Below are 123203 nucleotides of genomic sequence, written 5' to 3'. Positions count from 1 at the left end.
GAGGAGTGATCAATTTAGGGCCTACGAAATATTTTCCATCGATATTTTGCCGAACTGAACATCCTGCACCCTTTTTGAACTTTTGGAAATCCTCGATTTGCTTGAATCACAAAAATGGCGAGCTGGAGGCCATGGTGTTACATGTTCTAATCGGACTATCAGAGCTAGTTCAGCTACTGAGTTATGTCCAATTTAAGGTCAAGACTGGATCTGGAGGAGAAATTGTAAGTTATAGCTTTAATACTTAAGTACTAGTTACTCAGGGTAGCAGACAATTTTACAATAACAATTATAACTTAGAAAGCCTTCCTGTAATTATAAGTGAACAGGCGTGTGATATTGGGTAGTTATAATTGCCTCTGTTTAACAGAAATTAGTACGATGTTTACCTATAAAATAATGTAAGGCAGATACAGGACCAAGTACAGATCTCCGCGGTGCTAGAGCTGACCAGCAGCTGTGATCGATTTTGGCACAAAAGTCGGGTAACAGATTATTGCTAGGGGCAAGCTATCTGTAGCAATGATAACTTAAGAAATGGGACCCTATAGTAGCAAGTTATCTGTAGCAATGACAACTTGAGATATGAGACCCTATTATTATAATAGTAGCATGTTATCTGTAGCAATGATAAGAAACATTTTGCGCATTATTTTTAAGTTTGGAGATTATCCAAATATATAGGAATGCACAGTAAAGCAGTAAGGATTACCGGTACTGAAGCAATATACCGCTGGGGTACAATGATGCTTCTCGAAGTTTATACTGGTAGGTGCAACAGCCATGCTCCTAAGCGGTAATATAACTGGTGGAATATCTACACTTCTTTTTGGTTGCATGTAAAGCAGGTGTTTGTTTTAACTTTCTGCTCCGATGACGGAGAAAGTATCTTCGAGGAGAGCCGCGCGCTTAGACATGGGCACCGTGTTGTTTAAATTATTTAGTTATATTTAGATGGACCGTATGGGTAACGCCAGCGGCGGAGAGACGACAACATCGCCCTCCGTAATGTTTACCTCAGCTACAGGACGATCCCTGTTTGCTACACTCCTCATCAGCTTCGCCACCTTTAACATACGTGGCCTCGGTTCTTGTGATGATCCAGACGACATCCACAGCAAACGGGAGCAACTGGGTACCGATTGTGTACGGTACGGCATAGATATCTGCGCTATTCAGGAGACTAAGGTTGTAAAACCGGATTCTTGCAGTCTTAGCAACGGATACAAACTCTTATTGTTTGAGCAGAAAAATGGCCGGCACTATGGACTCGGTTTTGTTATCAGTCCCCGATTTATTGACTATGTGGTATGCTGGAACAGTATCAGTGATAGAGTAAGCCTTTTGGACCTAGAACTCCCTACAAAATCAAGAAAATTTATCAAATGTAGGGTGGTCAATGTATATGGGCCACACAAGAAACTTGCAGAAAATGATCAACAACTGTTGATTAATTTCTACGGCCAAGTTAGGGACGCTCTAAACGTCCCTGCTAATGTTGAGATATTTGTTTTGGGGGATTTTAATTCAAATTTGGGAAAAATGACTACTTCAGATAAGGACTTTGGTTTTGGTCGTTTCATGGGTAAACATGGTATGGGTTTGCGCAACGATATGGGGGAAAACTTGTTAGACTTGTTATCAGAATTTGACCTCTTTGCCTCCAACACTGGTTTTTATCATCCTGCTCGACATACGACCACCTACACTGGCTGGAGGAAGGACTGGAGTGCCGGGCGAAATAGTAAAAAGACGATCCCGGTCTATTCTCAGATCGATTTCATCCTGTGTCGGAGTAGGCCGAAGCCAATGCTACAAGATTCTAGATCTTATGCAGGCACTTTGACATACTCTGATCACAGATTTGTTGTCACTAGAGTAGACTTTAAGGACATCTGTCTTTGCTATAAACGCCACTCCAAGTCATCCTTAAAGTTCAACACCTCTGAACTCACCTCGAACCCCACCATTCAGGTGAAATATCGTCAATCCTTAGATGATAACTTAAGTAACACTGTTTCTGCTCTGGATCCAAATTCAGACTTGAATGGCTTACTTGAGTCCATAAAGGATGCTGCAAAATCGTCAATTGGTGTCATCAGACACAGGAAACGTAATCGCAGCGACGATGATGAGGTGAAAAACTTATCTAGCCAGCGTTACTTGTTGAGACAGCAGCTTAATGATAACCAGTCTTTAGACAGAACCTCACTTAGATCATCTATTAACTGCCTCACCAATCAGATCAAGCAGAGACTTTCTAACATACGATCAGCTGCTGCTGATGCTATCTGTAATACCATCAGTTCAACAACAGATAGTAAGAAAATGTTTGAAGCTGTTCGAACCCTGAACTTACCTAAAGCCCCTTCTAGTATTGGTGTTCATGATGAGAAAGGGTGCAATATTGCAACAGACACTGGTAAAGCTGCCGTAGTTGCTAAGTACCTTGAGCAACAACTTACTCGTGATGAAGCACCTTTAGAACCTTTTGTAGGACCTCCTCGCCCACTAGTTAAGCCATTCACTAGTGAAGAAATCGGATCAGCTGCCAGAAGTCTCAAAAATGGTCGAGCTAACGGCCCAGATGAAATTCCTAACGAGCTTCTCAAGTATTCTACTGGATCAGTACACAGACGTTTTGCAGACATTATCAATAGAAGCTTCGAGACCAATTCCTACCTTGACCCCATTGGACAGGCAAACATTACCCCCTTACAGAAGCCAAATAAGCCCATTGGTCCAGTGAAGAATCTACGACCCCTCACTCTCTCAAATGCTGTTAGAAAGATTCTTTCAATGGCAACCTTGAAGAGAATTGAGAATAAAGTCAATGCCTTCACTGGTCCATGGCAATGTGCTTACAAGCAGGGTAGATCATGTGCTGACATTGTATGGTGCCAGCGTGTGATGTTATCAGTTGTCCAGAGGAAGAGGTGGGAATACCATCGTATGGGGATCGATATGTCTAGTGCCTTTGACACTATACGACGATCTACCATCCTCGATCTTCTTGTTGAGTGTGGCTGTGATGATGACGAAGTCCGTTTGGTAAGACTTTTGCTTTCCAACACCAAGCTCAAAGTCAACATCAACGGTACACTGTCTGCTGAATTCCAGAGTTTTCTCGGTGCATTCCAAGGTGACTGTCTGTCTGGATGTTTGTTCACACTTGTCTTAGCGGGTGCCTTGCGTGACCTCCGTAACAGGCTTGAAACTGCAATGAATAGGCCTAACCCACCTATCACCGATATTGGTCTTCCACTTGACAGTGAGTATGCTGATGATATCGACTTCAATGATGAAGATGAAGACAATTTGAGGGAGCTGTTGCCTATTGCAACAGAAGTCCTTAAAGATTGGAATCTCTTCGTTAACGAAGACAAAACTGATTTCACTCATGTGTACTTAGCTGAAAAGGGAGCTAAAGACGATCAGGGTAAGCCAATTGCAGGGAACGAGCTCTGGAGAAAGAGTATCACGCTTGGCTCCATGCTTTGTAGTAAGGAGGACATCTCTAGAAGGATATGTCTGGGATATGCCGCGTTTAACAAATACAAGAAAGCTTGGAACCATAAGATCCCTCTGAGCAAGAGGCTTCTGTTGTATGAGGCTCTGGTAGTATCCGTTTTAATGTACAATTCATCTTGCTGGGCTGCCCCTAAATCAGTATTGGAAAAACTAGATATTGCTCACAGACGTCATCTGCGATCAATTTTGAATTACAAATACCCTCACATCATTTCCAACAAGAACTTGTATAAACGCTGCAATAGCGAACCATTGTCAGCTAAAGTGGCTCGTAGTCGTTGGAGGATGCTCGGACATGTACTGCGTGGGCCTACAGATGGTCCAGCCTATTCGTCGCTTGTTTTTGCTGTTAACACCTTACAGCTCCAAGGGCGGCGTGGAAGACCGCAGTCAAACCTTTTCTCACTGATTCTACACGACCTTAGTGTTCGAAAATTATCGTTAAATAATTTATGTGATTTAAACTATTTAACTTTAATCGCTCAAAATAGAGTTAAATGGAGAAGTATGCAAATCGCATGACTTTTGTGTGAGAAAGATTAGGGGACAGAAATGTTTACTTTGTTCACTATCTGTTTCTTAGAGCTTTTGTTTATATATATAGTTATATTTTATTTAACATCTTTGTCGCATAGAAGTGGGGTAGTAAGTACTGTGTTTCGTTTCGTTTCGTTTCGAGGGGAATGCGTGGAATACAAGGAATAATACCGTAGGACTGCAGGTCATGTCAACTATTATAAGAGTATAAGCTACAATTTAAAGGCTTTTATTTTATTCTGTTCTATTAATTACTTCTTAAATTTCTGCTGAAATTTTTAGTTTCACCACGTAGGCACTCGTATCATATCATTTTAATTAATAATTAGTATTTTATTGGCAACACTTCAAGTATTCGGTTTACTTTCTTAATATTACATTTTATAAATTATTCCAACATAAATTGTCAACATTATGGCTGTAATTTTTACTTTCTTTTCCATTTTTATAATTTAGTACTGATGAAAATTCATTTTTACCAAACATGAAGAAGAAAAAACTTGTCACATTTACAGGTCGACTTCTCAATACTGGTATTTAGCTTGAATCAATTTTCCACACTTGCAGATACATGCTGCAAAATTGATAACTTCAAATTAGCTTACATCTCGAAAAAAAGAAACGATACTCTTGCATCTTGTATGAAACTTGATAAATTGTATTAATCGTGTTTAAGATGAACGCCCTGCACGAAAAAAAGGTTACGACTTTTACCTTAAGGTCAACGATTAAACACATTAAAAATTTTAAAAACCGTCTTTGTCCAAGCTTAGCTATGACACTGTCCTTGAATTGTTAAGGAAATCATCTCAAATTGATAAACTAGAATTAAAACTGTTCGAAGTCAAGATCAAAAAAAGAAATTTCCTCGCTCGTTCAAAGCAGTGGCGTTGGGTTGGAAGCAAGGACCAAGTTTTGTCATCAAATTGTTCTCGTGATGACGGGTGATATCACCATGACAATGTCATGGTGAAGGGTTTTGACACCGGCCATCTTATTCTCTATCCGTACCAGACACGGTTTCCTGAAAAAAGCCAAGTTAAATCCAACTTGTATAAAGTATGTTCTACGTATAATTTAACAGTTCATACTTAATGATGTCAAACTGATTCGGGATTACAAAAAGAAACTTTTAAACTTTCCAGCTAAAATTAGCGAAATGCGAGAACTTTATCGCGCCGGAATATTTTAGGCAAAAAAAAATCTTGAAAAGACTGCACGCAGTTTAAGAAAGAAAAAAACTCAATATGTACTAATAAAGTAATAAGGATGACAGTTGACTTACCACCGTTATATCCCTTGTAAACTCGTGCCTCTTCCTCTGCAACCTCTCCAGCTTCAACCTCTTGTTCAACATTTTCCATTATCGTTTCGTCCATTGACTCTGAAGTAGATTAAAGTTATTGGGAGATTAGGACTAGGAGGCAATATTCATATCAGTGATGAACAACTCGCGTTTGATATCGGCTGGAGACGTTCGTCATTGTGTACTTGTGGAATCGATTCAGAAATTTTTGGCAATTAAATTTTCCCGATTAAATTTGTTAATATTGGACCACTAAGTAACCACTAAGTAACCAATAAGTAACCACTAAGTAACCACTAAGTAACCATGGTTACTAGTAGTTACCGAAAGTTTAAACGTAACTAACCTCTGGAGTTGAGAGAAGCTGACTGTGAGAGAACGAGCAGGGTAACCATAACTACAAAACACTTCATCTTCCTCTGTCTTTATTGTTTGTTAAAACTTTTTGTCTTTTGCTATGCAGGTTAGAGAAATGTTAGTCACAGAGATTATTGAACAATGTTTTTAATTAACATTTTTGCCACTTTTAAAACAGAAGCTGGTTATAATCACGAGCTCAGCTGGGGATGTTGGTACTTGTAAAAACAATTCATTCAAAGAAGGCAGCATCTGACCAACAATCAAAAGTCAGCCACCAAACTTTTGACGCTCAGATAGGAGAGCTCCAACAACTAATCAAGCTCTCACTACGCACTGAGGACAGCTTCGAGTACTCAAGTACTCGTACTCATACCCAAATTAATGAATTTGGTGTCTAAACAACCATCAATATCATTACTGGCCGTACAATAAATTACGAACAATTGAGCTGATACCAACAATAATATCATGATAACAGGACATTGTCTCACCATCCCAATTAATAACCCTATTTATTGAGCGTATTTATCATAACGGGGCGCGGCAAATCTCCTAGGACGAATAGGACAACTGAAGAGTAACCTGGGGACCTCAGGCATTTGTATTCATAAACATATGAAGATATGGCGGAATGACAGGCTGAGCGCCGCCCAGTAACTAAAGAGACTTCAGTCTGTAAAGTTCAGCTATTTGCGTCGCCGGTGCTTTTGTGAGAGGAACATTATAGATGGCGGTGTTAGACGTAACGCTACTGTTGCTCTATAGATTTTGCCTTAGGCGTCTTGATATAGATTATAACAAGTCGGCAAATCCGGAGACCAAGAAAGTGAAGACAGTGGGGGAGGGAGCTGGCCGGGGGAGCTGGCCGGGGGAGTGAGCTGGCTGGGGGGAGCTGGCTGGGGGGAGCCACGCTTATGAGCTAGGCTAGACATCACGCTCTACAGCGCGTGCTGGAGCGTGAAATTAAGAAAGAGCTGGGTGCAACAGAATTAGTGTAGTCCACTAATTGCACTACAACTTGCATTTAGTTGTTGTAATCTTACTACCAGACAACACTATTATCACTAAATTCTCCTGTAATAAGGAACTGGGGAACCACCAGTACTGCAGTAAAACTGCTCGCTTATATCCCAATAACGTTAGTTAATTTAAGCTATTAATGGGAAACTAATTAGGAGTTATTGTCCTGTTTACCTGCAGTATAGCAGCGTGCCTGCTATCACGAATATTTGGCTAGCAAATCTTGCGCCACTTAAGTCAATATGAGGTCTGTGATTAGGACCGAGGTGAACTAAATCTTTTTTTTAAGAGTCTGGGCCTGGATGAAGAGGATAGCATGGGGATGCTCTGCCTGCCTCTGGGGTATGGCAACCCTGGTGGAGGTTGCCAGAGAAGTTAAAGTGAATAGTGGAGGATGGTGTTAGGAGGGGAGATGAGTCATAAAGGAACGCTAAAGTGTCAGCTGTGATTAGGACAGATCGGTAAACTAAATCCTAACCTTCATAAGGGAGGAATAAAGTCCCTCCTTTTTAGTTAGGTAGAACGAGGTGACCTACTATTTATAGCTTTATACCTATACTTCACCATGCGTGGTTTACGGCAACCACGCCTTCGCCCTCCAAATCAACAATAATATTATTATTTATTCCACCGGATACCAAAATAATTCTTGTCCCTACCCGTTGAGCATGCAGGACTAATTTCGTATAAATAATCTAAATAGTTTTAATTACTAACGAGCTCGCAGGGAGTTGAATAGTGAGAATTACTTGTGATCCGGTCTGTAGTCGTCAACTACTACAACACCACTCAGCTCTTTGTTGTATGGTTTACCGTTAATTGATGACGCTGCATAATGATCTACGGAACGGCTGACAGTATCGTTGAATTGCACGTGCGTTGTACCACACAACAAACAAACAGACGGAATATATCGTGCTTAAAATCGGGTGACAAAAGAGAGTGGGAATATTTGAAATGGCTTTTGTCCAATGTCTGCTGGTTTCACGCTAGACAAGTCGAAAGTACGAAAGAAGAAAAGAGTGAAGAGAGGAAAATGAGAGATATGAAAAGAATGGGCAAGAAGTATGCTAGAAGTATGATCTTTGTGATTGTGTGGCAAAAGGAGGTTGCTTAGTTCTTCCCCCTGGCTGCAGCTATAACAGACATACACAATGCCAAAATAACAACGAGATTCTTGGAATCTTTTGAAATTCACTTCATTAAATTTAATAATTTTGTCCGCCCAGACCAAAGAGACGGAAATTTACGCTATACAATTAAATTTCCCCCAAATTCTATGTTAAATTTCCACTAAATATACGCTGTACCGTAATTACTGTATATACTTGGAAACGCAACAGTGAAACAGAGGTGAAGGATTTCCTTGTTTATATGGAATAACAAATATGCCTGTCTGGGGGCATTTAAGGTTTGCAAATGAGCATTTGAAGCTTTATAGAAAATCAAACGAAAAAACTTACTCACAATATGAAAGAGCCTCAAAAACATAACAATGGCTGATTAACATAGGGTACAAAATGTCAGTATGCACTATATAGTGTGAACCGTGCACTGTATATAAGTATATAGATTTGTTTATGTCCCCGCGTGCAGCAGTAAATACCCAATTTCCGACAAACATTAAAGATAGGCTATAGAACCACAACTGCAATAAAAAGGGGGGCAGGGGAGAGAAGATCAGGATGTTAGCGGTTACACATGGTTAACAACTGCAGTCCCCAACTAACCCATCTTTACTGCTGCTCCCTTATATAGCTCTTAAGGGAACTGTGCAGCTGACCAATGAATGCATTGGAACAAGCCGCTGGGTACTCCAGCAACCAATACATTGGCATTGGACCCGGGACCATGGTTAAAAACGCCCGGCTATTGGTTTTAGATTGTGTACGCGCTGGGACAGCAGGAATACCAAGTTGTCATCTTGTTGGATGGCAAAAGTAATTAGCGATTAGGTTCCGGAAGCAAGTAGATATGAAGCGAGGGGATGGGAATATTTGCAAACCTATTTATTGCAAATAGTGGGTCTGGGATCATGGGAACTAGTTCAAATAATTGTCTGAGATTGGGTACCCGAGGGTCTGTAAAGACGTCAGATTGTAATTTACTGGATAGCACAAGTAACTACCAGCACAGCTCCGGGGTTGTGTGGTTATAAGGAGATAACGAGGGTGAGATTCACTGATAATGAGTGTTAATCTTACTGATTGTGAGCCTGATTGTGAGCCTGCTCTAACCAGAGCGCTTGCGCTTGCAGTAAAGAGCTCACCATGTTTGCTGTTATACTTATAAAGGTGAAGTTTAACAAGGGGTGATGTGAAACAAATAGGAACAAAGCACTTTATAGTGGAGGGTCCCAGTGTGTTGACCGTGTCTTAACACTTTAACAGACTTTGTGCGTCAGACTGTGCCTAAAATGCGTCTGAGTGTCAGCCAACCATGCGACAATTGTTCAAGTTACCTGGTTACCTGGTTACCTGGTTACCTGGTTACCTGGTTACCTGGTTACCTGGTTACCTGGTTACCTGGTTACCTGGTTACCTGGTTACCTGGTTACCTGGTTACCTGGTTACCTGGTTACCTGGTTACCTGGTTACCTGGTTACCTGGTTACCTGGTTAACTGGTTACCTGGTTAGTGGTTGCCCCACTGAAATATAGTGAGACAAATAAACCTTTGGTTTATAACCTTATGTCGGGTGGCACTCGTGCCATGGTATCTCATATAGTGATACAACTGCTAACTGCTGAGCCTAAGAGAGTAAGAGCAACCAAACCACAAATGTAACTTAGAACCGATACGATTTTGGCTTTTGGAGAGTTTGCAGAATCGTATTAAAACATGAAGACAGGAATGGTAACTAGTGGTAGTAGTTTAAAGGGGTACGTTTCCGTTAAATGCAGCTAATTACCTTTTAGAATACGTTGCTGGATCTTTGGATAAAGAGAACATTCGTTTAAACATTGTTTCAAATAGTATTTGGAGATATATAATGGATATGAGGGTAAAGGGACCCCAGCTTAAGATGGTATGGAGACAATATGCCAGCTATAATACAAATATCATGTCCCTGAGTGAGGCAGTTATATAGATATCATGTCTCCGAGCGAGGCAGCTACATTGATACCATGTCTCCGAATAAGGCAGCTACATAGATACCATGTCTTCGAATGAGGCAGCTACAAGATATCATGTCTCCGAATGAGGCAGCTACATAGATATCATGTCTCCGAGTGAGGCAGCTACATAGATACCATGTCTCCGAGTGAGGCAGCTACATAGATACCATGTCTCCGAGTGAGGCAGCTACATAGATACCATGTCTCCGAGTGAGGCAGCTACATAGATATCATATCTCCGAGTGAGGCAGCTATATAGGTATTATGGTTCTGAGTGAGGCAGCTACATAGATACCGTGTTTCCGAGTGAGGCAGCTACATAGATACCATGTCTCCGAGTGAGGTAGCTACATAAATACCGTGTTTCCGAGTGAGGCAGCTACATAAATACCGTGGCGTAACGAAGGGCCCCGCTGACCCCGCTGTTCGGGGGGGGGGGGGGGGCGCCATCTTAGGGGGGCGCAAAATCGTCGTTTGAATGTGGGACAATTTTGAAAAACTTGTCTAAAGAAACACATTTTTTAGAGATTTAACCGGCGTACCCTCTAAAATCACAACATTTGTTCAATTTTAAGGGGGGTGCCAACAGAGGGGGGGGGCGCCATCAGGCAACGTTACGCCACTGCATAGATACCATGTCTCCGAGTGAGGCAGCTACATATATAACATGTCTCCGAATGAGGTAGCTACATAGATACCATGTCTCCGAATGAGGCAGCTACAAGATATCATGTCCCCGAGTGAGGCAGCTACATAGATATCATGTCTCCGAGTGAGGCAGCTACATTGATATCATGTCTCCGAGTGAGGCATCTACAATGATATCATGTCTCCGAGTGAGGCATCTACATAGATACCGTGTCTCCGAGTGAGGCAGCTACATTGATATCATGTATCCGAGTGAGGCAGCTACATAGATACCATGACTCCAAGTGAGCCAGCTACATAGATACCATGTCTCCGAGTGAGGCAGCTACAAGATATTATGTCTCCGAGTGAGGCAGCTACATTGATATCATGTTTCCGAGTGAGCCAGCTACATAGATACCACATGTCTCCGAATGAGGCAGCTACAAGATATCATGTCTCCGAATGAGGCAGCTACATAGATATCATGTCTCCAAGTGAGCCAGCCACAAGATATCATGTCTCCGAGTGAGGCAGCTACAAGATATTATGTCTCCGAGTGAGGCAGCTACATAGATACAATGTCTCCGAGTGAGCCAGCTACATAGATACCACATGTCTCCGAATGAGGCAGCTACATAGATATCATGTCTTCGAGCGAGGTAGCTACTGATCTACATAGATATCATGTCCCCGAGTGAGGCAGCTACATAGATACCATGTCTCCGAGTGAGGCAGCTACATAGATATCATGTCTCCGAGTGAGGCAGCTACAATGATATCATGTCTTCGAGGCTACATGGATATCAATCGGTAAAAGATTGTTGAAGATACCCCGATCCTAAGAAGTAATGGAGACACTGGAGCAGCTAGCTATCATGTCTCCGAATTAAGACACACGTATGCGAGGGTAGCATGGTAAAAGTAAGGTCAGGGCAGATAGTTAAGTAAAAGTGAGGAGGACCACTCCCCCGACCGTGTGACGGCTCTCCTCCCCACGTCACCTCCCTCTCTCGCCACATGAGCTAGAAAAAGAGAAACCGAGCTAATGACGGGGTGATAAGGGCTTGTAGGGAATAATACGGCGGGAATCGTTAGCTCTTTATGTCATTAAGCAATTAACGGATTATAATTAGAATTTGAAATCTCGGTGAAGAGAACGGTTGTCCGGTAAATTGTGCTGCGGGATGTGTCACGTGATAAGGCGCGCGTTGTCACGTGAGGGTCACGTGGGTATGACAGGTGACAAGTAAAATACGAAGATTGACTCGTGAAAATAATAAAAGTGAGTTGAGAAAGGTTTGGAGGAAACCCACATGGTGATGGAAAGCTGAGATTGGTTCACTTTACGGTTAATGACCGTGCCAGTTTCGATTTACTGTAATTTTCTGAGCATCCACTAATAGTGATCCTCACGAATTTCTCGAGGTTATTTAAAATTTGACTTGTCAATAATCTCATCTGAAACTGGGTTGGATTTTGTATTAAATCCTCCAATTATTGTCTGTGCAGTTTGTGGCTGTCTTTAGCTGACTGTCTGGGATAAGACTAATAAAAAGGAACAATGTAAAGTATCAGTGATTTTCCAGTCGGTTCTACTGTAATAATATATTGATAACTTTCCTGTGATTAACAACGTACAACTCATTAACAAAATAACTAAAGGTCGGAGCGTATTAAAATCACAGTAATATAAAGCATGATGAGCGGGGTGTGCCGGAATTAGGAAAGATTATGTTTCAACATCACGACCTCATAGAATATTTATAATATCATTCTTCTAACGTTTTGGAACACATATTTAAACTTTTAGGGGTCCAATAACTAGTAACTGAAAGTTGATAACTAATAATCTAAGTTGTTTTATACCATAGGCCGTTAACAGAACTGCTACAGCTATAATAAGCATCATCAAATTTATTTGTGCTAATGTTGACAGAAAAAAAGCTACTAATAGAAGCTGTTTCTGTCAACATTAGCACAAATAATATTTGATGATGCTAGTAGTACTAATAATATGCACGTTAAAGCTAATTCTCCCAAAAATGCTGTTGTAAAATAAGAAGAAGCATCATTTAAAAATGATATATATTTTTTTTAAATAAATAACCGAGAATTAAGGCACTGAACCGGGATATCCCACCTTTATACAAAGTATTGAAAAGTTTAATCTAACTCTAAGCGATAACCCAGCTCAAAGTTGCGGTGCATTCTCCCTTGAAGCCGTGTCATCTCGTATAAATTATGACTTGAAATTATCTGAGTACTGCACACGGTACATTTACAAAAATAAGGCTATGTCTTCACCCTAAACTCAAAGATTTCACTTTTCGACCCATTAATTGTCCCATAATTATGCAAAGGCCCCTCTTACTGACTTACTCATTTATACTTCATGGCTTCGTATTTCAATCTAAACGAAAGACATGGTTTAGCACTTAATGTCGGGTTACGCATATTATTTAGTGTTGTCAGAGATATGCATTGCAATTTTCTTAGTGATCATATATCGCAACGGTCGGACAAAAGCTTGTTTTGAATTCCAACCATAATAGTCTCTAATTTGTTACCCTATCTGTTGTCCCTCTTTTCTTATTCTAACCATTGGTTTTACTTTTTCGTGACATTTCAGAATTCCCAAACCGGGATTTCCACACCGAGGATGTTGTTAATTAAATGTTGATGTCATGCGGTACATCTTTTTAGCATCAGCGTTAGTACCAATTAATAACTTAGTAGTAGTACATATTTTCACGAGCTTTATTTCACCGTCACGTGTCAAAACAGATGTGGTTTGTTTTCCAGATATGTAAAACAGAAATTTTCCGCGGTGCTTGGGGTAAAGGAAACATCCGCAGTAAATTGGGGTTCGCGGTAAATTGGGGTTTTGTTTGTGAACATTATATATGTTAATTGTTAAGCCCTATTTGGGGAAAGGAGATGGCCGCGGTATATCGGGGTTTGCGGTAAATCGGGGCGCAGTACATCGGGATTTTATAGATATATAAAACATGAGCAATTTAAACGGAGAACGAGATATTTTAGAGATTGCACAACATTGTAGCGACACTATAAGAATTAGTGACAAACTCCAATACAGTGTTCGATAATTGATACCACTCCGCAGAGTCGCACAAAATTATATCCGTACAATGAATCGGATTGAAAAATGAAAAGTCAAAAGAGACTCATTCAATGTTCAATTCATTCTTAAACTCGTATAGTTTCATCAATTATCCGGATGAATCAAAATTAGTTCTGTTTTAAAATTCTTTGTCAAAATTGCCACCATTCCCGGATAGAAATGAAAAGAAATCAGACTATTGCACGTACCATTGTTAAGATCGAAAACAATGACCATGCTAAATAATAAATCGTGATCGGCCACTACAGCTGATCGTGACCACTATAAGAAACCCTAGATATGAGCAATATATGACAAATTGATATAAATCAAATTAGACTAAGAGGCGTCCATGTAATTTGATAAAGTTATAGCACAAATAAAACTTAATAACTTAATAAAATGGCTATTAAAAGTAACATATAGAAGAAAGAATAAAGTTTAAACGGCTGAGGAGTTGACATGATTTTCTTCAAAATAGTAAAGCTAGAAAGAAGTGAGAGAGAGCTCATCAATCAATCATAATATTGGAATGAGAACTGCAATCTCAATGATGATATATTTTATATAAATATGACAATTTTAAAATACTGATCTCCATGAGGAAGCGAGGGCTGAGAGCGATATTGAGCAATATTGAGCAATAGCTAGGAGAGCTAGTGAACAAAGTATCAAATCATTAGTAGTTATAGTATTAATTATATCCCACTCATATAAATATCAAAACGTTTATGTTAATTATGTCACAAAATATCCACCGGCCAGATTGGCTCTCCAACACGGCTCCCAAAAACTAAAATGCAATATGATTAAAAAGTAAATCTAGGCTTAGTGAAACCCTCGGAACTACAAAATTAAGTATTAACTTTCTCAAATAAAGTGAAAGTAAGCCAAAGCACCGGTTTCAAAATCTTTTATACGAGCTCTAGAATCATGTTACCTCATAGCCTGGTTTTAGAAAGTCATCATGTAAACTTGCCACACCTTTTTACGCCCAGCGAAACATTATAAGCTTTTCTGGGGAAATCTCAAATCTTAATCTACGACAGGGTTTCTCTTAGGTTTTTAAGTTTTATAGCGAAATATAACGTCTCATCCATTTTACTTCCAGCAATAAAGTCTATTAATAGAGCTCTCGTAATCTGGTAATAGTTCGAACTAATCCCAAATTATAAAAGTCAACATCTTTGATCTTTGTGTTGTAACACCCACTGCCCATGCACGTACACGAAAAAAGTTTAAAGTATGAAAGAGTAATCTAGAAAATTCGAATAATTCGTAAAATTTATCGCACAAAGATGGTACTGGTAGAGAAGTACAAATCATAAAATTTATCCAAATAAGTGTTTCATCAGAAGAGGCACAGTAGAAATGAAAATGGGCATTCATTGTTGACATCTGTTTAGTAAAACATACATTTCCCAAGCCCCAAATTTTTCTTTCAAAGCGTAAATTAAAGCGTATTTTAAAAAAAATAGAGGTTGGGCCAAGATAGCCCACGAGAGGATAGCATTGAGATGCTTTGCCTACCTCTGGGGTGTGGCAACCCTGGGGAAGGTTGCCGGTGAAATTAGAGTGAATGGTGGAGGATGGTGTAAAAAGTGACTTGAAATTGAGTCAAAATGATACGCTTAAGTGCCAGCTGGGTTTGGAAAAGTAAGAATAAGATGAGACGAGACAGCAAATGAGTTAATACTCTAAGTCACCCCGGTCTGATCCAGCTCTTCCGGCACAATTAAGCGTTTGGTGCGGTTTGCGAAATTGACAATCGTGGCGATTCATGTGTTGGTTGTCGAATATGTCATTGGCAGAAAGGTAGTAGTACAATCGGCAACATTCCTGTTTTGTGTCAGCATCATTCCATGGAATGATTCCATCTTCCTACCCATTGTACGGCCATTATATCGGCTCATTCAATTAGGTATAAACAGTCAGAACTCAGACCATTCGTAAAGTCAAGAGAAACTAATTGAGGATTGAATGAGACCCCTGCTCGGCCTTTTGTTTGGGGGAAGTAGGCAAGACAAAGTCACGTGAGAAGCTAAGGGAGCTGAATTATTGGTGGGTACTGGTCGCGTGACCAGCTAAAGAAGCTCTCCGATTGGTCGGAGGGGTTAGTTCAGAACGTTACAGTCCCTGATTCGACAAAAGTTTTATGAACAAAAGGTACCAGTGGAGAAGTAGGAACGGCTTGAGTACGCTCTAGCAGTACGCGTATTTTCTGCGTCCATGATAATGGCTAAGAAAATTGAACCAACAAATATTTTTAAAACAAATAGAATCATAAAATATTTGGCATATTGTTCCCAAAAATGAAGAATCCAGAAGGTGAATTAATTAATTGTATATTAATTATGAAAAGAATTTTTATAAATTTGTTCCGGACACGGGACATTGTAATTGTATCATGAATGTGAGAAAACTGTCTATGACTATATTTACTATTTTATACTTGATCTAGACCAAACAATGAATATTATTTTCCATACCAAGAGATAGTTAATGCTTCAGATAATAAATATTCTTTCATCTTTGTGTGGGTATCGTTGAGCCACTTTTAAAATTTCCTGACAGAAGAAATCGTCAAACATTTGAAAACGCACTAAAAATAAAACCGTAATTGCATTCGCTGCCCTGAAATGTCCGCAAATGACGCAAAACCGGGGGTTTAGGTGTAATGATATCTGCACTACATGTGCTCAGAACTCTGGAGGACCACCGTGCGGGATAATCTAGCTGAGGGCTTGCTTATTATTTTATAGCCGGAAAACTGATCTCAGGAAAAAGCTAATAACGACGCCTACGTGACGCCCACGTGCACTTACCAGATACAACCACGTGACACGTTACCAGGCTATGATGGCTCCGTGCACGCGTAATAAGACAAACGCAATATCACGTGACTAATCACGTGGCTTGGAGTGGTTTTCGGGATAACTGGATAATGAGATAACTACTTGGGCTGGGGAGTAATCTGCTGACCATCGGGAAACGGCTGCCTAAGGAAAATCTACAATTAAGGATTAATGTTAATACTTTAATGATGGATGTGTATCACGCGGATCAGATCAGTCATATAATCGTAGTGGAATTGCCATGGTGATTATAGTGGCGTGCATCTTCCGATCATTTGTATTAACATGGCCTCGTTATAGACTTATTAGCGGTCGGGATATATTGCTGAACGTTTTCATCATCAGTTCCACAAACATCTCATTGTGCTAGTGCTACTGCATGGCAGTACCGGGTCGTAAATCCACCCTGGACTCCACCCTGGACTCCACCCTGGACTCCACTCTGGACTCCACTCTGGACTCCACCCTGGACTCCACCCTGGACTCCACCCTGGACTCCACCCTGGACTCCAACCTGGACTCCACCCTGAACTTAGTTCTGAAGTAGTTAATATTCATATCTTAAACTTGAAATACTACTGACTTAAATACTTCGACAGAAAAGCACTCTGCAAATTTGATTACAATCTATAAGAACAAGAGAATTTTATTGATATTACAATGCTAATAAAAGACAAAAGATACTCAAGTTATTATTCTTATTGCATCCAGAATCCAGATAAATAATTTACCCATCAAATTAACATTTTAATTGAAACCTTGCTGGAATAATTGACCAATCACCATACGATTCGGAAACTTAAGGATTGCCAGATCATCGAAAGAAGTGGATGGAATTAACGGATATGACAGGATCTGCATTTCACGAAACGATCCAAATAATCAAATATTTACAGATGACCTGAATTGAACCATAGATCTGCTGGAAAATGCCATGTTGATATGAATAAGCCTTGTTTACCGACTAGTAGCCGCTGAATAACGACCATCACTAAGGTAATAAATTCTGAAATTGTTAGATCTTATGTGACATAAACGATTGCAAATTGTGCCTTTGTTGATTGCCGAACAGTTACTGTAAAGGTGTTAATCTTTCTTGACTAGAATATCTCAATTGACCTGAATGATCACGCTCGAGAGTCGAGAAATAATTGTAAAATTATCTTGATTCAATAGTTCTATAGTCAAATTTTGCGCAATTTTCGCCCATGATCCCTAAGATCCGAAGTTTAAAGTGTGCTTTGAGCACACAATATATCTGTTAAATACCTGCACTTTAATGAAAAGAGCAAAAGAAATGCGGCTTATATCGCCATTTTATTGGGGAATTTATCATATACGATGGTTAGAAATTCTTTAAAAATTGTCAAAATGAAACTGGTGACCAAAATTTATCCCCACCTTATAAGGAATGAAGCCTTACTCTTAATTAGGGTGATAATTACTAATTAGGGCGGTCAGCGTCCATGATTAGGTATGATGAATTATTTGACTTAAGGCGGATATAAACTCCAAGCAGAGATAAGGTATGTAAAGTATTTAAGTATGTTATGACCATTGCTGTAACCATAGCACCATTATTTTATGTCCCACAAGTATCATTTCGAGACCGACAAAGTGTCTGCGAAACTTTAAATAATCATTAAAATCATAATTTAGTCATAATTTCATCACTTTATGTTCCCCCAATTATGATAGTCAAAGCAATTTAGGACCGACATAAATTGTTCGTTCCAGTTTGTCGAGAGCTCACAAGTCCCATTAATGCCTCTTAGTCGATAAAAAGTTTAAGGGTTCCATCATATTGATGCTCATATTCATGATATTTGTGATCATAGTTTCATTAAGATTCTTTTCTTAACAGCAACCAACGCGGCCTGGTGTCTAGTTATAACGCTAAAACAGTAAAATACTTCGATTGAGTCACGCTCGTGAAATGATAAGCATCAAAGTCCCCAAACCTATAATTATAGAATTAGAAAATTAGACGATCTCAAACGAAAGCAAGGAAATATCACGTGACCCTATTTATCATTTATGTACTCTGTCTACTCCATAGTTGGTTCGTGCACACTAAACGCACTTTTAAAACCGAACGCACGAAAAAATTTTTAAAACGCACTTTTATCAAAACAGTGCATGGGCACGGAAAATGTAGAAAAACTTGTATATATCCACCGTAATGTGCGCAATATCAGTGCATCTGAAAATCGACTGGTGCAGCTGCACGTGGTAGTTCTCGTTTACACTACCTTAATAAAATGCAGGAATGAAGAATTTTGTCATTTTTTAATTCGTAAACCTCGTAATTTAAAGGCAGACGCACGTAACGCACTTTACCGCACTTAAACGCACGAAAAAAACTTCACGAACTAAACGCACTTTTCCTGGAAAAGTAACGCACGAACCAACTATGGTCTACTCAAGTGATTAAATTTAATTGTGTCGCTAGCTAAGTCTCGACCATAACAATACATTCTAATGATAAACCCAATGAAAATAAAAACATGTCTAATGATAAAACCAATGAAAATAAAAACATGTCTGATGATAAACCCAATGAAAATAAAAACATGTCTAAATGAATATGTATAAGATTATGAATAACAATTTTTTCATTAACTCAATGCATTTTCAAATACAATTTGTCTATGATAAAATGCATACATATTTTCTGGAATTTTGGTCATAATCAAAACTGATGGGAAAGGGAGAAATGGGAAAGGATCGATGAAAATTATCAGGAAATTATCTATGTGAAAATTCAGTAGTCCTATACTATAACCACCTCAGCTTCTACCTCTAGCTGGCCTATTGAGTATTGATGACGTTTTATATTAGCACAATAGAAAAAGGAAAAGCACTGCACTGTAACCTGGCATATTTCGTTATCGTAACAATTATAATGGTTTTAAACAAATAAGTCTGATCGAAAATCCCAATGATTTATGGTTTATTACGAAATAGAAATATTATAATACCATAATGAGATGGATGGCATCATTAATCAAAGTTTAGATATCCAACTTACAAAATACTTCATAAACCTCAGTCAGACCTGTTTTTAAACTACTAGCTATGTTACTCAGCCATGTATGTGAGCAAATACAATAGTTACAAAGACTTTAGAATACACCCGACTGTGACTTTGTACCTAGTAATAGTCATAAATCAACATAAGAATATCGTAGATATCAATCATGAATAAATCATGGGAGTTCTTTGAGGACACATTACTTTTGCTCTTTTGATCTTGTGAAGAAAATTATGCAATCTTTAAGTTATATCTGGTGTTATATCTGGTGTTCTTAAAGTTATATGTGCTAGAATAAGTAAAGCTGTTAAACTTTACTGGATTGTCAGGGTCCCATTAAATGATTAAATATTTAAGTATTTAAGTATTTAAGGGGGGGGGGGGGGGGGGGGGTTCACCCTGATTTTTTTGTGAAACTTGGTTTCGAGATAGTAGTTGACCAACAAACTAGGACCAGTGACCGAACTTTAGAGGGGGTCCCAGACCCCAACCGCCAAACGGTGCCCGCGGGGCAGCCACGCCCATATTTGGTCCAAATTAGGCCCAATTTAGCCAAATACCCTCAACATGCCCAAAACCCAGATTTTAGGTGCTTTACTTGTAGCCTAGTGGTCCCCTGAACTCGTATATGAAGTTTCATCAAGATTGGACAAAAAATGACTGTGTTATGAGCCAAAAACCATATGCCCATATTTGGGTATACGCACCAAATTTGGTCGATTTTGGCCCATAAATTGGTCAAATATCAATATTTTTGAATGAAACCAACTTTATATGGAAGGTAAGCCTATATTACACATTCTCTATGATTATCAGCTCAGTATTTACCTAAATGTGGATTCTGTGTTCAATTAATCGCAAAAAATGAACAAAATCGCCCTTATCTCAGTTCGCGATATTTGCGAAACTGATTTCGTTCAAAACAATAGAACTCAATAGGGTTTCAATATTTTTACATGAAATTTTCAGAATCAACGTAGAATCGTATTTTAAAAAAATTTGGCGGCCAAATTCTAAAAAATGCCCGGCAAATTTCAGAATTTGGCCGCCAAATTTTTTTAAAGGCCTAACTCAAAATTCCATTTTAAAACTTAAGGTCGAAATGCGATTCTACGTTGATTCTGAAAATTTCATGTAAAAATATTGACACCCTATTGAGTTCTATTGTTTTGAACGAAATCAGTTTCGCAAATATCGCGAACTGAGATAAGGGCGATTTTGTTCATTTTTTGCGATTAATTGAACACAGAATCCACAGTTAGGTAGATACTGAGCTGATAATCATAGAGAATGTGTAATATAGGCTTACCTTCCATATAAAGTTGGTTTCATTCTAAAATATTGATATTTGACCAATTTATGGGCCAAAATAGACCAAATTTGGTGCGTATACCCAAATATGGGCATATGGTTTTTGGCTCATAACACAGTCATTTTTTGTCCAATCTTGATGAAACTTCATATACGAGTTCAGGGGACCACTAGGCTACAAGTAAAGCACCTAAAATCTGGGTTTTGGGCATGTTGAGGGTAATTGGCTAAATTGGGCCTAATTTGGACCAAATATGGGCGTGGCTGCCCCGCGGGCACCGTTTGGCGGTTGGGGTATGGGACCCCTCAAAAGTTCGGTCACTGGTCCTAGTTTGTTGGTCAACTACTATCTCGAAACCAAGTTTCACAAAAAATCAGGGTCTTCTAGGCGACGCCAAGGAAATTAGCTTGATAACATTCTAACATTGTTCGCGGCAGATGCTGATTTCCATGATATCTAAATATTGAGGTTATTGGAGTGTAGGATTTGGCTGCAGTTATTGAAAGTTCTAGAGCAAATAAATGATTGCTTTACAAGCGTGAATTCAATTCGTATTAGGGAGTTTCAAAAATATATCCACCTTATTGGCTAATTTGGGCAGCAAAATAAACATGCGTTCAGTTGGTAGCGGTTGCAGCGATTATTAATTTTGCCGGCGGCAATATCTTTAGCTCTTTAGTAAATATTTAAAGCATTAACAATTTTACCGCCTCACTATATTTTAGATGATCAAAATTTTCACCGACGAGATATTTTTCAGATATTCACTATTACACAAAATCATGTGCTCCAAATGAAAACATGGGGCACTTCCGGACCGAGCTCTCTAGTATCCAAATTTATTGAACATTGACGGATCATGATAATAGCGTCTAATATTTTTTCAAAATGACCCAAGGCAGAGCTTTGCGAATTATAGCGCACGAGGTACTCATCCCATTAACAATGGATAATATTAAACATCGGTTAAAAACGTTTAAGAAATACCGCATAAATTAACAAACACAGGTCCGCTAGAATTTTCAATTAGCGACAAACCCCAGTGCATTGTTCGTTATCTATCCGGAATAAAAGATTGTGATGCTATGAGATACTCGGTCAAACATGACCTTATTAATGCAGCGTGACTTAAGTGATACAAAGGTGTTATTTTATTAGTCTGACGACTTTATAGTCTCAGAAATGTTGCAATCGATAAAGCAGGCGTCTAGATATTATTCAGCTATCACATGCTTCTTATAAATCACACAATGCTGATAAGTAAGGCATCCATAATTTTAGTGGAGAAGGTTTACTAAACAATATACTACTCTTATTGAAGAAATTAATAATGATTAAATACCTTTATGATCGAATGCCATCATGATAAAATGCTATTTTTAACGCATAATTGTTTTTGAATGAATTTATTTCCTTTCTGATTGAATCGAAAATAATGCCGTATCATCAAAAATCTACGAGCCCGGTCGGCCACGTTTGCAGTATGCATAGATTAAAAATAAAATTACCCATACAAAAGGCAATCACCAGTATAAACTTATAAATTATCCACGGGCATAATTCTCAACAGATCCTTTTATTTGTAAATTATAAGCCTGTAAAATTCCTTCAGTAATGTTCCAATCGAAAGAATGTCATTTTTAACGCAGTTCTTTTTGAATGAATTCTTTTTCTTTCGGTTTGAATCGAAAATAATCCTGCAGCATCATCAAAAATCTATGAGCCCGGTCGGCCACGTTTGCAGAATGCATAGAATTAGATAAAAAATAAAATTACCCATACAAAAGGGCAATCACCAGTATAAATTATCCACGAGAATTCTCAACAGATCCTTTTATTCGCAAATTATCAATTATAAGTTTATAATTTTCGATTATACTAATGTTTTTCAGAAACACAATATAAAATTCCTCCCAAACAAATTATATATAGTTTCTTTTTTGTATGCAATTAACTGGGGATCTAGGCTTAGTGTTTATAAACACGAATAGAAGATAAGTATGCAATTAGTGTTATTGAAATCGCGATAATCTTACTATTATAATTATTGAAACTGAAAGTCTTCAGCCATATTTAGTTTTAGAGTCATGAACGACTTGTTATAATTATTATTGCGCAAGTTCAATAAATTTTAATTAAAAACTCAGAGTAATGAGCTTGGTTGATGGCACGTGTGATCGTGAGGACAACCTAATTATAAAATATAGGAACATGAGTTCTGCAAATTAGTAACGGCCGTTATTAAACATGTATTGAAAAACATTGAAATTAAAAATATCTGGGGGTGGGATGGAAAGCTCCAAGCCGTCTGCTTTGTTTTTATTTATTTAGCAATAGTTAGCGCTTTAATTAGCAATATTTCGACCGTCTTAAACTAAAATGTAAACTAAAATATGAACTATAAAGTACAGACACAGTAGCCTTGTTTCTAGACGATGTTACGATGGACAGCTCAGTAGCAAACCAGTTACTGTGTGATAATTAATTTGCAGTCACTAGCACGAGAATACTTAAGAATTGGTAATTGGGGACGACTGGGAGCAATTTAAATCGCAGAGCTTACTTAGTCATTAGTGCATGCTATTCCTTTCCGAAACACTACCTATATCACTATCAGCGGTTAGACTTTTATTCTCAGAACTCAAACTTACTGCTTTGCTGGAGGAATGACAGAGAGATCTCCTCTCTTTGGGGTGGTTACACAATGTGATGGCTCTGTTAAAGCTTAACGAATCTCAACATACCTGACATACGTGACATACTTGACATACTCATAGGTAGGTGTTTAGGAGTCGGTATGAATGAGATAACACATCGAAAATACCATCTCTAAGTTAGTTTATATATCCACAAGAGTTTAAACAGATCCTTTACTATCGCTAAATTATTAGCTAATTTTCTTAATTTTCAATTTCGATTATTTATCGAATCTAACAGAAAGTCTTTAGCCAAATTTCTTATTAGCGATTTGCTAGATTTTAGCAAGATCGATAAATTTTAATTAAAATCCTAAACTACGTTCATGACGTGCGGCGAACGATTTTGATTCTTGATTTTTTAACTCAACTGTACTGCAGTTGGTATATCTGCATACAGAATCCATTTACAAATACAATGTCATATATGTTAACGTGATTTACTTACGATTTCATAGATATCAACTGGATCCATTAAAGATTTCATAGATATTAACTGGATCCATTTAAGATTTCTTAGATATTAACGGAATCAATAATAATTGAATTGAATTTAAATCTTAAGCTTAATAATAGATTTTGACCATGAGTACGATAACGGTGTCTAGCCAATATATTTATCCCATATTATGAACCCTCCGAGGCTAGGTCAGCTAAAACAAAGGTCTATTAATTTAGTATTATATCGGTGCAAGTGGGGGGCAGGGGCAGTAGAGGATGACTGACTAGACCCCAGACACTAAACGACTAAACACCTTGTACCACTGAGTACCGCTAGCTGTGTACCAGACATTAAACAGGTGCCATCAGGAATAGTATGGGGTGGAGGGGCTGGTGATTATCTTTAACATGTCTGCTGTGCAGAGATGACCAGGGGCCAGGGATATTAGATTGATTTAAAGTTAACAATTTTCGGACAATTTTCCATATCATGATTTGTTAAACTTTGTGGTTGACTTAGAAATGAAAGAAATATTTCAGTACAAATTGTATTTATTATTATACAATGCAAAACACAATTTGAAATAAATCATCTTTCGGATCTTGATCCTTATCATATGTGCAAGAGATTTACATATTAAAACTGTACAACTTCCATTCAAGAATATTTGCGGAGAAAAATTGTCGACAAATATTTACAGGATATTAATCTGTACATTCTCTGTTCAAAATAAAAATCGCCTGGTTTAAGTGGTTGCAAGACCAAAGTGCATGCAAAAACTCTTGACTCTCTTCAAAACATTCAATCCTACACTTAAACGAAAATCTCTTGTCGACACACAGCTTTGAACACTTAACAGCGACTAACTCAACCAAAAAACAACCCCTAAAATCAAGAAAAGGTCAGCACTTTGGTGGCAAAAAGCCAAGTTGACACGTTATCCACAAATGTATAGGAGGTATTTGATAGGATGTCCACAGCTTTTGAGCTGGCGTCCTCTTTCAAACAGTGGAATATATCAGGGTGGAACTGAGGGGGAATGGTGTGAGTATATAACATATAATGTATAACATATAATGAATAATGTATAATGTATAATGTATAATGTATAATGTATAATTTGTAGGGGTTATGTGGTTTAAGGATTCAACCTTTGAACTAGTTGCACTAATTTCGATTTCAATGAAATCATAACTATTTGTTTTATCTGGAATCTCCAGGTTATAGCCACTTTCCATATTTTTTTGACCAACTTTATTACAGTATTTGTGTACAATAAACTAATAAATTACTTCACCTGTGTTCCTTCAACTTTCTCGTCGAACATCTCGTCGTCATCATCAGTGCATTTTAGAGCATAACTTTTTCTCGGTTCACAACTGAAACAAATAGGTTAAAATATCAATTATAATCTGCTCGATTTCGGTCTAACTTTTCATTTCCGACAAAATTGAAAACAATTACATAGTGACAATGTAATTGACAAGTAATTACCTGTAATTTTTCCACATGTCTTCATCCACAGGGTGCGTGGTTAAGTTCTCCGCTGCTCGGACGATCTGGCGTTTCTCACCTAATTAATAGATTAATTAAATAATTAATAGATTAATTAGACAATACTTTATAAGCAAGAAGATAATGTTGAAGGTAGATCAGCAGTTTTTACAACCTTCTACTCGAACTCTTGAATATCATATCTTCAATTAATATTAAAACAATGTTCAGTCGACGGTTAAAATCCCATTCTACAAAACTTCCATCAAAACTTCCACGGCTTTTACTTGCACTCTTATCGAAATAAAGAGAAATAGTGCGAAAGCATCTTATCTATCTGGCTTCTTTGATAAACTAGATATAACCAGATAAAACCAGATAAAACCTTTAAATCATCAATAATACACCAAACAACGTCTTAAAATTAGATTAAAATATCCAAACAAAATCTTACCACAGTCAGCATTCCAGCGACTCCAAGAAAAAGCAAAAGCGGAGGAAGCCAGTGCCATCTGCTCATACACACTGGATTCCAATTCCTCATCCTGAATTGTTTAAGCTTTCCTTAGAAGTTTGCGGTATTTAACGTAAACATGATATGCATATTAGACGTATTGTTTTAAACTTAATTGATGAAGATACAAATTTTGGTGACCCAGCTAGAAGTTTAACCATCGAACTCAGGGTCGTAATAATAATAATTAAAATGTTTCTAACCTTGACGGAGATGCTGACATATTTATCTGCATCTTCACTCGGGAATACATTTATCCCTGCAGCCACCAGTTTCTGCATCAGAATGTGGGCTGGAAGCCATTTATTCCTGATTCCATCCAATTCCATATCTTCTGGAGAATTTAAACAGCATGCGTTTTCTTTGATGGAAATTTCCAGTTCGACGCTGGCAGCGATCAGAGTGAAGATTACACACCCCTCTCCGTATGGTCTGATTTCCCAGGATTGGAAGGGCATGTTGTTATATGTGTCCTAAAAACATCGGGTATTAATTCCTTATGTCCTCTGGTATCAATATGAGGTTATTTAGACGGATTAGTTGGTAAAATAGTCCTTATTAAAAACTTTTGTAAAGCACGTTCTCATGGAGCAATACATGAGCCATGTTAAAGTGCATGGCTATCTGCTGGAGTGAAAAATGTGACAGTCCACACCGAAAACAAGTACTTTTTATTGCACGCCCTTTGGCGGCCCCTTTCATGTGGTGAATACTAAATATATTAAGACGCAGTGAAACTACCGGACCACGATGTATGGGGACTTGCCACCCCATGGCAACATTAAAATATATCGACTCTGTTACATCGTTTCCTGTTAATATAAAACTCCGTTACAAAATGAACTGGGATCTGGCAATACTACACCTTAGTTCGATAAAATATGATAAAGTAATGTATAACTAGACTTAAGTAAAAGTCTGAAAGAATATAGAAAACAAAATATATACTGCTAGAAAGCTAAATAATAAACTGCCAAAGAATCGTTAACGTGATATAAAACTGTTCCAAAACGATCAAAGGGGGAAGTGAATAGATCACGGACGAGGTAACATGCATAAGGAATTACAAGGTTTGGCCTCACACACAATATAATTACATGAAGTCATTTACTGTGAAATTGTGCCAGTGTTTAAAGATGCACGCTGGTTGACTGTTAATAAATAATTTAAGATGTCTATGTAAGATTTTCCGTTCAAAATTCTGGGTGATCAGTTTATCGATTAATAATTTAACCTCATGAATAAATTCATTCACTACTGAGGGCAGAGGAGGATTTGCATATCCTATATAGTTCACCTACAAATATTCCATATGAAGGTTTCACAGGTACGTTGGATTTAAGGTTAGGAAAAGTGACGACTTTAAAACTGAAATCACGTCGTTTGTCATATAATTTAGTGTAGAAACGACTGTTCGTAATATAAATGTCTAAATCAAGAAAAGTCGTAGATAGAATGCTAGAGTTTGTGACTACAATCTTCAACTCTACTGGGTAAATATCCTTGCAAATTATATCGACAGTCTTATGACTGATATTAGGGGTAGTTAAATCATCAATATATCGACTAGCATGTTTCAAAGTGTGAACCACAGGGTTCTTGTTTTTAACTTGCAATGTAATGTAATCATGCTCGTACCAGTATAGAAATAGGTCAGCGACCTGAGAGGCACAATCACATCCCATTGGGATACCAATTACCTGCCTGTAGATCACACCTCGAAACTTAACATAAATATTATCCATTAAGAATTTAAACATATCTATCAGGTCACTACATGTAAAAGACCACTTAGTCTTATTAACTCCCGACCATCTTGCCCGAAACTGGTCGTTGATTTTGATAAAATCAAGTTTCTTTTCCTCAAAACATAATTTAATCAAAGATGATAACTTCTCAATAAGTTTATCATGGGGAAGGTTGGTGTAAAGTTTCTTAAAATCAAACGAATATACTGACTTAGCTGAGCAGGTATTATTAAGATAATTTAAGTTAGATGTCACTTTGTCTTTATTGTTGACAATCCAATAACCAGAAGCGTCTAAGAACTTAAAATTAAAATTATCTTGGTATTTTAAAGTAGTACCAAGCAGTTTAAATACCACACTCAGGATCTTAGAAAGAACTTTTGTGGAAGATTTAACCCCAGCAGCAATGTACCTGAAATCCAAGGTCGGTTTATGGAATTTCGGCAACATGTGCATAAATGGTACCGAAAGATCATTTACCGGAATCTTAAACCTCAGGAAAAATTGCACATGCCTTCTTACAATATCTTCTTCAGAATCTGTGGAAACTTGATAAGTACTAGTGGAAGAAAGTTCATGCAGTAAATTATCTAAATAATATTTCTTACAGACAAAGGAAACATTATTACTCGCTTTGTCTACGCTAGTCATAATAAAATGTTCTTTTAGGACATTGAGGTCCTCAGACTCCGTGGAAATAACCGTCTTATTCCGTTTACAAAATATTTTGGAAGAAAAAATCTTAGATTTTAGTCTATCTAGAACTATGGCTTGCCAACCATCAAATAATTTAGTGCTGACACTATGCTTAGTTGCCAGACTTTTATAGGAGCCCCAATCCAGATCACCGGATTCGTACGACTACATTTTTTGATAATCACTGCACAGGTGGTCTTATCTAAACCCTGCACTTATGGCTAACGTCCGAAATCTCGATGTGGGATGGGAACTTTTAACTTAACGTTTTGTTAATCGTTATTATCACTTCGAGACGACGAGATGGCAGGGCATACTCTCATGCTGTCTATAGGTGATGATTAATTCTGAAAATTGTTAATCGGTTGAGCCTTGCAATAAATTATCCCACAATTTCGATCGACAAGATGTAAAGATGGGTTACCCTAGCAACGCGCAAAATAATACATACTTTTATTAAATTTGTATTTTCGCGCGCTACTGAACAAATATTATGAAAGAGTGACTTTGGTGGTCAAAGTAAGAAAACAACATCATTCTCCGACAGAGATACTATGTTTATCGACTCTTGTTTGCATATTAACACTTCAATGAATTAAAGACCATGCCATGAATGCTTAATTAGACCTAATGGAATAACTTCCTTGCGTTTGGTATAGGGAAAAGAAGTTTTATAATTGCAACTTTAAATTCGACAATCGCTTCAAATTGATGCGATGCACTTCGTGTTCATAGCTTACTATTCATGATAAATTATAATGTCAGAGATATATAAAGAAAAAAGCCAGTTGTTACTTGTCAAGAACATGCGAAAACCACGATTGTTCAATTGCTCTCCAGCCACATTATTAGATAATTAACTATTGTTACATATACTTGGTTTTAATTTAAAGTGGTTGACAAACCAAATGAAACTGGAAAGCGATTCGATAGAATGACAGCTTTAAAAGCAATATTCGTGGTACACCAGAGAGGAGAAACATGAAATATTTGCCAATATTATTGCTATGAAAACAACTTTCCTGATTACTGGACAATGATTGGAACTCAATCATTTTTAATCATTGAATGTATATCAATTACTTCCCAATTACCTCCCAATTACCAACTCACCTGGAAGGTACAGATGGGACCAATAAACTGTGACTTGAAGGAGATAGACCCATTAATATCATCAAAGTTAACCTCTTCAAACCCATCAGTCCTCCAGCACTGCTGGGAATCCTCCCACCTGGCTAGCTGGGGCTCCTCCGTAAACACTGCCTGCAACATTAGGCTTAGTTGAAACCTTTCTTTATCTGCATATCCATTGTGGAATATTTTAAATATTAATCTTACATTTAAGACAATATTTTGACATTTATAAAATATGACAATATGATCAGATCAATTAATTAAGCCATTAACCAATTAGTTAAAGATTACTCACATTGCTGGCCACAGTGAAGCTCATATTTAGAAGAGGCCAGGTGAGCTCCTTAGTTAGCTGGGTTATAGCCGCCTCCCCGCCCTCCTCACCCTCCTCTCCCTCCTTAGCTGTCTCCTCTTTCTCGTCCTCGGGTGTGGGGTTCGGTATTCGCTCCAGTGCATTTTCTGTGACTGTGACAAGGCCCAAGGGTTTGTTAGTGAGGTGGAAAGGAAGTTGTTTCAGCTGCTTTTATTTACAAAAACAATTATAATGGCACAAGGAAACATTGATAAAAGCAAAAAGGGAGTTGAAAACACTTACTATCTTGAATGACCCAGTTGCCCACTTTCTTAGCTTGGGGAGGCAGTTTGAGCAGGTCCAGGTACATTACTCCTCCCACAGTGGACATTGCGCGCAGATCTACTACATCCTCGTCCTCTGAAATAATTTTATATTGAGATAAGTGTTCACCAACTAACTAATCTTATTACCTGTTTATAGAATGAAATAGAATAAAAAATAATAGAATAGAATTTGAAGCGAACTTGGAATTTTGCCGAATATTTAAAAAGAGGTCACGGATTCTCGGCGTAATGAAAATCAATCAAATTTCGAAGCATATCTACTTTAGCCCAACTAAGGAACTAATTATAATCAAACCTATTTCATCCACATCGGAGGGAGTTGCCGGTCTATTATCTTGATTCTCCGTCAAATTCTCATTTTCAACTGCCTGAAGAACCTGAAAATCGTAACATATCAGCGAATTTTCCAGAAACTATTTGGACTAATAAGTATGGCGGTACATTCCTTGATACAATTATTTTGGTTAAGATGAATTTTCCTCTTAAATTATTGTCTTACATTTTCAATAGCTGTTTCCTCTGCAATGGGATCTGCAGGTTTAGCGGTTGCTCCTTCATTTTCGTTTGGTTCACCAGCATGAGCAGCTGACGGTACTCTGGATGGCATTGGTGTTTTCTTCTTTTGAGAGAAGAACGATTTGCACTGAAACAAAAAATTGTGATAAATGCTATCTTGAGGAGAGCGAAGTTAAGGATGGTGCAATCATTGAATCAATTAATGATGAACCACGAATTTTAACTATCCCGTGATATAAATTACCTTTGGACTCAAAAAGTCAAAAGAAGTGTGAATCAGGCGCACAGCAACATCAGCGTTTGCCAGTGATTTAGGGATTTCCATCTGAAATTCGTCCGTGTCCAGCTTGAAGCTTTTTTGACGGGGATTCTTAGCGAGGTTACCCCAAAGGGAAAATCTGGAAAGTACAGAGTTAAAATATCGATTAAAATAGAAAAAATATTATCGGTTAAATTGTTCAGATAATTTTAATATCGATACTGATAAAAAAAATCTTTCGTATCACTTATATGTTTTAAATAATAAATATCCCCCTCCAGGTCGATACTGATAGTTGGATAATATCCGGTTGGAATTTTAATATCCTATCTACATTTTAATATCCTATCGCGATAAGAATAATAGATATTCACACGAATAATGAAGCCAGGCTAAATAATCTTGTTGATAACTTAACAAAATAATTTTCACATTACTTGACTCTGGGTGACTCCTTTTCGATGAGTAAGTTCTGCGAGTCAGGATCGGCAAACTTCTCAGCAGTCCTCATGACATTGAAGGTAACGTTATCAACCTTATTTTCTATCAGACCCTGAAGACTGTCTATTCCCTGAAACACATCATTTGTAACTTGACTTAATTTTAATTATAATTCTAATTAAATTTAACATTATTATTTTATTGCCCTTTTTTAGTGTTGTGTAGCAAACGAAGTATGAGTTGATGGGAGTATGTGATTATCATGTTTTAACTGCAGTTGCTTGTTGCATGCAATTCATCAGTTAAAACAGTCGCTTGCATTGTGAATGTCCCAAAAACTAACTATTTTTTTATAGTGGCAGCACACAGCGCGGTCGCGGTTTAGTTGCAATATAGTTGCAGTATAGCGCTGTTAGTAATATCACTATAGCTGTCACCATGTGCACGAAATGAAATTACAAATTTGTTCAATTTCTAGATGAAAAACCGCAGGATACGATTTCCACAAGAACATTCCTGTGCACTAAAATAGTGAAATAGCTGAATAACAAACAACACAATTATTATGGAGTTATGGTAAACGCTAACCTCCTTAAACTTGTCGTGTCCCTCGTTGATTTCCAGCTGTTTGTCCAAGGTCATAACCTCCTCCAGCTCATTGATGAGGTCCAAAGCCTGCTCGACATCTCCCAAACAACCACTCACGTCTTGACTCGTACTATTATTTAATCAATTAGATATTTAATTAATCATTTCTTATCTACTAATTGATCATTTCTTATCATGATTGGTTCTTGATCGATTGATTTTTGGTTCTAACATCTTCAAGCAAGCAAAATTCATGTTTAATGATACACAATAATATCGAGAAATGTTATATATTCGACCTTGAGAACCGGACGAACTATGCTAAACCATCTTAAGATAAAACATTGCCCAAACATGTACTCAATCAATAGTGAGTTGTAAGTTTAAGTACCTGCTCTTGGTCTCATCAATTGAAAGTGAGGTGAAAGTGTTGAGTTCTGATTGTACGGTAGGGTCTGGTGTTCCGTTACACAACAGGAATCTGTCCCAGATTTTCTGTGATCTCACTTGTTCTCTCAGATCTGATGAGCAAATTTACTTATTATATCCTTTGAAGTTTTCTGAAAATCGTTCAGAAGAGGACGAGGAAAATTATTATAAGTAAAACTTATACTTGATTACAACCACGACCACGACCACGACCACGACCACGACCACGACCACGACCACGACCACGACCACGACCACGACCACGACCACAACCACGACCACGACCACGACCACGACCACGACCACGACCACGACCACGACCACGACCACGATCACAGCCATAACTAAAACACAAAAAGTTTTAGTACCAAATTCGACGGTTCTCACCTTTCAATGAACTCTTATTTTCATTCAACATCTCCTGTAGAACTTGTGTCTCCGTGTCAAACCGCTCCGCCTCCTATTTGATATAAGAAATATGTGAAATATGTAAGTTACATAAATTATATATTATGAAACTTTTCAGATCGAGCGATCATAGAAAATGACGAATAGAATATTTACACTGCTGAAAATATTCACATATGAAAAAATTGAGCGCTACATACTAAATATTATGTCAAGTTGTCAACTCATTAAACCAATCTACTTTTACAAAAAATTCTTTTTCAAATAACATACCTGTTTCATCATTTCCTCCATGGCTTCTTTTTCTGCTCTTTTGGCCTCCTGTTCCTGCTCAAGTGCAATTCGTTGTGCTTCCCGTTCAGCAGCTGGATGGGAAATAATGATTTAGTTATTAAAGCAAATATTATTTAGTAACTAACCTATAATAATATCATCAACAAAATAACTAAACTTGATATACGACTGGCCATCAAAATACTATGGATCCCATAAAATTAATGTTAGTTAATGTCCATTTAGGGAAACACTTCTTTGTCTAGATTAAAAAGATATGATAATCTTCAGCCGATTAGGATAAACCAGTAAAAAACAAACATATTATTAACACTTTGAACTATATTACATAATATTATGAATTATGTTACAGAGATCATCCAGATAAAAATTAATTTGAAAGTGATGTTACATAAACACAAATAATGGAGATGTGAAGAGACAAGTTAAGGAATGTGACTCATGACACATGCACATTGTGTAACAGTAAATCCCTTCTGGTAAAGTGCTTCAAATAACATCTTTTGACTGAAGTGTAGTTGATCACAATGATTAATTATAAGTGGACATAGAAAGTTAGAGGTTTAAGAGTTATAATGTTCCTTTGTGATGAGATTAGATGGTGTTTGTGTTGCTGCAATGCAGTGAACTCTGTTGAAGTGAACTTTATTTTCATAGTGCACCATTCTTATGAATGATCACTATCCCAATGAATGACCACAATCTCATTGTCACGTGTTCAACTGACCTAATCTCTGCTCTTCTTCGATGTTATCTGGAGTTTCTCCGAGAGGGGCTGCTTTTTTTCCTGCTTTTTTTCCCTACAATAACGTTACTACAACGTGTTTAATTTGAGCAAACACTTACACGGTGAATGAAAACGCATAAACTGTTGAAAATCAGATGAATAAATTGGTTATCAAATCAAGGTATAAAATTAGCATTTGAAATCTTTAATTGTCAATGAAATTGTCATATAATATGTGCTCAAAATATTTACAGATTCAATATTTAACAACAGCGAGATATGACGTTACATTTGGCAATGGTATCGAGTATGTTGAGCAAGCCACATCAATACGATTTCAGTAGTAACTGAACAATGTAATATACAGCAAAATTATTCATAAACTCACACAAGAACAAAAGTGAGGCTTTTTATTCGAAAATATGAGTGCATGTGAATTGTAGGTATCACAACAAAAAATACTACATAATTTCATATTATGGCAGATCAAAAATTTCAGTAACTGAACAATGCAATATACAGCAAAATTATTCATAAACTGACACAACAACAACAGTGAGGCTTTTTATTTGAAATATGAGTGCACGTAAATTGTAGGTATCATGTTTCATGACCAAAAGAAATACTACATAATTTCATATTATGGCAGATCAAAAATTTCGAAGTAGTAAATATCAAATAAATTTCACCTCGTTTTGCCTCAAGCTCTTCGGGATCTAATTTACTTTTAGGCCCCTTTTGCTTCTTCTTTCCCCCTCCCCCCTGAGTGTGATGAGTGAAAAGTGAAATGGTGATTGAAAATGGTTATCCATAAAATCATGGTAATATTCTCTACTAGTCGCTTGCAGATACTGTATTCTTGTTAAGTGTATGTGACTAGATAAGGTTAGCTACGTAATCTTAGTAAAATAAGTATAGATGCAGTAGGACAGTATAGTCATGGATCTGACGACATTCCCGTCTATATAACTTCCGCCCCGGGGTTTGAGACTTGGAATACCTCAAGGGACCCATTAGAAACAAATTTGGCTTGGGTAGAAATTTTGGCTATGGGGCAGTTTTGCGCAATTGACCACGCCCTTTTTTGGCGCTTTTGCAACTTTAGAATCAAAATAACTCCGCTTCTAATTGGAATTAGAAGCTCAGCTTGGCTTTAAAGTTGTTCAGAATCATCACATTTAGGGGGGTAGAGCATAATTTTAAAGTCAACAGACATCGGGTTGTTGAGTTATGTGACCACACCCTTATTTACCCTCGCGAGTCATGATTTTCACACTAAATACGAAATATCTCGGCTTCTGATTGAGCTACGTGCTCATCCTGGGCATTAAAATGTTCAGAATCATCACATTGAGTAGGGTAGACCACAATTTCAAAGTCCTCAGATGTCAGGTTGTTGAGTTATTAGGCCCCAACCTGTTTTTACGCTCTCGCGGATAGCGATTGCAGCGCTTAAAATCAAAATAACTCAGCCTCCAATTGAAGTTAGGAGCAAAACTCGGGCAGCAAAATGTTCACAATTATCACATTGAGTGGGATAGAACGTAGTTTCAAAGTCATCAGACGTCAGGTTGTTGAGTTATTAGGCCCACACCATAATATTTACTCTCTCGCAAGTCGCGAGTGGACACTTAAAGTCAAAATATCTCGGCTTCTGATTAGAGTTAGGAACTAAACTTGGGCATAAAAATGTTCACAATTCTGGAAATTTCCATGCCCAAGTTTAATTCCTAACTCTAATCCGGAGCAGAGTTATTTTGATTTTAAGCATAGAATCACTACTTGCGAGAGCGTAAAAATAGGGTTCCGTCGAATAACTTAACAATCTGACGTCTGAAGACTTTGAAACCAAGTTCTACCCCACTTAATGTGATAATTCTGAACATTTCAATGCCCAAGTTTTGTTCCTAACTCTAATCAGGAACCGAGTTATCTTGATTTTAAGTGTTGACTCGCAAGAGCGTAAAAATAGGGTTCCGCCTAATAACTCAACAACCTGACGTCTGAGGACTTTGAAACTACGTTCTACCCCACTCAATGTGATGATTGTGAACATTTTGCTGCCCGTGTTTTGCTCCTAACCTCAATTGGAGGCTGAGTTATTTTGATTTTAAGCGCTGCAATCGCTACCCGCAAGAGCGTAAAAACAGGTTGGGGCCTAATAACTCAACAACCTGACATCTGAGGACTTTAAAATTGTGGTCTACCCTACTCAATGTGATGATTCTGAGCATTTTAATGCCCAGGATGAGCATGTAGCTCAATCAGAAGCCGAGATATCTCGTATTTAGTGTGAAAATCACGACTCGCGAGGGTAAATAAGGGTGTGGTCACATAACTCAACAACCCGATGTCTGTTGACTTTAAAATTATGCTCTACCCCCCTAAATGTGATGATTCTGAACAACTTCAAAGCCAAGCTGAGCTTCTAATTCCAATTAGAAGCGGAGTTATTTTGATTCTAAAGTTGCAAAAGCGCCAAAAAAGGGCGTGGTCAATTGCGCAAAACTGCCCCATAGCCAAAATTTCTACCCAAGCCAAATTTGTTTCTAATGGGTCCCTTGAGGTATTCCAAGTCTCAAACCCCGGGGCGGAAGTTATATAGACGGGAATGTCGTCAGATCCTTTACTAGTATGATGATTTATAAGATTGACTAAATGTACTGTTCTAGCGATGAAAACACTAGATTCTGTGTAGTGTGTCTTTTGTACCTTTCCAAGAACTTTTAAACCAAAAAATCAACTTTTTTCAGAGGCCTTTGAGCTTTTAAGGGTTGAGTTTTCGTTGAGAAAGGGCTTGTGTTGTGGTATGAGATTAACAGAAGTCATTAATCTACATCAACTTTTTAAGGGTACCTATGTGAACAAAAAAGCAGCCCATGAACATTTTATGATGTTGAACAACAGAAAGATAAAGATTTATGTTGAACAGCTGCAACTGACTGAAGGCAAGCAAAACACACGATCGCAAAGTGTACAGAGGATGCAGATTTGCGAAGTTCGACAAATCTATCGTGCATGAATTTAAACAAGTATAGAATAGGTAGCTCTTGCATGCAACGCATATTTTATGCTAGAGAATATGATATTAGGTAGGTTAAGTGCATACTGATTGTAACTTACACACTATAGGAACTGTGGTTAAATTGGCGTCAAATTAAAACGATTATAACAAATAATGTTAAATTTCCACAGAACTGGTTCATTCAGAGGTGTGCCAAAACATTTCTCTAAAATCTAAATCTATCAGAATTTTGGATACCCCATTTAATGGTGTCCAATATGCGATTCTAACACGTTTTAAATAAGCAAGCTGTTACAACATGCTGCACAGGTTATGAAAACCATGACGTCATTATTTATTATACAGATTAATTTGCTTGCTGTGCTGGAGATCCATTATATATATTATATATGCATTCTCTGCTAATGAGTTGTGATAGCTTCCCAGAGAGTGCTAGACAAACATGCAGGATTGCTGGCCCGCTAATTTCATTTCTTTCAAATGTTAAATGCAGAATGCAGATTTTATGTATGTTATGCCCCTTGATTCAAACAATATCATGTTCACATGCAGCTGGTGGCCTATAAAGCTATAAACATGTTACTTTTCTTTTACCTAATCAATGTGTGAGGAAGTTTTATGTACACAGTAACACAGTGGCATCTGGGTAATACTATTGAACACGCTGGTAACAACTAGTGAAGCAACTGTTTCCCACACAAAAATATTGGCAACAATATTTAACATCTAGTCATACTTTATTCATGCAATTACTTGATTCATGGAAAACGAAGATAAGCCAGATAATCTTAAGAAGCAGAGAAATTGGAATTGTAATAAAATTCATTCAGTGAGCTACGCTGATAGTGAAAGTTTTAAACTAAAACTACCAGCAAATAACTTTAAGTTATTGTTAATAACAAAACTCTGTACTGTATAAAATATTAAGTTATACATTGTGTGCTGATACGGATAAAATTTAAAAATTAAACACAACTCACCTTTCCTTTCTTTCCTTTTGGTGGCATAACACCTATAATAATTATGAGAATTAACTCAAGAAAGTCATTGTAATGGAAAAAAGATCACATACACTAGCAAAGAGATCATGTCAAATATGATTGATACTTGCAGGGAACTTATGGAGATAAACTCATTTTATGTTAAGGAATTGGAATATGGGCTGTAAACAGAAACACCCAGACAAAGTTAGGACCGAGTTTTGAAAATACTTTCAAGAGTGTCCCTCCCTATTATTATAGGCACTCCACATTTTTTTAACCTGTTACTTAAACATATACCATTGAGCCAATCAACACAAGAGCCTCAACACAGTTTGGTGTTTAAGAATTTTATTTCATTTCGCCACCTTCTCATGCAAGTTTCATTCTCTCAAATTCTGAGCAAAACTACGATTTCACATGATCTAAGTTACTTTTGATGTAAACACTAATTGTCAACCTACCCAAAATGCCATTTATCAGTCAGAAATAAAGATTATTAATTATGATATACCAGGGATAGGATAAGTCACCAGTTTCTATGTTCCTCCTTACCACAATCACTAAAAGTTACTGGTTTCAATGTACCTTCCTAACCAAAAGTTAACTGTTTCTATTTACCCTTCTCATTATGATTATCATAGCTGCCTGTTTTGATCTAAATTAGATTACAAACAAATCAATTTGATATTTAAAGGAAGCCTAATGCAATGTGTAGTATGGTAATCACCATAAGTTACCAGTTCTGACGTACCTTTTAGGAACCGACCGTAATTATGGGCTTTTGGCTGCCGGACCGGATCTTGCCGGATATCAATTTACTATCCGGTTAGCCGGATTCTGCCGGACCAAAACCGGTGTTTGGAGGGTAAAATATAAGGCAGCCGGAACTTGCCGGAAAATTTAAATTAATTTCCACATGATAATGACAAATATCTAAAAATGAGGATAGATATTTGTCATTATCATGTGGAATTACACAATAAGATTATAGTGTTTACAGTCTAACTAACAGTTCTCGTGCCCAACCTAAATTTTCGACTAATTTTTAGCTAATTTTCGTTTAATTTTGAGTATAAAGCACCACGAAAGGGAATATATATTTTTTGAAATCGGTCGCTGGGTTCATTTTCCCATTCATTCACGGCCAGCAAAGTGATAGTACGGTAACTTCATGTAACGCATCGTAAGTAGTAGTAGTAAGTAGTTATCGTTATAGTGCCGAGTAGTAAGTAGTTATCGTTATAGTGCCGAGTACTTCCTGATGCCTTCTATCATCAATCAAATTATTTGATAGATTTTGATAAAATTATTAGCAGTTAAAACGTATACTGTACGGTACTTTACTGCATTTTAACTATAACCGCTGACCAGCAACGAGCACCATCACCCAACTCATCATTTTATAGATCATACCATTTGGTGAGTACTGATAAGTATAGAATTTCAGTTTGTGTTCCACTGTAGTAACATTATCTGCGAGTTAACAAATTCTAGTAATTTAGCCGTCCCACCAACTCAACCACCATATTGAGAATTTGAGATTGAAATTCTAAATCTCCACATGATCAACAACAACTTATACCACAAAATAAGGAACTCAAAATCAACTCAAAATCCGTAAACCGAAATATTTTGAATGGTAGATAATGCACGTGCTCACTGGGGTGCTCTTACATAACTCAACAAATCACGACGGTAGTTAATTTCAAACTTTACATTGATACGTTGTACTTTGATCGCACATTTAATCGTCTGATCGGAAAGTTCACAACTGTTTGTTTTTGTGAAAGATGCTGCTTCAGACAAAGATAGCATTGCTGCTTGCTCTACTTCTGACTAATTGTCGTAAGTTTATAATCCTCGTTGAAAAAAACTAATTTTCTGTTTTAATTAATAGTATAACAAATATATTCCGTGACTAATGGTGTTACTAGTAGTGTGTTACTAGCAGTGTACTACTAGCAGTGTGTTACTAGCAGTGTACTACTAGCAATATTACTAAATTGTACTTTACTTAAAATTGTATTTTACTTGTGTTACTAGCAGTGTGTTACTAGCAGTGTGTTACTAGCAGTGTGTTACTAGCAGTGTGCTACTAGCAGTGTGCTACTAGCAGTGTAATACTAGCAGTTTGTTACTAGCAGTTTGTTACTAGCAGTGACCAAGACGCGCACTCTTCGACGGTCTAATATTTGAAACAAATATTTTACGAGTACAGTATCGCCTGTTAATCGGACGCAAAATTGGGCACTATCCGTCGCGGAGTCGAGTCCGCGGCGGAGCCGCCGGACTTCGAGCGGACTCCGAGCGGACTCCGGCGGAGCCGCCGGACTCCGAGCGGACTCCGGCGGTGCTCCGCCAAAATGTATTTACAGTGGACTCGAGTACATTTTGGCGGACTCCGAGCGGAGCCGAGCGGACTCCGAGCGGACTTTAAAGTCCGCCGCGGACTCCGAGCGGCTCCGCGGTGGCTCGGTGGAGTGTCCGCCGCGGACTAAGCCACTAGGCGGACTCCGGTCCGCCGCGGACTCCGGCGGAGTGCTTGGCGGACTCCGCCGGACCTCTCCGCCAGACTTGAATCCGGCGGAGTCCGGCGGAGCTTGGCGGAGTCCGCCAGCTCGGCGGACTCCGCTCGGAGTCCGCCGGACTCCAACAGAGTCCACTGACTTCCGACCTCCGTCTTCCGACCCTCGGCTAAATTTGTCACGTGACATACAACATAGCATTTTGCAATATTGTGGTCAGATGAAAAGGTCGCTAGTGATAAACCTTAACCATTACCCTCACAATGTCAATAGTGTACAACTCTAGTCCTAACTTTGACCCTATAATGTATAAACGTTGACCCTAACCCTCCACCAAACCGTCCGCAGCGAAATATCAATGTCATTGACTGGTCACGTGACCAAAACAATTTTTGTCATATTATCTCATATGGGGAAGCGTTTTTAGTTTAACCTTACACGTTGCATGTGGCGTCATTCGGCCGGATCCCAGCGGGCAAAAATACGTCGACCATCACAGGACGACGCCTTGCTCTAACCAGAGCCCTCTCGCTTGCAGTAGCGCGCGACCGCCGGAGGCGGCAAAGAGGGCTCTATCCATGGCCACAACTGGCACCACAAATCGTGGTGCCAGATTTCCTCCCATATTTCTGATGCCGCGCGGGACGTGTCAGTCATTTTTAGTCATGTCCGTGGATTGTGATTGTAATATCGGAAAACAATATTTTCTCATTGGATTTGATTTTTGTAGAGAGCTAATATACTTTCTTTGATCACGCACTCCATTTAACAAATTTGAAATTTTGCTTGTTCCTTTGTTTGTTGCAATCATTCGGTTGATCATTCGGCGGATGCTCCAAAAGGGCCGGGACATATTTTAATGTTAAATTCTCAATAACCAGCAGACTTGTTACCAGTTACCTTGCTAGTGCTACTCTTTTGTCGTTTGCAATTGGACTTTAGATTAATTTTCTCATTGGATTAGATTTTTGTAGGGAGCTAATATACCTTCTTTGATCATTCACTCCATTTAACAAATTTTGCTTGTTTCTTTGTCTGTTGCAATCATTCGGTTGATCATTCGGCGGATGATTCAAAGGGCCGGGACATATTTTAATGTTAAATTCTCAATAACCAGCAGACTTGTTACCAGTTACCTTACTACTACAAGTAGAATCGTAATCCTTTGTCTTTGAGTATTGTAGATATTTAGGTAAGACGTTTAAATGCCTCTATGTTTTTACAGCCAAGCCATTTTTAGATAAGTGAAAGTTTTGAAGCTAGGTACTTGTTGCATGCAATGCCCTCGATTACAGTAAAGCTTTTGCCTGAAAAACCTAATATAGGTGTAGGGCGTTACTGATTACACATCAAAAATACACTTTTGTCATTTGCAATTGGACTTTAGATTTATTTTCTCATTGGATTAGATTTTTGTAGGGAGCTAATATACCTTCTTTGATCATTCACTCCATTTAACAAATTTTGCTTGTTTCTTTGTCTGTTGCAATCATTCGGTTGATCATTCGGCGGATGATCCAAAGGGCCGGGACATATTTTAATGTTAAATTCTCAATAACCAGCAGACTTGTTACCAGTTACCTTGCTACACTTTTGTTATTTGCAATTGGACTTTAGATTTATTTTCTCATTGGATTAGATTTTTTTTAGGGAGCTAATATACCTTCTTTGATCATTCACTCCATTTAACAAATTTTGCTTGTTTCTTTGTCTGTTGCAATCATTCGGTTGATCATTCGGCGGATGATTCAAAGGGCCGGGACATATTTTAATGTTAAATTCTCAATAACCAGCAGACTTGTTACCAGTTACCTTGCTACACTTTTGTTATTTGCAATTGGACTTAAGATTTATTTTCTCATTGGATTAGATTTTTGTAGGGAGCTAATATACCTTCTTTGATCACGCACTCCATTTAACAAATTTTGCTTGTTTCTTTGTCTGTTGCAATCATTCGGTTGATCATTCGGCGGATGCTCCAAAGGACCGGGACATATTTTAATGTTAAATTCTCAATAACCAGCAGACTTGTTACCAGTTACCTTGCTAGTGCTACACTTTTGTCGTTTGCAATTGGACTTTAGATTTATTTTCTCATTGGATTAGATTTTTGTAGAGAGCTAATATACCTTCTTTCATGATCATGCACTCCATTTAACAAATTTTGCTTGTTCCTTTGTTTGTTGCAATCATTCGGTTGATCATTCGGCGGATGCTCCAAAGGGCCGGGACATATTTTAATGTTAAATTCTCAATAACCAGCAGACTTGTTACCAGTTACCTTGCTAGTGCTACTCTTTTGTCGTTTGCAATTGGACTTTGGATTAATTTTCTCATTGGATTAGATTTTTGTAGGGAGCTAATATACCTTCTTTGATCATGCACTCAATTTAACAAATTTTGCTTGTTCCTTTGTTTGTTTCAATCATTCAGTTGATCATTCGGTGGATGATTCAAAGGGCCGGGACATATTTTAATGTTAAATTCTCAATAACCAGCAGACTTGTTACCAGTTACCTTGCTAGTGCTACACTTTTGTCGTTTGCAATTGGACTTTAGATTTATTTTCTCATTGGATTAGATTTTTGTAGAGAGCTAATATACCTTCTTTCATGATCATGCACTCCATTTAACAAATTTTGCTTGTTCCTTTGTTTGTTGCAATCATTCGGTTGATCATTCGGCGGATGCTCCAAAGGGCCGGGACATATTTTAATGTTAAATTCTCAATAACCAGCAGACTTGTTACCAGTTACCTTGCTAGTGCTACTCTTTTGTCGTTTGCAATTGGACTTTGGATTAATTTTCTCATTGGATTAGATTTTTGTAGGGAGCTAATATACCTTCTTTGATCATGCACTCAATTTAACAAATTTTGTTTGTTTCTTTGTCTGTTGCAATCATTCGGTTGATCATTCGGCGGATGATTCAAAGGGCCGGGACATATTTTAATGTTAAATTCTCAATAACCAGCAGACTTGTTACCAGTTACCTTATTACACTTTTGTCATTTGCAATAGTACATTTGTTAAATGTTGTCAAGGTGTAAATTTTCTCTAATTTTAATTGTATTTTGGACAAGTGTTTTGTTGAGAAACACTTATATAAGCGAACCTACCCCAATATTGATTAGCAAACAGTATTTTATTGATTAACTCCCTAAATTATTTCTAGTCCAAATAGTGGATATTTATTAGCATAATTTACAGCCATCTCTGAGGAACACTATAAGTGAACATATCCCAATATTGGTTAGCAAACAGTATTATTGATTTATTCCCTACAATCATGTTTCCAGTCCAAAAAGTGGACATTTATTAGCATAATTTACAGCCATCTCTGAGAAACACTATAAGTAAAGCTTATTGTTTAACATTTTACCAATTACTCTGTCTTATTGTGTTTCATTTTAAACTGTTCGATCCGAATTGTGAGTTTGTTTTATACATTTGAGTTCACAGCTGCACTTTATCAGATTATAATTTCAGTCCACTAATATTTGCTTCTCTTAAATCATCTCATTGTTTAACATTTGACCATATTTATTTTTATATATTTATTAGCATAATTTACAGCTATCTATATCTCTGAGAAACACTATCAGTGAACCTACCCCAGTATCTGTATTGCTGTATTGGTTAGCAAACAGTAACATGTTAAGCGTGTATTATAAACCATGTCCTATTCCCCCACCCCTTTTTCCTTAGCGAGTGATAACTAAATATGTGAATGACCCCTTACAAAGGATCCTGTACGTGCAGAAATAGTATACATCGAAATACATACTCATCTGCACACTAAAGTTACACTCGCTACAGTTCATCTCTCGGATTATTCCAGAATTGCGCGCAAACACACGTGTTGTCTCAAACAATAAAACAGTCTGTTTCATTGACATGTAGGTTGACACTCTCTCGTTGTGTACGTTTTGAGAACTTTTGTTTAGACTTTAGGGGCCATCTACTTGGGACGTCCGTCAAAATTGCAGATTTTCAGACCACCCCCGGGGAGCACCCCCTCCCCCTGTCCGGGTGTGTCCGAATTTTCAAACCCCCTCCCCCGGACGTCCTGATTTCCAGCTACTTTAAAGAGTACAAATAAAACCAACTCAAATTCATTGTTAATAAAATGTGTAGTCACTTAGAATAGATAATATTACATTTAGTGTCGAACAAGTTTAGCACAGTTACATTAAGGTACTTAAGTATAGGTAGCCATCCAATGGAATAAGTTTTAAGGCAGGAGCAGAATATGCGAGTTGTGTCTCGGCTCTCATGAGCTGCTCTGGGAAACGACTTCTCGTTCAAAATACAGGGATCTAAACTTACTGAGTAATTAGTGTCAAAGAGTTGAAATAAATGCGACTTTTTCGTTAATTCTGCCAAAATTTCCGGACGTCCGGATTTTCAGAAACCACTCCCTATCACTGTCCGGATTTGTCCGAAATTCCAAAACCACCTCCCCCTCCCTTTTTGCTGGACGTCCTAAGTAGATGGCCCCTTAATATTTTATTTGATGCAGAATAGCTGACAGCAGCTACAATTGTACATTTGACTCAGTCTTTCTGTGCTTTCATATCTTAAGTCTGATATTTACTTTGCTCCTAAACCTTCTTTTAGTTCTGACAAAGCAAGATTTGCCATGATACACACACGATACAGCGACTTTTTATGTCGTCATCGCTGCATAATTTAGACTTTAGAGCCAAGGTACTAAGGCAGATAGCTGATATTCAGGGCTCTTTCCCCCTAGACGATTTTGGAGCCCGCTGTTTGACAATATTTACACTGACAAAAATTGGTCGACTCTTTTATCTTATTCTCTCACATTAAACAACATTAACCAGGTTTATTTTTTTCTAGAAATGACTATAATGTGACTATTGCATTGGATAGAGTTTTCCAATGGCATTGTTTTCTACCTATCTGACCTATGTTGAGTTTCGCCAAGACTTGACGGGACCATCACATCTTTTGACCACCCCAAAGTCTCACTCGTTGCGCCAACACAGCAGAGAGTTCGTGAGGAGGGGCCTATATCCCTGATCAGCGGCTTATCCTTTCGTCCACCACAACACTAACTCACACAGTAACTGATGACAATCCTTTCCAACTAATGCTCACTGAATTTATCCTTAGCGCTTCTGTTGACACAGCATGGCACCAGGTACTCTCCCTTATTTTTCCCTATTTATTTTGTTATATTACACAAGCTGAACTGGCTCGAGGGATACCCTTGATTTTTACACGTACCTCATTATTACATCATATCAAGTTTAAGTATGTTAAATTCGATTCTAATCGAAATAAAATGGTTAACATTTGCAAGATAGTAACATTTGTTTCACTTCAGGGACGGATCCAGTGATCCACTAACTTTTCCTAAACAGTATCGAAAGATTGATCTAGAAGCTTTGACAGAGTTTTAGCTCTTTATGTCTGCCACATTGACTTTCTGATGAATAAAGGAAAAAATCGTAAGCCTTTTACAATATCTAGCGCCAGCCAGCCGCGCGTTATTGACATTGTGTAGACCCTTTGAAATTTTTTAAAGCTTTTAAAAACGGCCATTTCTTAGGATCGATGTCCTTAAAGTTAGTTGTTCAGATCATTCAGAGGTTATCGTTTAAAGTTTAGTTCAGTCTAAAAAAGAAATCTGAAAGAAGGTAAATATCTTAAACCTCAGCTGCTTTTCCTAATTTGCGAGATGAGTCTGTCCGACCAAATTTTATTTGGTTAGCCGTCAGGGCAGAAACTCAGAATCTCAACGAATCTTTATTTAGTTGCTTATCTTAAAATCTGTTTCAGGTAGGTGATAAGGTGACGTTTGCAGAGCGGCGTCTATTAAATATCATACCTTTATGTTTGAAGCTGAGACCGGCGATAGTTTTAGTAAGGGAGGGCTCCTGCAGAGATCAATTCACGGACGCTAATGTTGCCTTGAATTATAGTATGATAACCGACAGAGTAAGTTTGTATTATATGATTAGTGTTTGTGAAGTTAAGTTGTAAATCAAGTCGGAGGTTTTGTGATGTATAAGTATAATGTCTTGATAAATGATTCAAATTTCTGATTGTCTCTAAATAGACTTAGTGAAGACAGATTCTAATAGAAATAAATAGTTCAATAACGTATCGACATAACTACGTCATACTCATATCCTCAATAAATTTAATGGATTTGTAGTGTTGTAATTAGTTTAAAACTAAGAATAAGTGTGCAGATGATAATATAGCAGTATAATATTGTGCCCAGACCCTCCCAGATCTGCCTTCAGCTCCCTGTCGTAGTCAGGGATTATAAGGAGCTCTATCTACTTATCCCTTTTCAGGTGACGTTTGCAGAGCGGCGTCTATTGAATATCATACCTTTATGTTTGAAGCTGAGACCGGCGATATTCCTAAGTAATACGGCAGATGAAGACACAAGTTTTAGTAAGGGAGGGCTCCTGCAGAGATCAATTCACGGACGCTAATGTTGCCTTGAATTAGAGTATGATAACCGACAGAGTAAGTTTGTATTATATGATAAGTGTTTGTGAAGTTAAGTTGTAAATCAAGTCGGAGGTTTTGTGATGTATAAGTATAATGTCTTGATAAATGATTCAAATTTCTGATTGTCTCTAAATAGACTTAGTGAAGACAGATTCTAACGAAACGAAACGAAACGAAACACAATATTTACTACCCCGCTCGTATGCGACAAAGATATTGCATAAAATATACCTAAATAATTTACACAATACGGTGCCCATGTCTGAGCGGCTCTCCACAAAAACTTTCTCTCCTCCTCAGAGCAGAAGGTTTTTTTAAAAATATATAAACTGGGATCTCATAAAAATTTAAGAACCAATGTACTTTATTTGACAATAAAAGATAACAAATTGTGTCACACCTAAGGTTTATAAACTACCAAGACGTGCGCCGAGTTAGACTCGTCGACGGTCTTATATAATTAGAACAAAAAATTTACGAGTATCACCCGTTAAGTCACACACAAGAAAAACTTCATGATTATACATCGTTCACTATGATATCTTGTCCTCACAACAAATAACACCACTTCTGATATAATATCGTCTATTCAAATCCTTCTTTGCCTTCTCTTTCATCTCCAAAACGAGCAGATGATGTCTGGCTTGCTCCTCAGGTGACCGATCTGGTGAAATGAACACAGTTTTGTGGTGCTCACTCAGTTTCAGGTTTTTCGATTTTGATAAAATCTGATGTACAGTATTCGAATTTGATAACAAAATTTTGACAGGTCTGGTCTTGTCAGCTGATTTCCTTCCAATCCTTACAGCTTCGAAGTGTGGTTTCACTTCAATCTGTTCAAACAGTTCGTCTACTTTGTCTGATAGTTTCTCTTCATCTGTCTCCTTTAAACCAAAAATGAGAACATTCCCGCTGCGATCCTCTTCTGACACAGCCTTCCGCACAACTTTTTTCAGGTTCTCCTCCGTTATTGTACTGTTCGGCGAGGCTTTTAACACAGCTTGACTGTATGACTTGATTTCAGCTTGAACAGTGTCCTGAACAGCAGATTTTACGGTGGTCTGAACTAATTCCAACTGATTGGCGTTGGCTTCAAGAAGTTCCCTTTGCAGTTTGATAACCGACTCTTGTGATCGGATGAGAGAACTCTTCAATTCCTCAACATCTTTCATTGCATTCAGAGTTTCTCCGACGACAGAATTCAACTGATAGTACATATTATACATCAAATTTGATAAAACCTTCTTGACTGGCTTTTCAAACTTTTCAACTGAAAACCTTGTTCTATTTTCACAGTTCGTGGCTTCTGCAATTTTCGAAATTAAAGCCTCGAAATCCTCATTCGCTTCGTTGAAAAATGCAGAGTGTCCTGATAAACGCTGCAGTAAATCTGTGTCCTTCATCATGTACTTAACTTGTATTACAAGGCTACACGGTGGTCGCAGTGCAATTAAACGATTTTACTGATAAGAGAGCAACTATTATCAACACACAAGCTAAAAGGTTTTACAGAGGTTTTTAATAGAAATAAATAGTTGAATAACGTATCGACATAACTACGTCATACTCATATCCTCAATAAATGTAATGGATTTGTAGTGTTGTAATTAGTTTAAGCTAAGTTAAAGTATAAGTGTGCAGATGATAAAATAATAGCAATATAATATTGTGCCCAGACCCTCCCAGATCTGCCTTCAGCTCCCTGTCGTAGTCAGGGATTATAAGGAACTCTATCTACGTATCCTTTTTCATTCCTGACCCTGATTGTTGTACGTAGCTGTGACTTGTAATCTTCTCGATTCTCCCAGTTCAATTTCATTTGAAAAGCTTCAGGTAGCATTTAAACAACAATTGTTACATGTTTAAATCTGGAAATATTCTTCGATCGTACACTTCTCTACACTGTTTTACACGATACATAAAAAATCAAGAAAACAACAAATTTTGTTGTGCAGCTGGATTGAACGGGTCGGCTCGCTCCGCTCGCCAAGGGCCCCCCAAAGAAAAATCCTGGCTACGTGCCTGTAGTGGATACTAAGTAAAAAGGCTTCCATGAAAAAAATTGCACATATAATATCTCGGTTCGGGATACTAGCCAAAATGACTTCTTTAAAATTGAAATAAATCCAGTTTTTGATATTCAGTTTTTTACTCTTTTTCTGAACTCTAGAATGTGACTGAGGAGTGATTATATTTGTCCTAGTATACTAATTAGCTAATATAGTAATCGGCTACAGACATATCTACGCCTATGTGGGACGCACACTAAAATTAATGGAAATAATTATCGGACTTTATTATTCACGGACCTTAATACCACAGACATTATTTTCACGGATGACGGACATAATTATTCACGCTGAGGTCTTCAGTGTGAAAGTAATGGCCGTGATAATTATGACCAATAAGGTAGATAACATGCTTGTCCTTGCATTTTAGAGTTCCGTCTAGCACCAGTTCTATGTTGTTGACCATGATCTTTTGAGTCCTTGTCAAAGAGGACGGGGCAAATTTTGCAGCTAGGTCCATTACACCTCTGTAATTGTCCTACATCAAGGGTTTCCAGTTGTCCCAGTTGTCGATTCTTTTCTAGTGTATTACCGATTGAAGGGTGTTTCCTAGTGGCAAATACTATCCGTACATCCCCACATAACATTAACCTAGTAGCTTAATGACCAGATTAAGTTCTTAACCAACTTTGTAAGACTAATGTTATCAAGAGTGTTGTACGGAAAATACGAGGCTCTGTTGTGTCTTATCCTCAGTGTCTCTGGTTGGATTTCCTGGGTTCTCAATAGACCTCTGTATTGCTTTCGGCTCGATTTCTTCTAGTTTGTCACCGTTGTTGTTGTGTCCGCATCTGGCAAGATCCTCCTTTAGTTCGCCCAGGTCCTCTACACATGGTGGGGTTGGAAACTACATATGTATCTGATCTCAAGTAGTTCCTAGCATCTGTTTCCTTTCTAAATAGCTTGTACCAGATCTGATTTTCGGAGTCCAAGCTCAAGGTAAGGTCTAAAAAGTTAACCTTGATTCTATATGGTTCTGCCAGTTTGATTTAGCCAGTTTGTTCAACAATTCGACAAACATTGTAAATTGTCCCGCTGTCCCCATCCACACTCCAAATATGTCGTCGATGAATCTCTCCCAAAAGTTTATCAGGGTCGCACTCTTTATCTTTTTGCTAACCTTTTTGAAGAGCAACCAATGCATACTATGCATGCATGCATTGCATAGTAACGTCTGACACTTGTCTGGAGATACAGTTTCCAGTAGTAGGCATGAGGCAGGAAAAATTAGTGTGTGACTGATTTAAGCAGTTGGTCACCAGAGTTCAGTTCGAGTACTAATTTTAAGGAAATTAGTGACGTTTTATTGCTAATAAAATTGATTTGAATTCACGTATTTTTGTTGGCGTTAACAAGGCTCATACCTCCCCCTCCTGTCAGCAACCGTCAGCATTTCCAAATACCCTTTTCCCTCGGCTGCTGACGTCATACATGAACGCTCGCTTATGTTAGCTATACATTTTGAAACAGCAACATTTACATTGTATTATGTATTATATTGTATTATGTAATTACATTAAATGACGGGTGGGCGACAATTTACCCCCCGACAATTAACCCCCCGACAATATAATTTAATACAATTAACCCTGACCCTGACCCTGACCCTGACCCTGACCCTGACCCTGACCCTGACCCTGATCCAGGACCCTGACCTTGACCCTGACCCTGACCCTGACCCTGACCCTGACCCTGACCCTGACCCTGACCCTGACCCTGACCCTGACCCTGACCCTGACCCTGACCCAGGACCCTAACCCTAACCCTAACCCTAACCCTAACCCTAACCCTAACCCTAGGCCTAACCCTGACCACTGACTCTGACCCTGACCCTGACCCTAACCCGATCAATTGACCCAGTGTAATTACATGGGGGTCAATTGTCGTACTAAGTCCTAGATTTCGCGACAATTGACCCTAGTTTAATTACATAGGTAAGGGGGTCAATTGTCGGTGGGTCAATTTTCGGGGGGCCAATTGTCGTACTAAACGCTAGATTTCGCGACAATTGACCCCAGTGTAATTACATAGCACATAGGGGGTCAATTGTCGGGGGGTCAATTCACAATTGTCGCGGTACCTAAATGACATGTACTTTTTCAGGATCAAGTCAAAGTCAGGCCTGCAGCGACGAGCCCCTTTCTTTCGGATTGTGAAGTGTAATGTTAATGTTTAATGTAGCTGTTTAACGTCGAAAATTGTTAGTTTGTAATTGTTTTTGAGAAGCAAAATAATTAATCTGAGAAGTGTTTCCAGTTTTTTAAAGCTCAGGCATGGGCACCGTATTGTTTATTTAGTTATATTTTATACAATATCTTTGACCTTTGTCGCATTAAGTTGTAGTACTACTACTAGTAGCGGGGTAGTACTAGTAAATACTGAATACTGTGTTTCGTTTATTCTATAAGTATATAAATATTGCATTGTGTATCTTTGTTGCATAGTACATAGTATAAGTTGATAAGTAGCGAGGTAGTTAATACTGTTTCGTGATGTATTTTGATTGTACAATCTTAATTATTCGTATTATTATACCGCAATTCCTGTATTTTATCGTCTAAAAGTGAACAATACCAAATTAAAATAAACAAGAGGCATTTATAGCCTTCGATAAGTATAAATAATCGCACACGATGTACGTGCACCCGGGGTTAAATACGACGCAATTGTCAGCACTGCGCGCGCGCACACGTACCATCTTATGTGTGCTGATCTGTATGTGCCTATCCTACTTGTGAAACAAGCGCGTCACGCAGTACGCGTAGGCACATGGCTATGTGAAGACGACGCCAGCCAGCACTCTCTACGCTCTTCGAGCTCCGATCGTCCTGTGACGAAGTAAGGACGAAGCCTGAAGTCCTCAGCACTCAGGTAACATCGACCACCGATTGAAAATTCAAAGATTTTTTGACATAAAGGTCAAATGTAAAACTAAAATCTTGATGCTGATTGATTGACGACTTCAATTTTTGAGCACAGCGCGAGCGCATGCGGAAAAGGACCGCGTAGCTAGTCAAGATGTTGATAAATATTTGGCTTGTGGCGCGATGTGTTGCTCTAACTATAGCCCTCTCGCTTGCAGTAGCGCGCGACCGCCGGAAATGACTTGTGGAACAAGCGCGCCCGCAGCGGCGCGAAAGCACCTGGTTAGCTAAATGAACGCGATGTGCCTTGCATTGTAGGATGAAATCCTACTAGCTGACGCCACTCGCAGCTGTGATGTTCGCTGTACGTCAGCGATCGAAATTTATACGCGTATCACCCGTTAAGATGTGCCACCCGACGCGCCACGCAATTTTTCTCGTTGCTCGTCGCACGTCGACGCCCTCATTAAATTTTTGGAGAAAATCGCTCGCCAAAATTTGTTGGACCAGGACGATGTCCTAGCCTGGCAGCTCATTGCGCGGCGCGTCGCAACGAGCTACGTTGTTCGTCGACGTGCGACGAGCAACGAAAAAAATTGTGTGGCGCGTCGAGTGGCACATCTTAACGGGGGATACGCGTATAAATTTCGATCGCTGACGTACAGCGAGCAGCACAGCTGCGAATGGCGTCAGCTAGTAGGATTTCATCCTACAAGGCACATCGCGTTTACCTAGCTAACCAGGTCATTTCCGCCTCCGGCGGTCGCGCGCTACCGCAAGCGAGAGGGCTATAGTTAGAGCAACACATCGCGCCACAAGCCAAATATTTATCAACATCTTGACTAGCTACGCGGTCCTTTTCCGCAATATGCGCTCGCGGCGCTGTGCTCAAAAATTGACGTCGTCAATCAATCAACATCAAGATTTTAGTTTTACATTTGACCTTTATGTCAAAAAATCTTTGAATTTTCAATCGGTGGTCGATGTTACCTGAGGACCTCAGGCTTCGTCCTTACTTCGTCACAGGACGATCGGAGCTCGAAGAGCGTAGAGAGTGCTGGCTGGCGTCGTCCTGTGATGGTCGACGTATTTTTGCTTGCTAAAAACGCTTCCCCATATGAGATAATATGACAAAAATTGTTTTGGTCACGTGACCAGTCAATGACATTGATATTTCGCTGCGGACGGTTTGGTGGAGGGTTAGGGTCAACGTTTATACATTATAGGGTCAAAGTTAGGACTAGAGTTGTACACTATTGACATTGTGAGGGTAATGGTTAAGGTTTATCACTAGCGACCTTTTCATCTGACCACAATATTGCAAAATGCTATGTTGTATGTCACGTGACAAATTTAGCCGAGGGTCGGAAGACGGAGGTCGGAAGTCAGTGGACTCTGTTGGAGTCCGGCGGACTCCGAGCGGAGTCCGCCGAGCTGGCGGACTCCGCCAAGCTCCGCCGGACTCCGCCGGATTCAAGTCTGGCGGAGAGGTCCGGCGGAGTCCGCCAAGCACTCCGCCGGAGTCCGCGGCGGACCAAAGTCCGCCTAGTTGCTTAGTCCGCGGCGGACACTCCGCCGAGCCGCCGCGGAGCCGCTCGGAGTCCGCGGCGGACTTTAAAGTCCGCTCGGAGTCCGCTCGGCTCCGCTCGGAGTCCGCCAAAATGTACTCGAGTCCACTGTAAATACATTTTGGCGGAGCACCGCCGGAGTCCGCTCGGAGTCCGGCGGCTCCGCCGGAGTCCGTTCGGAGTCCGCCCGGAGTCCGGCGGCTCCGCCGCGGACTCGACTCCGCGACGGATAGTGCCCAAAATTGAATCAACTATTTTTGTGCCAACTCATATTATATGTCATAGCGCTGTACTTTACTAATTGCACCAATAAATACAACAATAGCTCAAAAATTTATTCTTATCAGTCTAATTTGCGTTAAACATGATTGGTTTCACTGATTTCTGGGCCACAATATGTCAAATTAGATTCTAATTGTTGCTCTTAATCTGATAATTCTAATGACAGTGACTGCTCCCTATTAATAAAACTAACCGACCAACATTTTCGGTCGAACCCTAAAATTACTAATACCAAATTTAAACCCCACATAACGTGTATAGTCTCCAAATCTTCTCCCTGCTCTCGGACTTTGTTCTTTTGAATGGAACTGTTTGTATACTTTAACAAATAGTGATTTTAACTTAGAGATAAACTGTTATATTATTATATTTTTGTACCACTGTTCACCTAACTTAACGTCTCTCACTGACACCATCGCCCGGCAATCAATTTTGAATTAAAATTTATTAACGATCTGACTACAGACTGGCAATCAATGTTCCCCGTAGCTCAACGGAGGGGGTAATCAGGGCAAGTGTTAATGAAAAATGTACTTGTCCTTCCACAATCCCTTCTGTTGGGTCACACGTTTATTGGGGACTGAGATCGCTAGCGTGTAACTAGACGCAGTATATGCAAAGTAACATAGGTGATAGGTGATAGGTGATAGTGGATAGTGGATAGGCAATATGAAATTAAACAAATCTTAATTTATCCCATGGACTTATCAATTAAGGGCTGATGGTGGTGTCATCGTTTGTCGTACTCAAAACGTTTCGCGGTTGCGAATGCCGGCCCATCGAGGAAAATCTTTTTACTTTGTTTTTTAACCATTATAAAGTGTGATTAGTCGGATATAATACTGAGTTCATACAGTTCCCGAAACGAAAAAGCAAACATTTGATTTTTGTTTCATTGAATCTTTTAAAATGATAAGTGGTTTGGCCAATTACGGAGCTGGTTTGTTCAGTATGAGCAGATCTGGTCTTAATGTGGTATCAAACAGTAGATGCAGTAAAAGTAGCAGTAAAATGAAGAAAGTCCACAGTTCTTTTCTTCCGGAGAGGGTGAGACCATATTGGAACAAACTCCCCTCAGATGTCAAGAATTGTGGGACTGTGTTAAGTTTTAAAATAAGATTAGAGGCTTTAAAAAAAGACTATTTTAAACGGATCTGTAAATGATAGTCATTTTTGGTATGTTTCGGATGAAGTATTAGGAAAGATTGAGGGATTAAATTTAGCTACTATTAAAAAGAAGCACAATAAATATCTTGTATGTGATCCTCATGTTGCTAAAAAACGCTTTATCAACTTATATAGTAGTGGAAAGTATGTAAATTAGATTCATTTTAACTTGGTTGTCTAGGCCAATAGATTTAAGATAATTTTAAAACTTTAGTAAATGTATTTTTGATGATGTGTGATGATGTTTGTGTCATTATATTTTTATTTATGATTTGATTTTTCGGCGACTGAATCGTTGATGGGCCGGCACATATTTGTTGTCGAGTATATAGTGTTGAATACTCATATTAACATGATTATTGATTTAATTTAGGAATTGTATATAAATATCGTTGACCAAGTTTAATTGTCAATGAAAATGCACCCCAGCACTTGGCGCGCGCGGCGGCTTTGAGCTGCCGAATTTTAGCGCGATGCGTTACTATGCCGCGCCGCGCACTCAACGAGGCTTCTCTCTACACAGGCGGGGCTAAGTGCAAAGAAACTGCTGCTCACTGCTGCTCACTGCTGCTCACTGCTGCTCACTGCTGCTCCATTTGTTGTAATGTTTTTAAATACTAAATATCTAAATTTATAAAATTTTTTATCGGAATGAATTAATCGATATTTAATAATTTATTCGGTAGGTTTATCTGGTATTGATATTGATTATATTGATATTGTTATTATTGAACGAAGCTAACTCTAAACATAGTTAATAATACTTCTTTTAAGAAAGGGACTTGGAGTATAAACGACCAAGTTTGCATAAATTTCTACATTCTATCCACCCAAGAACTTTGTATCACGTCGTGACCCCACGGTCGCTTCACCTGTAGCGTCTTCGACGCTACAGTAGGGGGCGGCGCACTTCGTGCGCGGCGGGTCATACAACGTATGACAACAAGAACTCAGGAGGCAAAGGTGGGTGCGTAAACTTTTGGTCTGCACTCTCCGATCCTGTATCACCCTGGATTCTTCTCGACGTATCTTTGTAAAAGGTATATACCTTCTTGTCAATCTCTTGCTACTCCAAGTCCCGCCCCTAAGATATCTGATCTAAAGTTCGTGCTAGTTATATATATAATATGAAATATATTTTTGTCTGCTTTAATTGATACTAAATAAAATTGTTGTTTTCTTGAAATTGTTGTTTTCTTGACTGCTGCTCACTGCTGCTCACTGCTGCACACTGCTACTCACTGCTGCTCACTGCTGCTCACTGCTGTCCACTGCTGCTCACTGCTGCTGTGTCTAGATCGGCGAAATGCGCTACTGTGCCGCGCCGAGCTGAGATGAATTGACATCGTCAATTAAGCTGCCGAAAAGATGCCGCGCGCGTTCAGCGTACGGCATTTCGTTTTTGATTTTACAAAGCAACTTTTAATGATTAATGGAATTATCGGATATTTATTAATTCAATATGTATTGATTCTTCTGTGGAAAATATAAATTGTATTTTACTCAAAAATTGTAATTTACTCACCATTCAAGTGACTCGCGATTTCACATAGCCATGATCCATGTCACAGGGGGGTCTGAAACCAGGTTTTGGATCAAATGCTGCCATTTGTAGTCAAACGTCGCCAACAGTTGCTCTCGTCCAATGAAATCGCTGCATTTTGCAAGTTAGTATGCATAATTGAATTACATATATTCATATGTAGAGCTTGGCTTACATAATACAGCGATCAAACTGGCGACCAAAATATTCATTTGCTCATAACTCTTCAATGAATCGTTTTTACTTATTGGTCACAGGGGGGTCTGAAACCAGGTTTTCGATCAAATGCTGCCATTTGTAGTCAAACGTCGCCAACAGTTGCTCTCGTCCAATGAAATCGCTGCATTTTGCAAGTTAGTATGCATAATTGAATTACATATATTCATATGCGGAGTTTGGCTTACATAATGCAGCGATTTCATTGGACGAGAGCAACTTTTGGCAACGTTTGACTACACATGGCAGCGTTTGATCGAAAACCTGGTTTCAGCTCCCCCTGTGTGGTTACGTCATGGGGGTACATCAATTTTGGTTACTTTTGAACTATTTGTATTCAGTATTGCCTTTTCATTAGGAAATTGACCTGTATGTTCACATAGCCATGTGTATACGCGTACTGCATGACGCGCTTGTTTCACAAGTCCTTAATTTGACAACGCTGGCAGAGCGGCGAATACGTGGGGACCTTATTGAAGCTTTTAAGGTTATTAATGGCTTTACTTGACTGATTATGGTTCAGACTTGTTCAGACCAAGCAGATCAGGTCTTAATCTGGTTTCATCCAATAGATGTAGTAAGAGTGTGACAAAGGTCAAGAATCTTCAGTGTTCTTTTCTTCCAGAGCGGGTTGTTCCTTATTGGAACAAACTCTTGACGGATGTTACTCGTCTAAATTTCTTCGAAGTAGCGCGCGCCGCTTTCTTCTCGAAATGTTGAGAACTGGCCCGATGGCAAGTGCTACGAAGTAGCGCGCGCCGGGCCAGATCATTAACAATGGTCAAAACAAACTCCCTTCGGAGGTGAAGAACTGCTTGACAGTTTTGAGTTTTAAAATTGGATTGGAAAGTTTTAAAAAGAATATGATTTCTAAATGTATTGTAAATGACTTTCATTTTTGGAATGTTTCGAAAGAAGTTTTAACAAGAATTGAAGGTACCAGTTATATCAGTAATAAGGAAAAACACAATGATTATCTGTGGTTCCATCCTTATGTAGCAAAGAAACGTTTTATAAATCTTTACTCCACTGGGAAGTATGAATAAATTAAATTTTGTAATGTTGTTTTTATTCATGATTAATATTTGATAAATTATTACCTTTAAATTTGATGGAGAAATAGTTATTTTTCCATGTAGTGTGATGATACTTTGTAGACATAAGTGATGATGTTATGTCATAATTTTTACTTTACTTTACTTTACTTTACAAGTAGAATATAGCGGCGGTCGCGCGCTACTGCAAGCGAAAGGGCTCTGGTTAGAGCAAACCTGTATGCATTTAAATATGACACAATTGTAATTAAAATTATATTAAATTGCTCTTATTACCGAATAGTTTCCATTTCAGAGATCATGTTCGATTTCTATTTCGGTTTCATATAATAATTCAATTCTACCTTTCAAATAAAATGTCAGATATTCAAAACTATTCTCAAAATCTGTGTACCATGCAAGTTTATTTGTCTTTTTGATATTATTGTTGATCGATTCCAGTACACTACAATTAATGTAGATGTACTGAAGGGGTATCCTTACTGGGCCTGTATTCTATGTTTATGAACATGATAGCCTGAGGTCTTCAGGTAAGGGTATCCCTAAGAAGATTCTCAATCGTTTGGCAGGGCCCCTATGACACCAGAGTGACAAATCCAACCAAGCTTATTGACTTTATCGTCCCTTGTGACTTCATGTAACACATACTATTAAATTATCATAGAAAGACCTGGAGGGTGGAGGGGGATTAATTAAAATATAGAAGTTATATTAAATGAGTATCATTACATCATTACATCTTTAAATAGAAAGATGCAACTTGTTTTCTCTTCTAGACACTAACCTTGTCATTTGTCAATATTATGCAGCAAAAGAATTAAAAATCAATTTCCTTTACATATTTCCAATCAGAATATTGTTCGGTATTACTTGATATTGACTGTTGATATTTTTTAGTTGATCAATACATGCTACAGCTGTAAATAACTGCATTTTGTAGCAGATTGTTTTCGTATTTTGACTTTGTTATTCATTCTAGAAATGTTTGTTAGTTACTTCTCTGAGACTAGTATCACTCTCTTGGTGATCAAGGATTTTTAATCAAAGAATTATGGAAAAGAAATTCACTGATAATTTTGCATTATGCAAAATTTTGGCTTATGTTTGGATGGAACTTAGGATTTGTTTGGACAGGATGTTTTGGTCCCTTTGTAGACACTGTTGTTGCAACTTGAAGTACCGGGGGTGTAGATCCTTCCCTTTCACAATTTGTAAGGGCTGTAAGAGTAAAATTAAAAGTAACTAACCTTGCCGATGGCAGATTGTTTTACTATAACAATAATTTAGGTTTAAATGCTGACACTAAAAGGAGCCGTAGTGCTTCTAAATCTTTTGGTACTAATCAGCTCCCTGAAGAGGTTTGTGATATAGAACATCGATTGTGATCTTGTACATTCAGTGAAACCTTTTAGAATTACTCTCAATGAAACAAGAAATTTTCAATGAAACAAGAAATTTAATTTTAGCACATTTTACAGAATAAAAAGATGTAAAACAATTCATAAAATATAATGCCCATTTGGTGTATGACTTTGTGTCCTTGACTGCTTGTTTGGTTTTGGAAGGACAGGTAACTAACGGGGCAAGGAATGCGCGTGCCTGGGAGCTTTTGCACACACCAAAACGCTAGTTCAGTTAAGTTTTTAGAGACAAGGCTCACATTAGGACTATACGAAAAATTGTTAGCAGACATTAGGGGTTCTGTTTAAAGTTTTTACTATCTAGGTTGCAGTCTTGTTGTGACAAAAAGTCTACACTAAAACATGCTTGATTTTATATTGTGTAGTTCAAGGATTAAAAATGCACCTTCAAGGTGGATATTGGAGAGCAGGCGAAAGATTATGGCTTAAATTTATCAATGGTTATAATAAGCTATAAATATTTTAAACTATAAAATGCTAATTAAAAATTTCTTTATACTTCATTCTCAAATTAAAATTAAAAAATTCAAAAATATACATTCATTTTATTAAAACTTTCTCACACGTACTTTACTCACAGGACAAGACTTGGAAAACAGTAGCCTAGGGTAATTTAATTTAGATGTGTGTGACCAGCCAGTTATAATGTTTGGAAAATAATATTTGTGCAGTCAAAGTCTTTTACGGTCCAATCAAGCAGGGCGTGGTTATGTTGATTAGCTAGTAGCGCACGTTTTAGCTTTCCTCGCAAGCACATTACACTAGTAGTAAAATCAGTCATTCTGAAGTTTGGGGTTAAGATGTTAAAAATTTTGGTTGATCTAGTGTTGTGATTGTCAGGTGGGTCTGCCTGACAGATTAGAAGGCAGGGTTTCCTTGATGAACATGTGTAACCCTCATGTAAGGATATTGAAGCACGGAATTTCATTATCTTGTAGAGCTCGAGGTAACTGTGGTATGTATATAGATTTTGTATAGCTAGAATATTATTATGCTTGAATATCGGTTTGGTGTGCTCTTTTATGAAGAATTTTTGGTCTAGTTTCTGGTGTCCTATAGGCCTAGTACGTGCACAAGTCTTAAATTTATCAAGGTACGCCAGTCTATCACTCTGCCCTAGAAATGTGGTCACTCACAAGACTATGGTCTAGATTAAGGAAAACTTGTAACCTATTTGAATATCAGGTTATTCATTCCCAAAACCTGCTAACCCTTCTTGGATATCTGCTTGTTAGGTGCATCTGCCTTATTTAGTCACGTTATATTTTACAGTTTTTATCTCCTGTTTTCTGAACAGTTTCTTGTTCCACCTCCGTCTAAGGCAAAGATGCACACTCTCGTTAATTTAAGTATCATTTACAGCTGTGCATAAGGGTTAAATTTAAATTATTTAACCTTTTGGTGCTGTATAAAAATAACATTATTTTATTATTATTATTTATTCCCTAAAATACTGAGCATTTTGTGCCAAAATTAGAAGAAAACAAAACTGAAGAAAACAGCAACAGCATTTGAGTTCAATGCATATTTCATTCTTTCAGATGGGAATTACATCCCATTGAGTCGGTCGCACATGAGTTAGATGCACAAGGATATGGCAGTGTTGTAGAGCAGTATGAGACAATTGTTCATGATTTCATTCGCAGTGGTGGCAGTATCGATATAATTCTCAATAACTACATGAATGTAAGTGTATGACCATCTTCACCATCTAAACTTTCATGCACCATAGAATAAAATTTTATTGATTTAGGAAATATTTTAAATATCTATCTTCGAGATTTCATGGTGTCTTATATTTTGTTAATCATTTAGAATTACTATTTTCAGGCCCAGTATTATGGATCTATCACAATTGGGACCCCACCACAGAAATTTAATGTTTTGTTTGATACTGGTTCTTCCAATCTCTGGGTTCCTAGTAGTGAATGTGCTCTCTACAACATTGCCTGCAGTATGTTATTGCTTTGTATTATCCATTCCGATATTATATAATATCAATATAACTAGCCGTTGCACTGTGGAACAGAAGATGCTTATGTTTTGCTAAATTTTGGATATCCAACGATTTGGTGATAAATGATAAATAAATTTTTGATTTATCAAAAGATAATTTCAGGAATTCACAATCGTTATACAGCATCAAAGTCCTCCACATATCATGCCAATGGAACAGAATTTGCTATTCGCTACGGAACCGGTGCTCTTTCTGGGTACATCAGCAATGACAACGTTGACTTTGGTGGAATCAGTGTTAAAGTTAGTTAAGCTGCTGTGTGGTTATTGATCTGTAATCATCACTGCACAGTGCACATGTATCTGCAAATATAACTTCTTATATCTTTATATATAATAATGTTTTTCTGATTCGTCTTAGGCTATCTGTTGAGATAATAGTTGATCATATTTCTTATACCTATCTTACAATTTATTACTACGAAATCAATTACAGGGGCAAGGGTTTGGTGAGGCAATTAAAGAGCCTGGTATCACATTCGTCACAGCCAAGTTTGATGGAATTTTGGGTAAGCCAAACTTCTTTGTCTTTTTATATGTAATTATATTTGAGTGATAAATTAACCTGTCCAGATCCTTACATAATTATTTATAAATTGATTTAGATTTACATTCCGATGATTCTCCATTTATCAAAACTTTCTTTTGTAATAGAACTTTCAGTACCTCAATTGTGTCTTGTGCAATCCTCAGTGACCTTGATTGATGGTTATTAGAAAAAGATTTAGTCAAAACAGTGAAATTTGAGTCGCGGAAAGCTGAAATCTGAAAATGTCCTACCGGTACTCCAGTAGGACATTTCAAAATATTCATTCCTTCAAAGATATACGTAGATTTGGGGAACAATCAATAAAATCCTGGTGACAGTTTTTCCTACAGGAATGGGCTATCCCACAATTGCTGTTGCTGGAGTGGTTCCTCCCTTCAACAATATGATTGCACAGAACTTAGTTGAAGAACCTGTATTTAGCTTCTGGCTCAACAGGTATGTAATGATAGAATAGTGATATTATCTTGCCTGTTTAAGTTTATTCCTTACTTGTGTACACCAAGAATAAATGCAGAAGCCGACACTTTTGCCAGTTTTAACTTGGTGCAAACTTAATTCTTAAAGAGTAGCTGTGATAAGTGAATATCTTTTACCATCAAGATATATATTTCAGATGAAAGTGTTTTTAAGGTTGAATTATTTTAAACAGCATCCATCATATAAAGTTCCATATATAATATATAACCGATAAATTACTGCAAACAATTTATTTATTTATATTTATTATTTAGAACAGCTGGTAATGTGAATGGAGGAGAGCTACACCTGGGAGGAAAGGATCAAGCTTACTTCTCAGGAGACATTGTTTATCTTCCAGTGACACGTGGTGCTTACTGGCAGTTTGCCATGGACAGGTAGGAAACCTTCTGTAACTGTGGACTGTGGTGGATTTTACTATTTCACTCTCTTTGCAGTTCTCACTTATATGGCAATTCTTATTTTACCTTATGCAATTATCGATTAGGTGAATGTTAAAGTGATTGTTGTCATTGATCACACTCAATCGTAATTTTACTGTTCCTGATAACGCAATATTTTGCAGCATACAGATTGGAGATACAGAAATCGGGTGCAGTGGAGGCTGTCAGGCTATTGCTGATACAGGTTAGAATTTAGTTGATGCATCATCATTATAAATTGTATATATTTCTCTGATGTTGTTAAGAAATTCAGTATAATGATCATGATCTGAAAGTTTGATGTTGGCTTATATTATTAGAGGTTGCCCGTTGCCAGAAACTATTATAACTATTGAATAGCCGAACTTTTACTACCATTGTAAATGGTAGTTTTTAATCGTCAAACTGACCATAACCCGTTAGGAACAAGCCTGATTGTTGGACCCAAGGAGGATGTGAAGAATATTGCACTGAAATTGGGCGGTCACCCTCTACCTCGCGGATTGGTTAGTTTTAACACTACAAAATTATTAGGTGATACAAATAATCTAGTTTACAGTAACCGGTACTAATTTATGATAGTTTTTGGGGTGAAACATCCGTATCTCTATTCTCTATACTAATTTTATCATTATATCTGGAATTAAAATAAAACACTAAAGTACATCTAGATTAAATTACTTGAATTTACCCTGCATTTCCTATTTCAGTTCTTTGTGGACTGCGCTAAAGTTCCCTTCATGCCTGATCTGGTGTTTGTCCTGAAGGGTAAGAAGTTCTCAGTACCTCCACAGTCCTACATTATTGGAGAGGTAAGTGTGAAATATGGAGAACACTGGTGGGTTGTACATACCGCATTAAGTATTGAAATTGATTTTATGATTGATTAAAGTACTGAAATTATTAAATTATATAATTTATTAGATAATTAATAACTTTCAGTCGGCGGGTGGAGCGAATTTCTGTATCATTGGAATGATTGGAATGGATATCCCCCCACCAGCAGGTATTTCATTATAAAATGCTGAAATAATAATTTAAGATGTTAATAATTATCAGGGACTTATTATTGTATTTGACAGTTATTAGGCCACCTTAATTGTTTCAAAGTTCTAAACTAATTCCACTCAATTGCAGGTCCGCTTTGGATTCTTGGTGACATTTTCCACGGAGAATTCTACACGATCTACGATTTTGGTAAAAATCGCGTAGGTTTCGCAAAGTCCGTCAAATAAACAAGTAAACAGTCAGTTACGGTATAGGGTAAGGCACGTAATTTTGTCAGGGTACCTAATTTTGTCATTTTGCTCTGAAAAACTGCCTCGGCTCGGAATTTCAGCTTGAAAGAAAAGGTTTGTGTATAAAAAGAAAGCTTAGACTTTGCTGAAACTGCTCCTACAAAGTTTAAGTTTCTAGCTCTTTTGCATCTGTGTCAAAAATGAAGGCGAAACTGTTAACCCGAAAAATAAATAAGATCCTTAAAGTTTTCTTAAGGAATTTTCAAAATTTTGATTTATTGCTATTTCAAAAGTAATTGAGCTAGCTTCATGCCATTGCATATTTCAAATATCTTCTACAGCAGAAGTATACGTACAAATTTTCAAGTCTCTAGCGCAATTATTGTTCAAGTAACAGAGGGTGACAAAATTAGGTTCGATTTTGCCAAAAGTACCTAATTTTGTCAAAAAAATCGACCTTTCTCAAATTTCTTGTAAATCACAGATTGTGTTGAAAATGGCCTTATACAACTATTCTGAAGTTTTTTTGCCCATAGGATATGTATAAGGCACTTATAATAGCATTTAAACACTTATAATAGCATATTTTCGCCGAGAAATATACTGTAATTCTGGGTTTTAAAGAGCTATTGGTAAATATAGTTTCGTGAATCAGTAACCAATATTGATTCATGCTTCATAGAAAGTTTTCAAGATGCCAGTGGTTTCAGGGGCATTTGGGGGCTATTTTCCAAGATTAGATACCCAAAAAGTGTCATCTTTTCATCAAGCTACAAAACTATGAAAACATCATATCTTTGGGATTTTTGAGGTCAATGTTGGTAAAAAAGCGCTCGAATGATGCATCCAGGTAGTCTAAAATACCGAGAAACGGTTAATTTTTGCACAATCTTCAAGTGACAAAATTAGGTTCGGGGTGACAAAATTAAGTAAAGTCACCTAATTTTGTCATTTTTTCAAAATAATTTTTTTGAACATCTTCAACACCAGCAATTTCGATCATTTTTGTGTTAGAACTTGCCTAGACTGTCTACTATAACATGGTGGAGGTTTCATCTAAATCGGAATTTCAGACGAGGTTAAAACCCATGGTTTATATCAGGCAGTCGGAAAATTGCCAAAAAATCTGGAAAAGAGAAATGTTGTCATAATTTGATATTGTAGTTTTTGTAATTTAACAGAGTTACACTGTACTTAATATCAATATTCTGTTTAAAAAAACTTTGAGACATCTTCTTGCATGAGTTGAGGTACGTGACCGCCACAATAGCTTTACCTTAACAAACCTACAAAGTATAACAAACCTACAAAGTAAGTACTTTGTAGGTTTGTTATAGGTTTGTATATTCAAAACTGAAAAATTACTTTTGATACATGTTATATTATGTTCGATTCGCATACTTATTATTTATATGATATTTATTTCTTTTATAAGTTTTATTGTTACATTATACTACTCAGTATATAATATAATATGAAACTTGTAAAATTCGGCCAGGGGCCGCAGTATCAGAGAGAATTACTTGTTTTTTACTTACCGAAAATGTTTTGCTGGAAAATTTTTAATTAATTGACGTGATTTATAAATTCTTTTGGGGTGAATATCATGAAAATAAATATTGTTTTGTTTAAAATATAAATGAGAGTTGGCTAAAAGAATTTGCTGAAAGTTGCTTAATAATCATTCTAGTAACAAACAATGAAGTTTTTCTTATAAAAAATCATAAACGAATGTAACAAAAGTTTCAAATGTAAAATTTGTAAATCTACTTGAAAGTTTAATCAGTGAATATTATATATATATATGTTATAAATTCATTATCATTTTAAACCAAAAGTGATAAGTAAAATATCGATTAATTATAACGATTAATTACAACGATTAATTACAACAATTAATTATAACGATTAATTATTATTATAATAATTAGCCTTGTGATGTCGGGCGATGTCAGAGTAAAAGAAGAGCCGATAGACTTCGAATGTTCACCATTTGAACTACTCAACGAGATAGGACAGACTGATGACATCACGACTCCAAATAATGACGTCACAAGCCGTAATGATAACGTCACCACCCGTAATGATGACGTCACAAGATGTAATGATGACGTCAAGAGTGAATTAACTGGTGATCACTCTGCACCTGTTATAAAACAGGAGTATGAAGTTGTCGTAAAAACTGAGGTTTTTATTTTCAGACTACTTTAAATTCTACCGAATGGAAACAGGGTTTGGTTGGGATAATTTGTTTCAAAAACTAGAATTCAAACTTCATCCAGTTGATAGTGCAATTTGGAGGATCGTCACCATTTTCGATAACGTCCTAGCAAACAACTCTAAAAGGATATCTCTCCCTTTATCGGAAAATTAAGATGACTCTAATCTTAGCCATTAACCCATAAAGAATAAAGATCTGTTGTCGTGACAGAAAATAAGTCTAAATTTCCCCTAGATAACAGTCGGGGCTGAGGACAATGAAGAGTGCTCGTTACTCCACCAAACACCACGTGATTACAGCGAATCACGTGGTCTCCAAACCAGGTCACGTGATTTATCCACAGAACAAACAGAACTATTTGCTGACCCAGATAGAATACCAGCACCTCTGGAAAGCGTTGAAGACATGGAACAAGAGGAGAACATTGATCAGGCTGAGGGGTTCATGACAATGAAGGTTATTAATGCTTACTTTCTAACTTACAGTTCAACATTTCTTTCCATTTCATTGCTTATATAATTATCTAATTAGAATTCAATCAATTTATTTTATTTATTGTGAATGGTGATCCCAATAATTCTGAGAAGCTCAGTCCGAGCTTTTCTAGAAATCTGTGAATCTTTTCATTTTCATTAAACCGTTTCAGATGGAATTACCAGCAAAGTATAAGACACTTTTTGATGGCGTTAAGGCGTTTCCAGAGATGGCAAAGGAGATTCTGCCCATTATAGAGGAGCTAGTTCATTTTCACAACTGCATTTGTTTACTAAGACGAGGTAATTAGTAGATTATTTGTAGGACATATTTTATTTGCAAAATTTATTTCTAAGTTTTTTCCCCTTTATTTTTCATGTTACGCGTTACGAATTAAAAGCTCTACTTGAAATAAACTTATTATATAATAAACGTCTTTATGAGTACGACTTGATATTTTTACACTATCCTTTACAGCATCATCTAGCTGACTCAAATATTTACCGATAAATTGCTGTATAAAATGTGACTTAAACTATTTTATTGTTCAGATCTGAATCTGTCCCGATGTGAGGATTGTGGGAGAGGGTTTGCAGCACCAAGCAGGGTTAAAGTACACGCTCGACATTGTGTAATACAGAAACTTGAAAACAGTGAGTTTATTATTATATAATATACATATACATATATGTATATATAATATAGGTATATAATATAGTTTGTTGGGAATACTGATTATTTGATTTGTTAGTTCTGATTTTAATCAATTTTAAGAAAGCGTTAATGTCTTTTGACTACTTTTCTTCGTCAGAATCTCTTGTTTGATTTTAATTGTGTTCTCTTGTGTTCTTGATCACAAATGAACATTGATTTGCTGAAAATATTCCGGTCAATGCCAAATACACAATTATTAAAAATCTAATCTACTTATGCTGCCATGAATAATGGCTCTTTTAAAAAACAAGACTGGCAAAAACCTATAATTTCTGCTTTTCTGCTCAGTGATTTGTTCGACCATGAAGTTTGATATATCAAACTTCATGGTCGAACAAGTCACTGAGCAGAAAAGCAGAAATATATATATTATGACAGTGAACAAGTGGTTAGATTATTGCAAAATACTATGTTATGTTGGCAAGTACCCGCACCATCCCGCAACTTTCACTCTCTCCTAATTATACTAATTATACTAATTATACTAATTATACTAATTATACTAATTATACTAATTATACTAATTATACAAATTATACTAATTATATTAATTATACTAATAAAGAACCACCTGTTTCTCATAGAGTCGCTCTTGTAATTTGAGTGAGATTTTTATAATAATTGATACGGGACTTCACTACAAAACTTTCCAGGATTCGCTCCTGCCAGTATTACCAAACATATCGGACCTGCTGCAGTCCCCGAGGAAACTAAGTCTCCTGCCACAACTCGAAGTGAAACCGAAAGTAAATCAATCGAAAGTGAAAGGATTGTGCCGGATGATAATGTTAACCCATCAAGAAAAACGAGGAGTAGACAAGCATGTGATCCAGATTATACCCCTGATACTCTGAGAACTCAGAAGCCTGTCAAAATGTATGTTTTAATTTTATTATCAAGTTTACTTTATCACAAAGATATAATTCTATAGTGTGTACATACGGAGGAAGTAAATAGATGAAAAGAATTTAAATGCAGAATATCGGTACACAAAATCTTCACAACTATATACATTTTTTCTTTCCTATTGTTCCACCATACAGAGATAAGGGGTCGTTCACATATTACGTAATCAATATTTTGGCAATTTTTACCCCCCCGGCCCCCCCCCCCCCCCTCCGTAATCAACCGTAATCAAGACCGAACCCCCCCCCCGGCCCCCCCCCCTATATTACGTAATCAAGGTTTGACCCCCCCCCCCCCCCCCCGTAATCAAGACCCAACCCCCCTCCTATATTACGTAATCAAGATTAGACACCCCCCCCCCCCCTATCTATTACATGTTCGTGTTAAGCCATTTATATATTAGAAGCTATCACAACGGATTAATGAATGAAATAATCGCAAAGCACTTACTAAACGAAAATTTGTTTAAAAAACGAAAATTTAGTATCTATCAAACTTAGTATCTATCAAACGCTTCAATATGAAAACCTACCGAGAATAAGATATTCTTGCCACTGCAACTTGACCTAGTATAATGGACCTTATAAATCTAAATCTAACTGCTCAGTTATCTTTCAGCTAACGTTTAGTACAGGGAAATCCGTCTGAAAAAATCGATCTGCTGACACACGAAGCTTTCAGAGGATTTTTGACGTTTTTGAGTCCCATTAGGTGCCCTTTATGGCTGACCAACTTTTCCAAACTTTTCCACGTGTCTTAAGGCCACTTTTTGCCACTTTACCACATTTTACCACCTTTCTTGTTTGTCGAATATCTTTAGTTGTGAACATCGTAAAAAGTTGCGAATCAATCGAGTGTGTTCATATTATCAGGAAGAAAAACTTTTGTTCTAACAATTTTTACGTCAGATAATAAGTTAATTGGATAATTATCAATTAAGAATACTTAAATCACCAATATTTGTAGTTGGAGTTCAGTAAATCTCGGCAGATTTTAGTAATAATCAGGAATTACTAACTCTAAGTGGAAAGGTCTGAAACTGAAAAACGTTAAGTTTAACCATACGATCGCGATATAAGAGTTTCATAACTAATTACAATACAGCCTTATCGATTTTCACAGAAACTGCACCAGTGGCACAGTCTTGTCATACCGATACGTTGTATGACCCGCCGCGCACGAAGTGCGCGGCTCCCCCTGTATCGTCAGGACCATAGTGAAACGACCGTGGGGGTCGCAACGTGATACAAGCACAGTCAAGATCGAAACGATAGCCTTCTGTACTGTCATTTTATTGACTTCAATGATGAATCAGTGGGGTTAAGATAATCACATTTGTAATAAATAAAACCTCTCTGTACCGTCAATTGTGCTAATCTAAACCGGCCTACCTGTATTACCAGACCTCTTCTTTTCCTCAACAATCAAACCGAGTTGTTCATATCGCATTTGGTGGGTGATGTAAACTAAGTAGTAATACATATCGAGCTATATTCAATCACAACACGACACAGTACGTGTATCTTATATGGCTCTTAATGAGGTTTATGAAACGCTTTATACCGTGAGAAACCCGGTATAGAGAGGTTTTACAGTTTATCACGAAAACGTCTACTTGGTCTCATGGCTCATTTACAGTTCGAAGAAGGGCAAGAACAGATCAGGGAAACTGAGGAACAGCCAGGTCCAGGAAGCAAGTGTAAATACACCTTCCAACATCTACTGTGACTGTTTTGTATTGTACTGCATACCGCTTCATTTGCAGGATACCTCAAATCACCCCCATATGTCGGGGTCGGCTAAAAGTAAAATCAACAAGGGTAACATACGGGAAAGGGTAAGATTTAGATACGAGTACAGTGTCGGGCAAGGGGTAGTAAACTTAAAGAACCGGTAATAATTAATTCAGTGAAATGTTCCACGAGAGTCAGGATATTTTGGAAATTGCTAATAGAGACAGATCCTGATCAGGAAGGATTGTTAATGTTATTGAGGATGTTGATTTGAAATCCGGACGTCGTGAAGTAAAAATGCAGGTTCTTCCCGCAGGATATTCGGGGCCCATGATGATCAGCTCGGGATTAATGTGGGACAGATCGAAGACTGACAACTGAACCAAATTGAACCTAGTTCCCACTAACCAATCTGCTTAATTGGTAAGGGTTAGGGTTAGGGTTAGGGTTAGGGTTAGGGTTAGGGTTAGGGTTAGAGTTAGGGTTAATCTAAATGTCTAAATTGGGTTCAGTTGTCCGGTAGCCCGCTCTTGCGAGTTGACATTCTAAGCTTTCTGGTCTTTTCTTGCCTTCTTTGAACTGTCAAAGAGCCATGAGACCAAGTAGACGTTTTCGTGATAAACTGTAAAATCTCTCCATATCGGGCCTCTCACGGGAGAAACAATAAGTGTACGGTATAGAACGTTTCATATACCTCATTAAGGGCCATAATATAATATACACGTGTTGCATTGTGTCGTATTGTGATTGAATATAGCTCAATAATATGTATTACTAATTAGTTTACATCACCCACCAAATGCGATATGAACAACTCGGTTTGATTGTTGAGGAAAAGAAGAGGTCTGGTAATACAGGTAGGCCGGTTTAGATTAGCACAATTGACGGTACAGAGAGGTTTTATTTATTACAAATGTGATTATCTTAACCCCACTGATTCATCATTGAAATCAATAAAATGACAGTATAGTACAGCAGGCTATCGTTTCGATCTTGACTGTGCCATTGGTGCAGTTTCTGTGAAAATTGATAAGGCTGTATTGTAATTAGTTATGAAACTCTTATATCGCGACCGTTATATGGTTAAACTTAACGTTTTTCAGTTTCAGACCTTTCCACTTAGAGTTAGTAATTCCTGATTATTACTAAAATCTGCCGAGATTTACTGAACTCCAACTACAAATATTGGTGATTTAAGTATTCTTGAAACGAAAAATTGACTAAGTTTTTTTCTGAAAATCATTTTTCTCCGCGTTTTATGCAATTTGATCACTTTTGGCGGGAAAAAATATTTTGAATTTTCGAAATTTTTCTCGAAAAAAAAATGTGAGTGACAAATTTTCAAATTTTTTCTAAAAACTACTTTTCTCCGTGTTTTAAGCTATTCCGATCATTTTTAGCCAATAAAAAATTTTTAGAATTTTGCTAATTGGTTAATTGATAATTATCCAATTAACTTATTATCTGACGTAAAAATTGTTAGAACAAAAGTTTTTCTTCCTGATAATATGAACACACTCGATTGATTCGCAACTTTTTACGATGTTCACAACTAAAGATATTCGACAAACAAGAAAGGTGGTAAAATGTGGTAAAGTGGCAAAAAGTGGCCTTAAGACACGTGGAAAAGTTAGGAAACGTTGGTCAGCCATAAAGGGCACCTAATGGAACTCAAAAACGTCAAAAATCCTCTGAAAGCTTCGTGTGTCAGCAGATCGATTTTTTCAGACGGATTTCCCTGTACTAGTTTTCTTTTCAGTAAGGACGAGACATTGAGTTTTCACGTCATGACCGACCTAGTGACTGGTGAAATGAAAATAGATAAACAAGGTGGATCTACACCAAAAGGAAAAAGAAAACGTGCCAGAAGTAAATTTGATTTAATTAATTAACTGTTATTTAATTAAGTACTTTTCACTTGATAAAACATTCCCATCTCTTTACAAGTTTACACATACACTGAAGTATATAACAAATACACACTAAACCCTTGCTTTAGAGCTTAAAGAAGACCGTGAGTTCGAAAAGGGAACATGTTGGGGCGTGCCCAGCAAGACAGAGTCATGTAGGATAACCAGAGTTGTGGAACATAACCAGTTCAACCACAAGAAGATACCTCCTTACCATCTCTTTAGATACTCGGGCGAGGTCATTATGTAATTACTTAATTATAATGTAATTATAATTTGCAATTATGTAATATTATTATCGTATATAAGTTATTATTTTATAATACAACTAGAAAGCCCGTGGTCACAGGGAGGAAGCTAATAGTATTCTTTCGTAGTCAATTTTTACAGCATCAACAAATATCCATCACAACCGAAGAAACAGCCAATTAAACTATAACTCGCACTGAACACCACGTAATAACAAAAAACCGATCAAAATGCCCCTCTCAAATCCTTGCACGTGCAACTTGCAAGTGCACTTTTAACCCTCGTTACCATGGTAACTACGCAACTTCCTATTTATCGTCTGATTTGCACGTGGGCGGTCGTACAGCAGAAAGAATCTTTTGAATTATAATAGAGATAATACCTCAATGGCTGTTGAGGGCTATGGGCGATAATGCCCGATGCTTTAGCGGAGGGCGAGCCCGAGCACGAAACGAAGCCAAGGTATTATTGTATTATAATTCTTTCTGTTTCTGATTGGAAGATGTGTATTGTGTAATGTGATACGTTCGCATGATACAATATAGTGTGTCATATTATATAGTCATATAATAGTGAGCAACTGTTATTTGTTTTGAAACTTCTGCCAGCCAGTCTGAGGTGACTCGCAGTCTGTCCTCATAATACTAATATTATAAAGTGATTTGGGGTCAACATATTCTTATATTACATTATATTATGTTTGCATTAGCCCAGAATTTTTTTGTACAAACAACATTTATGCATACCCCGTGATATTTTACAATACTCCCAATAACCATTATTTAATCCTGCAACCTCCAGGTATTATACCACACTGCAATCCCCCTTCCACTCAACTACCAAGGTACTGCACGTAACGTCTTCAACACCATGATAAGCAGTATTGTCGAGGTTGGGAAACTCATTCCCATTACTAAAGGAAGGTATGAGCATCTTTAAAACTAATTTTTCGTTTTGGGAAAAAAACTGCCTCAATTTATTATCGTTTGGTTATTTAGTCGTAAATCAAAATTCAAAAACTACCATCTAATTATCTGTTCCACTACAAACATATCTCCCAAAATAATATATATAATATATATATAACTACGTTTGGTTTATAATATATACGATTTAATAATTGGGAATGTTTTCATACTGTTATCTCCAACTTGCTCGAAACCAAGCTTATCAAACATCAAACATGAAATAAAGAATTATTCTAATGCTAAATACTTTCAGGCGCCAATACATGCAAGTGCTACAAAAACAAGAGAAAATACCGTTACCGGACCTTGAACTGCTCCCTGCTCCCAGCAAACCAACCAAAAAAGCCAAAAGAACCCACGTGCCATCTTCTCCTGTAACAACTGTTCCCCAGGATCGACCACCATTCAGAAAGATTAAAATTGTGTGCACTCCTACACCCTCTCCTAATGCTAAACCTCTTTATTCAAACCAACAAATACTTCTGAAATCTCCCCTTTCAGACAGCGGCGAGGTTGTTTATCGTGGCAGGAGAACTAAATCAGTACCTAAACCGATGGGGGGTCCAATCAAAAAGAAAGTGAATCCAGGGATGAATTTCAATATTGGTGCTAATCTTAATTTCAGCAAAGGAAAGGACTCGTCCAGAAGCAAAGCAACCTCAGGAGATCTTTACAGAGGCCAAAGAGTCGGCCCTGGAAGTACAACCCTACAAAATCAACGTGTTTCATCACACTTTGACATGTCCCAAATGGAGGACGACCCATTCGCATTACAGAACAAGGATGCTACAAGAGACTTTCTGAAAGAGAGACTGAGGGGATATCTGAGTGAGGAGAATTGTCAAGAGAGTTATGTGCTGGAGGAACATACCGTCATGTTTCTGAAGAACTTCATGAGCGATAAGTTCATAAACTCGCCATCAGTAAGGAACAGAGTCGAGAAGATTCTAAAGGGGATCCAAGATACTATCCCAGATAATCCTGTAAAGCGGCTGGCCATTAAGAACTCTAGATCCAAGTTAGCAGACATTATTGATCAGCCGGACTATGCTAAAGTCTATAATCTGGATGATGAAGCGGTGAGGTTTATGGAGGCTTTTGCGTTTGGTGTGGCTAATCCTTGTCAGAGAGATGTTGAAAAGGCTGAGGAGATATTGAGAGTAGTTGAAGTAAGAGGTTTGAGGAATGTCTTGATAAATCTAACAGCAACCCATGCTCCTGTGGTTCATTCATTCGACCTTTCAACTCGAATTTTCATCGACAATTTTGTGTCTCGAGTTAGGCCCGACAAAATGCATCTAACAGATTTGACGAAACTGAAACAAATTATTAAACAACTGAAGGATACAAAAAGTTCAAATCCAATCGCAGACCATTGCCAGGATATAGAATCAACTTCGAGCAAAGAAGCAGGCACTAAGAGCTCATATGAGAAGCAAAAAGAACTGCTAATGAACGACACGATCAATGAATCTGATCTATCATCTCCAGAGATAATGAGATCTTATAATGACGATTGTTCCACCATAATATCACCTCCTGATTTATCGATATCGTCCCAACCCTGCACTGATCTGAAGTGCCCTGAGGTTATACTAGACGAGACTGATGAAGAAAACCAAGATGGAATCCCAGCGAATGATTTTAACCATAGTGATTGCAGTGGTGCGGAAGGAAAGGAATCTTCTTCTTCTTTCTGTAAATTTGCAGACCTTGGGATAATAGGGCTTGTCAAAAATACGGCTCCCATTACCAATGAAAATACATCTGAAGAATGTGAGGATGTCAACGACTCGAGCATTAGATTTTATGTCAAAAGTAGTGAGCTGAAAGATGTTGACTTTTTGAGTTTCTGCTCTGTCTTTTCGAATAAACTCAAAGATCTTGTAAAAGATTTAATCGAGTCTAAAGAAATTGAAAAAGGATTGCTTTTGCTTGCTTCAGATGGAGAGTCTTTTGAGTCTATTTTCAAAAAACATAGCCATCCTGTTCTCTCTATGATTTCAGCATTTGGTATATTCTCTACAATGAAGTTCGATAAGAGGAGAAAATCGTGTTGTACTAAAATTATTGATTTTATCAAAGACCAAGAGTCTGTTATCGCGCCTCTGATACAAACCAATTTCGCTGAAACTCTATTTTCTAGCTGGAGAAAGGTTCCTTCAATTTATCGAAGATTTTGCTCGGCCATTGATGATGTGTTAGATGATTTTATTACGAAGAAGTCTCCTAACTTATTAGCCTATTTGAGAGCCCGTGTAAGAAACAGCAGCGCATTTGTAGAAATGAGTGTCTCTGAAAGATCTCTTATCTATAGACTATTCTATATGATAGATAGTTCAGAAACACAAAAGATGGTCACCACACGAATCACTAACTTGAAAAGAACTCTGATGCTGCTAGAAAAATATACATTCGATCTGGATCCAATTTTTCAAAGTCGTGAAATGTGCAAACAATTATTACAAGAAAAAGGGCTCGAAAAACTTGCCCCAACTGTAGAAGGAAATCATGTTGATGTTGATGTTTCCACGCCCGTCAACGAGGAGCATCTATCGAGTTTACGCATGTTCATGCGCCAAACCATGACAGACATTAAATTCGTTGAAAAGATAAATGTAAATCAGACAATATTCCTGAGGAATTTTGTGGACGGTCATCTGTTGAATATGGATTGGGAAATGCAATATCATCATACCATGGACATCCTCAATCAAGTTTTTGAAAAGTCTGACAAGGATAAAGAAGATGGTAAAAAGAATAGCGCCGTCGAGAAGGATAAAGAAGATGGTAAAAAGAATAGCGCAGACGAGAAGGATAAAGAAGATGGTAAAAAGAATAGCGCAGACAAGAAGGATAAAGAAGATGGTAAAAAGAATAGCGCAGACGAGAAGGATAAAGAAGATGGTAAAAAGAATAGCGCAGACGAGAAGGATAAAGAAGATGGTAAAAAGAATAGCGCAGACAAGAAGGATAAAGAAGATGGTAAAAAGAATAGCGCAGACAAGAAGGATAAGGAAGATGGTAAAAAGAATAGCGCAGACGAGGCCTCAGCTCAAAAAAAAAGCGATTTGAATGAATTAGGACCTCATACGGGGTCACAGAAATGTAGAATGATAATTGTCAAGAAAAAAAGTCCTGGTGAAATATTCAATCTTCAAACTGAAGATTTGCCCCAACCCAATGCCGTAACTCAGTCAAATGCTTCAAATCAACACATTAAAGGAGTCATCGGAACCACTGTTATTACGTTACCAAAAAGTGGCCCAGACAAAAGTGGGCCCAGCGAAGAAAAAACTTGTGATCCTTGTCAAAATATGGCTGGCTTAGGGACTTTCGACTTTGGGCCCACTGACTGTGACCTGTCTGAGATAACAAATAATTCACAGGTAACTATAATTATAATTGATAATAGCAATAATTTGATTAGTTTGCTCGTTGCTTACAGTTTAAGCATAGAATAAATGATCACAAATTTTAAATGAAAAAAGATATTCAAATTTTAATAGGTATTCAAATTAGATTACCAATAGACTTATTAAATGGTCCCAAAATTTTGCTGTTTGCATCAATATACGCTGGGATAAAAATTAATTGGGCTTCCCTACAACCACAAAAAAGTAACGCTAACAATAATTAATAGATGTAAAATCCAGTTCCAGGCGTCTCCAAAGCGCGAGCGGTGCGACCTTATTGGTTTATCAACTGATGGCACTCATTTTAAAAAGCGACATTACCGAAAAACGATTGCCGAACAATGTTCCAGTGGATGCATTCAAATCGTTCATCCGATGTTTTCTTCAACTGTGCCTGTTCTCATCGTTTGTAAACGCCACTACGAAATCCTTTCCAATGGTTTTTGTGAAATTGAAAAGCAATCCGGTCATAAATTGGTGATTCCCTCCCGCAATAGACAGCTACTGCAGGTACCACCTTATTTAAACTAATTACAACACTACAAATCTATTACATTTATTGAGTTCAGGGATGGCAAACAAGGACGGGCAAACGGGGCACACTGATAGTGCCCCAGCCAGTACAGAACATGTAGAGACCAACGGACAAGCTGAAGAAGAAAGTACTAACGAACCTGTGTATAATCAGAAAGTATTAAACTCAACCAATTCTATCAAACTTCAATCATCTTCTTCGAGATATGACTTTCGGCGCCACATCAGAACAGAGAAACCCTTGTTAAATAGACCTCAAGTCCTAGAAGTAAACATCAATCATAAAACAAGAGTTGATAAGAAGAAAAAATGTAGACCAAAGGAGAAGGAGAAGATAGATGACATATGTCCTATATGTAAAACCAGAGTTGAATGGCATGTAGATGCTTTGCAGTGTGAGGAGTGCGAGGTTTGGATTCATAAGGCCTGCTTGTGTATGAGTGATGAAGAGTATGAGGATCATAAAACCAGTGAAGATGATGAATGGTACTGTGACTGCTGCCAGTTGAATAGATCAAATAATTTGACGTGGGGTACCATGGTTGGGGAAGGGTGTATACGGTCAGAACTTACGGGGATATATGATGAAATTATTACGTGGTGTAGGAATTTGTTTATGGTGCCAAGGGGTAAGAGTGGGGAGAAGTTTATCAAAGAGTTGACACGACTTTTGTACCTGTTTGTGAATAAAACGGCCTGGGAGAGTCTTTCATTGCAGCTAGTCCATATATTTATCCCTATTATGTTACAGAAGCCTTCATCTAAGTCAAAAGCTAGAGACAATGCCAAGTACCTGGTAGATAGACTAGAAAAGTGGAAGGATGGCGACCTCAATTCCCTCATGGATGAGGCTCGTGTCATCCAGGAGAAGCTAAAACGAAGGAAAAAGTCTGAAGATCCATCAAAAATGAAAGGCTTTAGTAGGTTAATGATGGTGGGTAAAGTATGTCAGGCCATGAAGCTCATCAACAACGAAGACTCAGTTGTTGGGGTACACACATTAAATAGAAAGATAAAGAGTCTATTACAAGAGAAACATCCTAAAGCTGAGACACCTCCAGCTGATATCATTCTACCTATAACAGCGCCTCAGGCACAGTCGGTGATATTTGCTGAAATATCGGCAGAGCTAGTTGAGAAAGCGGCACTCCATGTTAAGGGCTCAGGTGGCCCAACCCATTTGGATGCAGATGGGTGGAAGCACATCTTGTGCTCTAAAGCGTATGGGAAACTTCCTTTTCAACTCTGCGGTGCAATAGCTGAATTTGCAAAGCGTTTGTGTGTAGAGGATGTTAACCCAGAGAGTCTGAATGAGTTTGTGGCCTGTAGACTGGTACCACTGAATAAGGGTGACGATAAGAGAGGTAATCCTGGTGTACGGCCGGTGGGGGTAGGAGAGGTTCTTCGGCGTATTGTTGGCAAGGTGGTTATTGGGGTAATTAAGGATGATATACAAGAGGCTGCAGGACCTCTTCAGTCATGTGCTGGGCTAGAGTCAGGCATTGAGGCATCCATCAGAGCAGTTAAGAGGACATGGGAAGATCCTAAGACAGAGGCAGTGCTTCTTGTTGATGCTGATAATGCGTTTAACAGGCTTAATCGCAAAGCAGCTATTCACAACATTAGGCAGCTATGTCCTCCGTTTCACCAATACCTGAAAAACACCTATCAGAAATCAGCCAAACTCATTGTCAACGACACATATTCGTGTGAGATAATTTACTCTGATGAAGGGGCAACGCAAGGGGATGTGGCAGCAATGGCAGAGTATGCTATCGGTATTCGTCCTCTTATCAACATCCTGGCCAGCGTGACAAAGTTAGGAGAATTGATGCAAGCGTGGTATGCAGATGACTCTGCAGCAGCAGGTACCCTGAAGAAACTCCGGCTGTGGTGGGATTTACTCAGTGTAAACGGTCCTAAGTTAGGCTACTTCCCTAAAGCAGTGAAGACTATTCTTATCTTAAAAGAAAAATCGCTACTACCAGCAGCCACGTTTTTATTTGGAGAGACTGGTATAGAGATCACATGTGATGGGGAGCGTCATCTGGGAGCAGTGATAGGTGGAGAGGAGGCTAGAGAGACATATGTAAAAAAGAAAGTAGAGAAATGGGTGAAGGATGTAGAAGAGTTGTCAGATATTGCCCTCGATGAACCTCAGGCAGCCCTATCAGGGTATACCAAAGCCCTATGTCATCGGTGGACCTTTGTGATGCGTACCATCCAAGACACTAAAGACCTCTTCATCCCATTGGAGAAGTGTATAAGAGAAAAGTTCATCCCTGCAATTATTGGTAGGAATGTGTCTGATCTGCACAGGAGAATGTTATCGCTACCTGTAAGATTAGGGGGGCTTGGTATTGTTAATCCAGTAGAGATCGCGGAGAAGGAATACCAGACGTCACTTAAGATAACAGAGGAGCTGGTTGACCTTATCTATCACCAGGAGACATCCCTGATGAAGTTGGATAAAATTAAGATAAAGGGCAGAGTAGATTGCCTCAAGTTAGTTAAAGAATTACGCTTGAAGAAGGAGCTTGCTGAGATAATGAGTGAAGTGGATGAGAATACCAGGGAGTCATTGCAGCTGGTACAAGAGCATGGGTCAGGAGCTTGGCTAACATGTCTCCCCATTCAACAGCTAGGGTATGCTTACAGCAAGCAAGACTTCAGAGATGCTGTTCATCTCCGGTATGGTTGGGACATCCCTAACACCCCAAGATTCTGCGATTGCGGAGCCAAGAATGATCACAATCATATCCTCAACTGTAAGAGAGGGGGGTATGTGAACTACCGTCATAACAACGTGAGAGACTCCGTTGCTGAATACCTTAGGCTGGTGACCAAGGATGTGAGGATTGAGCCCCTTTTAACACCTATAGAATCGGCCAACTTCCAACAAAAGGGCAACAATGCTGATAAGGCTAGGCTTGATATATCAGCAAGAGGAGTGTGGAGCACATTTGAGAGGACTTTCTTTGATGTGCGCATTTTCAATCCTAAATCGCCTACATATCAAGGAAAGACCATGCCACAGCTCTACACTCTGCACGAGAATGAGAAAAAGAACCAGTACATGAACCGAGTGCTACAATTGGAGAAAGGGTCATTCGTCCCCCTTGTATTTACCACTACAGGAGGAATGGCACCGGAGGCCAAGTGTTTCATAAGAAGACTTGCTGTGTTGATAGCCACCAAGACAAAGGAGGACTACAGCCAGGTGATGTGTAACATCAGGACACGCCTGAGCATGGATATAATGAGGAGTGTGCTAGTAGCTGTTAGAGGTGTACGTGGAAAGGCAAAGAAGGCATGGACTGCCCCTATATCCAATGTCTCCTTCAACCTGATACCTGAGGAGAAGAGCTACGAGGGATAGATGATATCTATTGCTCAGGATTTACGATTGTGCTCTGCCAATTGCATCACTTGATTTAATTTATTGTATATATACGGTTCCTGACGAGGTACCACCTTAGTGTCTCTCTGTTTTGTTTTTTTAAATAACCTCCACTTATTATTGATCAATAAGATTTCTATAATTGCTTGCTTGCAAAGATTCTACCGTTAGCACCTGCAAACCTTCCAATTCAAGAGACAAGAAACTGAAAATGACCATTTTCAGGCACATCCCCAAAAAACTTGGGGGATCAACATAACGTCAAAAAGTTCAATATATCCGCGAGCTAGGGGTTTGAAGCCAGAAAGACCGACAAATTCAGACAACCAAATTCAACCCGCCAAACTCATTGAAATACTGGAAGATCATGTGAACCCAGAATCTGGTCACGATAATAGCCCATTGTGCTCGAGTGGAACATCTGATGCTGAACGGTTACTCCTTCAGCAAAACATCAAAGCTGGAGGTATTATATTTTGTTTTCGTAACTATATTTATTGAGGACGTTACAGAAGGAATGTATTTAATGTAGTTTGAGGAGTCCTCACTCTCCTCACGTCCGACAATGGCGTTTCTCTTGTCGTTAATGTAGTTAATCGGTCAAACCTTTTGTATTTGATATTATAATGGACAGACAACTCTTAATAAAATGGCACTTTTCAGTCCACAAAATGGCTACTCAATGAACTAGTTCACTACTTGCTACTTAAATACTAATTAACTAGTTCACTACTTGCTAATTAACTACTAATTAACCACACAATTCTGTTCCTTAGAGAAGATAAAAGTGTTAACCCAGACGAACAAAAAATTAAACCAGAGAATTGCTGATATCGTGGAACAAGTAAGATGTTTTGTAAATGTATTGAATTTTTGTTTTCTAGTTTTGGTTGTAGTGATAATATGTATTCTGGCAACAGCTACGATTGTCTTTTAAACATCTTTGCGTAGTTTTTATGTCCTCACAAATTTGATGCATAATTAAAAACTTGTTCGTCTTGACATGCTGCCCAACCATACTCTATCATTTTCTATCTTTCGCACTTCTCAATAGCTTATCCACCAATTCACCGTAATGTAATCCGACAGGCAAACTGTACTTTAAGTAGAATGTTAGAGTATGATGTGAAAAGCCGCTTCTAAATTGTCATTCCTGTAATAATTTTTGTACAAATCTTACAAATCTTACAAATCTCACAAATCTTACAAATCTTACAAATCCTACAAATCTTACCAATCTTACAAATCTTACAAATCTTACCAATCTTACAAATCTTACCAATCTTGCAAATCTTACAAATCTTACAAATCTTACCAATCTTACAAATCTTACCAATCTTACCAATCTTACAAATCTTACAAATCTTACCAATCTTACAAATCTTACCAATCTTACAAATCTTACAAATCTTACCAATCTTACAAATCTTACAGTTGCGTACTGAGAGAGAGTTGAGAACTACTGTAAAGAGCATGTCTACCAAATGGCAGGATGCCAACAAGCACCTCACTCAATCAACTAACGAACAACTGTCTCACAAAAACGATCAAAGCAAAAAGATGGAGGTGAGTTATCAGAATGACTAGAAAAAAATACCCTATAAAATTCCCTGTAAGAATCATAACTCATTTCAGAGATTCTTGTTTTGATATTTGGGGGCTTTACAAAATATCCTACCTCTTTTGATGAGTAACATGGAGTAATGAATAATAATGAGTAACAAATAATAACCACACAACTATCACAGGAACATCTGGCAGAATTTAAGAAACAGAGCGCTGAACTCCGGCTACAAAACGTGGAACTGCAGCTAAACACTCCGCAAACTATCAGTAAACTACTAGCTGAGATAGAGGAGCTAAAGTCCACAAACAGCAAGGTTCAGACTATAAATACCAATCTTTATCAGAGCCTGTGTAAGAAGAACGATGCTGTCAAATCTTTAGAGGTAAGGGGAATGTGGTCATTGGTCACTGGTCACTGGTCACTGTTTATTGTGGTCACTTAATGTGGTTACTGCTTATTTGTGGAGTTATGAAATTACTGTTCACTGTTCATAAATTCAGCTGAATAATTGTTGGAAGTTTTTATATCATACTGTATAGTCAGAAAGATTGTGTTACATTTCACCCTACATTCCTATCATTCCATATTAATACCACCGTTATTTTATCTTACAGCATTCTAGCATTAACACTAACAATATTCAGGTATCAATACAGAGTATATCAGAAGCTTTGAGATTGCAAACTAAGACAATCTCTACCATGTCAAGGAAACATTACGATACTTTATTAGAAGATCATAACAACAAGGTTTTAAGTGGATACGAGAGTCTGGTTACTATAACCTGCAAGATATTGGGTAAGGATTAGTAGTGAAATATTAGTGAAAAAGTGAAATAGTGAAATGTTTGTAGTAAGTAATGATAGTGATGTAATGTAGTAAAGCTTTAAAAGTGAAATTAGTTAGCGAAATGACGTATGTTAAATTATTATGTAATCGGTCTATTTTATATCACAAGTTTATATTTTGCTTATTATGTCTTTTCTTTCACTTTGATTTATTTAAACAACCGTAAGTTGTTGACAATTCGATCCGAGCTTCAAATTGTAATCTGAAAAGCTAGCTATATAACATTTTTCTATTATAATTGATCTATGTATGTGCTGGTTTTTAATCGATATTTTATCTTTCAGGAGAGCAACAAGCGATCAACAAAGAGAAGATAGAAGACCCAGTAAAAATGCGGGAAATTTGCGAGAGCGTAGCGGGAGAAGAGAACTTGTTCAGCATCTTCATGCGAGTATTTTGTGGGAACAGTGTCTGTAAGGACGAAACTGAGACTGAGGCCATCGAGAAACGAGTTTTATTCCTGATAAATTTAATGTCTTATTTCTACAACGGGGGGAATGATGAAGAAGAGGATGGACCTAGTAGCAGTAGTTTATCAACATTACTTTAGTTTGTTTTAGTTACTTAATTCAAGTTGTTTTTCCTTCCCTTTTTATTTACAGGTAATATGGTTATAAATTGATATTTAAATTATAATATATAACCCGTCTTTAAGGCGAAATTAACAGATATTTTAGCAACAGTGCAATGCCAGTAACTGCAAATAATTTTGGAAGATTAATTTTTTTATTTTATTATTAAACGAGTTCAATAATATAATTTAAATAACTTTTCAGAACATAACAGCACATTTCTTACTGCTGATATTATAGGTAGTTTGCGGCGTAATTTGCCTTATTTTATTCCAGAACATGTACTTCCTAAAAGTATTTTGGATCGCTTGCCAGCTGAATTCAATCATGAAATGTGATTTGCAGTAACTTTCAAGGTCATAAGCTGTTATTATTTTATCAGGTTCAAGGACTTCACTCATAATTTATTATAATTTTCCTAGATATTGCTATGGTGGGGACATGAGCCTTATTAATCTGTCACGTGACAGTCACTAACCAATCAGCTCTCAGCAGCCACCATTAAAATATTCAAATCAACGTCACGTGTCAAGAAAATATGGCCTGGGTCACTAGTTTTCAAGTCTAACAACCCCTCTTGTTTTGCTTTGTTAGTTATATTGTTATGTCTTATTTTGCGAATGATCTTTTTAAACATTTTAAATTGTAATTTATTGAGATTGTTTACATTTTTAACAATAAACGCGTTTACATTGCTGAAACGATTGACTTTTGTGAAAACCGTGGTACTTTTCACACAAAGAAAGGCTCAAATTGTCAGTACAATTTCCGTAGAGTATGACATTTTAGCACTCACTGCGACTTAAATTTGCGCGCGCGCGGTAGAGCCGCGCACATGTGCTTTTAATTTTCATAACAAACGACTAATCGGTACTGTCAACCAGCCTCTTTACTGGGCCGCGCTCATCCTGTCATTCCGCCAAATCTTTATTATGTTTATGAACATAATAGCCTGGGGTCCCCAGGTAACCAGCCTCTGCACACACGACATTAGTCGTCATCATGTATAATGGTTACATGTATACTGGTTAAATCTGTCCAATTGATGCTGTACTTGCTTGTTAAGGTGGACTGTGGATAATGTCTACTAGCCTTCAGAAGCAATAGGCACCTTTTTCTTGACATAAGTAAAAGTGTTAAAAAGAATGAATGGACCTGGTTCTGATTCATATCAGTTGACAGTTATTGCAAGTTAAATTCATTGACAGGATCAATTTTATCGTTCGGCGAAGCAGTTTGGCTAGTACAAATATTTGTATGAAGTTACCAAAATTAAAATTATGTACTTTCATATTAGCTCAGACATTATGGACAAATATTAGGAATATTATTAAAAGCTAGGTGGAAATAAAACGTCATTTTTAAAACATTCTACTTAAAATGATAATGATCTCACTGAGTAGTTTAGTTCATTCCAAATTTTTGGTCCACAAAACATAAATGCATGAGGTGGTGCAGGCGGTTTTTGAAACATTCTCAAAAGTCATAGGTCGGGAAGGTTTTTTTTGGGAAAACTTTCAAAATATACAAAATGCATCAATACAATACAATACAGTACGTAAATACAATAATCAAAACAATATTAAATATTTCCTTAATTACCTTCATTACAATTTAATTTTAAATGTAGATCGGGAAAGTTCGAGTTTAGACTGATATAATTATAATATAGCACACTCGAAACGAATTCGCGTACCAATATTTTAGCCAGTAAATAGCCATACATTTTGGAATCTCATTTTTTCATCTCTTACTTTCTCATCCTTTATGATAGGTTATTATGAACAAGCTTGTATTATTTGACGCAGAATGTCAGACCTCTAAACAGAGATAAGCCTGGCCGAAATGATGGACTTCTAATTATAAGTTGGGGCCGGAGATGTGATGTTGTAGAGGTTTGGTATGGGGGTTAAAGTCTCAACATATACAGACTTTGGCGGACATTAGCGGACATTAATGGACACCTAAATTGCTAAATAAAATGTTCAATTTTTGCTGTTATATTCCCTATATTTCGTTAAATAGGTACTGTGCCTACTGTGTACCCTGTGTAACTGTTCAAAGATATGTTGACGACACAAATAGAGATCTGGATTTAGCGACCGGATTTAGTGACTGGATTTAGATAAATATTGGGAATATTGGTGAGATCTTTATACTTTAGACCTCTTATATTATTCGGACATAAAATCTGGACCCAAAGATCTCTCTGATGTTTGGTCAGTGCTGAATCGGTTCTGCTTTCGATTCGTTAGCTGGGTAAATTGATATAAATTGATAACACCTTCAGTGATAACAATTTCATTGCAAGATTCATAAATCTTCTTTTGCTTACTGTGCATTGTGCAACCCATGGAGTTTGATCAAACAAATTAATGCAGATCATGATCATGCCGTAAAGTTTTTCGTAATACGTCAGTTCAGTTAATAACTTTATCGGGTTTATCCTTCTCTTGTTTCAAAGTTTTTCTGGTAAAACCCTTCGATATATACGATTTAGGAGTCGAGGGTTCCCCTTTGTTATGCGATCTCGAAAGGCAGGCCTCCCCTTTGTGACACGAGCTCGCAAGCGGGAGCTCTGCCTTCCAAGGTTTGTATCGAGATCGACTCAGACTGAAAATTATCCAAGTCAAAAATCTCAAACTTTTTCTAGAAACTATTTCAGTTCATGTTTCAAGGTACCCTGATTATTTTGAGCCAAAAATATTTTTTTCGGTTTTCAAAGCTTTAGTGTGATTATAATAAGTGATTATAATAAGTCGTTTGCTTTGTACAAAATTATAATACATAGAAGTTGCGAAAAAATGTTTGTCCGCTAATGTCCACCAATGTCCGCTAATGTCCACCAATGTCCTTCTGTGTCCACCAATGTCCGTCCGAGTCCGCCAATGTCCGTCCGGGTCCGCAAATGTCCGTCCGAGTCCGCCAATGTCCCAAAAACCACGTCCGTTGTCTCATAGAATCCAAAAGGACAGGACATAGGCGGACATAAACTGACGTGACACCCCCCCCCCCTCCCCCCCCCCCCCTCCCCCCCCCCCCCCCCTGTAATTTATTTAGCGGACAGTTAAATCAATGTGCAATGAAATTTAATAGTCAAATAAGGTGTCATCAAAAATAACTATGTATGTTGCAGAGAATAATACTTGAGAACATGGTTGTGTAATATTTAGTTACGTACCTTGATTACAAGGCAGTTCTCTTTCCAAACTGAATAATTATCGTAACTTGACCATACGAACACATGACCTTTGGATTTGTCATGGTATTAAATATTTCTGACTTGTCTTCTTCAATGAGAGAGTTGTTATAAAAAAAACAGGGATTCCTTTTAAATTCTTTATTTCGCATAATTTCGCAAATTTTTATTTACCCATTGAGAATAGATCCAAGATATTGTAAAGGTGATGAACGGGAGCCTTCATTTTATCTACTATTTGTACTGTTTCCAATAAATATTATTTCAATTTCCACTTTCTGATGCAACACGTCGAGTTTGTGTACAAATTTTGTGAAAAAAATGTCAGACTGGCAGAGGACGATAAGGAAGGAGTAATCTCTGAACAAGGTGCTCCAAGTGCTGTGGATACTGATAACAGGCCGAGACAGCAGCACTGATATTATAGATCTAGCACTCTCAACTCACATCAAAATACTCAACTACATCTACTCTCATGGTGCTTGTTAATTATTAATAATAACTTAATATTAATATTAGCTTAATAATAATAAAAAATTAACTTATTATGTTGTTAGTACAGTATTTAATTAAGTCCGTTAGTCCGTACTCCGTAACTGTTTTCTATCACCTCCAATTGGTGAGGTAAGTCATCTATTTAACTGGGTCAACACTAGTTGATCTTGTTTACTGATAAGGATGTTTTTGCAAACCAGCCGTCATTGGTAGATTAGTTCCTCCACCACTTGTGGTTACATCATTGTAACTTGGCGGTGGGAGCTGTTGGAGGTCAGTGACATCATTGTAACTTGGCGGAGAGTGGTCAGATAAGGTAGATATCCTAGCTCCAATGGTTCCGTGTGGTTGGTAGATTCCACCGGTTGCGGCAGGTGGATAGGTGCTACCGGTTGCAGGTGATGAGTGGGTACCTCCGGTTGCAGGTGATGGGTGGGTACCTCCGGTTGCAGGTGATGGGTGGGTACCTCCGGTTGCAGGTGATGAGTGGGTACCTCCGGTTGCATGTGATGAGTGGGTACCACCGGTTGCAGATGATGAGTGGGTACCTCCGGTTGCAGGTGATGGGTGGGTACCTCCGGTTGCAGGTGATGGGTGGGTACCTCCGGTTGCAGGTGATGAGTGGGTACCTCCGGTTGCAGGTGATGAGTGGGTTCCTCCGGTTGCAGGTGATGGGTGGGTACCTCCGGTTGCAGGTGATGAGTGGGTACCTCCGGTTGCATGTGATGAGTGGGTACCACCGGTTGCAGGTAATGAATAGGTAACTCCGGTTAAAGGTGACGAGTAGGTACCTACGGTTGCAGGTAATGGGGCCGAGGCAATCGATATTCCTCGATGAAATCGATATTCCTCGATATGAGGCCGAGGCCGAGGATGCGGTCGACCCTTGGTTGCAGCTGGTGGGTAGGTGCTACTGGTTGCAGCGGTTGGGTAGGTTGCAGCGGTTGGGTAGGTCATGTCCTCACTGTCCTCCCTGCCCTCATGACAGCACAATGAGCACATTTTTATAAGCAGGATACAAAACAACGTTATAACAACAAATGAAATTACCATCCCCAAAGCACACAAAAAAAAATTCCTAGGGGTTCAGCAACACTTCTGGTCAATCTAGTTAACTTGATTAATCTGTCGTACATACAACCAAAAGTAATATTCAGCCTTTCGTAATAACAGCCATCTGCAACATTGTAGTCTGCTTCTATAAGGTCGTATATTTGACACTGTTCCGCAGCGGAACACATGTTGTAAATTGACGTTGTAACGTTTTCAATTACTTTACCTGAATCGTTAGATGAATGAGCGATAATGAGCGTATAATTCTACTTTTAGAGAAAGATAATGAAAACCTCCTCATTAAACAACAAGAATTTCGCCGCGGTAGCACCACGCACGAAAAAATCACGCACAGGAATTCGTTCTGTAACTCTGTTTATAATTATAATAATAATATGTTTATTAACCTACCAGAGCATTCGGGAGTAAGATCGAAGAGCAGAGCTTCATATATGTGGATCTTGGTTTTAGGTTTGCACCTGATCGATAGTTGTTGATGTTCGTCGAACTCAAAATGAGCTACATGGTGTTCTGAAACAGGTTAAAATTCATTAATCAGGCAGAGATGTTCCAAAAATGAGTTTTTAAGGGTCAGCTAAGGCTTGGGCGGCCTGCCACCAGATGAAGATGATATGGAAGTCTGGTATGCGTCAAGGTACGACTGTTCCTGGCTACAGTCGAGTCCTTCTATTATATGGCTCTGAAACATGGACTGTCAGCCAGACCCTCGCAAAGCGTATTATATACATATAATATTACATTATTTAAATATAATATGGATGTTATACGAGAATGGCACTTAGACTGGTCAGAGCGGCAGACTAGTGCTAAAGTGTATGGACACCTCATTAGATCAACTGATAAGATAGCTGAACGGAGAACGAGGCTAGCTGGTCATCTCGCCGGACACAACGAGCTCCTGACTCATCAGCTTCTTCTATGAGAACCTCTTCACGGATGTCGTCGTAGGACAAAACCACACCTCACCTATGTAGACATCTTGAGGAGGGACACAGGGCTTGACAACAGCAAGGAGATAAACAAGCTCATGCTGGATAGACAGATTTAGAGACAAATCTGCTAGGACATTGAAGCCGAAGTCGATAAAGTCGGATCCTAGGGGGGGGGGGGGGACTTAATAATTGTTTTTGATAGAGGTGTTAATACTTATAAATCAGCTGCTATAATTAGTCCCATGGAGAAATAGTGTTTACAAAATTGATTGGGTACACGACACGACATGGACACCTCAATTGGGCAGCCATAACAATATAACGGAGTCACCTAATCACGTGATCATGTAAGCAAATCATGATCATCTGATCACACGTAATGAATAAACTCGTCATGCTTCGTATCTCAATCATCTGAGAAGCTACAACGAAATTTGATGTGCCAAATACAATTCTATAAAATTTGGTTCGTATCGATCCGATCATCGGAACTTTCTAATAAATGCGTTAAAATAAAAAATGAACATGAATATTCTTGGACTCAACATATTCCTCGAGAATGAGTGGTGATAGTAAGTCATACCAACAAAATTACCTCAATCGGGCAATCCGTTACTGAGCTATAAAGACAAACTTATGCATATGTAACGTTACTTTTGCCCCCCCCCCCCTCCCCTCTATAAATATAATTAAAATAAGCACGTAAATGTTTGACAAACCTTGCACTCTTGCTTTGTTTTGACATTCCAGATACCCATCAGTTGTAAAGTTAACATTAATCAGGACGCTTGAATCATACCATGCAAACGTTGTGCTGTTACGTTTGTAGCATCCAATGTGATCTGTCGTCTTCATTTTCGGATCAGCTGATTCTGATAGTATCATGTGACATATTACAGATAAGATCGCTGCTCTGATTTCCATGATATCCCTACAGACGTTCTAAAGTTTATGTAAATGTGACTAATTTGTGCATTATTAATAGACAATAGTCTGAAGACGAGCATAATGCTATCAACGAATGAAGAAATAACATTTACAAGATTTTAAGTTATTTAATCTGTAAAACTTATACTTGAAAAAACTTTAGTCTGCCTTAAAATATCCAATAGGTCTTCACAATATCAAGTTGTATTTCCTTTCAGAGCCCCTTAAGAGACGAAATTGCAACTCATCGGAAAGTTGCCAAAAATAAATGTAATCATATGTCAGGATCAAATGAGAAGCAAGAATGTGATTCATGTTTGATACAAGAGAAACGCCATTTCCGGACGTGAGGAGAGTTAGGACTCCTCCAACTACATTAAATCAATTCCTTCTGTAACGTTCTGAATAAATATTATATAGTTACGAAAACAAAATTTACTAAACATTTTAAAACATTACTGAACACCAAAATTATATTACTAATGCAAAGATACAACAAAAAGAACGTATATAATAATAAATCAAAACAAATATGAAAGTATGAACATAAACAATAACAATAACATTAACAATAACAAAATAACAACCAAATATACGATATTTGGAGAATGACTCAGAAGCGTAAAATATCAAATTTGCTCCTTTATCAAAATAAATTTTCAAAAATTTTTATTTTACAGAAACAAATGTTACAGAAAAGGGCAATTAAATAAAAATGTTAGTTGTTAAAACCTCATGAAACTTATATTATATGTACACGGATGTTTATTAATCAACTATATACAGCAAACACAAGATAATAGAAAATAAGTCGTAAAATCGAGTGGCCGAGTAGTCTCGACTCACCCATAGCTTCTCCATAAACGTCTATCATGAGCTTTGTACACTAAATCGTTGAAATTACTTAAACTAAATCTTTTATTTACAATCACAATAATGTTCTTTGTCATAATGTCTTTTAATAATAAATCAAATAAATTTGAACGAGGTCTGCCCCTCCTTCCTTTGTAGTCAAGACATCCTAAACATGCAAATCTGAAAGATAAGATTAAGCGGGAGTGTCATCACCGCTTCTGAGAACGTGCCCAAGCATCTTCCATCTTGCTTTCTTGATCCTTTCAGTAAGGGGTCTGACATTACATCTCTTATATAAGTTCTCGTTACTGATAACCGTAGGCCAATAGGTGTTGAATATCTGTCTCAGATGCTTCCTTTGAAGAACGTCAACAGATGCCATTACGGTTTCAGGAGCAGCCCAGCTGCTACAATTATACAACAACACTGAAGTGACAAGAGCTTCGTACAGCTTCAGCTTTCTACTCTCACTGATCTGAACAGAATTATTCAACCAGACTTTCTTGTAGGTGTAGAAAGCAACATTGGCTTTGTTGCGTCTGTTGACAATGTCTCTTTCTGAACAGAGCTTTGATCCTAATAGCACTGACTCTCGCCACTCTTCATCTCCTCTGATTTTATTGCCATGGGCATCTAAAGCATCTGTCTCTGCCAAATACACTCTTGTAAAGTTGTAAACACCGTCTTTGATTCGTTAACAAAGAGACTCCAATCCTTTAGTATGTCACTGGCAATCTCTAGTATCTTCACCAGGCTCTGACCATCTTCACTAAGAAGCTCAGCATCGTCAGCATAGGCGGACTTTAACGGGAGGCCTCTATTAGAGACTGGGGGGTTCGGTCTAGGAATCGTGACACTGATCACGGCTCTGATGTAATACAGGACACCGGCAAGGGTCAATGTAAACACTTTCCCTGCCAGACTGTCTCCCTGGTAAGCCCCAATATTAATCACAAATTCACCAGACTCAGCTCTGTCTACCGTCACCTAGAGCTTTGTATTTGAGAGGAGGTACTGAACTAGGCGAATGTCGTCTCTAGAGCATCCTGCATCAATGAGGAGGTTGATGATGGTCTGTCTGCGGATAGTATTAAACGCAGCGGTCATGTCAATGTTGATTTTACTATACTCAAACTCGCCCCTGGTAACCACTGATGTCAACATTCTCTGAGACCAAACCAGGTCAGCACAACTGCGACCCTGCTTGTATGCCGCCTGCCAAGGTCCAGTGTATATATCAACGTGGTAATTGATTCTGTTCAAGGCTACGAGGGATAGGACTTTTCTAGTTCCATTTAGCAATGTGAGGGGCCGGATAGACTTTACCGGACCTCGGGGTTTTCCTGGCTTCTGAAGGGGTGTCAGGATACCTTCTCCAATAGCTGGGATGTATGTGTTGGTTTCAAAGGAGAGATTGTAGATCCTAGCCAACTCACAGTGGAGGGGATATCCAGCAGCTTTCATAAGCTCATTAGGTATACCGTCAGGGCCACACGCTCTACCGGATTTCAGCTTCATAACAGCACGGCCAACTTCTTCAGGTGTTATGGGACAGAGGAGGCTTCCAGGAGGGTCTATGAATGCTGGGAGGTGGGGTTCATCTTTGTCATTGAACTCATTATTAAAGTATTCTTTAATAGCTTCTGCTTTTAATGAGTCAGAACCTAAGGTGTTGCCGTCTGCATCGTGGACAGTCACTCCGTCTTTCTTCATCCAACACTGGGCCAATGTTCTATTCGCTTCAAACATGCTTCTGCAGCTGTCGGTGTTGTTGATGACATCTACTAGGGCGTTAGCTGTGGCCTCGTTGATAGATTTCAACCTCTTTTTGATGGTACGTTTGAGATGGTTGATTCTTTTTCTGAGGTCACTCCTGTCACTTATCTCTGTGAGGCTACATTCTTGCTGGAGGGACTTTCTCTCTGCTGAAAGTTTAACGACAGTTGGATCGTCGCTGTACTGATAAGGCTTCCTCGGGGGCACTTTACCAACCACCTAAACGGCACATTTACTCAATATACCAAATATATCAGAATTTTCAGAAATAGCATTATTAGTTAAAACGCTACAATCAATACTACTTTTAAAAGAATCAAAAAATTTAGACTTAATATCAGGATCATTAAGGCGATTGACATCAAACCTTATTTTGTCAGACGGATGTTTAGCCTCTATAAACTTTTAAACATATTTATTTAAGACATTATTATTAAAATTCTGATTTTTCTGAATAATTCAATTTTAAGAGACTTCACATCTTTAATAAATCCTTCTAAATTCGTATTTACATTACATAGTCTAAATAATTGTGAATAAAATACATCGTATGATCTTCTATCAGGGACGTTTGATTTCAGATTAGGCATGCTTAAAACTTTAAAATGAAAATCATTCCTTTTATCATATAACCCTGTACAGATTTTATGGGCAAAATGGCTACAATTTTGGTATCACTCTACATGACACACTATAATATGAACAAAACTATAACACACTTTTCTGTTTGGATGTTTCCTATGTTTTGATATTGTGACGTCATGACAAATCAGGTCTGATTATGTGGTCAGATTGGAGTTTGCATTGCAGTCTGATTTCTGGTGAGTTTTGATTAAATGTTTTACAAATTTGTGCACTCACGTGAGAGATTTTTAGGACAGTTCCTCTGAATACAGATTTCAATATTTTAATAATTTATTGTCGATATTATATGAGTCGGTTATATTTCAGAATTCAGTTTCAAGACATTAAATTAACCGTACATTATTATGTTACATTACATATATAATATATTCAACTAACTAATCCGTCGAATAAACGGTACTTGTAATAGAACAGCTTTTGGCGGGATTAAATTCATATAAGACAATTAAAGACAATAAAATCATCGATTAGTTAAAAACTGGCTTAATACAGGGGTTTTCTGCAGCAGACATCTGAACAAACAATGTGACGTCCAATGAATTCTTGACGATTCCCGCATGAAGTGAGGTCAGTAACGCTATACTACATAGCTTACATATAGTGACTAAAAAATCACAATTCACGTGATCTCACTTCACTGTTTATGTTCATATATAGCAAACTTTATAGTATTTTGTAATATTAATAGATATCATCTAATAATAACTCCCAATCTATGAATTATTTTTATCTTATATCTGTATATCGGCTTTATTTACTGTTCATGTTTTTGACTTTCGGAGGTCCAACAAGGAAGTCAATTGTCAATAGAATGATCAACTTGTGCGCTTGTCTGACACATTCGGGGGCTGTACATGGTATTTTTTAGTAATTTCATGCAGTTTTTTAGCAATATTTTGTCATATGTAGTTTTATACCACGTTTAATATTTGCAAATATTTAAAAGACGGATTACTACAAATTCGCACTGATCAGATTTAAGCAGAACATCTCCAGCTGGATGACAAGGTACCCGTTCTCCAACAAGACATCTCATGAAAGGTACTCCCAAGTCAAAAAGTAGCGAACAATGTGATCTTGATGTCTATGAAGGTTACAATGTTTACCATCATACTGATGGGGCTGTTGTTGTGATCCACGGTAACAAAGATAGTCACCAGCCTCCGCAGGTCTCTTATTCTACTCCGCAGGCTTCTTACACTACTCCGCAATCATTTAACACTACTCCGCAGGCATCTTACACTACTCCGCAATCATCTTATAATACCCCGCAAGCATCTCACACTTTTCCACCCAACACGTCTCGATCACCTCCATTAAATCGACCAACCAAATATTCTGAAAATCTCAGACACTTGAACGGTGAGATGGCTGTAAAACACAAAAATGAGTCAAATTCCCAGTTTAACACCAGAAAAGGAAAAGCGAATCGTTACAGCTGTTCAGGTACCTTCACTGAGCTGTGTTCTAAGTTTAGGAACGTTTATAGTAGTGTTCAAGACGGAAACAATAACACTTATAATCATATAACCGCTCCTGTGCCTCTCAATGTTCGAGAACAGTCAGAGTTTTGCCAGTGTCTTCGCAGACCCTCCGGCGGAAGTAGTACCCGTTCGGGGCAGAGGTATAAAGTTGCGTCTGCTCATCACTATATAATTCCACAAGATCTTACCAAGACCCAGCCGGTGAGAACAAAGTCGTGTCCTGAGCAGTTAGATCGTCCTGAAAGTAAACCGCGTGGTCCGGTAAAGGGGGGAATAAAGAAAGGACAGGGCAGGTATTGCTTTCTGGGATTGGAGGATTGTGGGAAAGTTGGATCAAAGCGTTTTGCAGCTCGTTATTCAAACCCTGTCCTTTCTTGCGACCCACAAAGTAAACGTGTTCGAGATTTTAGAACGCTAAAACGTGGCAGAAGCATACAACAGGGACATTCATCCAGACGGAGTCATCACAGTCAAAGTTCAATCATCCCCCTCCCTCCAACTCCTTTAGAGCATGTCCCCAGGCCCTCTTCTGCACCAGGCTGGAAATCGTGCAGTACCGTCACTTTTAATGATAAACCGGATTACTCTAGATGCCAGCCTTCATGCACTTGCAACACCTGTTTACATTGTACATTTAATTCTGGGGCAGATTCGAAAAGGAATTGTGTTTCTTGTCGAGCTCTCGCAGCAACAGACTCATTAAAACGTATCGTTACTCCGAGGAGAACTGTTCACAATTCTACTGATCAGTCAATGGGGCCAGTAAAATCAAGTATGAAAACTAAAACGTGCAGCATTGGCGAGTTAAAAAGCACACTTGTTAAATCGGACTATAGTGTATTCATCGGATCAAGTCGATCAAACAGCAGTCCCGGTGTAACCCATGATAAAATACAAAAATACCAAAACGCTTATGAGAATGTGAAAGAAATGATCCATCCTAGTGAATACATAAACCGGGAAAAAGAATCTCAGATAAAAGATTTGCATCCTGCGAGAGAAAAACTGAGGGGCCTAAATGAAAATGATTTCATGAGTCTAAAAATAGATCACAGCAAAGATAAAACAGATAAATCAAGACTGCTTTCATCAAAACAAAAAACAAAGAAAAAAGCTAAAATTGGTAAGACGACAAAGATTGTCAAAGAAAAAAGACCCATTAAGACATCAGTTAGTCCAAAAGATCCTCTGAATGATGTAATACTAATGAGGAAAGCAAAGACCAAGCAAGAAGAGGAAAAAATTTCAACTTCAGAAAGTGTCGCGACTTTTCATAGCTCATCAAGTGGCATTGTCATTGGTGACGGATCATTTAGTTCATCTGGTGAGTTGAAATGCAGTTTAGAAACTTCCAACCGTCCTGTAGACGGAGAATCAGCAAAGCAACAGCTTTTGACAGGCTTAGAAAAAGAAGAAGTTGTTGAAATTAAAAATGAAAATTCAAACATTCATATTCAGTCGAAGGACACACCTAGTTCGTCAAAAGAAATCTTTGGTCGAATGGAACAAAAACCAAAAAGTCATTCTGAAAGATCACATAGTATTTCTGGAAGATTAGAAAATAAGTCTGAGCATCCGAAAGGAAGTCCTGTTACATCAAAAGATAAACCAAATCGTTTAAAAGGAAATTCAAAGCCGAATAAAGATAGACTTAATCGCCCAAAAGAAAATCTACAACGATTTAAGGAAAAACCTGGGTATTCAAAAGAAAATCCCGGCATACCAACAAATAAAAGCAAAGACTCAAAACGGAACGCAAGGGGAACAAGAAAAAAGGCAGAATTTTCAAATGAGAAACTTGAACACAGGGGAGAAAAACATAAACGACCTTTGGAAAAACTTCATAAACAATCCAAATATACTTCATCTCGAAGAAAAAGTTCCAACCCTAAAATCCTTTCGCCGTCTTCGTCTACAGAACGAACGAGTGAATCTAATTCTGAATCTAACTCCTCAACATGTTCGATATCAAATGATAGTGTGTCTTCTGCTTCGCTTAAAAACGGCAGCATTAAAAAGAAAAATGGAGAACACAACGTTAAAAAGAAAATTCCAGTCTCCAAAACATCTTCTAAAAAACCACCTCCTGATCCTAGGAAAAATAAAGGCAAAATTAAAAAGGCTCCAACGGATGTAATTTGCAAAGAAAGGAAAGATTCTCCAAATGATACTTACTACGAGATATCAGAGATATTTGACTCCCCAATCTCCGACTCTGGGTCAAGTTTATTTAATGGAGATGGTAATGAATGCTCTGAGGTAAAAGACAGATTATCTAAGGAATTAGAAGTTCTGGCTAAAAGAACGATAATAACATCGGAAATTAGTGATGCAATTGAAGCTGCTTCTCCATTACAAAATAAGTTTCCTAAGCTCTCTTTGGTTCCACCCCCAAGATCGAAAAAGCATGGTAAAGCATCTTCCCAGGACACTCCAGAAAATGCAAGCTTCAAACAAATATCTAAACCTGATTCAAACAGCAAAGATGCTAATAATATTACCTCTGATGAACGTAACAACGGACGAAAACATACATTCGAGAGACAAAACTCAGGCAGATCAAAAGGACGTCAGAATAAGCAAAGAGATGCAGGAGGACAACCTCCCACAAGAGAAGTAGTAAGCAGCCCCAAACCCTTTAACATTACCACCAACATAAATGTTGTAACCAATGGTGAGGGGAGAAATTGCAAATCTTGTGAGCCAGTTAAACGTGTTGTTTGTGATGATGATTATTGCTCATGTGTTAAAAACGTTAGAGAGCATAAGGAAACTTTTCAGGATAAAAGACAAAAACATAAAAATAAAGAAGGTGGAGACTCTCCTTTACATTCTGTGGCAAAAGATGAAACAAAACGTCCACTAGACAAAGAAAATGACACATCAAGACCTATTGTCAAAGATTTAACCTCCAAAACGGGTTTGAGGAGGGAAAAGAGCTCCTCCACAAATGATCCTGGAATCCCTGATATCTCACACAACAAGCTGAACTTAGATCGAAAGTTCAGTTCTGATCCGTCCCAAAATGTAAGAACTAAGCTGCCTAACTCCTCTTCGAAGAACAGTGAAGAGGAAAACGACGTAAGTCCACAGATATTACAAGTCCCACGGAACACCACTTTTTTCTCGATAGGTTCATCTGTCTCAGATGAGGTGATGAGGAGTGCGATCACAACACCCGATCTCACGAACAATGACGTCGTGAGTGACATCATGGTTTCTTGTTGTGATGACGTGTTTGAGGGGGTAAGTCTCGTCTCCACTCCACTACCTTCAGATAACATCAATACCGACATCCGGAAATTTGTAAAGGAAAGTGAACTTGAGAGTTTTGGAGAGGTTGTTTTAGCTAAAGGGGAAATTCAATCAAAATCGATTGAACAAAAAGGAGATAAAGTCATCAAGAATGAAATTGCAGAGGATGTAACTCAATCTGACGCTCCAAAGGATATTGAAAGACCTAATCCAACAGATTCTCGATTGAATATAAAACTTGTTGGGCCATTGATGAATGAAACAACTTCAGTTGAAAACAGAGGTTAGATCTTTGATAATTTGCTTTATATATTTTAAACAATGCTTCAGTTGTTCAGTTTCAATATTATTACATAACAATGTTATGATTATAGAATATGGATGACAATTTCTCATGATCATTTCACAAATTTTGGCAAACATTTTGAGACTTTACACTTACAGGAGAAAGAAGAGAGAAGCCTTTGAAGAAAATAGATTTGTCATCTTTGCCAATAGAAAGATCTGATTCTTCAACTGATACTGATAGACTTCCTGACCTTCCAAAGGACCATCAAGACAGTCGTCGGGACTTCAGTCCTCTGAACTTTGCCACTCTTGATTCAGGTTGTTATGAGTAGATTTCCTTTTTTCCTCTTCCAATTTTATAACATAATATGTTATCTTATGAGAATTGTGTTAGGAACGATGATAACACCTTTTATTTTGCAGGAGTATTCATGACTCCAGAGAAAACAGGTCAAAATATTTCTATGCAAGAGAGGATTGTTCACAACATGGCAACACAGTTTTCTAACGGAGATATATCTGATGTCTCTTTGAAGGACTCCCAGTCCGATCAGTCTTACGTTTCTTTAGATGGGCATCAAGAGAGGCGACAAACTACGAAGAAATGGAAATTTTTGGTCGACTCTTGTCGTCACAAGTGTCGTCACGGTGGATCAAATAATCAGGAACGTGATTGTACTGCATGTGGTTATTTTTCTGATCCATCTGTGTTAAAATGCAACCTGAAGCCAAAGAGAAGATCTAAAAAAGGAAGATCTAAAAGATACAGCGCTAAAGAGATCAGTCCAAATTATTCTTCAGACTCTGAGACTCTGTCTATCCCAAGAGATTGTTGTCGTAATCATGTTGATCACCATCGTCACCGCTCTGAAGACATCAAGTCAAGAAATAAGCTTTGTTCAGTTTGTCAGACGAACATTTTCCCTCCAAAAATTTGTTCACTTAAAAATGATAAAATTGATAAACTGATAACTGAGGTAAACACTGACGTTGTCAAAATAACAACAACTAAAGATGAAATAACCAGTGATCATGATCAGCATCCTGTTTCAAACTCTCCAGGAAAACATCCTCTCAGCTCCCCACCCTCCCGATCTGAATCCGTACAATCCCCATCATCCATATTAACATCTGCAAGTGACTCCAAGTACCTATCAATATCTACCCCTGATCTATCTGATGCGGAAGCAGTTTTCATCGGCTCTTCGTCCTCTGAATCGGAAAAGAAACGCTCTACGTCAGTTAATAAAACTTGCTGCAGGCCAACTTCAAGAATGAGTGACCAGATTTCAGATGCGCCATTTTTGAAAATAGCGTTGGCTTTAGAAAAGTATTTAGAAAGGTGAGATTGATTTAAATTTCTGAACCACTTCCATCTCTCTCAAGTTTCAAAGCATGCCTATTATTTAAACATTATTTCTAATGTATCATAAGTCTGTTGATGAATGAAGTAAATTTTCAGCCAAAATAGCCGTTCAGCATCAAGTTCGTCAGTGTCACCAACATGCCGAACCCTGAACGTAAGACATGACACAACTTCTGTCACAAAGGAAGTGGTTACTGCTGGAACGGTGACTGAGAGGGTACCGGAAACTAAGACTATTGAAAAGCAGTGGAAGAGAAGCACTCATCAGGCTAGACAGGCTTCTAAAAAGGTAGGTTCTAGAAGACTTTAGAGTTCTAGGAGAATTTGGAGTTTTTCCACTATTGTTCATAATGATTTTCAATATTTTCACTATGAATATGATGATTTAAAGTGTTATTATAGATGTAATATTACGTTTTGACACACTTACAGTGACAATATGAAGTCCTTTTACAGTGAAATCTTTTGATCTGAGTCACCATCATGATTTAGAGCTTTTACAACGTTATTTAAAGGTTCTTTTTTCAGAACGCTATCGCAGAAGCTTTTCAAAGTCTTAAAGGATTTTCGGTATTTGTGTTATTACTTTCTTACCATGAATTCAATTGTACATATTTGTGTCTTATATTATCACTATCAAGGTCTAAAACCATAAACGACCGTATACATGATGGATACTGATATTTCGCGTGCTATTCCATTCAGGCCCAAACGCCTGTCAAAGAACCGTCAAGATCTCGTGATTTGTTAAAAGCCAGAGCGCTCTCAAAGATTATGACAACCACCACGAAACTAAGCGGGGAGGAGGTAGAACCTTCAGTAAATCTGAGTCTGATCCACAACAAAACAGTCCGTCGAACAGCGGTTAAACTACTCGGATTTAAAGCTGCTTTGGGATTATCAGCGTGGGCAGGGAGAAGCAGGACCTCTGTGATCTCTGCTAAATTGGGGATTGTCGCTGGTTTGTCCCACATGTTTCAACTTAAATAACATTTTCTACTAGTGCGCGTTATTTTTGAAAATTAATGTCAGCATCATGTCATGATGACTTCACTTTTGTCTTTTACATGTGGCTGTAATTATAGTTTTATCATTAACTTCGTAAATTGCAGATGGTACTCAGGGTGCGACACAAGGATTTTCTGGAGTTGGAACTGAAATTGGAGCTGGAGTTGGTGCTGGAATTCGAGTTGGGGCTAAAGTTGGTGCTGGATTTGGAGTTGGTGCTGGAGTTGGGGCTAAAGTTGGTGCTGGAGTTGGAGTTGGTGCTGGAGTTGGGGCTAAAGTTGGTGCTGGAGTTGGTGCTGGAGTTGGAGTTGGGGCTAAAGTTGGTGCTGTAGTTGGAGTTGGGGCTAAAGTTGGTGCTGGAGTTGGTGCTGGAATTGGAGTTGGTGCAGGAGTTGGGGCTAAAGTTGGTTCTGGAGTTGGTGCTGGAGTTGGAGTTGGGGCTAAAGTTGGTGTTGGAGTTGGTGCTGGAATTGGAGTTGGGGCAGGAGTTGGGGCTAAAGTTGGTGCTGGAGTTGGGGCTGGAATTGGAGTTGGTGCTGCGGTAGCAGCTAATTTGGAAAAACATCAGTGCTTATCATGCGGAAATATCCAGCAAATAGACATCAACCTGGTGGATTTAGATTTGTCAGGTGAGATGGCTGCAACTTGTGATCAATGTGGACAAGGACTCACATCCTCTCTGCGTGTGGTACAAAAGTTATCCTGTACTGCATGCGAGGAAATCTACGAAGAGGGAGCGTGTTGTAGTGGGTGTGGGGGTCTGCGTATGAAGACAATATTTGAGATAACTTGTAGTGGTTGTGCGTCTGTTGAACAGATCGAGCAGAACCAGGCGAGGATAAATGCTAAAGGTCTTTTAGTCGCCAAGTGTGATAGTTGCATTCAGATCAGTCTTGTGAGAGGTGAATTACACTTTATTGTTGGTTTTTTGTTTTATTGGAAAAATAAATTCAATCCGCATTGGTATCTCATGAATTTTGTTTTTATTTTTTTGATTCCACTTAAATCCTACTTTTTACATCATACATTTTCAGTTGAAAGAAATAAGCCATCTAAAGAATCAGCAACATTATTAGGCTTCAGAGTTGCTAGAGGCACTTCAATCTGGATCAACAGAACACGAACTACACTCCGTATCCAAAAGATGCAAGCTGCTCAAACAACCCAGTCAAAGTGGGAAAATCACACTTGTCTATCCTGTAAAAAACACAATCGTATAGATCTGGAAACAGTGAGAACAACTGAAACTGGAGATTTTGCTGCCAAGTGTGGCTTCTGTGCAGCAGTGTTAATATCGGGTCTCAGCGTATCACAAAAGCACTTCTGCACCCAATGTGGCACATCCAGCACCAGCAGTGACTGTAGTGTTTGTGGAACTGAACAGCACACCAGGGTGGACTTTGAGGTTTGTTGTGTGAAAAACCACTCCAGGCTTCTAAATTAATGTCTATCATGTAACAATAATCTTGAAATAAACTGTAATAATATCTATCATAATATTCATGTCGATGACTGTTATGATGTAACGGGTAACATGTAGTTGAAATAATACCGAGTCACATTATAATACAGTACAGGATATCTAATATTTTTATTTCAGGTTTGTTGTGTGAGCTGCGGGCTTGTCCAGCAGACGGAGGAGGTTCTGTTCGAGGGTAACAGTCGGGGTCTTCTGGTGGCTAGGTGTCGGGAATGTGTTCTGGTTCGGCTGTTCGCTGGATCTGGTGAGTATTTAATCTAGAACATTTTTAATGTTTCTTATAAAATTTACTTTGAATTATTCCTTGCCATCGTTAAGTTATATGTACCGATCATGCTCTAGTTAATTCCGCTATTAAAACAACAGTATGTAACCCACATTTACTAAGTAACCTAATTAACCACAGTAACCTAGCAACCCCGTAGTATCCTAGTTACCCACAGTTACTTAGTAACCTAATTAACCACAGTAACCTAGCAACCCCGCAGTATCCTAGTTATCCACAGTTACTTAGTAACCTAATTAACCACAGTAACCTAGCAACCCCACAGTATCCTAGTTACCCGCAGTTACTTAGTAACCTAATTAACCACAGTAACCTAGCAACCCCGCAGTATCCTAGTTATCCACAGTTACTTAGTAACCTAATTAACCACAGTAACCTAGCAACCCCACAGTTACTTAGTAACCTAATTAACCACAGTAACCTAGCAACCCCGTAGTATCCTAGTTACCCACAGTTACTTAGTAACCTAATTAACCACAGTAACCTAGCAACCCCGCAGTATCCTAGTTATCCACAGTTACTTAGTAACCTAATTAACCACAGTAACCTAGCAACCCCACAGTATCCTAGTTACCCGCAGTTACTTAGTAACCTAATTAACCACAGTAACCTAGCAACCCCGCAGTATCCTAGTTATCCACAGTTACTTAGTAACCTAATTAATCACAATGACCTAGCAACCCCACAGTTACTTAGTAACCTAATTAACCACAGTAACCTAGCAACCCCGTAGTATCCTAGTTACCCACAGTTACTTAGTAACCTAATTAACCACAGTAACCTAGCAACCCCGCAGTATCCTAGTTATCCACAGTTACTTAGTAACCTAATTAACCACAGTAACCTAGCAACCCCACAGTATCCTAGTTACCCGCAGTTACTTAGTAACCTAATTAACCACAGTAACCTAGCAACCCCCCAGTATCCTAGTTACCCACAGTAATCCGCAGTATCCCAGTAACCTACATGCTAGTAACTTAGGTAACCCACAGTAGCACACAGTAAGCTTAGGGTTTGCATTATCGGTCCAATAATTTTTATCGCCGATAACGGATAACCGATAACAATTTTGAAATTATCGGCGATAACGATAATTATCGGCGATAAAATTGGGTCATAACAATGAGCTAAGTTTCTGTTAATTTGTATGACTATAATTGACTGACATAATCAATTACACTTTCGTCACCTTTGCGTACGAGGATTAGTATTACGGAAGTCCTGAGGTACTGTTACACGAATTCTAAACACGTAATTTGAAATTCCAGAACGGCATCGTAAATTTATTTACAAAGCATTTGCTAGACGACTAAACATTTCAGCTTGAGTCTTCTTTTCTATGTACGGTACGATCAGGGGTTTACTTTTTGGTGGTTTGGCCTGGGGGGATGTGGACGAGTTAGCAGTACAAGTACAAGTAGTACTTTTAGTGGCTGTATTTTCAATAGCGTGCTTTACCCGCAAGTGATACCACAAACTAGTGTAAGACCTTTTATCTTGGCAGTTGTACCTTGGAAAGACTTCTCACAATGTATGCAGGTCACGTTGTCCCCCTCTTTTTTGAAATGTTTTCAGATCTCGTTGGTTGCCATATCAAATAAAACAGTTTTCACAGGACACGACAGGGAACAACCAAGCACGTTATCAATTAACAATTTAAGCAAATGAGCAATCAAATATAAACGCGGGGCGTGGAGCGTGTGTTGTTTTGAAACTAATTATGACGTCATCAGTCATAAAATGTATCAGATGACTTTAATAGGGAGAAATTTCAATTTAAGTATAGCATCTGATCAACCGACGTAGAGATCACTTATTATCATCGCACCACACGAATACATAGCTAGAACAACTTATATATAATGGGGGGGGGGGGGGGGGGGGGGGGCGAGACTTTGGAGTTTGGGATACTTATGGGAGGAATTGGCCATTGTGAAACATATGCTGTTAAAATGATTGATCATCAAGTGCAGGACAAATAAGCAATAAGACATGACAATGGAATGTGAATAACTTAACATATTTTGATTTAACAATGAGAGGATGACACTGATTTTAGTAGAAAATTCGGTTAATAAATATCCATGCTAATACAGTTTACTATATTATCAAGATTTAAAGTAGGCGGTGAGAATTAGCTAGTTAGCTGTAGAGGTCCAATAACACTAAATTTGATCGATGATTTTACGGAATTTCGAACTTTTTGGAAATAATTTTTGAAGAAAAAAATATTGATATTATCGGTTTATCGGTTAGAAATTATCGCCGATAACCGATAATGAATTTTTCACAAATTATCGCCGATAATTCTATCGCCGATAATATCGGTTGCAAACCCTAAGTAAGCTAGCAACCTACAGTAACACTCAGTAACCATCAGGTGAGGTAAGCCTAACAGAATACGTCCAAATAAAATGCGGAACATGTGCTACCTACTCCGTGGTGAAATCAAGAAGTCTGCTTCCGGACGAGGATAACTTGGTGGTTCAATCCTGTGGAACCTGTGCCACCGACAATCACGTTGATATATCAGCTTTTACAGCTCGATATCTTCTTACTACCTGTCCACTGTGAGTTTTTAAGATTTTTATTTTGTGACACATTCCGCAAATTTGTTTCCTAACTTTTTTTGTTGAAATTAGATATATACAGAATAGTATTACACTTACAGGTTATAAATTATGAATATCATCATTGCCAAAATAAAAACATAAATTGTCCTAATACATTTACTCTTTCATAAAAATGTTAATAATTTTTTACAATCCACACATTATTTTCAACTCACCCAATATGTACCATCCTCCTGTGTTACCGGAAGACTAACTTTTTTCCCCCAAATACCATCAGAACAAATCTGAATCCAGTAATAGAGAATTTATAATTGTTCCATTTAATTGCAAATTCATTGATAATCTTAACCTAAAATCTATTTTCTCTGACACTTCAGTCATTGATTTGCTTCCCATTTTGATTCAGTCTTTTACACCATTACAGATTTATTATGAGTATAATGATCCTATAAGTCTTTCTATTTGTAACTATGCTTCATTCTTAAAGAAACTTTCTATTTCTGATATTAAATCTATTTTAGGTAGTCCATGCGATTGTCACTCCTCCCCTTTCAATTATCCTCCTCATGGACATGTAGTTACTGGTAATTTAGATATTGTTGATAATGTTGAACTAAGGGAAGTACTTTCCTACGGTTGTAAATACAGAATTCCCACATTTAAATCTCCAGATGAGATATATATGTCAGTTACCGAAGCTGTCGATAAATTTATAAAATCAAAAAGTAGAAAGTACTGTCAAAAAGAAGTAAAGTTCAGCGATTGGAAGGAAAAAGTGTTATCAATAGTTTCCAATCGTATTGAATATTACAAGAAAAACTTTCCTGAAACATTTGAAATAAAAGAAAACACACTGGAAAAAGAGGATGTTAAAAGAAGTCTTAAATTGCTGAAAAGTAAATACATTATTTGTAGTATCGACAAAGCTTCTGGTAATTTTTCATTTATTTGTAAAAAGTTTTATGTAAAAACTCTTGTCAATGAAATGGGTTTTGATCCTAATACTCTAGAATGTATAGGTAATGATACATATAAACCCTGTAGCGAAGACGAGACTCATTATGTCAATAAAATATCTGAGAGTCTAAAGGAGAGATTTAATGTACAAGTTGAAGATAAAAACTTGCGACTAGCACGCATCTTCTGGAACCCTAAGCTTCACAAGAACCCTTACAAGGCGAGGTTCATTGCAGGTGCCCGTTTTTGCGTTACGAAACAACTTAACGTCCAAGTTAACTGTTGTCTAAAACTTTTGATGAAATACTTCAAGAAATACTGCGAGGCAATCTACAACAACAGCGGTATAAACATGTTTTGGAGCATAGATTCCTCAAGTGAATTCCTTGAAGCTATCAAAAATAGCGATGTTTATAATATACAAGTATATGATTTTACTACTCTTTATACCAGATTAGACTTGATTGAAGTAGAGGATATGATTAATGAAGTTGTTGATTTAATATTTTCAGACCGTAATAGATATATTTGTATTTCTAAAAGAGACAGTAATACATGCTTCTTTTCCAATAAAACATATGATTGTCATGCCTGCTTTAGTCAAGATGACCTAAAAGAGGCTGTTAAATTTATTATTTATAACACTTATGTCGTCTTCGGTGGGATTGTATTCATACAAACCAAGGGTATTCCTATGGGTGGAAATTCAAGTTCCCCTATAGCTGATCTCACTGTTGGCAAAAAGGAATTTAATTATATGAAACGTTTACTTCAGGAAAAGAAAATGGGATTAGCAAAGATATTATCCAATAATAAACGATATGTTGACGATTTATCTATTATTAACTACCTTTACTTTCATAAATTGATTAAAGATATTTATCCTAATTCATTGGAGATGGAGCGAGCTGGTTCCAATAATAAAATCATTAACTACCTTGATTTAAATATTAATATTTCCACAGAAGGACTAGAAATATCAGTGTATAACAAAACTGATGATTTTAATTTTCATGTTGTATCCCTTACATTTCCTCACAGTAACATCCCAACCGAGGTTGGCTACAACGTTTTTTCAAGTCAAGTTCTTAGATATGGTAATGTTTGCACTAGATTGGATATCTTTACCTCCCATCTTCACAAAATATTCAAAATTCTAATTGATAGAGGATATAGCCGTGATAGACTGATTAAAGGCATTAAACGTTGTCTGAGGAAATATGATAACGTTTTCAGGAAGTTCGGTATTCTAGATGACCGTAACATTATTAAAGAACTCCCCTGATATCTTTTGATTTATTGAAACACGGGTACTAACTCTGCTAAACTGAACAAATTCTGAAACTTAGGTGAATAAGTGTACAACGTGCTAAACCGAAGTTCAGACTGACCAGTGAAAATGGGCGAGCGTACCAAGTGTCATTTTAATTAGAAGTTTTAGTCAGTGATTTATTATTGAAGCTTGTAATTACAATATCTAATGCTCCTATAAATACTTTAATTAATTGTTTGTCCCGTTATTCTTTTTCCTTCCTCTTTTCCTTGTCATCCCCTTTAGTTTTAAGATTCTTGCTATAAATGGCTACAGCTAACACTATTAATGCTAAGTACCAAACAACAAGTGGGAGGTGGATCGTTGGTACCATTAAATCGATTTAACACCGCAATTCCAGTCGCAAGCCTGGGACCACTACTAGCATAGTCACAACATCTACAAAGCTGCCATATAGCCTGACTGACAATTTTCTCGACTGACTGACAATGTTTCCTCTTTTTCCCCATTTAGAATACAAAGATTAGTACATTTTAGCTTATGATTAATATTATATTTTTACCTATAGTTTACTTAGATTCTCCATCTTTCCAGGTGTCATGAAGTTAACACTTTGGATTACAAAACGGACCTACTGAAGATGACACAGCTTAACATGACCTGTAGAAGTTGTTCAACTCAATACAGTAAATCATCGAGACTCGCCAGGTAATACTACTAGGTTACTAGGTTACTAGGTTACTAGGTTACTAAGTTACTAGGTTACTAGGTTACTAGGTTACTAGGTTACTAGGTTACTAGGTTACTAGGTTACTAGGTTACTAGGTTACTAGGTTACTAGCTTAACATGACCTGTAGAAGTTGTTCAACTCAATACAGTAAATCATTGAGACTCGCCAGGTAATACTACTACTACTAGGTTACTAGGTTACTAGGTTACTAGGTTACTAGGTTACTAGGTTACTAGGTTACTAGGTTACTAGCTTAACATGACCTGTAGAAGTAGTTCAACTCAATACAGTAAATCATTGAGACTCGCCAGGTAATACTACTACTACTAGGTTACTAGGTTACTAGGTTACTAGGTTACTAGGTTACTAGGTTACTAGGTTACTAGGTTACTAGGTTACTAGGTTACTAGGTTACTAGGTTACTAGGTTACTAGGTTACTAGGTTACTAGGTTACTAGGTTACTAGGTTACTAGGTTACTAGGTTACTAGGTTACTAGGTTACTAGGTTACTAGGTTACTAGGTTACTAGGTTACTAGGTTACTAGGTTACTAGCTTAACATGACCTGTAGAAGTTGTTCAACTCAATATTGTAAATCATTGAGACTCGCCAGGTAATACTACTACTACTAGGTTACTAAGTTACTAGGTTACTAGGTTACTAGGTTACTAGGTTACTAGGTTACTAGGTTACTAGGTTACTAGGTTACTAGGTTACTAGGTTACTAGGTTACTAGGTTACTAGGTTACTAGGTTACTAAGTTACTAGGTTACTAGGTTACTAGGTTACTAGGTTACTAGGTTACTAGGTTACTAGGTTACTAGATTACTAGGTTACTAAGTTACTAGGTTACTAGGTTACTAGGTTACTAGGTTACTAGGTTACTAGGTTACTAAGTTACTAGGTTACTAGGTTACTAGGTTACTAGGTTACTAGGTTACTAGCTTAACATGACCTGTAGAAGTTGTTCAACTCAATATTGTAAATCAGTGAGGCTCGCCAGGTAATACTACTACTACTAGGTTACTAGGTTACTAAGTTACTAGGTTACTAGGTTACTAGGTTACTAGGTTACTAGGTTACTAGGTTACTAGGTTACTAGGTTACTAGGTTACTAGGTTACTAGGTTACTAGGTTACTAGGTTACTAGGTTACTAGGTTACTAGTTTACTAGGTTACTAGGTTACTAGGTTACTAGGTTACTAGGTTACTAGGTTACTAGGTTACTAGGTTACTAGGTTACTAGGTTACTAGGTAACTAGGTTACTAGGTTACTAGGTTACTAGGTTACTAGGTTACTAGGTTACTAGGTTACTAGGTTACTAGGTTACTAGGTTACTAGGTTACTAGGTTACTAGGTTACTAGGTTACTAGGTTACTAGGTTACTAGGTTACTAGGTTACTAGGTTACTAGGTTACTAGGTTACTAGGTTACTAGGTTACTAGGTTACTAGGTTACTAGGTTACTAGGTTACTAGGTTACTAGGTTACTAGGTTACTAGGTTACTAGGTTACTAGGTTACTAGGTTACTAGGTTACTAGGTTACTAGGTTACTAGGTTACTAGGTTACTAGGTTACTAGGTTACTAGGTTACTAGGTTACTAGGTTACTAGGTTACTAGCTTAACATGACCTGTAGAAGTTGTTCAACTCAATACAGTAAATCATTGAGACTCGCCAGGTAATACTACTACTACTAGGTTACTAGGTTACTAGGTTACTAGGTTACTAGGTTACTAGGTTACTAGGTTACTAAGTTACTAGGTTACTAGCTTAACACGACCTGTAGAAGTTGTTCAACTCAATATAGTAAATCATTGAGGCTCGCCAGGTAATACTACTACTACTAGGTTACTAGGTTACTAGGTTACTAGGTTACTAGGTTACTAGCTTACTAGGTTACTAGGTTACTAGGTTACTAGCTTAACATGACCTGTAGAAGTTGTTCAACTCAATACAGTAAATCATTGAGGCTCGCCAGGTAATACTACTAGGTTACAAGGTTACTAGGTTACTAGGTTACTAGGTTACTAGGTTACTAGGTTACTAGGTTACTAGGTTACTAGGTTACTAGGTTACTAGGTTACTAGGTTACTAGTTTACTAGGTTACTAGGTTACTAGGTTACTAGGTTACTAGGTTACTAGGTTACTAGGTTACTAGGTTACTAGGTTACTAGGTTACTAGGTTACTAGGTTACTAGGTTACTAGGTTACTAGGTTACTAGGTTACTAGGTTACTAGGTTACTAGGTTACTAGGTTACTAGGTTACTAGGTTACTAGGTTACTAGGTTACTAGGTTACTAGGTTACTAGGTTACTAGGTTACTAGGTTACTAGGTTACTAGGTTACTAGGTTACTAGGTTACTAGGTTACTAGGTTACTAGGTTACTAGGTTACTAGGTTACTAGGTTACTAGGTTACTAGGTTACTAGGTTACTAGGTTACTAGGTTACTAGGTTACTAGGTTACTAGGTTACTAGGTTACTAGGTTACTAGGTTACTAGGTTACTAGGTTACTAGGTTACTAGGTTACTAGGTTACTAGGTTACTAGGTTACTAGCTTAACATGACCTGTAGAAGTTGTTCAACTCAATACAGTAAATCATTGAGACTCGCCAGGTAATACTACTACTACTAGGTTACTAGGTTACTAGGTTACTAGGTTACTAGGTTACTAGGTTACTAGGTTACTAAGTTACTAGGTTACTAGCTTAACACGACCTGTAGAAGTTGTTCAACTCAATATAGTAAATCATTGAGGCTCGCCAGGTAATACTACTACTACTAGGTTACTAGGTTACTAGGTTACTAGGTTACTAGGTTACTAGCTTACTAGGTTACTAGGTTACTAGGTTACTAGCTTAACATGACCTGTAGAAGTTGTTCAACTCAATACAGTAAATCATTGAGGCTCGCCAGGTAATACTACTAGGTTACAAGGTTACTAAGTTACTAAGTTACTAGGTTACTAGGTTACTAGGTTACTAGGTTACTAAGTTACTAGGTTACTAGGTTACTAAGTTACTAGGTTACTAGGTTACTAGGTTACTAAGTTACTAGGTTACTAGGTTACTAAGTTACTAGGTTACTAGGTTACTAGGTTACTAGGTTACTAGGTTACTAGGTTACTAGGTTACTAGGTTACTAGGTTACTAGGTTATTAAGTTACTATGTTACTAGGTTACTAGGTTACTAGGTTACTAGGTTACTAAGTTACTAGGTTACTAGGTTACTAGGTTACTAGGTTACTAGGTTACTAGGTTACTAGGTTACTAGGTTACTAGGTTACTAGGTTACTAGGTTACTAGGTTACTAGGTTACTAGGTTACTAGGTTACTAGGTTACTAGGTTACTAGGTTAACATGACCTGTAGAAGTTGTTCAACTCAATATAGTAAATCATTGAGGCTCGCTAGGTAATACTACTACTACTAGGTTACTAGGTTACTAGGTTACTAGGTTACTAGGTTACTAGGTTACTAGGTTACTAAGTTACTAGGTTACTAGGTTACTAGGTTACTAGGTTACTAGCTTAACATGACCTGTAGAAGTTGTTCAACTCAATATAGTAAATCATTGAGACTCGCCAGGTAATACTACTACTACTAGGTTACTAAGTTACTAGGTTACTAGGTTACTAGGTTACTAGGTTACTAGGTTACTAGGTTACTAGGTTAATAGGTTACTAGGTTACTAGGTTACTAGGTTACTAGGTTACTAAGTTACTAGGTTACTAGGTTACTAGGTTACTAGGTTACTAGCTTAACATGACCTGTAGAAGTTGTTCAACTCAATATAGTAAATCATTGAGACTCGCCAGGTAATACTACTACTACTAGGTTACTAAGTTACTAGGTTACTAGGTTACTAGGTTACTAGGTTACTAGGTTACTAGGTTACTAGGTTACTAGGTTACTAGGTTACTAGGTTACTAGGTTACTAGGTTACTAGGTTACTAGGTTACTAGGTTACTAAGTTACTAGGTTACTAAGTTACTAGGTTACTAGGTTACTAGGTTACTAGGTTACTAGGTTACTAGGTTACTAGGTTACTAGGTTACTAGGTTACTAGGTTACTAGGTTACTAGGTTACTAGGTTACTAGGTTACTAGGTTACTAAGTTACTAGGTTACTAGGTTACTAGGTTATTAGGTTACTAGGTTACTAGGTTACTAGGTTACTAGGTTACTAGGTTACTAGGTTACTAGGTTACTAGGTTACTAGGTTACTAGGTTACTAGGTTACTAGGTTACTAGGTTAACATGACCTGTAGAAGTTGTTCAACTCAATATAGTAAATCATTGAGGCTCGCTAGGTAATACTACTACTACTAGGTTACTAGGTTACTAGGTTACTAGGTTACTAGGTTACTAGGTTACTAGGTTACTAAGTTACTAGGTTACTAGGTTACTAGGTTACTAGGTTACTAGCTTAACATGACCTGTAGAAGTTGTTCAACTCAATATAGTAAATCATTGAGACTCGCCAGGTAATACTACTACTACTAGGTTACTAAGTTACTAGGTTACTAGGTTACTAGGTTACTAGGTTACTAGGTTACTAGGTTACTAGGTTAATAGGTTACTAGGTTACTAGGTTACTAGGTTACTAGGTTACTAAGTTACTAGGTTACTAGGTTACTAGGTTACTAGGTTACTAGCTTAACATGACCTGTAGAAGTTGTTCAACTCAATATAGTAAATCATTGAGACTCGCCAGGTAATACTACTACTACTAGGTTACTAAGTTACTAGGTTACTAGGTTACTAGGTTACTAGGTTACTAGGTTACTAGGTTACTAGGTTACTAGGTTACTAGGTTACTAGGTTACTAGGTTACTAGGTTACTAGGTTACTAGGTTACTAGGTTACTAGGTTACTAGGTTACTAGGTTACTAGGTTACTAGGTTACTAGGTTACTAGGTTACTAGGTTACTAAGTTACTAGGTTACTAAGTTACTAGGTTACTAGGTTACTAGGTTACTAGGTTACTAGCTTACTAGGTTACTAGGTTACTAGGTTACTAGCTTAACATGACCTGTAGAAGTTGTTCAACTCAATATAGTAAATCATTGAGGCTCGCCAGGTAATACTACTACTACTAGGTTACTAGGTTACTAGGTTACTAGGTTACTAGGTTACTAGGTTACTAGGTTACTAGGTTACTAGGTTACTAGGTTACTAGCTTAACATGACCTGTAGAAGTTGTTCAACTCAATATAGTAAATCATTGAGGCTCGCCAGGTAATACTACTACTACTAGGTTACTAGGTTACTAGGTTACTAGGTTACTAGGTTACTAGGTTACTAGGTTACTAGGTTACTAGGTTACTAGGTTACTAGGTTACTAGCTTAACATGACCTGTAGAAGTTGTTCAACTCAATATAGTAAATCATTGAGGCTCGCCAGGTAATACTACTACTACTAGGTTACTAGGTTACTAGGTTACTAGGTTACTAGGTTACTAGGTTACTAGGTTACTAGGTTACTAGGTTACTAGGTTACTAGGTTACTAGCTTAACATGACCTGTAGAAGTTGTTCAACTCAATACAGTAAATCATTGAGGCTCGCCAGGTAATACTACTACTACTACTAGGTTACTAGGTTACTAGGTTACTAGGTTACTAGGTTACTAGGTTACTAGGTTACTAGGTTACTAGGTTACTAGGCTACTGGTTACTAGGTTACTAGGTTACTAGGTTACTAGGTTACTAGGTTACTAGGTTACTAGGTTACTAGGTTACTAGCTTAACATGACCTGTAGAAGTTGTTCAACTCAATATAGTAAATCATTGAGACTCGCCAGGTAATACTACTACTACTAGGTTACTAGGTTACTAGGTTACTAGGTTACTAGGTTACTAGGTTACTAGGTTACTAGGTTACTAGGTTACTAGGTTACTAGCTTAACATGACCTGTAGAAGTTGTTCAACTCAATATAGTAAATCATTGAGGCTCGCCAGGTAATACTACTTCTACTAGGTTACTAAGTTACTAGGTTACTAAGTTACTAGGTTATTAGGTTACTAGGTTACTAGGTTACTAGGTTACTAGGTTACTAAGTTACTAGGTTACTAAGTTACTAGGTTACTAAGTTACTAGGTTACTAGGTTACTAGGTTACTAGGTTACTAGGTTACTAGGTTACTAGGTTACTAGGCTACTAGGTTACTAGGTTACTAGGTTACTAGGTTACTAGGTTACTAGGTTACTAGGTTACTAGGTTACTAGGTTACTAAGTTACTAGGTTACTAAGTTACTAGGTTACTAGGTTACTAGGTTACTAGGTTACTAGCTTACTAGGTTACTAGGTTACTAGGTTACTAGCTTAACATGACCTGTAGAAGTTGTTCAACTCAATATAGTAAATCATTGAGGCTCGCCAGGTAATACTACTACTACTATGTTACTAGGTTACTAGGTTACTAGGTTACTAGGTTACTAGGTTACTAAGTTACTAGGTTACTAGGTTACTAGGTTACTAGGTTACTAGGTTACTAGGTTACTAGGTTACTAGGCTACTGGTTACTAGGTTACTAGGTTACTAGGTTACTAGGTTACTAGGTTACTAAATTACTAGGTTACTAGGTTACTAGGTTACTAGGTTACTAGGTTACTAGGTTACTAGGTTACTAGGTTACTAGGTTAACATGACCTGTAGAAGTTGTTCAACTCAATACAGTAAATCATTGAGGCTCGCCAGGTAATACTACTACTACTAGGTTACTAGGTTACTAGGTTACTAGGTTACTAGGTTACTAGGTTACTAGGTTACTAGGTTACTAGGTTACTAAGTTACTAGGTTACTAGGTTACTAGGTTACTAGGTTACTAGGTTACTAGGTTACTAGGTTACTAGGTTACTAAGTTACTAGGTTACTAGGTTACTAGGTTACTAGGTTACTAGGTTACTAGGTTACTAGGTTACTAGGTTACTAGCTTAACATGACCTGTAGAAGTTGTTCAACTCAATACAGTAAATCATTGAGGCTCGCCAGGTAATACTACTACTACTAGGTTACTAAGTTACTAAGTTACTAGGTTACTAGGTAACTAGGTTACTAGGTTACTAGGTTACTAGGTAACTAGGTTACTAGGTTACTAGGTTACTAGGTTACTAGGTTACTAGGTTACTAGGTTACTAGGTTACTAGGTTACTAGGTTACTAGGTTACTAGGTTACTAGGTTACTAGGTTACTAGCTTACTAGGTTACTAGGTTACTAGGTTACTAGGTTACTAGGTTACTAGGTTACTAGGTTACTAGGTTACTAGGTTACTAGGTTACTAGGTTACTAGGTTAATAGGTTACTAGGTTACTAGGTTACTAGGTTACTAGGTTACTAGGTTACTAGGTTACTAGGTTACTAGGTTACTAGGTTACTAGGTTACTAGGTAACTAGGTTACTAGGTAACTAGGTTACTAGGTTACTAGCTTACTAGGTTACTAGGTTACTAGGTTACTAGGTTACTAGGTTACTAGGTTACTAGGTTACTAGGTTACTAGCTTACTAGGTTACTAGGTTACTAGGTTACTAGGTTACTAGGTTACTAGCTTACTAGGTTACTAGGTTACTAGGTTACTAGGTAACTAGGTTACTAGGTTACTAGGTTACTAGGTTACTAGGTTACTAGGTAACTAGGTTACTAGGTTACTAGCTTACTAGGTTACTAGGTTACTAGGTTACTAGGTTACTAGGTTACTAGGTTACTAGGTTACTAGGTTACTAGGTTACTAGGTTACTAGGTTACTAGGTTACTAGGTTACTAGGTTACTAGGTTACTAGGTTACTAGGTTACTAGGTTACTAGGTTACTAGGTTACTAGGTTACTAGGTTACTAGGTTACTAGGTTACTAGGTTACTAGGTTACTAGGTTAATAGGTTACTAGGTTACTAGGTTACTAGGTTACTAGGTTACTAGGTTACTAGGTTACTAGGTTACTAGGTTACTAGGTTACTAGGTTACTAGGTAACTAGGTTACTAGGTAACTAGGTTACTAGGTTACTAGCTTACTAGGTTACTAGGTTACTAGGTTACTAGGTTACTAGGTTACTAGGTTACTAGGTTACTAGGTTACTAGGTTACTAGGTTACTAGGTTACTAGGTTACTAGGTTACTAGGTTACTAGGTTACTAGGTTACTAGGTTACTAGGTTACTAGGTTACTAGCTTAACATGACCTGTAGAAGTTGTTCAACTCAATACAGTAAATCATTGAGGCTCGCCAGGTAATACTACTACTACTAGGTTACTAAGTTACTAAGTTACTAGGTTACTAGGTAACTAGGTTACTAGGTTACTAGGTTACTAGGTAACTAGGTTACTAGGTTACTAGGTTACTAGGTTACTAGGTTACTAGGTTACTAGGTTACTAGGTTACTAGGTTACTAGGTTACTAGGTTACTAGGTTACTAGGTTACTAGGTTACTAGGTTACTAGGTTACTAGCTTACTAGGTTACTAGGTTACTAGGTTACTAGGTTACTAGGTTACTAGGTTACTAGGTTACTAGGTTACTAGGTTACTAGGTTACTAGGTTACTAGGTTACTAGGTTACTAGGTTAATAGGTTACTAGGTTACTAGGTTACTAGGTTACTAGGTTACTAGGTTACTAGGTTACTAGGTTACTAGGTTACTAGGTTACTAGGTTACTAGGTTACTAGGTAACTAGGTTACTAGGTAACTAGGTAACTAGGTTACTAGGTTACTAGGTTACTAGGTTACTAGGTTACTAGGTTACTAGGTTACTAGGTTACTAGGTTACTAGGTTACTAGGTTACTAGGTTACTAGGTTACTAGGTTACTAGGTTACTAGGTTACTAGGTTACTAGGTTACTAGGTAACTAGGTTACTAGGTAACTAGGTTACTAGGTTACTAGCTTACTAGGTTACTAGGTTACTAGGTTACTAGGTTACTAGGTTACTAGGTTACTAGGTTACTAGGTTACTAGCTTACTAGGTTACTAGGTTACTAGGTAACTAGGTTACTAGGTTACTAGGTTACTAGGTTACTAGGTTACTAGGTTACTAGGTTACTAGGTTACTAGGTTACTAGGTTACTAGGTTACTAGGTTACTAGGTTACTAGGTAACTAGGTTACTAGGTTACTAGGTTACTAGGTTACTAGGTTACTAGGTTACTAGGTTACTAGGTTACTAGGTTACTAGGTTACTAGGTTACTAGGTTACTAGCTTAACATGACCTGTAGAAGTTGTTCAACTCAATATAGTAAATCATTGAGACTCGCCAGGTAATACTACTACTACTAGGTTACTAAGTTACTAGGTTACTAGGTAACTAGGTTACTAGGTTACTAGGTTACTAGGTAACTAGGTTACTAGGTTACTAGGTTACTAGGTTACTAGGTTACTAGCTTACTAGGTTACTAGGTTACTAGCTTACTAGGTTACTAGGTTACTAGGTTACTAGGTAACTAGGTTACTAGGTTACTAGGTTACTAGGTTACTAGGTTACTAGGTTACTAGGTTACTAGGTTACTAGGTTACTAGGTTACTAGGTTACTAGGTTACTAGGTTACTAGGTTACTAGGTTACTAGCTTAACATGACCTGTAGAAGTTGTTCAACTCAATACAGTAAATCATTGAGGCTCGCCAGGTAATACTACTACTACTAGGTTACTAAGTTACTAGGTTACTAAGTTACTAGGTTACTAGGTTACTAGGTTACTAGGCTACTGGTTACTAGGTTACTAGGTTACTAGGTTACTAGGTTACTAGCTTACTAGGTTACTAGGTTACTAGGTTACTAGCTTAACATGACCTGTAGAAGTTGTTCAACTCAATATAGTAAATCATTGAGGCTAGCTAGGTAATACTACTACTACTAGGTTACTAGGTTACTAGGTTACTAGGTTACTAGGTTACTAGGTTACTAGGTTACTAGGTTACTAGGTTACTAGGTTACTAAGTTACTAGGTTACTAAGTTACTAGTTTACTAGGTTACTAGGTTACTAGGTTACTAGGTTACTAGCTTAACATGACCTGTAGAAGTTGTTCAACTCAATATAGTAAATCATTGAGGCTCGCCAGGTAATACTACTACTACTAGGTTACTAGGTTACTAGGTTACTAGGTTACTAGGTTACTAGCTTACTAGGTTACTAGGTTACTAGGTTACTAGGTTACTAGGTTACTAAGTTACTAGGTTACTAGGTTACTAGGTTACTAGGTTACTAAGTTACTAGGTTACTAGGTTACTAGGTTACTAGGTTACTAGGTTACTAGGTTACTAGGTTACTAGGTTACTAGGTTACTAAGTTACTAGGTTACTAGGTTACTTGGTTACTAGGTTACTAGGTTACTAGGTTACTAGGTTACTAGGTTACTAGGTTACTAGGTTACTAGGTTACTAGGTTACTAGGTTACTAGGTTACTAGGTTACTAGGTTACTAGGTTACTAGGTTACTAGGTTACTAGGTTACTAGGTTACTAGGTTACTAGGTTACTAGCTTAACATGACCTGTAGAAGTTGTTCAACTCAATATAGTAAATCATTGAGGCTCGCCAGGTAATACTACTACTAGGTTACTAGGTTACTAGGTTACTAAGTTACTAGGTTACTAGGTTACTAAGTTACTAGGTTACTAGGTTACTAGGTTACTAGGTTACTAAGTTACTAGGTTACTAGGTTACTAGGTTACTAGGTTACTAGGTTACTAGGTTACTAGGTTACTAGGTTACTAGGTTACTAGGTTACTAGGTTACTAGGTTACTAGGTTACTAGGTTACTAGCTTAACATGACCTGTAGAAGTTGTTCAACTCAATACAGTAAATCATTGAGACTCGCCAGGTAATACTACTACTACTAGGTTACTAAGTTACTAGGTTACTAGGTTACTAGGTTACTAGGTAACTAGGTTACTAGGTTACTAGGTTACTAGGTTACTAGGTTACTAGGTTACTAGGTTACTAGGTTACTAGGTTACTAGGTAACTAGGTTACTAGGTTACTAGGTTACTAGGTTACTAGGTTACTAGGTTACTAGGTTACTAGGTAACTAGGTTACTAGGTTACTAGGTTACTAGGTTACTAGGTTACTAGGTTACTAGCTTAACATGACCTGTAGAAGTTGTTCAACTCAATATAGTAAATCATTGAGGCTCGCCAGGTAATACTACTACTACTAGGTTACTAGGTTACTAGGTTACTAGGTTACTAGGTTACTAGGTTACTAAGTTACTAGGTTACTAGGTTACTAGGTTACTAGGTTACTAAGTTACTAGGTTACTAGGTTAACATGACCTGTAGAAGTTGTTCAACTCAATATAGTAAATCATTGAGGCTCGCCAGGTAATACTACTACTACTAGGTTACTAGGTTACTAGGTTACTAGGTTACTAGGTTACTAGCTTACTAGGTAACTAGGTTACTAGGTTACTAGGTTACTAGGTTACTAGGTTACTAGGTAACTAGGTTACTAGGTTACTAGCTTACTAGGTTACTAGGTTACTAGGTTACTAGGTTACTAGCTTACTAGGTTACTAGGTTACTAGGTTACTAGGTTACTAGGTTACTAGGTTACTAGGTTACTAGGTTACTAGGTTACTAGGTTACTAGGTTACTAGGTTACTAGGTTACTGGGTTACTAGGTTACTAGGTTACTAGCTTAACATGACCTGTAGAAGTTGTTCAACTCAATACAGTAAATCATTGAGGCTCGCTAGGTAATACTACTACTACTAGGTTACTAGGTTACTAGGTTACTAGGTTACTAGGTTACTAGGTTACTAGGTTACTAGGTTACTAGGTTACTAGGTTACTAGGTTACTAGGTTACTAGGTTACTAGGTTACTAGGTTACTAGGTTACTAGGTTACTAGGTTACTAGGTTACTAGGTTACTAGGTTACTAGGTTACTAGGTTACTAGGTTACTAGGTTACTAGGTTACTAGGTTACTAGGTTACTAGGTTACTAGGTTACTAGGTTACTAGCTTAACATGACCTGTAGAAGTTGTTCAACTCAATACAGTAAATCATTGAGGCTCGCCAGGTAATACTACTACTACTAGGTTACTAGGTTACTAGGTTACTAGGTTACTAGGTTACTAGGTTACTAGGTTACTAGGTTACTAGGTTACTAGGTTACTAGGTTACTAGGTTACTAGGTTACTAGGTTACTAGGTTACTAGGTTACTAGGTTACTAGGTTACTAGGTTACTAGGTTACTAGGTTACTAGGTTACTAGGTTACTAAGTTACTAAGTTACTAGGTTACTAGGTTACTAGGTTACTAGGTTACTAGGTTACTAGGTTACTAGCTTAACATGACCTGTAGAAGTTGTTCAACTCAATATAGTAAATCATTGAGGCTCGCCAGGTAATACTACTACTACTAGGTTACTAAGTTACTAGGTTACTAGGTTACTAGGTTACTAGGTTACTAGGTTACTAGGTTACTAGCTTAACATGACCTGTAGAAGTTGTTCAACTCAATATAGTAAATCATTGAGGCTCGCCAGGTAATACTACTACTACTAGGTTACTAGGTTACTAGGTTACTAGGTTACTAGGTTACTAGGTTACTAAGTTACTAGGTTACTAAGTTACTAGGTTACTAGGTTACTAAGTTACTAGGTTACTAGGTTACTAAGTTACTAGGTTACTAGGTTACTAGCTTAACATGACCTGTAGAAGTTGTTCAACTCAATATAGTAAATCATTGAGGCTCGCCAGGTAATACTACTACTACTAGGTTACTAGGTTACTAGGTTACTAGGTTACTAGGTTACTAGGTTACTAGGTTACTAGGTTACTAGGTTACTAGGTTACTAGGTTACTAGGTTACTAGGTTACTAGGTTACTAGGTTACTAGGTTACTAGGTTACTAGGTTACTAAGTTACTAGGTTACTAGGTTACTAGCTTAACATGACCTGTAGAAGTTGTTCAACTCAATACAGTAAATCATTGAGGCTCGCTAGGTAATACTACTACTACTAGGTTACTAGGTTACTAGGTTACTAAGTTACTAGGTTACTAAGTTACTAGGTTACTAGGTTACTAGGTTACTAGGTTACTAGGTTACTAGGTTACTAGGTTACTAGGTTACTAGGTTACTAGGTTACTAGGTTACTAGGTTATTAAGTTACTAGGTTACTAGGTTACTAGGTTACTAGGTTACTAGGTTACTAGGTTACTAGGTTACTAGGTTACTAGGTTACTAGGTTACTAGGTTACTAGGTTACTAGGTTACTAGGTTACTAGGTTACTAGGTTACTAGGTTACTAGGTTACTAGGTTACTAGGTTACTAGGTTACTAGGTTACTAGGTTACTAGGTTACTAGGTTACTAGGTTACTAGGTTACTAGGTTACTAGGTTACTAGGTTACTAGGTTACTAGGTTACTAGGTTACTAGGTTACTAGGTTACTAGGTTACTAGGTTACTAGGTTACTAGGTTACTAGGTTACTAGGTTACTAGGTTACTAGGTTACTAGGTTACTAGGTTACTAGGTTACTAGGTTACTAGGTTACTAGGTTACTAGGTTACTAGGTTACTAGGTTACTAGGTTACTAGGTTACTAGGTTACTAGGTTACTAGGTTACTAGGTTACTAGGTTACTAGGTTACTAGGTTACTAGGTTACTAGGTTACTAGGTTACTAGGTTACTAGGTTACTAGGTTACTAAGTTACTAGGTTACTAGGTTACTAGGTTACTAGGTTACTAGGTTACTAGGTTACTAGGTTACTAGGTTACTAGGTTACTAGGTTACTAGGTTACTAGGTTACTAGGTTACTAGGTTACTAGGTTACTAGGTTACTAGGTTACTAGGTTACTAGGTTACTAGGTTACTAGGTTACTAGGTTACTAGGTTACTAGGTTACTAGGTTACTAGGTTACTAGGTTACTAGGTTACTAGGTTACTAGGTTACTAGGTTACTAGGTTACTAGGTTACTAGGGTACTAGGTTACTAGGTTACTAGGTTACTAGGTTACTAGGTTACTAGGTTACTAGGTTACTAGGTTACTAGGTTACTAGGTTACTAGGTTACTAGGTTACTAAGTTACTAGGTTACTAAGTTACTAGGTTACTAGGTTACTAGGTTACTAGGTTACTAGGTTACTAGGTTACTAGGTTACTAGGTTACTAGGTTACTAGGTTACTAGGTTACTAGGTTACTAGGTTACTAGGTTACTAGGTTACTAGGTTACTAGGTTACTAGGTTACTAGGTTACTAGGTTACTAGGTTACTAGGTTACTAGGTTACTAGGTTACTAGGTTACTAGGTTACTAGGTTACTAGGTTACTAGGTTACTAGGTTACTAGGTTACTAGGTTACTAGGTTACTAGGTTACTAGGTTACTAGGTTACTAGGTTACTAGGTTACTAAGTTACTAGGTAACTAGGTTACTAGGTTACTAGGTTACTAGCTTAACATGACCTGTAGAAGTTGTTCAACTCAATATAGTAAATCATTGAGGCTCGCTAGGTAATACTACTACTACTAGGTTACTAGGTTACTAGGTTACTAGGTTACTAGGTTACTAAGTTACTAGGTTACTAGGTTACTAGGTTATTAGGTTACTAGGTTACTAGGTTACTAGGTTACTAGGTTACTAGGTTACTAGGTTACTAGCTTAACATGACCTGTAGAAGTTGTTCAACTCAATACAGTAAATCATTGAGGCTCGCCAGGTAATACTACTACTACTAGGTTACTAGGTTACTAGGTTACTAGGTTACTAGGTTACTAGGTTACTAGGTTACTAGGTTACTAGGTTACTAGGTTACTAGGTTACTAGGTTACTAGGTTACTAGGTTACTAGCTTAACATGACCTGTAGAAGTTGTTCAACTCAATATAGTAAATCATTGAGGCTCGCCAGGTAATACTACTACTACTAGGTTACTAGGTTACTAGGTTACTAGGTTACTAAGTTACTAGGTTACTAGGTTACTAGGTTACTAGGTTACTAGGTTACTAGGTTACTAGGTTACTAGGTTACTAGGTTACTAGGTTACTAGGTTACTAGGTTACTAGGTTACTAGGTTACTAGGTTACTAGGTTACTAGGTTACTAGCTTACTAGGTTACTAGGTTACTAGGTTACTAGGTTACTAGGTTACTAGCTTAACATGACCTGTAGAAGTTGTTCAACTCAATATAGTAAATCATTGAGGCTCGCCAGGTAATACTACTACTACTAGGTTACTAGGTTACTAGGTTACTAGGTTGCTAAGTTACTAGGTTACTAGGTTACTAGGTTACTAGGTTACTAGGTTACTAGGTTACTAGGTTACTAGGTTACTAGGTTACTAGGTTACTAGGTTAATAGCTTAACATGACCTGTAGAAGTTGTTCA

At 37.8% G+C, this 123203-nt stretch overlaps 4 protein-coding genes and 3 long non-coding RNA genes across 10 annotated transcripts; 4 read left to right on the top strand and 3 right to left on the bottom strand.

Moving 5' to 3' along the window:
- The first annotated feature begins 1542 nt into the window (after positions 1 to 1542).
- On the top strand, positions 1543 to 3940 carry LOC134813831 (uncharacterized). The gene is made up of 2 exons (XM_063821709.1): positions 1543 to 3618; positions 3791 to 3940. The coding sequence occupies exons 1-2, from the start codon at positions 1543 to 1545 to the stop codon at positions 3938 to 3940; spliced, it is 2226 nt and encodes a 741-aa protein (XP_063677779.1).
- Positions 3941 to 4698: 758 nt separating this feature from the next.
- On the bottom strand, positions 4699 to 5826 carry LOC134813728 (uncharacterized). Its single transcript, XR_010160059.1, has 3 exons — positions 5721 to 5826; positions 5354 to 5452; positions 4699 to 5092 (listed from the first exon to the last, which is right to left on the bottom strand). It is a non-coding gene; the product is annotated as an uncharacterized LOC134813728 (long non-coding RNA).
- Positions 5827 to 24495: 18669 nt separating this feature from the next.
- Positions 24496 to 48465, bottom strand: LOC134813726 (dynein axonemal intermediate chain 7 homolog). Of its 4 annotated transcripts, none has more exons than XM_063821596.1 (19): positions 48453 to 48465; positions 37855 to 37888; positions 34539 to 34611; positions 33102 to 33193; positions 32808 to 32880; positions 32383 to 32512; positions 31992 to 32121; positions 31400 to 31533; positions 30948 to 31101; positions 30687 to 30830; positions 30483 to 30564; positions 30144 to 30260; positions 29844 to 30013; positions 29528 to 29677; positions 26174 to 26443; positions 25911 to 26001; positions 25457 to 25535; positions 25260 to 25341; positions 24496 to 24991 (listed from the first exon to the last, which is right to left on the bottom strand). In XM_063821596.1, exons 2-19 carry the CDS (start codon positions 37879 to 37881, stop codon positions 24854 to 24856), a joined length of 2136 nt encoding a protein of 711 aa, XP_063677666.1. In that variant the 5' UTR covers positions 37882 to 37888; positions 48453 to 48465; the 3' UTR covers positions 24496 to 24853. The 4 variants fall into 4 exon arrangements, with proteins under 4 accessions (XP_063677666.1, XP_063677665.1, XP_063677667.1 ...); XM_063821595.1 differs by lacking the exons at positions 34539 to 34611; positions 48453 to 48465 and adding exons at positions 33850 to 33922; positions 39137 to 39147; XM_063821597.1 differs by lacking the exons at positions 34539 to 34611; positions 48453 to 48465 and adding an exon at positions 33850 to 33936 and having other exon boundaries at positions 37855 to 37897.
- Positions 45237 to 51652, top strand: LOC134813729 (uncharacterized). Its single transcript, XR_010160060.1, has 5 exons — positions 45237 to 45548; positions 45735 to 45858; positions 46190 to 46348; positions 46714 to 46891; positions 51049 to 51652. It is a non-coding gene; the product is annotated as an uncharacterized LOC134813729 (long non-coding RNA).
- Positions 51653 to 58891: 7239 nt separating this feature from the next.
- On the top strand, positions 58892 to 64909 carry LOC134814160 (cathepsin D-like). The gene is made up of 13 exons (XM_063822199.1): positions 58892 to 58998; positions 60603 to 60747; positions 60892 to 61015; positions 61181 to 61320; positions 61514 to 61586; positions 61957 to 62062; positions 62359 to 62481; positions 62670 to 62731; positions 62950 to 63032; positions 63237 to 63338; positions 63469 to 63532; positions 63664 to 63785; positions 64891 to 64909. Exons 1-12 carry the CDS (start codon positions 58934 to 58936, stop codon positions 63759 to 63761), a joined length of 1185 nt encoding a protein of 394 aa, XP_063678269.1. The 5' UTR covers positions 58892 to 58933; the 3' UTR covers positions 63762 to 63785; positions 64891 to 64909.
- A 777-nt stretch (positions 64910 to 65686) lies between these two features.
- On the top strand, positions 65687 to 83954 carry LOC134814007 (uncharacterized). Its single transcript, XM_063821966.1, has 16 exons — positions 65687 to 65951; positions 66220 to 66441; positions 66632 to 66761; positions 67011 to 67112; positions 67827 to 68049; positions 71572 to 71681; positions 71812 to 71960; positions 72773 to 72894; positions 73193 to 76328; positions 76596 to 76865; positions 80515 to 80755; positions 81066 to 81133; positions 81724 to 81855; positions 82038 to 82238; positions 82501 to 82654; positions 82990 to 83954. The coding sequence occupies exons 1-16, from the start codon at positions 65703 to 65705 to the stop codon at positions 83253 to 83255; spliced, it is 5775 nt and encodes a 1924-aa protein (XP_063678036.1). The 5' UTR covers positions 65687 to 65702; the 3' UTR covers positions 83256 to 83954.
- A 3592-nt stretch (positions 83955 to 87546) lies between these two features.
- On the bottom strand, positions 87547 to 89904 carry LOC134814390 (uncharacterized). Its single transcript, XR_010160147.1, has 3 exons — positions 89697 to 89904; positions 88436 to 88555; positions 87547 to 88250 (listed from the first exon to the last, which is right to left on the bottom strand). It is a non-coding gene; the product is annotated as an uncharacterized LOC134814390 (long non-coding RNA).
- Positions 89905 to 123203: the final 33299 nt, after the last annotated feature.

Source organism: Bolinopsis microptera, chromosome 4, assembly GCF_026151205.1.
Source record: "Bolinopsis microptera isolate Bmic1 chromosome 4, MBARI_Bmic_1.0, whole genome shotgun sequence".
NCBI classification, from domain to species: Eukaryota; Metazoa; Ctenophora; class Tentaculata; order Lobata; family Bolinopsidae; genus Bolinopsis; species Bolinopsis microptera.
The sequence above is the reverse complement of the archived record's forward strand: the minus strand, read 5'-3'. Positions and strand labels throughout refer to the sequence as shown.

Bases quoted from the DNA above. Each gene is read 5' to 3' on its own strand.
- LOC134813831 (XM_063821709.1), top strand. From the start codon at position 1,543: ATGACTACTTCAGATAAGGACTTTGGTTTTGGTCGTTTCATGGGTAAA. The intron at 3,619-3,790 runs GTAGTATCCGTT...AACCATTGTCAG, and splicing joins TTCTGTTGTATGAGGCTCTG to CTAAAGTGGCTCGTAGTCGT.
- LOC134813726 (XM_063821596.1), bottom strand. From the start codon at position 37,881: ATGCCACCAAAAGGAAAGAAAGGAAAG. The intron at 32,513-32,807 runs GTGAGAACCGTC...TTTGCTCATCAG, and splicing joins AAATAAGAGTTCATTGAAAG to ATCTGAGAGAACAAGTGAGA. The intron at 31,102-31,399 runs GTAATGTGAAAA...TGTACTTTCCAG, and splicing joins AAGGAGTCACCCAGAGTCAA to ATTTTCCCTTTGGGGTAACC.
- LOC134814160 (XM_063822199.1), top strand. From the start codon at position 58,934: ATGCTGACACTAAAAGGAGCCGTAGTGCTTCTAAATCTTTTGGTACTA. The intron at 58,999-60,602 runs GTTTGTGATATA...TCATTCTTTCAG, and splicing joins CTAATCAGCTCCCTGAAGAG to ATGGGAATTACATCCCATTG. The intron at 60,748-60,891 runs GTAAGTGTATGA...TACTATTTTCAG, and splicing joins TTCTCAATAACTACATGAAT to GCCCAGTATTATGGATCTAT.
- LOC134814007 (XM_063821966.1), top strand. From the start codon at position 65,703: ATGTCGGGCGATGTCAGAGTAAAAGAAGAGCCGATAGACTTCGAATGT. The intron at 71,961-72,772 runs GTCATTATGTAA...TGCAACCTCCAG, and splicing joins TCTTTAGATACTCGGGCGAG to GTATTATACCACACTGCAAT. The intron at 76,866-80,514 runs GTACCACCTTAT...GACCATTTTCAG, and splicing joins GCAATAGACAGCTACTGCAG to GCACATCCCCAAAAAACTTG.